The 144,019-nt window shown below is 45.6% G+C and overlaps 4 protein-coding genes across 7 annotated transcripts; 1 reads left to right on the forward strand and 3 right to left on the reverse strand.

Annotated features, from left to right (window-relative positions):
* Window positions 1-21,516: 21,516 nt before the first annotated feature.
* On the reverse strand, window positions 21,517-22,635 carry AGTR2 (angiotensin II receptor type 2). The gene has a single exon (XM_066559699.1). The coding sequence runs from the start codon at window positions 22,633-22,635 to the stop codon at window positions 21,517-21,519; it is 1,119 nt and encodes a 372-aa protein (XP_066415796.1).
* A 9,695-nt stretch (window positions 22,636-32,330) lies between these two features.
* Window positions 32,331-33,596, forward strand: LOC136562487 (nyctalopin-like). Its single transcript, XM_066559347.1, has one exon. It carries the CDS (start codon window positions 32,331-32,333, stop codon window positions 33,594-33,596), a length of 1,266 nt encoding a protein of 421 aa, XP_066415444.1.
* Window positions 33,597-36,870: 3,274 nt separating this feature from the next.
* Window positions 36,871-86,805, reverse strand: PLS3 (plastin 3). Of its 4 annotated transcripts, none has more exons than XM_066559319.1 (17): window positions 86,728-86,805; window positions 57,245-57,331; window positions 50,490-50,653; window positions 48,084-48,213; window positions 47,520-47,652; window positions 46,142-46,223; window positions 45,341-45,506; window positions 44,114-44,256; window positions 42,858-42,884; window positions 42,650-42,745; window positions 41,937-42,132; window positions 41,216-41,294; window positions 40,927-41,041; window positions 40,674-40,807; window positions 39,716-39,839; window positions 39,011-39,135; window positions 36,871-38,184 (listed from the first exon to the last, which is right to left on the reverse strand). In XM_066559319.1, exons 2-17 carry the CDS (start codon window positions 57,309-57,311, stop codon window positions 38,052-38,054), a joined length of 1,914 nt encoding a protein of 637 aa, XP_066415416.1. In that variant the 5' UTR covers window positions 57,312-57,331; window positions 86,728-86,805; the 3' UTR covers window positions 36,871-38,051. The 4 variants fall into 4 exon arrangements, with proteins under 4 accessions (XP_066415416.1, XP_066415415.1, XP_066415417.1 ...); XM_066559318.1 differs by lacking the exon at window positions 86,728-86,805 and adding an exon at window positions 68,032-68,128; XM_066559320.1 differs by lacking the exon at window positions 86,728-86,805 and adding an exon at window positions 65,002-65,080.
* On the reverse strand, window positions 86,375-87,124 carry LOC136562794 (glycine-rich protein 1-like). Its single transcript, XM_066559800.1, has one exon. The coding sequence runs from the start codon at window positions 87,122-87,124 to the stop codon at window positions 86,375-86,377; it is 750 nt and encodes a 249-aa protein (XP_066415897.1).
* Window positions 87,125-144,019: the final 56,895 nt, after the last annotated feature.

The following is a 144,019-nucleotide window of genomic DNA, read 5'->3' on the forward strand; positions in this document are numbered from 1 at the left end:
GTCACCAGAGAGAGGAGATCAGCATCCCCCATCCACTGCCCTCCCTGAAGAACGTGCAGACTGTGGTGAGGTCCCTCAGCCTTCTCTTCTCCAAGCTGAACAAACCAGGTGACCTCAGACACTCCTCCACATCTTGCCCTTTTCACCATCTTGGTTGCCCTCCTTTGAACATGCTCTGTAATTTGATGTTCTTCTTACAAAGAAGCATCAAACCTGCACATGGGACTCAGGATGGGGCTGCACCAGTACAGAGCAGAGCAGGACAATCCCCTCCCTCAAATGGCTGCTGATGCTGGGGTTGGTTCACCACAGGACATGGTTGACAAATTCAGTTTGCCATCAACCCAAGCCCCCAGTAGAGTTCTCATGAGTTAAAATACTCAGAAAGGCCTGAGGAGCAGGGATGCCTGGTCAGAATTGTCTATTTCAAGATGCCACAAGGTCTATTTTGTCGTGCTCACCATTCCATGTAACAAGAGGTATCCCCAACAGGCAGATGTGGTCCTAAATGCATCAACCCCTCTTTGCCCACAGAGTCCCAGAAACACACACATGAGGTGAAGCCCTGCTAGGTGTAAATGTAGGAAGCTTCAATAGCTGTCATGGAGCTGTGCAAAGAGGCAACTCCCAGATAATTGTCTGCTCTGTTTCTCTTTTCTGACTGGTTTGTTTTTAAGTTGTGAGGTTTATTTTTTCAAACTTTCCTTAAAATTACTTGGTCTGGCATTGAGGAAGGTAATTTATTTACATAGAAGGGGCTGGAGTTTAAACACAAAGATGACTCAAGATAACCTTCCCTTCTCTGTTTTACCCAAAAGGAATTTACTGAAAGCCTTTATCAAACCCTCTCCTCCCTCAGACTTGGGAGCAGGAAGAGGCATAAATGGATTAGTGCATGTTCCACCTGCAGCAGTCACTGAGTACAGGCCAAATAGTGAAAAGTTCAAGAAAGTAGGTAACATTGTCACTTCACAAAGGCCTGGGGACCAGGTCAGTTGTGAAACACACTAACAGCATGGGGCTGGCCCAGCCTTTGAAACAAAAAGCTGAAAACAAGACTTAGTCTGACACCACAAGGAGAGGAAGCACTGGAGCTCAATCAGGAGGAATGTGTTGTGTTGCAAACTGCAGGGATTTATTGCAATTCCCACTTCCAGTAAAATCACTACTGGAGATCAGGGGGCTGGCTCTCTCCCCATCCTTGGCACAAGAGGCAGCTCTTGGCTCTCCAGTTTTGTCTGCTTAAGCCTCTCCTGTAGCTCTGGGTGTGCTGTGGTTTAACTCCAACCAGCAGCCAAGCACCACAGGCCACTCAGGTCACTCCCTCACCAGCAGGACTGGGGAGAGAATTGGAAGGGGAAAAGGTAGGAAAATCAAGGGCTGAAAAAAGGACAGTTTAATAGGGAAAGCAAAAGCCACGCACACAATCAAAGCAAAACAAGAAATTAATTCACTTTTTCCCATGGGCAGGCAGGAGTTCAGCCACATCCATGAGAGCAGGGCCCCAACACACAGAACCATGACCTGGGAAGACAAATGCCATCACTCCAAATGTCCGTCCTTCCTTCCTTCCTTCCTTCCTTCCTTCCTTCCTTCCTTCCTTCCTTCCTTCCTTCCTTCCTTCCTTCCTTCCGCCACTTCCTTCCGCCACTTCCTTCCGCCACTTCCTTCCGCCACTTCCTTCCTTCCGCCACTTCCTTCCTTCCGCCACTTCCTTCCTTCCGCCACTTCCTTCCGCCACTTCCTTCCGCCACTTCCTTCCGCCACTTCCTTCCGCCACTTCCTTCCGCCACTTCCTTCCGCCACTTCCTTCCGCCACTTCCTTCCTTCCGCCACTTCCTTCCTTCCGCCACTTCCTTCCTTCCGCCACTTCCTTCCTTCCGCCACTTCCTTCCGCCACTTCCTTCCGCCACTTCCTTCTGCCACTTCCTTCCGCCACTTCTTTCCTTTTTATATACTGAGCATGACATCATGGGGAATCTTTCTGCAATAAGGAACAGAGTCATAACAGCAACTACAGCTACTGCAGGAGGTCATCATTTCATCTGTTCAGAGACATAACCTCACCAGGGCAAGGATAAGGTAGAAATAAATGTGGAAGTGTATATATCCCTCACAGCTCGTTTTGTGTGTATTTAGCACTCCAGTACAAATTTGCTGCTAGTTCTCTGTAGCTCAGTTGTATTCACTGCTTGCTGAACTTTTCTTCAAAAATGGGAAGAAAGCTCACGGCTAAATTTGGGTCAAAAGAGATTACAGCAGAGAGATTTAGATTCAACTTTATGTAACTGGAAGCTCATATCAGCATTCCAAGTCTGAAAGCAAGACTCAAAATTTTCATTTTGGATTCCACTCAGAAGAATCTAGGCAGACAATCTCACAAATAAATAAAATTTTGACAACATTATGAGCGTCATTAACAACTTGATTATTTTTCTACAGCTGTCTCTCTGCCAACAGCCTGAAGTTAAATGTCCAGAGTCAACAGGAACATGCTGAAAGAGCTGCAAGAAATAGCAACTTTGGTTTTTCAAACAGCATCTAATTGGTATTTCCTGAAGATTGAAGATAAGGAAATATCAAATTCCCTAACTTTCCATCAGCCTAGAAAATCCTGTGTATTTATGGAAACCATGCACATACAAGGTAGGATTCTGTTGACTTAGGCAATGTGGGACTTCATCTGTTGCTTGGGTATATCTTTCTTGCAATTTCCTCCTCTTCAGATAGGAGGAAGCTCCTGTATTGCTTAATACAAGGATTTATGTCCTACAGCTTGTGCTCCCTCCAGCAGCCTTCTCTTTCCACAGAGCACAGCCTTAAAGACATGCAATGTTCTTCCATAAGTGCCAGCAGCAGAGTTCAACAATTTTCCACTTTGTTTTGGTCTCTCCTTCATTTACTGCCCTTGCCATGACCTGATCTGTCTCTAGGATTTACCACAATTAAAACATATTTGTTTTTGTAAGTAACAACATTAGCTTAACTACTGATGCTAGAAAGAGGCTCTGTATTAAAAATAACATGCCTAAAATCATACTGAACACAAAGGATCTTGGAGGCCACATGGTTTGGAATAAACACACCACAGGGCTTTTTCATTTACAGGTGCCTGGATTTGGCTGCTTTGGCAGTGAGTGGTGAGGAGCTGGCACCTGTTAGAGGAAATTCAGCATTAAACACCCTGTTATCTTGCCCATGAAACAGTCACCCCTCTCCCTTTATTTGCATAGATAAAAACTTTCCATGCATGTGTTTCTGCATTGTCCTAAACACTGCCCTGTAAACCTGACCCATACCCGGGTGGCAAACAGAGCCTGTGAGCGTGTAACAAATGCTGCTCACACCAGACAGAGCTCCTGGCCATGGCAGGGATCCCTGGAAGGAAAGCAGCCACCAGGCCATGACTAACAGAGAAGCAAGAATTGAATGTGAATCATTATCTTCCAAAGTATCAAAACCAAAACAACATTAGGTGGCAGATACACACACATTTATACAGACAAGCTGCACTTCCCTTGCCAGAGCAACACAAAGTTCACTTATTATTCTTTCATAAGCCACCAACACTGGTAATTCCTGGTGGAAAGTACACACAGGGCCCTCTCCTACAGCAGCTCCCTCCCTGTGGCAACGCTGCCCCATCCTGCTCCTCACCTGTGCTGCTCCTGCCCACCACAACACCTGTGTGCTTGTACTGCTGGAAAGTGTGGGCAGCAGGAGCAGATTCCCACAGAAACACTGGGGCAGATTCCCCACAGGAACCCAGGGGCTGCAAGAATCTGCAGGAGCAGATTCCCTTCAGGAACACAGGGGCTGTGGGGATCTGCAGGAACACAGGGGCTGTAGGGATCTGCAGGAACACAGGGGCTGTAGGGATCTGCAGGAGCAGATTCCCTTCAGGAACACAGGGGCTGTAGGGATCTGCAGGAACACAGGGGCTGTAGGGATCTGCAGGAGCAGATTCCCTTCAGGAACACAGGGGCTGTAGGGATCTGCAGGAACACAGGGGCTGTAGGGATCTGCAGGAGCAGATTCCCCACAGGAGCTCAGGGGTTGTAGGGCTGCCTGGCAGAGTTCAGTCAGCTCCTCTCTGGGAGGGGCACCCATTCCTGTACCATCTTTCATCACCATTACCTTGGCATTCAGGTCAAGGTTAGCATGCACTTCAATCTTCTCTTAGTAAATGTGGCAGTATCAGCTGCAGGAATTTGTTTGGGTTTTTAAAGTTCCATTTCTGCTTGTGATATTGATTTTGTTGGTGCTGTACATGCCTAAAAGAGAGATAACATTACATGAACTCAAATGGCAATGGCAATACAAAGATAGTTTGTTTGAAGCACTGTAAAAACCTTATGAGATCACACAAACACACTGTTGAGAGAACGTGTAAACAAAAATAAATGTCTTGTATAAGCTGCTACAGCACTCTTAATCAGGAAGCTTTCATTGCTGTCAATCTTAGTTAGTCATTACCTTCATTGTTAATTATAACCCTCCCAAATTTTATTCCATATGATTCTTAAGATCTAGGCATTCTTACTGAGACAATCTTTGAGGCCAGCACCACAATATAGAAACCTCTGAGACAGAAGTGCCTGTCTATGACAAAAAGTACATGGAGGTCAGCCCAATCAGACAGGTAAAACTCCTTGTGCATCGTGACCAACTTCATGGCTAAAGGCTCCATCTGCTCCTAGTAACTTCAATTTTAGTATTTTGTCCTAATACAAAGTTACTGCTTCATGTTATTTGTAAAATTTATTAAGTGTAAGACAGATGAAAATTCTAAAGATTACTAAAATCTTCAGAATGATATTTCACTTTGGCTGAAGTCATAGGAATCTAAAGCAGGAAATGGGAGTAGACATTGACTCTAGACAATGAACATTTTGTTCAAGCAAGCATTTAGAATTTGTGAAAACTCTTACATATTGTGCAAAACACTAATGAAAAACCTTTCATCCTGTGGTGCAATATCCCCACTTCTCCTAGGTCTTACATGCATAGAAATCTTTCAGCTGCTGATTACAGTGGCCTCTGCCCACACTCCAGCTCTCAGACTGAAGAGCACTTTGCCACTGAGTACTTGCTCTTCACGTAGATGGTGTCATGATTTGCATGTTGTGAAGATATTTTGTACTCATTATTAATACAGCAGTATTTCTGTACTTTGAACATCATCTGAAAGACCATCTGTATAATTTTCAGAATTAAATAATGCACAAAAAATAAATCCACTGATGTTCCAAAGTTTACTGAGAACAGAATTTATGATTGCTTATGTACAATGCTCCCTTTTCAACTTGAGAGTACTCCAACAACTACCTAGATTCGTTAGGATGGCTGTCAGGACTTCAAAACTTTTCTGGGGACTGCACATAGAGGAAACATTATAACTTCCTCATTCTCTGAAGAGATGGAATGTTTTGGAAAGGCTGGTTTACCTGAAGAACAACAAGGAAATAAGGTCAAGCTCAGAAATTAAGGCACCAGACAAATTCAGAACCAGAGCTCTGAACTGCAACCCAGATCTTATGACTGAATTTCAATCTGCCATAGGTAAAATGCCATGCCCTTCCTCAGAACTGGTCAATTAGATTAGAAATCTGGTAGGGAATCATATATGATGATGAATTTTGTAGGAAGCCATTTACACAATTTTAAGCAGAAAGCAGGTTAAACAAAACTGAAGGTCACTGCTGACTATTTACAGTGCTGCAGTGATATTAACTGTAGGGAGAATTTGGTTTGGCTTTTGGCAAGGAAATACTTCTAAAGGTTATCACAGACTATCACAGAGAGATTGTGAAGTCTGGGGAGTGAGCAAGGGGAGGGATTCTGGGAAAGGAAGAAAGAAAAGACTGGAAATAACTGCCAGGTCAGAACCACTTATTCTCTTGTGAATTGTATTTACCCACTGTAGTAATAACCTGACCTGATTCAGTAGAAATTGTTTCAAGGCCGGGGAAAGGCAAACAAAAGCACACATCAGAAAGCTGCGAGCAGAACTGACACTGCAGGAGCAGGATTTCATCACCTCCAGGAAAAGACAGTCTGAGCATTTCCCACGGGGAATACCAAAACAATCTCCCTTGCCCTACAGGCACGTGACTGGATCCAAGGCACTTGCAGAGGAGAAACCAATCTTCTGCCCTTCCAGTAAGGGGCACAGACAGCCCTCAGTGATGCCATGCCCACAGCAGTTTTCAAGGATGAAATCATAAACTACTCATAAAATAATTGGCAGTTGCCAAACTAAATGCTCAGAATGCTCTATTTGTTTCATAACTTTATGTTTGTTTCTACCATATTGCTATGAAAAGCTGTGGCACCTCTCATTAGATGCCTCTAATTCTAAATTCCTATAAAAATTATTTGCCACAGAGTCTTAGGAATGATGGAAAAAGCCCACCAGTCTCATTTTTTCAATTGCTGTTAGATCTAGCTGGAAATTCACCCACAGAGCAATTCTCCAAAAGAGCAGTAACTTGGTAGTGTTGTGCAAGGGTTTTTGGCAACATTAAATTTGCATCTGTTCTCCACAGAAGTATTTTGTTTTGACTACAAAGAATTCAATGTTCATCTTTTTTTTAGTCCAATAGAATTAACAATTTTGGGGTTAACACTGCTGAAAAAGTCGTGAAATGCCTTGATCTAGTAAAATAAATTATCTTTATCTTGATCATTTAGAAGTAAAATGTATCAGAAAAAATTAATTGTAGTAAATAAAAAAGGTCAGCTTTTCATAACAATTCCAAAGAAAATAATTTTTAGAACTTCTAGTCAGAAAAATTTTCATTTTTTTAATTGCATTGTAAAAGCAGGTGAGATTGATGGAATTACTGGCATCATTTCACTTTCTCATGGCTCATAGTACATTCTAACAAATTTTAAATCAGAGACCATGTAGCTTGCCAGACACAACAGGGAACTGGAAACTGCAAACATCCATCCTGAGTCTGACACAGACTCACTGCTGCTCAACTCCCATCCTCTTGCTCGCCCACAGCTCTCAGGGAACCTGTGGGAGGCTGGGATATGCCTGGAATGCAGACACGTGGCTCAAGAGGGCAATTTCATCTTTTTTTCCTCCTATATGGGAACTGGGAGAACTACTAAGCTACAAATCTAACCTAAGATTATCCTTGCACAGCATTTTGTAGTGCAGAGCAACTCAAGACCTTGCACCTGTTTGATTTATCAATAGGAATAATAGAGGATTAAAGATTTTAAGGATTAAAATTTAAGGATTAAAGAGTGATTATTCAAAAAAGCTGTGTACAGAGGTGTGCTCCTCTGTCCTGACAGCTGATGTGCCTCAGCAGAGGCAGAGCCCAGAGCCCTTGCTGCCTCATCCCCTCCAGGAGCTGAGTGCAGTGAAGAAAGAGGCAGAGGTTCACCATATGACCAAAATCTGTAATTCCTTCCCCTTCTTTCTTCCCTCACCCACCAGCCAACCTGCCCTGGAATCTGGGGGCAGATCCCCAGTCAGCTGTGGGGTGCTGGCCTGTGTTTGCAGAGCATTGTCTGAAAGCAAAGCCTGACCAGCTGCTGTTCCCTGCTGGCTCCTGGAGGATCACAGCAGTGCTAAAAACACCAAGAATACATACTAGGGGAATGACAACAAAGCTGAGCTTCAGGCAGCCTCTCAGAAGCTGATAGCAGACACGGACAGACTAGGGAGGAGTCCCAATAACACAAGAGACTCCTTAATCTTTTGTTAAATTGTCATACCATGGGGTGCAATTAAGTCTTAGGACAGTGTAGGCTCTAAGGGCTGTACTTGTGTGTGGGTGAGGGGTGATTTTCTCCCTCCCAAAATTCACATGCACATTCCTCAGCTCCACTGACCTCACTGAAAGGGTGGAGAAGAGTGAGGAGGACTTCACCAAAAGATAAAGGTGTTCCTGCAGTAATAGAAAGTAAGGGCAAGACTGAGAATTCCTCCTTCTTCCAGGCCCCTATCCCACCATATTCACTCCCTGTTAGGTTTCCCCCATGGCCCTGCATTTCAGGGAAGTTAAAACCCCACAGCCTGCCTCCACCAGATCTTATGACCCACACAGGCTGCATTTGAAGTCCTGTGCCTGTGGTGCAGTTTGGCACAGAGTTCCCAGAGGGCCACGGCAGAGGCACCTCCTCACTGCAGAGCACAGACAACTTTTCTCCTCTGTAGGAAAGTCCTTCCCTCAAAGGCTTCTCCCCTCAAACTGACCAACTGGTTAACACCCCTGGGAGCTTCTTTGACTCCTACATGGATGTAGTTAGGAAGAAATGTTCCCACTCATCTGGGGCTGGTCTGGAACCTGACCAGAATGGTGCCTGATTTCCAAAACCAGCTCTCAAGTGGTGCTGGAGACCTGCCAGCTCAGCACCAAGCCCCAGCCTGGTGCAGAGGGTCACCCTCTCCAGCAGGAACAGCCCATGGCAGATGTTTGGTTTGTAATTCCTTGCCTTGTGGTTACTCTGTGCTCCAGCTGGACATTCCCAAGGCAGTCCTGCTCCAGAGAAGAAACAAAACTGTTGCTCAATAGGGAGAGTTTTGTGAGTGTTATGAGACAAAGCTTCCAAGAAATTGGAAGGAAATCAGGAATGCTTTGGTTGCCAGATTAAAAACAAACACTGAGCAGCCCCTCTCCCTCCCTCCATTCAAAGGTAAATACAACATCAGCCTTTCCCCCCACCCCTCACCCTCCATGTGCTCCCAGCAAGTTCCTGTCCCATCCAAAACATAGCAGTAAAACCTCTGACCTGCTGCCTAGTGGGAGAAAGAAGAGAAAGCAACATCACTGACTTTGTTGAGTGGTGTCCCAAGGCACATAACTGAGAATTAGAGAAATACCTGTTTGGAGGATTAAGACCCACAGCAAAAAGTTTAAAGGATTACACTGAAATAATACCTGACCAGTTCTTTAGGAAGCACTACACAGATTACTCATGTCATAATTTTTGAGGGTAGTTTTCTGTGCAGTCTGTGCAGAGACCCAGAGGAACATTCACAGTTACACCTACTCAAATAGTTGCTTTTTATGACTCACAGAAGAAGTTTAGAAGGCTATTTAAAAGAAAAACTAAAAAGAGCTGATCTGTAGAAAGCTATTAGCTCAAAAAGCTTAGACAAACACCACTCTGTTTCCTACATCAGGCAGTGATCAAGAAAAAAACCAAAACACAGAAAGACAATTAGGATGAACTAAAGAAAGATCCTCTGGGGAGTTGTCTTCTTCTCCAGTGCAGAGCCTGGGACAAATTTAGAAACAGGCATAACTACTGGATGGTTGATTTCGTGTTTTCCTTGGATTTTTCTCAGTGCAGTAAAGAAATGTATTTGCTAAAAAGTAAGAAAAATCTAACTGCAAATATTTTGTTTTATAAGGCCTTTCTCTAGATGTTGAAAGTTGGAGAAAGAGGGTTTGGTGCTGGAGGCCAGAGGTGCCTCGGCAGCCCACCACACCCTTTCTTCTCAAAGAAGATTTACGGGCTTTACTGGTATTACCAAGCATTCCAACTGCAAGAAAATGGATTTTCTGAAGCTGAAATGGAAGAAGAAGCTGAAGGAAAGGAAGAAGCTGAAGGAAAGGAAGAAGCTACAGCTCCCCACTTTGTAAATCAAGTGACAAAATCCAGCAACTGAAGGAGGTGATGTGGTTTTTTATTTAAAGGAGTACAAGGCAGGGCTCCTGCATTATACTCTGTAACAGGTACATGTGCCAGCCCAGTGCTGCTCTCATCATCTCTGTGGTGGGGTTTGAGGGAAGGAAGAGGACAAGGTTAACAAATTTGGAAGAAACTCACTGTAAAAACAAACTCTCAGGTCTGACCATATGCAACCTGTTGCATTGAAAGTTAAAATCACCCAGTGAAACATGGTTTTTATCAGAAGGAAAACAAAAGTAAAAGTTCTACAGAAACCAAGAAAAGCCAGGAAAAAGAAAGTAACCATGCCACAGGAGACAAAAGACAAGTAAAATCAGTAGAATATCTAACTTCAGGCCTGAGGAATGCAGTACTAAAGCTCTGTGATTGCTGTGAACCAGTAGGAAGATGCATGAGTAGAGATGGCCAGAGATTTGCCAAACAGAAAAGGTAAGCTTAAAAAAAGAGGAGTAGAACCAACAAGGACAAACAAGATCAGATCTGAAGCACTGACCTGACAGCTTTGGTGGGCTGCGCAAAAGCAAAAGGGAGAAAAGGGAATGCAAAGAAGATTTGGCAACTTCTGTCTTCCATCAGGAGTTATTGCAGTGGATGATACTGATGAGCAGCATTAGATTTCTCAATATTAGCTTTGTGTTGCATATGGCAAAAAAAAATCTGATAGTATGGTGTTAAACAGAATCTTACAGAAGAATGTTCCCACTTGGCTGAAACATGCCATTTTTGTCTGTGTGTGTTCCTTCTACGTGCAATTTTTATCTGTATTATTTCTTCAGTTTTGGAAAGTTAAGACATTAGTACCAGGGAATTTTGAAGCTTATCAGAAAAGCTCTAGAGCATTCCTTCAGTTCTTGTATCTTAGGGGTTTATGAACATTTCCTCAGTTGCACAAGACAGAAAACACTGGAGGATTCTGCAGGCAGAAATTAGAGCTGCTGATAAATCTGCCACATGGTATTTATTTACTCAAGTAATTACTTTGCTTCAGATAGGAAAGAGAAGAGGTTTTGTAAAGGTACCAGAGAGAGACATGGCAAATTTGCTTTTTGGGTCCCTACAGACAGGAAAGAGAACACCAGTGTTCAGTTGCAGCCCAGAGGGTCCCCAGAGGAGGCACTGCTCATTGCAGTGTCAAACACTCCACTTGTAGACTCTGATTGTAGTGCATTATTCCTGGACTGTGTTTTGGAAGGGGACACAAAGATAAAGTCTGCTCCCTTCCAAGCTGACAAACCTCCAACAAGATTTCCTGACAGATAAAGATCAGCAGCACAAATGATTTGTTTACCTGAAGTATATTGACCTCCATGTAGTGAATATTTTTCTTCTCCATGATCAACCCAACTGGTTTGCAAATGATACTGGTATCAGTGGCTCATGGGTGGAGGCAGTGCTGTGTAGACATGGAAGGATCAGCAGGGGTGCCTATGGCACCTTCTGACCTAAGAGAGTGTGAGTTTGCATGTGCAGATCTTGTCTCCTGCCCTTTTGTTTGCAGCGTGTTCAAATCACGTTCCACCATGAACGTCATGGTTTCCCAGCCTGATAGAAAACACAGCTCTGTGGTTTGGCACTTCTTGCCCATGATCCCTGCAGATCAGTGGACTACTTCTACAAAGAATAATTGTAAAAAAACAGCCATATAGTACTCTCTCAGTCTTGCACTTCCATAGAATTTCCTTTTTTTAGGATTCCTATATCCAAATAGTTAGAAAAACACAACCTGGCTGAAGTAGGACTGTGCAGGAGATAAGAGTAGTCAATTATAAACAATATAAATATCCCTCTTATCTTAAAATCTTGGAATTTCAGATATTAGACAGACATAGTGAAACCCTTAAGCTCCCACTAGCCTATGTGAACTGTTCTCTTCAAGAGCAGAACACATATCCAAGGGCACACCTGGGATAGACTTGATATTATGGGCCAGATAACTGCAAGGCATTAAAACCCAGATCCAAGGACTTCTGTCCCTATTAACTTTTTACTAACATTGTTTTTTATTTGCTGCAATCTAACTGTTTTGCTCTGGAATTTATTACCCACATAGATGCCAGACTGAGTTAGAGCTTCTACTGAAATATGTAAAACAGCTGGAATTGTCACATGAAACTGCCACACTTTCCAAACATAATAAATAATTCACTTAGGAATAAAGTCATATCCATGTTTGTAGATTTTGTCACAATGAGTCCTCTAAATATAGCTTTTTCACTGAAGTTATGCAATTATTAAAAAGTATTACTATTTTTGCTATTATACTGCTATCCCCATCTAATCTGGTACACAACAATTTATGCCTGCAGCAAAATGCCTCAAACACAGAACAAAGCTGATTTCATCAATATGCAATCTTACATGTAATCTTACCTTATCTTCTGACTTACCCTGTACTTCTGTGTAATTTTTTTTTTTTTTTGGGAGAAGCCTTGTACAACAGAACTCCATTCTTATTATGCTACACAACAAATTAAACTGACCTGCTGCAATTCCATGTCACCAGGGCATGCACTGATGCCATGTGCGGTCCCATCATGGGACCGTCCCCTCTGCTTGCAGAAATTACTAAAGCATTGATGTGCATAGTGAATATTTGTAGGGAAGAGGTATTTTCATGATACTGCTTGCATAAACTGATAAAGGCATGAGTGCATAGAAACACTGATTTTTGGGCACCTCCATTTCTGGATGTTTCAAAGAAGATACTTAGGTCCTAATTCGGAAAGTACTAAACTTACAGAAGGTTCCAGCCCATAGTGACTAATGAGTGAAACTAAGCACCAAAATATGACAAAGCTAAAATTTAAGAACTTTGTTTCAGCCATCTTTTTGGACAACTCCGTGGCTCACAAGAGGAACTGGAAAAGTGATTTTTCTCCTCTCAAGGAAATAGTTTCATGTTGTGTAATGCCTCACGTCAGATACAAATGGGGAATTACCTTCTTACCCTGAACTCTGTACAGTAGATTCACCTTTGAAAGCAAAGAGTGTCGCTGGAGCTCTGATTGAACACTAGAGCATGCAACACCAGTATTTAACAGAGATGCCTGATCCATGCCTTGGGGGATTATTCATGCCACCTAACTTAGTTATTCAAGTATGATAAGCACAGTCTCCTAGGAGAACATTTCCTCCTGCAGACAATGCATGAAAAGCCAGGTATCTCCAGAAGACAACCAAGAGACCTCAGGTCAAAACCCCATCAGTTTAGACCCTCCTCCAAACATATCCCCATGCTCTCATAAAAGTCAATGCAGAAAGAGGAGCAATGCCAGCAAATAATTCAGATTTATAACAAACTGTGGGGGTACCTTTTTCAGTACTGAATATAAAGCAAGCAGAGATCCTGCAGTGCCAGTGGGTTTTCTGTGGTGCCCCAGCAGCTGGTCTGGCACCAGCAGTTAAGGTTCAATAATATCTCTTTCACTGCCCTGCACCCTTTGCTCAGCTGGGACAGAGTTCTGTGGGGCAGTGGGGTGCCCCACTCACAAATGGGTCAGGTTAATTAGCAGTGGGACTGTTTTCTGAGGGCTACATGAACTTCCAGGACCTGAAAGAATCAGTTTTTATGGCAAGCAGTGGATCCATCTGTAAAACAGACACTATGAATTTTTAAAGTATGGCTAATTGAGATCTGATTCCTAATGTCTAACAATCTTGTTTAAAAAAAAAAAAACCTTCCACAAAAAGTATTATTATTACATTGAAGTTGTTTTTATACCTTCCAAGCAGATAGTCTTCTACAGCAGTCTGTAATTCAGCACTAGGTGGCCTCTTTCTTCTTTCAGAGAAGGTCTGATACATCATTATATCACCTAATGACTTAACCAAAAGTAAAAAACATTAGGCAAGTCTAAAGAACTTTGTTCAGAAGATTTTAAGACAAATATTCCAAAAGTGATAATTGTTTCCTAACTGGAATGCATTCAATATAGCTCAGAATACAGAACAGATTCTCTGTAACTTGGCTTGCAGCCTAAGCCTTGGGCAATGTTTTATCCACATAACTTCCTAGGAGGTACACATAGTATTTTATTCCTGAAAAAAAAGCCCAAAAACAAAATGTGCCTTCATCCAACTCATAGATGCAAGAGCATGCAGAGGGGAAGAGGACGTGAAGATAAAATAATTACACTTTTCTACTCAGCTTAGGTTTTGCCAGGTGAGATCCAAAATAGCAGTCACAGCTTCCCCTCCCCTGCTCTGAACAAAGCCCTTGCACTCCAGCAGTGTGTGCTCTTTCTGCCAAGTGGTCTGCAAAAGTAGAAAACTCTGATAAATCATGGAGCATTTAAGAGACTCATGGGATGGGATTGAGGTTTCTAATGCAGAGAACAGCATAATTGTTTAATTGGAGCATTTAGCTTTCTTGAAGAGGCTAACAAGGAAATGAGCATTGCCTACAGCAAGAGAGCACTCTGGCAAAATGGCCTCAGGAAAGGGGTTCTTAATTTGCCTTTCAGAATTTCCCAACCACCAAAAGCACAATCACTTCATTGCAAAATCAGTGTGCTTCTGCAGGATAAGCTTTGTGCTAAACAAATGCTTGTAGCAGTATGGGCGCTTAGGTGAGATCATATGAGGAAATAAAATCTGTTTTGCCATGGTGTGGCTGAGCAGTGACTTCCTCCATCAGTTGAAATGGGATAATTTGTTTACAGAGCAGGTAAACGCTTCTTGCTAGGCAAAGAATGAAGACTGGAGCCTGTAGAGCTAGTAAATGTGAGCCAGCAAAAGGGTGATTTATGCCAGGCTGCTTCTCTGGGGAGTTCTGTGGGCATCCCCATGAAAAGGAAAGTAGTGACTTCTTTGGGTCACCACATGAAGGGGAACACGAGGCTGTCTGTCCCTGCTGTGCTGCTCTGCCTCTGACTCAACTCCTCTGCTCCTTTGGAGTACTTTCCTGCTTAAACAAGTAACAGAAAGGGTTTAAGACCCCACTGAGGTTGAAGAGATTTCCTCTATGTATTAAATATTTGGTCTGAGACAGAAAGGAAGCAAGGCCAATGGAAATGCTCTGTGTGACAGCTTCAGGTGCCAGCTGCCAGCATTGCCCTAGTTTATTATGGGTTCAGCTGGCCTGAACACAACACGACAAAAATTATAGGACAGGCACAGGTGGCATCATGAGCATATCAAAGACTTGTGACAGGATCCACAGTAGGAGGGAGCTCTGGGATCAACCTCTCAATTCTTCGTGTGTCTCCAACCGCGTCTAACTCGGCTGGCTCACCATGTCACCAGTGTCACAACAAGTCCTCAGCACTGTCACCTGCCCTGCCACCCAAGAAGAACCTGTGAACATTCCTCAGTAATTATTCAGAGGCTTTCAACAGACCCTCCTGCTGAATCCACCCTGTTCATTCCACTTGAATCTCTGACATTTTTTAAAAGGTGGATTTTTTTTTGATGGCATGCCTTACAAGAGTCTTGCTTAATCCAAGTGCTGTCTTTGCAATCAACAAGTACATCATTTTCCACCCAGCTTGGGTATGGATAAAATCTGCTCCTGCCTTCAGCATGAAGACTGCTCTGGGTACTACTGCAGCTGAATTAGCTACAGGGTAGCCCAACATTAACAACTTTTTCTTTTCATTACCTGTTTGTGATCCTCATTCATCCTAAAGTTACCTGCAAAGTATCAAACATCAGAATAAAAACAGCTAGAAAAGCAGCTTGTTGTGTCATAGTTCAGATTCATGTGTGACTCAGAGCTGAAGGAATAAACATTCCTAACTTCTTTTTCGGGTGTTCCAGTGGGTGAAAGAAAAGTCTCTCTGCATTCCTGAAGGGGAGGAAGATCAACATAAAATCAGATGAAAGACTGTCAGATCCCAGGCTGAGTGCCAGTGAAGTCCACAGGGCTTTACCCAGTTAATACAGCATATTTAGTGTCATACTATAAAATCTTTTTACTTAGACTTGTCCTTGAAAACAACTCCCTTGGGTTGTAAAATTTCCATAGTAAAAGCCCATATATACTGGGCTACAGCAGTCTATTAGCACAGATTTAAAAGAAAAATTAATCTGTTCACTATTAAACATGTCAATTACATTACGAAGTCTGTCTTGGTCTAGAAGTACATTCTTAGGCAGACTTTTGTCAAACATTTTTACTGCACTTGGATGCACTTGGAGGAATTGTCTTGCAAAGAAGCACAATCACTTTGAAGAACAAATTCTGCACACTGTACTTCTCTAACAGCCTTTCAGAATTTCCCAACCACCCAAATGCTGTGCAGCATTACTAACATCAGAGAGTTAATACAGTAAACAAGGCCACTCAGCACTTTATGATAAAAAGGGATTCATAAGCACAACAGTAGAGATATGTACAGAGAGACAAATTGCAGAGTCCTTCCCTTGGAAGGAACCTGGCTGTGATTAGTGGAGGTGTTTGCAGGGTGAGATGGAGCACAGAAGATCTATTTCATTACGTGTAAAACTCCTCAAAGCACTCACCAGAGCAAGTCAAAAACCACAAAGTAGTGCTGCTCAGCATCTACTGAGAAAACCTACCCTGCTCTCCTGCAATTGAAGGCCTTAAATAGTTGTATGTCACATAAACATCACCTCTTGGAGTGCTCCATTTTCTCCAGAGACTGGGTGCTTGCTACATATTTTCCACCCTGCCATGACACATCTGCACGCCTAGCACAGGCTGTATTCATCGTGCTCACTTTCCTGCCATTGCGAAAGAGCTGATGTTTGGATGCTGTCCTGGCTGCTCCTGCAGATGTTTTTTTGCTGTGCTGGTTGAAGGAGGCTGTGCTCTGGCTATGGCACTGCACCCTGGCCAGTGGGGCATCCCAGAGTGCCTGGGGCTAGGTGGCTGAGGGCACAAAGGGACAAGTTTAAGGCACAGACAAGTTACTTCAGAGTTCAGTGCCATGCCTCCAGCACAGCAAACAGCTCTACATGCACGTGCTTCCTCCACAATGAATGAACTGCAATATGTGTGGGCAGAGAGATCCAGAGCAGAGGCATCACCAGGGAATGCAGAACACACAGTAAAACCCAAGTTTAAACAGTAATAATTAAATGCTGGTTCTGTCTCCTCATGGATATATTATATGAACGTGACATCTTTTTATTCCATTGCACACAAGCTCTCCCACACATTGTTCAAGAGTAATTGTATCTCATATATCCATTACATCTTTGTCTAAATGCATTTAATGATTTTACCATTTCCCTTCCTGTTAGAAAGGCTTCTTATAGCTGTTTCAAGGAAAGTGTGATTTCTAGAGACAGCTTTGTCTCTGTTCCATTTTAGCTGTCTGTCATGTAAAATTGACAGCTGTGTTGGATAAATCCCATTTGCACTATTGCAGTTGCTGATTTTCTTATTCAAATTTACAATAGCAGAAGCCAAAAATCACACTGGATCCTGGCTTCCCATAACTGCTTGTCTTACAGGGATGAAGCAGAGCTTTGTGATTTTGTGTGTGCTTACTCCAAAGAGCTACTGGTTTTCAGAAGGGGATAGGGAGCAAGTTCAGATGTCCCTCATGAGATTAATGTCATGACACTGATCCACTTCCATATCCCTCTGCTTTGCCCCTGTGAAGTGCTTTGAGGATTAACTGAGTTCTATCCAGAGCTTACAGTGTCAAATCCAGGCTCTGCCTCAGCTGAAGAAGAAGTGGAAAGTAAACATTTCAAAGAGGCAATGAGAGAGGTTGGCTTGCTCCCTATCCTGGGACACTCTACTCCAGGACCCCACTGTTTTCAATAAAAAAATCTCAATTTTTAACTATTCTTACTATTATTTTTTCTCTCCCATTTTGGTTCTAATGAAAGCTGGCAAACAGGAGGGAGCCTCCTCTCTCAGACTGGTGCCTCACTGGATGCTCTGCCACAGCCACAGCAATGGGATGACCACTGCACCCAAACCAGAGGAAACGTGATGTTAAAGACAGCAGCCTGGGCTCCTTCTGCAGACAGGTATCTCACAAAACAAAGCCATGGGAGACTCAAACCCTTCCTGGCAGAGCCCATGGGCCACAGGAACAGGGCCACAATGGGCCACAGGAACAAGCCCCTCTCTGTTGCAGCCACTGGATCCTGCAGCAGGCAGATGTGAGCAAAGCACATCCCAAGACCTGGTGGAAGGGAGCAGCCCTTCCCAACAACAGCAGTCATTTTCCTCCATGGGAAGGAGATTCTAGATGGGATCAGCAAGGCTGCCAGCTTGGAGCAAAGGCTTCCAGACCACCTCAATCCCCACTCTTCAGGTTTCCTGCATTCCTGCCAGGACCACTCAGAATATCCAAAAGGCCTCATTTTCATAGGGGAACATGAGCAGTTCCCTTGCTCCCTGGCACCTCCTCACCATTCAGCCAGGACACGGGGAGGTGTGAAGGGAAGCCAAGTGTGGCAGTCAGCTACAGAGTAGCAAGATGATATTCCTGCTCAGAATCTGGCAGGAACTGCCAGAACTCTTGTGCTGAGTGGGTGCCAGCACAAGATTCAGGCCATGTTGAGTCCTCAGGGAGAACATGCTGTACGAAACATTTCTTATTGTATATCTTACATAAACAAAACATTTAGCTCACCACCCAGCACTAGCTCCTAATAAAAAGCCAGTGGCTTTCTCTTCTGAGTACATTGAAGTTGTGTAGTCAAGTCAGCTCAGGGACACACATAGGATGCTCAAAGTAGTCTGAGCAATCAACTAGAGCTAAAAAAGGAAGCCACAAAGAGGTTTTGCTGAGCAAATACATCAGAGACAGACTGACCCACGTAGGAAACCATCCCTTCCATCTCTCTTTGGGGAAAGACCATCTAACAGGTCCAGAAGTGCCCCAGGACATTTCCCTCACCAAACCTGTCAGAATTTCCATATGGTCCATCACAAAACACCCCTTCCACAGCAGGCTCTCCTCTCCACTGACACTGCTGCACCACAGCAGAGCCAAAACCCAGTGGTTGCCCATAAATTCATCTTTCTGCATTTGCAGAGTGCACAACCCAGAGTGACCACACACTCTCCCAAAGTCCCTGCCAAAAGTGTGAGTGGCTCTGGTGTCCCAAAGTCCAGGTGGGTGCTGTGGGATGGCCAGGCTGGCCTGAGCAGGCCCCAGGCTTGCCCACCCCAGGAAAGGGCTGCAGGACTCCTGCCTTGGAGAGGGGTTTGCATTTTTTAGGAGACCCTAAGGCACCACCCAAAGGACCTTGCAAATGTTGGGGTCTGACTGACAGAGGTAGCAGCCCTGCACACCTATCAGAAAAATTTTCAAACAGGAGCAAAATTTTCTCTTGAAAGGAAAAAAGAAGCTTCTAAATTGCAAGGAAAAACCTGCTTAAATTTCTATCCTCATTCTTTTGCTGAAAATCACAAAAAAATAAACACAATATGCGGAAACCCTGAAACCCCTCCCACACACATTTTATTTTAAAAGTCCCTCAAAAATCTCATAAGAACTTGAGTAGAATGAAAGAAATTCTTAGAGCTCAACATCAATCAGTTTGTTCTAAAAATAAAGCAAAACCCTTGATACAGAACCTCCCCTGTTTCTCCTCTCTTGAGACAGAATTTTTGGGATGTTTGTTTAACCACACTGCTCAAATTCATGATCTATTAGAGGTACAAGGCAGATCTAGCAAACAAAAATGTCATACTGAGGGTCACTAAGTTTGTCGCTCTTGCAGAATATGACCTTCAGGGGAGACTTCTTTTGAAACTGCATTTTGAAAGAATGAATTTTCCTCCCCTCTCAGTTCACCTCACATTTAATACTCTTTTTTTCCTTCCCTGTTTGTAGGAAAGTGACACTGGGTGCAGCTGTCTCAGCCTCTGCAAGTGGTTATCAATCCCTGTCCTCCAGCAGCCAACCATGAATTTGTCCCACAACAGTGGGAGATTCTGCATTGCTGTTCTCCCCTCGGGAAAGATTTATTCTCATTTTCTCCAGCCTCTCAGAGCTGTAAATGCAACTGGATTTCAGATTCCTCTAGTATTTCCCTATCAGCATAAGTCTGCACACCAAGGAAAAGGCACAATCCTTGTTAAACACTGTTGGTTTTTAGCAGGTCCCACCTGACAGGGAGAGAACGTGCAGCCTGTCCTCCTCAGGACAGGCACAGCTGTAGCACAGGAGCTCAGGTGGTGCAGGTCAGCTTTTGATTTGAGACTCCAAAGACATCAATTAATGTCCCATTTGTGTTCTTTACTGACCTGTATTGCAGCAAAGGAAAAATCTTCCATAACCTCTCATTATCCCTCTGAGCTTGCTGCCTTGAGCACCTGGTGATTTTCTAAGTGTGCTGGTTTGTTTTGCTGTAACACAACTGCTTTGCTGTCCTCATTGCTAAGCAATTAACAGTTTGTCCTTCCAAAAATACCCAACACCCCAGACACTATTAGCTGCTCGGAACATTTTCAACAAAAACATTCCAGGGGAGCTGCATGGGTAGCTCTGCCACTTTCAGGGATAAGCATCTCTCCAGCCACATATCCCACTAGAGAACACCAGAGGACTCAGGGAGGGGGGGTTACTTATGGTCAGGCCCTGTTCTGCCAAGTTCTGCACAAACTTTTCATCTCACATCACTCTGAGATTCACACATTTCTTGTAAAATTCAGTGAAGAAACTTACCCCTACCTACCAGAGGAGTGAACCTGCACCAGGTTCCCATGGTTTCCAGCCAGTTGGGACTTCCAGGGAGGTTGGCTTGACCTGGGATCAAAACTGTGAATGCAAGCTTCAAGAGTAACTCTGATAGCAGAGACAATTCCCTGAAACTGATGATCTTTGGTCACTCACCCTGGGGAAAACCTGCAGGCAATGGTAAAAGGTGCTAACAGACCCCTCTTTTGGACTGAGCCTATCAAAGGGTCCAAGAGGACCAGTACCTCTCCAGCAAAATAAAATTTCAAATAAACATCAAAATAGAATCAGTATTTCCCAAATACTTTTTTATCATTCATTCTTTTAGTTAAAATGAGTAAACTCACACCATGGTTTTGCTTCTGGGCAACAAGACAGAGTCACTCAGGATTTCTGTATGCAGTACTCCAAATTCACATTAGTAATTGACATTTAAAATGCAAAAAGTGCACACAATCAGCAAGTCCTTGCCACGAAGGCTGCTGGACAGTGTGTGGGGCTCAGCATGCCCACATAACAGTGGGACACTGCTATGTTCACTTCTTGCAGCATTTTTGTCACAAGTGACCACACTGAATCAAAGAAAGGACCATCTGTCCTATGGACATGTTACCTGCTATAAGAAAGGTATAAAAATGTGCACTTCATGGTTTTACTTTCCCACAAGAATACCCTCCTACCTTCAGCAGTCTGCAGAGCCATGTCTCCACAGATTCTCAGGATCCCAGGCTGAAGCAAGCTGGAATTGTATTTGATGCATTTTACATACATCTCTAGCCATTTATTTTAAGAAATTAAAATATACAAAATAAATGTCAAAATATTTTCTTACAGGTAGGTACAGAAATATCTGCACTGCTTTATTTACACATTCTCTAGTGAGAATCTCTTTTAGAAAATCAGTTTAGGGTATAATACTCAGCACCTATGCAATTGTAGCTATGGTGCAATGGTCCTTCAGTATATTTAGGCTTCTGGTGTTACACATAACATTTGCCTGATCCCAGCCATACAAAAAGCTGATATTTATAGTGCCGTCAATATAGTTATTTGTCAGAACCTTCCCTCTATGTGAAACTTGAGTTCTCGTTGTGAAAAGGAAGGAGGAACAAATCCCTGTGTATGACAAAAACAGATTCTCCTTGAAACAGCTGGTGAATGAATGGCCACAAAACAAAAGGAAGAGGAGAAAGGAATGTCACAACTGCAGGGACATCCAGCTGCACTGACATCACCCCAGGGCCTACAGGAAGGACTCGGGTTCCCCTTCTTTGCCCACGGGGGTTTCAGGCTCTCTGAAGCAGCTGCCCCTCCTGGCAGAGGAGCTCTCGCGGTGGCTGCTGAGCTGGTGAACCCTCCTCTTGAACAGGCGGTGCAGCTTCTCCTGGAACTGGTTGCCAATGAAGCAGTAGAGCAGGGGGTTGATGCAGCTGTTGGCAAAGGCCATGCAGATGCCGAAGGGCAGCGCTGTGTCGATGAGCCCCATCACCGCACAGCTGGCAATGACCTCCATGTGAGCCAGAGCGTTCAGAAACGTCAGGACGTGGAATGGCAGCCAGGAGATCAGGAAGGCCACGACAACAGCAGCCACCAGCTTCAGGACCTTGTCCCTCTTCTGCCTGCTCTTCCCAAACTGCTGTGCTTTAAGCAAGTGCCTCCTGATCCAGATGTAGCAGGTGGTGATCACTGCCAAGGGGATGAAGAAGCCCAGGGTGTTTTTCAGGAAGGCTGTTGCCACAGACCATTGAGCATAGTTCTCATAAGGAAAGGCCATAATGCAAGCATTGACCTCCAAGCTTTCAACGTAGTAAGTGTCTCGGAAATAAAAAGTTGGGAGGGAGGACAAGCAGGCGAGGCCCCACACAACCAATGCCACAAAATAAGCTTGCTGTGGAGTTCTCCTCTGGGAGTGAATAGGATGGACAATGGCGTGGTACCGGTCCACACTCATGCACGTAATGAAAAAAATACTTGCAAACATATTCAGACACAGGACAGAGCTGGAGATCTTGCACATGAGAGACCCGAAGAGCCAGTTGTATCCCTGAGCATAGTAGGTGGCCCAGAAGGGGAGGGTGGCCAGGCACAGCAGGTCTGCCATGGCCAGGTTGAAAATGTAGATATTAGCAACTGTCTTGGGGCCAGTGTGACGACAGAGCACCACAACCACCACGCTGTTGCCAACCAAGCCAAGAACAAAAACCGCAGAGAAGAGGGCTGGAATCAGTGAAAACTGATAATCTGAAGAGGTAAGGGGGCAGGGAGGGGATGAGTGCGACACAGCTGATGAGTTTGTCAGTGCTGTAGACAGGACTTGGAGACTTTCCCTGGTGGTGACAACCAGGGAGTAATTGCTCTGCATGTTGGTGCTGGTGGAAAGGGAGTTTCTTCAGGAAATTCATGGGCTGGCAGCGCTTTCTTATCCCATTGCTCACCTGCAGATCAGAAACCATGTGTTAGACGTGCACTCTGCAGCTGTTTTAACTCTGAAATCACATGGCCTGATAAAATAAAAACCATTTGAAGTTATGTCAGTAAGCTGAGTGCTGAAACACCAGGCAGCCCTGCTGAACTCCCTACCTCCATCCCACTGACAGAACACAATTAGCCCTAGGGACGTCACAGCACTTTTTAATTAGCCTGGCAGAGAAGGGAGCAGCTGGGGTTTATCTGTGATTACAGATGGTGCTTTCTGTGGCCAGCAGAGCAGAAGGATTATGGACTCAGGAGCTGGAGACACTTTGGGAGCTTCTGTGACCCAAAGGCCACGCGGAAGCTCCTCATGATCCTTTTCTCAGTTTTCTCATGCTATTTCTACACTCTGAGCAGTTAAAGTAGTATAAAAAAGGCAGATGTGAAAGCAGCCATTAAAAAGGACTATTAGGAAAGCAAGCTGTGATTTTTATTTTTTTTCCCCAATTCACAGGGCTGGACTCAAAGACACTGAAGGGTCTTTGCAAAATGTCATTCACTGTCAGTGTCCTTCTGACACATATCTGCATCTCCTTCCCTCATGACAGCTTTAATCAGAGCAGTAAAAGAGATCATTTCAATGTAGACACAAGCAATAAACTCAGTCCTTGCAGGCACTGGACTTAGCAGTGCTATGTGCTATTCATTTAGAAATATTAGAACTGGATTTCAGCAGGAGAAAATGTAGCTATAAACCAGCTAAAATAAGAGTTAATTGACAGGTTTTTTCTTTGTTGCATTTCAACAGCTTGTGTCTGCACTCTGAGCAGGACATACTGCAAACTTTAAGACTTTCTAAGTCAAGGAAGAATATATCATACCCAAGTATTTTATTTTACATACTAGAAAGAGGAAATTAATTTTTAATTAAGCTTTTGTGGAACCAGTCAGGCATTTAAGAATTCTCAAGGAACCCTAAAAATAACAAAACTTTTCACCAAGACAACAGATTTGGGTAATGATCTCTCATTTAACAGAAGGCAACTGATCATTTCAAACATATTTTTCTGTATCAACAGTTTAACGTACAGTAGCTTATCATTTGCTCAATGCAAAATACTCAATATATGACTTGGGATATACTGACAAAAATTTAATTTTAACTATATTGTCTCAACAATGAAAATTCAGCAGGGGAATTTCTGCAGAGTGCTGGTATTTAAAGTCACAAATAGTTGATCATAAGCCCCTGTTCTGTATTCAAACAGGTCCTAAACCCAATGAAAGCTTTTTTGTTTGGGAACAGATATTCAGAGAGGGTTTGGAGTCCCATTTCACCCTTATGTCCCGAGCTCTTCACTTTAACATATAGAATCTGAAATCCTAGAATTAATCACAATTCATTACATACCTCCCTGACTCCTAGCAGAGGGACCACACCATAATTATTTGTACTGCATTACAGACAACAAGGTTTCATTGACAAACACACTCCCCCCCTCTGGCCACGCACAAGTGGTGTCTGAGGATCTGCTCTGAGCTGCTCCTTCCTCCTCTCACTGCAGGCACGAGACATTCCAGCACAAATGGAATCAAATCAATGGAAATTATGTTCCAACAGCAGATAGAAAACCTACCTCTCAAGCCTCCAGAATTCCGTGCTCCTTTTTTCCCCTTTCCTTCTGGTGAGTATTGCCACCAGCAATCTGCTCTCTCATATCTTCCCTTGTCCACTGGGAGACTTTAACCTACATAACTCCAGAACTGAAATATGAATGCCTGCCAGCTTCTTTTCCTTTTGGAAGCAAAACAGTTTGAGAACCCCCCTTTCCAAGGCCACGTGAGCACATGCAGTAAATCAGGAGAGAGCAACAAGACAGCCAGAAAAAAGGGAAAAAAAAAAAAAGGAAATGAAGCAAGCAAGAAAAAGGAAATTCACACAAATATCCCTGTGGTTTTCTACTGCAGCTCTTGGGCCAGGAGGATACACCCACACTTTCAGCCCCTTTCTGCCCTCCACATGCACACACAACATGTGGGAGCCTCCATGGAAGGATTTGTGCATCTCTGAGGGCAGAGGGATTCCCGTGCAGTCCATGGAGTCCTAGCACTGGCTAACACATTTGAGAATGAAATAGGCTGTTAGTCCTGGCAGAATTGCCTATAATGTGAACACAGAGAGACAGAAAGTGCAGGAACATCACTGCATTCACAACAGCACTGCCCAGGTAAAGGGGCTGACCCCATTCCCAGTTACTATGGGAAAGCCACTGCCCTATTCTGGCAAAGACATGCACACTGCTGGGGCTGAGGGCAGCAGGACAAATCAGGACAAATCAGGCAGCAGGACATGGCTGAGAGCAGGTTTGGTTCTGAGGCTGCACTAGGGTAGGACATGACCAAAATGAGCTCATGCCAACTCCACACAACACAGAGTTTGTACATCTGCTCCTCCCTTGCATCTCATGCTGTGCCTGGCCTCAGCCTTCTCTCCATGGAAGGAGCTCCAAGGGAGCTCCAGGGGGATGAGAACAGGGGCAAAGGAAGCACCCAGAGGCTTAAACATTTTGCCCTGATGCCTGAGTGTGATCTCTGCTACAGCTGCCCATCTACCTGGGGGCACGTATGCTGTGCTCCCCAGCAAGGCTCACGTCCCAGACAGAAACACTTGCAGTGACACTTCCCTTTGCCCCTGGCTCTCAATCACTGGCCAGCACTGGAACCAAGCTCATCCCATCCTCTGAACACCAGCACAGCCTTGGGTGAGGTGCATCCACCAGTGGGGGCTTGGGGGAACCCCAGTGCTGCCCTTGCTCCAGGACTGTGCAGCACACCAGGGACAGCAGCCATCACCAGCTCTGCTGATACCAGAGTGACCCAGAGGAGAGATGGAAAACAGCCTTTTAACAGCATCTTCAGGGGAACCAAGGGCTGAGCAGGCTGTGGAGAACAGTCTCACCAGTTTCACCACAGCCCAGCTGTGTATTTGACCAGAAAAACTTCAGAGAGTGTTGAAAAAACTTATCAGCAAATTCATATACACCCATCCCCTGGAGGTGAGTGCTACATTCAAGGCAGAGAGACGAGTCCTTGGCAGCTTTTGTCTTTATCTGCCTCATAATTCAAAGTCCAGTTCTTAGCATATTCTGTGCTAAAAGGAGACTGAGTTATTTAAAGAAAGGGAATCCCACACAGTATTTCTATTTACCACAGTGCAACGATTTACTGCTTCAAGGGCATGATGACAAAGCAGTCCATGGTCAGGACTGTCAGGCTGCAAGCACACAGAAGAGAGAGAAAGTCATGAGTCCTGCTGCAAAGGAGCAGAGATGCACCTTCTGCCACCAATTTTCCCTGCACAGACCCTGCCTGGGGTCTGCAGGACTGCTGGCCCACTGGTGAGTGACCTGAGATATCAGCACTCACTCTGAACCATATTTATTAATTTATTTTTGGTAACAAGATGTGCCAGGACACCCTCAGCCAGGAGTCTTTGCTGCTAGTTGCACACAAACCATTGGTAAAAGGTTTTGGTCCATTCCTCAGCAAACACCCAGTGAAGGGGAAATGCACAAGAATGTTTCTTTTTCAAAAATAACAAACACTAGTTGTTTAGACTTAAATATAAAGTTTTCCTTTCCCCACAACTTTTGATCCTTACAGATCCTGACTGTGTTTATTCTGTTTTGCCTACAGAATTGAGACTTTACAGACAAGAAATGGCCCTGATGCACACAGTGCAATGGGGGTCATAGCTCAGGCTGCCCTTTGACAAATCCTGCTCCTGTTCTTTCCCCTGCCAATGCTCAGTGCATCTGATTCCTTATTGATCCCAAGTCCTCACTGCAAAGATTCCTCTCACTAATGTACAAATCCCTCTCTCTTCTATTTCCCCCACCACTTCTTTCTTCCTCTCACTATTTCTGAGCACCTTGTACTGCTGTAAAACAGATGCCCAAGTTGTCCATGCACAAAAGAACCTTGTCCATGTAGTGCTGCAGCTGAGCTAATGCCCCTGAGCTTGTGGGATGTGTTTTCCATAGCCAGGCTGGTAAATCCAGTACATGGATCTGCTGCAGCAGAGCCCAGGACACAGCTCAGCACAGGGCAGAGCTTTTTCATTGCTCATCTGGCTGCAAAGTTACAAAAGCTGAGAGTTTTCAACACAAGACCTGTTTGATTTTAAATTAGTAGAAGCTTGAGGTTTCTGGGGGTTGAATTTGGGGAAGGATTTGAGTACATCTTTTACACCAACTAAAAAAATTCATAGTTCAAGAGGAGCAAGAAATTTGCTGCAGGCCCATATAGAGCCCTTAGGTTTGTTTTTCCATCCTCAAGCCTATGCACCTAAAGAGGTCAAAAGTCACCAGAAGTGTTTAAAAAAACCCAAAACCCAAACACAACTCAAATAGCACCTTCTGATCAACTGTCCAAATAAAAAGAAAAGGATCTATGCACTCCAAGTCCTAGGTCTTGGATTTTGCAGGGAAGTGCTGCCACTGTCAGGGATGGAATATTCCAATAAGCAGCCTGACAGTGCCAGCAGGCTGTCAGAGCCACATCTTGAGGCTAAACCTTGCCTGCCTGCCAAAGGCTCCAAGTAATGTGAGAGCCAGATGCAAACTGTATTCATGAGCTTGATTTCTTCCTTTTGGAGAAAGCAGGAGGGGAAAAAACCTTTTTAAAATGAGCTCCCCAGGATGCATAACCCAACACAGATCACTGTGGCTGTGTTTGGTGTTGATTTACAGCAACATCCCCTGACTCCCTGGTGCCAGGGCTGGCAGCAGGAGTTGGGGATCCAGCACCAGCTACCAGGACAATGATGATTTTCACCATGCCAGGCCCTGGGATTAGCTCAGTTGATTGGAGCATGGTGCTAATAATGCCAAGACTGCAGGTTTGATCCCTGCATGGGCTGGAAGAGCTGGACTTGATAATCCTTGTGGGTCACATCCAGCCCAGAATATTCTGTGACTCTGGGGTGTGCTGTGCCAAACATTCCAGCATTCCATAAACTTTTCTAAGCATTCCTCCTTCCTGCATTTGTTTATTTAAGGGTTTCTTTAGGGATTCATTGCTCAGTCCTGCAAGTAAGATTGGAGAATCTCCCTCACCCTTCTTCCCCAGCCCCAGAGCACTCCTTCAGAGCAGCTGATTGCTTGCATCCTTTCTGGGGACTCAGGGAAGGGAGCAGTTGTGAGCACTGACCTTGAAGTCTGAAGGTTGAGACAGTGAGTCCCAATCCCATCCATGGTTCTTGCTGGGTCAGTTCTGGGTCCTTGCAGTGCCTCAGGTACCTCTGAAGCATGATCAGGTCTGGCAGTGGCTGTCTGCAAACCCATTGTATTGGCCAAGAGGGAGAGCTGCCAGCATCCTCAAAGGCAAGACCTTAGTCGGTGTTCCACTCTCCCTGCTGGATCCATGATTTCATATGGAAGAACTAAGCTTTTTAAAGTGCTGCTTTTTCCCTTCCCAGCAGCACAGCAGTGGCCATAAGGGCCACCCAGACAGGGCCCATCAGGTACTCTGAGAGAACAGACCTTCTGTGCTGGAAGAGGTCAGTTTTGGAGCAGTTCAGTGAGAGTGACAGAGGCCTTTGGGAGGGAAGAGGGATGCCCTTCCCACCTTCAGCATGCAGAAAACTTATCCAAAGCATTTATTTTATGAGAGATGTTTGTGTCCAGCCAACAGCACTGCCAAGATTGAGATTATCCTCCATGACATTGTTTGTTCAAATTATTGGCTGTAAGCATTTTACAAGCTACTAAAAGAAGCAAAGAAAACAAGCAGATAAGTGATTTTGAAAACAAGCTGCACCCGTTGCTATTAAAGGCAGGAAGTGCACACACCCTGGCACCACTGCCTGTTCTTGGGGCAAGCCCTGCTCTTGCTGAAGGCAGCAGGACTTGGTCAAAACTCCATCCCTGAGAGCTGCACAGCTCCCAGCCATGCCCCGACACACACAGACCACCAGACTTGCTAAAAACAGGCACAGAGCAGCAGCAGTGGCAGAGCAGCATTTCAGCAACTGAGACAGGAACCCACAGTCAGCTTTCATAATTTGTCAGCACAGGTAATTTTCTCCTCATTTCTCTCAAACCATTCAAAGGATGTGGGAGAATGCTTCACATTTCTCTTTAGGGTCTCAAGGTGGTATTTAGGAAGATTTAGGACTCTGTGGAAATTTTTATAGAGTCATAGAACACCCAAAGGATCTCTTTCCAGAGATCTTTTAAAAATAAAAATCTTCCTCTCTTTGCTATTTTGAACTATAACCACTGCAAACAGCCTTCCCACTTTTTAAGTGCTTTTACTAGAAATTCCTCTTATGTTCCAAGAAAACTGAGATACACATGAAAGACAATTCACCAGCTAGATAAAACTTTGGGGGTGTCAGATTATTCCTGACATTTGCATATTCCACATTATTTAATCAATCTTTTAACCAACAAAGCTATTAAGTGATTCGACTAATTCCACCTTTTCCCAACAAAAAGTTTAAAGGATGGAAACCTTGCTCTTTTAACTTATTAGAACAGCAAGACCATCCCACAGCAGAAATTTTGACTGCTGCCTCGATTTTCTAAAGAGAATTCATCTCCTTAAAATCTACAGTTTTAGGCAAGGCTCTTGACATCAGCTACAAACAATTTCTGAAGGGGATGAGCTGGGCTATAAATCCCAGATGTCAGATAAATCAGTGACTGAAAAAAAGACAAAAACACAACCATGGCCATGTGGTGGGTGGAATACATTTTAACAGAAGACCTGCAGTGGTTCAGCTTTTCCATTAAAGCCGGGTGGATGAGGCACTTCAGCCAAAACTCATGATGCACTCCAGAAACCCTCCAGGCAGATGGAGAGAGACAATCAGAGTCCCTGCACGTGGAGCACAAAGAGCTGAGCCTGGAAAAGAGAACCCCAGAGCAGGATGCTAATATTTGAGCAGACCATAAAGGGAAAGTTTGCTTATAAAGGTAGGTGGAGGAAAAACTTATTTGACAGTTCTTCTCAAGGAGCACGTCTTTACCTTGTCTGTGCAGCACTTGGTGTGGCAGTGACTGCAGTAGAGATGCTCAGGAAGCTGGAGCAGTGCTGAGCACAGGAGCACTGGGCACTGCAGCACACACAGGACATTCCTGTGGCCACTCTCTTGGACCAGCACTCAGCCCCCAGCAAAGGTTTAACTCTCCACAGTGCTGGGTGTTGGCACACCACTGCACTGCTTCCACCCCAAGGGCAGCTGCAGCCTGGGCTGCCATCGGTAAGTTTGGGCAAAATCCTCTCAAGGCAGCTGCCACCCCACCTCTGTGCTTTGTGGAATCCCCACAGGGAGAAACTGGAATTGCCAAACCTGGGACAAAGTGTAAAAATTTGGTCACTTTGATACTTATGGGTTTCCTTGGCTCTATAGGCTCTAAAGCAAGGAAACATTCTGCATGCTCCTGTTCCACCACAGTGTTTGAGTCCAGTTAAGCAACATCTGGCAGCAATGAGCTCCAAGAGCTGCATGCTTTTGGTCTGAAAATTTCCAATATGAAATCAAGGAGAGCTACACTACAGAGAGCACTGTGCTTTACTAAGAGCTAGAACATGGTAACACAGCTGGAATTGCAAACAGAATTACAACCAGAAATAAACCCTGTGTAGAATAAAAGGGACACCAAAGCAAGAGATCCATCTTTTTCAGCCTGAGCTACAAACTTCAGCTGAAGGCAAGAGCATTCCCCAGCACACAGTGCAGCTCACCTGTCCTGCACAGAGATCAGCAGAAACCTCTCTCCTTCACAGGGTTGCACTGACAAAGTCGTGGAGGGATGGAGATTCCCAGCTGTGCTGCATCAGGAGGCAAGAGAAGCCATGGAGACCAAGCAGCAGGACACCAAACCAAGGTGATGTCCTTGGAGGAGCAGTCCCAGCTGAGCCAGGAATACAGAAAACAAAGATTCACCCACAAAACCTTTTGCCTGACCCCAGACACAATCAGCTGGATGGGGTGAGCAGTGCACATTTCCACATTTCCAGCTTCCTCTGGGGCTCCCAGGACCAGCCCCTGGGCACAGTGCCAGCACTGCTGCTCGTGGTGGAAACCAGATTTTGGCCCCCAGTAACACTGCACCAAAGCCTGTCTAACTAAATAAATGATGTTGTTTACAGCTGGAAGATGGTCTCCATTACACAACATGATCATCCTGGCCAAGCTTCCAGGGAGAAGCTGTTCTTCAGGGGATTGTTGCTTGAAAAAATGAAGAAGAAAACAGAACTAGCTGAAGCCAACATAGTGATTTAACAGCACAGGAAATATAATCTGCTTCTGCTGAGAAAATAACAGAGCTGCAAACTTGTCCAGGTCACACTTACTGTTGGGCATACTGTATATTTGGGGGTTTAGCCACTGTCTGGACAGAGCTGGCAGAACAGGGGAAAGAAAGAAAACATGAAAAAAAGAACCTGTAAAACATGAAAAAAAGAAAAAAGCTGAGCCAGACCAAGAAATTAAGAGCAAGGAAATGCACTGGAAGGCAGGGAGCTGACAAAAGGTGCTTCAAGCACATCAGAACACATGAGAACTCTGCAGAGAGAAGTGGAAAAGAAAAATTTAGAGTGACAAAAACAAGAGCAGCAATTGTGTCACTAATGACCCATCAGCTGCAAGCCCTGTGTCTGGTCCTCCTGCAGAATGATCAGCCTGGAGATTGCTGATCCCTGGCTGCTGAGTTCATCAATCAGGCCCCCAAATGCACTTTCCCTTTGCACTGTGGATATGGGATAAAAATCAGGGCAGGGCAAGGACACAGATTTTTAAGGACCCAAGTCCAGCTCCAGTTTCTCAGTGGCATCTTTGGACCTGCTGGAGACAAGCAGTGCCCCGGGAAGGACAGTGTGTCCTTGGGGTGCTCCACGTTTCAACCACAGGGTTCATTTTTCCCCCCTCATAGATGGCTCAGGGCTCATCCCAAGAAGAGGCACTGCCAGGACACAGCACTCCCCTGTGCTTTCCCAGAGAAAAATGTCAGAGAAATGTCTCTCATGTCAGAGAACATGAGGCTTGCACAGCTCCTGGCAGTCTCCCATTTTACTGCTGGAGAGTCACAGCCATCACCAAGGGAAATCCCTGAGCCTGGGACATCTGTCAGTGTGTGCAGCCTCTGTCAGGCTGAGAGCCCTCACCTCACACCTGGATGGCACAGCCACTTGCACTGCCTTTGCTGAAGCTCTAGCTGGAGAAAAATCACAAAAATTCCTCCCAGAACAGTTTTTTTGAGGCAACTTCCAAGCAGACTCTGAGAATGGTGATAACCCATGAGCAGGAGCCTCTCCCAGACAGCTGGCAGGGGAAGTCTGTTACCTGTTGCTGTTTGCAGAGGGCAAGAGGTGAGAAAAACCACTATCAGAGCATGACCCTGGGCTGAGAAGTCTCCCTGCCTCTCAGGGCAGCACTTAATCAGCTCTGACGTGCCTAAACACTTAATCCCCACGGGGCTGCAGCAGGAGGAACCAGCTGATTTATTTTCACTGTGCACAGTCCAACCAACCCTGCCCTGCCTGTGGTTCACCTGCCCAAAAGGTACATGCTCTTTTTCTTGCCTCCTCCTCTACTGTCCATCGGTATTAGATGCTGTGGCTGATGTGTGGCTGGTCATGTTCTTTCTCGTTATATTTATATCTACTTGTGCAGCAAAGGCTGGGCTGAGTCTGAATGTCTCCAATTCATGCCCAAGCATGTGCAAATGTACACCTGAAGAGACCATCCTCTGCAACAGAGCTGGACTGAAAACCCTACCTGGAGAAATAGCACCATCCACCATCTCCCTAAACCTCTCCAACAATTATTTGCGGATTCTCAACACCAACACCTTCAGAAACCTGACTTTCCTTCACAGCCTCTGGCTAGATGGGAACAATCTGACTTTCCTGACCCCAGGAACTTTCCATGCTCTCAGCAGGCTGCAAGAGCTGCACCTCAGCAGGAACTCACGCCTCACCTACCTGCACGCAAACACTTTCAGAGGACTATTAAACCTCATCAGCCTGGATTTGTCCCACTGCAACATCTTCGAAATCCACCCACTTCTATTTTCACACTTGCCTTCTTTAGAAAGGCTTGATTTAGCCTCCAATAACATGAGGTATGTCCCACAAGCCTTTAGGAACCTCTCCAGCCTCACGAGGCTGTCCCTGGAGGGCAATCACATAGAGGCCATCGGCAGAGATTCCCTGAAGGACCTGGAAACCCTGAACGATCTCAATCTCAGGAAGAATCGGATATGGATCATCCAAAATGGAGCTTTCTCAAAGCTTCTCAGACTGGACATGTTAAATTTAGGCCACAACTTCATCACTGATTTGCCTAATCAGCTTTTTGAAGGATTGATCCAGCTCAAGACCATGCACCTTGAAGCCAACAGAATCACTGCTGTGGACTGCACCTTCAGGCAGCTGCTCAACTTGAGAAACTTGTACTTGAACAACAACCAGATCTTCTCCATCTCAGACTCTGCTTTTTTGCACCTAAACAAGCTGCACTTCCTTCACCTGAGCAGAAACAACCTCAGCTCGCTGCCGGTGCACTTGTTCTCCTCCCTGCCCAGGCTGAGGTACGTGTTCCTGTCCCACAACCCCTGGAGCTGTGACTGCAGCGCGCTCTGGCTCTGGCGCTGGAAGGCCACGCTCATCCAGGGGCTGGACTGCGCCTTCCCGGGCCCTGCCAACACCACAGCAGCCCAGCAGCCCCTCCCTGGGCTCCTGGGAGACTGCCCCGTGCCCCTGGAGATGGCCACCGAGGACAGGTGCAGGGTGGCTGGCACCAGCGTGGCCCCCAGGCCCCCCGCCCTGCCCGGCCAGCTCATCCTGCTGGCACTTGCCGGCCACGCGTGGGGATGGGGCACCCTGCTGGCCACCTTTTAATGGTGTTTGAGTGTAGCAGGGTCCGGGCCTGCCAGGGCTCCATGGAGGGAAGAGGCTCAAAGATAGGAAATGCCATGTCCTGGTGAAAAAGCAAGAAGGCCCTCTCTTCCGCCTTTCGGACCCCAGCTCATCTCTCTGTAACCCCATAGGTCACTTTCCCTTAACCCCTGCTCTTGGAGAATTTTGGATCCCCCTCTACCCTATATAATGGGCTGTTTTAGCCCATTCTGGTTAGAAGAACCCTTCACAGACCCCAATAAAACCATCGCTGTGGAACTCCAGCTGCCTTCTCCTCTCTCGCGTCGGTCTGCCTTTCAGTCGGCCTGCAACGGTGCCTTAGCAAGCAAAGAGCTGAAATCATGAGAGAGCTGATAATCACTAAAAAGAGCTGATATCCTTAAGCTTGCTAAGGTTGCCTGCAGCTAAGAGCGGCTTGGGCACTCTGCCCCCAAAGGACTGAGCTATCTGAGCTATCCAGCCCGTGCTGTCTGCTCAGGGGCAAACCTGCCCAGCAGGAGGCCAGGACATTTCAGTAATAAAGTGGAGGCTGATTATTTGTTTTCTTGAAATTTGTTTATGAACAATGGTTTTGCTGGCATTTGGATTTTATATGCAAATAAAGAAATTTCAATATATAGGAATATATTATTTCCTTTATGGGCAATACTCTAATCTGAAATGCTAACATCAAAATTCAATGCAAATGCTCACATTGGCAAGTTCAGGTCTGGGGCTTGTGCTGGTGATGTGGGGCTGGAAGCATGTTCTCCTCTGCCCTCCCCATTTCCCAACTGACCACAGCCAGGTGTGATCTCCCTGGGAGGGGCTGCCTTCCTGTGCCCAGCCCATACTGGGCATATTGTCAGTGAGTACTGCTGAAATAGGAATAAATTGCACGTGCTCCAGGACATCTGGAGTCCTGAGAAAAGGCCCAGTCCATCAGCGTCACTGTGAGCACATGGTACCTTCCCAGAGCAGGAACATGGGGATCTCTGCTGCTGGAATGCAAGACAATGTAGGAGGTGTGGGCAAAACCACCACCATGTAAAACATTTTATCACTCAGGTGTTTCTCACAGCACCAAACCTCAGCTAATGTGGCTCTGCATTTACCCCTGCAAGGAGGTCATTTGTCTCAGGGATGGGCTGTACAAGTTGTGTTTCCCTGCATGCTGTTAAGGAGCACTGTCCCAGCACAATTCCAGTGCCACCTCCCCAGTCTGCCTCCCTTCAGCTGCTGGGAGACACAGATCAGCCTTCTCTGTCCTCCCAAATGGAATTTTCCATTTGTGCAGGTATATTAAAAGCCCTTATCCAACGTTTACTGGGTGCTTACAGAAGGAAGCAAAGGAATGTGTGCCGGACACACCACACTTGTCCCTGTCCTCAAAGGAATTACCCCAAGCTGATAAGAGAGAAATAAACCCTTGTTTAGGGCTGAAAACACACAAACCTGCACAATTTGACATGGGAAACCTGCCATGGAGTGCAGAGCAGGACCAACCTTTGCTGTTACACCAGGGAAGGGACAAAGTAGGGCTCCACAACAAAACCACACATGCTGCACCTCATTGTATTTGTGGTTATGTTTGTGCAAAGCATTTAACGGTCAATACAATAAATTTTTGCTTACATTGTCTGTGCTGTTTCATCATCTTCACTTCCCTCAGCTTCACATACTTTGAGAAGTGGTGGAAAAATACTCCAGCTGGTTTCTTGCTTTTGAATTACTCTGTTAAGCTGCAATCAAAAAAGGCAGAAGCAAAAAAGCAAGCAAAGTCCACCTCAGCAATTTCTTATGTCCCTAAAAGATTCCATTTTCCCATTGAATAATACAATTTGGTGAAAAATTTATATGGACAAGAACCTTGCCTTCTCTGAACATTTGGAGAAAACATTCCTTCCACTTTTACACCACCACCTCATTAAAGAGTAACAGGAACGCAACTAAATTGCTTCCTCTGTGCTACGATAAAAAGTCATAGAAATATTTAACAAGTTATACACAGTATGCTCAGGGAGAACATGTGGCCCCATTTTTAATCCACAAAAAAATGAAATGGCAAAGACATTTGAAGGAGGACCTTAAGATGCAGGATAAGAACAACATGCACCCAACAAGGGCAGCAGCAAGTCCAACTATTTAAAAAAAAATCAGTATGAACAAAGCTGACACTTTGTTAAAGCTGACACTTTGTTTTTGCAAGGTTAAAAAAAACCTTGCAAACACAAAAGCATGTAACTGAAGAAGCAAAACAAAGTATAAATACTAAAAAATAATTTAATATTAAAGAGCAAGAAGGGTTGCAGGAAGAAGGAAATGTGCTGAAGTTTACATCTCCTGTTGAAAATTTTAGGTGTGTTTGACAAAACAAACTATTTGAAAACCTGCTTGTTAAGAGAGCTCAGTGGAGAGAAAGCACAAGGTTTGTCCTGATTGCCCTGCACTGGACCTTCAGTGTGAGAGATCCACTTTGCTTGGACCCCAAACTTTTCTTTCTTAAATACATCCAGCACAAGGAGACACTTTCCCATCCTGTAATTGTCAAAGTACCCATTTCTCCCCCTTTAACCTGGTACCAGAGGCAAAAGAGGCAAGACAGGACAGATGCACATGGCCACTTCCAAAGTCCAAGAATTTTGACCTTAATCACACCACGCCCCCAGCCAGTGCCATAAATCAGCAGAACAGTTTCAGTGGGATGGCTGTGCCTCTACTTACGGTATATCACTCCATCTTGAGTGAAAACATGCAATTTCCTGTGGGAAGCTTTGTTAACATACTTCTCTTGTGAAAAAATTCTACCAGTGGAAAGTTTCCAGCCGGCTCTGCACGAGGCTTCATGCAGGGAATCACTGGGGTGGTTTTCTGACACCCCACACCCAGAGCACTGAGCACTCCCAGCCGGTGCCACCCATGCAGATGGCAGGGCTCCTGTTCATCTCCCCCTCTTCACCTGCCCTTTTTTCATCTCCTACACACAGGAAAATTAATTCCCTTTCACTAAATTAGTGATACAAATAGTCATACAAACGTTAACCTCTGAAACTCCCAAGGCACAACACCACAGAAGCTGCTGCTTCAAACAAACTTTGCTTTTCAGGGACCTTTCCCTGCTGTCCTGCCAGCAGCACCAACCCCTCACCATGCTCTGAAGGACCAGTACCTGGCATCAGATTTACATCAGGTCAATAAAGATGAGGATTGTGTGTAGCACCAGCTGGAACTGAAGACAGGCTGCCATGCTGGGTCAGTGCAAATAAGGAGAGAAGCGTGTATTTAAATGTTTTTATTTCAACTGATGCTTTGCCACCATATTACATCACTTTGAATAGCTTGGAATAGCAATATGATCTCAAAATATAGCAAACAGCTTGCCAAAGCAAGAGAATATGAAATCCTATGGATACAGCATCTTCCTTCTTTGGCGACAATGCTTTCTTCCATTTATCTCTAAAAATAATTTTATATTCCAGCACATTTGCTGTTCACTTTATTGAACCCTGCTGTTCATACCATTTGCCTCTTCCCTGCACAAAACCTCTGCACAATGTAGTATGGTTTTGTATCTAACAGCATTTTAAATAAAAAAGTTATAGTTTTCATGCAGATTTTTGTAAAAATTATTTTCTAGGTGCACAGAACTGAACCAAGATGCATACAAAAATGCATTCACTTCCATTCTCAGGTGTAACCGTGCCATCAGCAACATGATCATATGTTACTGCAAGAGGTCCAAGGATGGTGGTATTACCATATGCAGTATAACCTTAAAAAACAAACAAACAAAGAAAAAAAAAACCCTTTTTATAAGCAGCAAGAGAAAAAAACTGCCATGCTTTATTTTTAAAGTAATCAAAATAGTTAGATGTACAAAAAAGCACCATGTACAAAGAATACCAGAGGAAGTACATCTTCCTAATTACACATTTCTCATTTAGCATTGCGAGCTGGCCTGCAGGTCCCAACTTGTACTGTAGATTTATTTGCAAAATTAAGGATGTGGTCAAACCTAAAATATGCTTGGACTGTATGATAGAAATTAAAGTGGACTGCAGATAGAAATTAGATTTGTTTCCATTACAACTTATACCAACCACCTTATAGCCCTCAAGGGTATAAAACCACACATCAAGTATTTGAGAAATAATGGAGTGAAAACAGCTCCAGAGCAATATTGCAAGATGCAGGTCTGCTATGAATGCATTTCTGTGAGCTCTTGATAAGTTAAACTTTCCTTTGGGAAAAGAGCACGTCTGTTGGTTATAACTCCTCCCCCTGAGAATTTTAATAAATTTGTCTTGCAAAGCAAAACAAAGTCCTTTGAACTTCAACAGTTCCAAGGCCAACAGCATTTCAACGTGGTCACAGCCCATCTGCTACTCATGCACCCAGGGTGGCAGGTTGGGTTTTTGTTGCATTTTGGTTTTTTTTTCTTTACGTGGATCATCCCTTTTATACTCGCTTCATTCCTCTGCCCATCAAGCAGGCGAACACGGTCATGACCATCTTTGGCTTCACCTCCACAAGATCCTCTGGAAGAGCATAAACTCTGGCACCAATTCTTCTTGCCATGGACACAGCATACCTATTCACCATGGAAAGAAAAGGTGGTCAAGCACCGAGACTGCTATCAGTAAACGGCAAGTCAAATCCTGCCCCATGCAACACAATTTCACCTATTCTTTAATAAGATTCAACACGTGGGAGTTTATTCACACCACATCCTTCTGTTTTACAAGTTTTTCTCATTTTTTTGCTGTTTTCCTTTTCAGTAAACAAAAACACAGTAAAGTGTTTTTAATGTGCAAATTGACCTTTGAATGTCAAGTCCACTTTACTGACAGTTAAAGAATCTTAATTAATATTTGTTATGGCTAATAGCATATATAATGAAGTATTAATCATGTAACACTTCCTTTTCTGTTTGCTCCTTATGAATAACAAAGTGAGACTATTATCTGCCAGAAATTTTGCTGTCATTCTGCCACTGCAGAACAGTCACAGAACACACATTTCAAAGGCATGCTTTAATATGCATACTTTAAACTTGACAATCTGTGATGATTCAACAAGACATAAGACATACAAGGGTACAATTTCAAAACTCCAAGCCACCAGCTGAACACTTTAAATGCCTGAACAAACAGGTGAGAAATGGAGTGTCACTGGTAAGAACTGCTGGAGCTGCTCTGCATTTCTCTCAGCGAGCCAGAGCTCAGCCAACTGCTCCCTCCAGTGTCACGGGCAAGGACAGCAACTCGATTTCATAGGTGCTGCCTGTGTAAAAAGTACTGTGCTAAAAGAGACTGAAAACCACAGCAATAAACTGGTCAAAACACCTGCAGCTTGAGGTCAGCACACTGAATGTGCACCCTTTCAATGCCAAACAGTTTTTGAGAGAGCAAACTCACTTAGCGTTATTTTGCTTGTCATCTTCCGATAGGTGACCAGTCTTTACAAGGTCATAGTTGATACAACCAGGCTGGATGGCATCAATTAAATCCACAACTGCCAAGCTTGTGCTGATGGTCTTGTCCTAGAGAATACAGGGACAGGGAAGTAAAGATGAGTCTCCATAATTCTCACCTCAATTCAGCTGCTCTGCTACATGCAACCAGAGAAGTTTTAAATGAGCCTTTTCAAAGCAGCAGTGTTAGTGACTATTCCCAGGCGGACCAGAGGGAAAATCAAACTGCTGCCTCAGCTTTGGTGATAATACAATACTCTTACTCCAATTTACTGCAAGTGCTCTGGAAATCCAAAGAAGCAATCATTGTGCAGGCAGCAGCTCTGCCCTGCTGAGCACAGCCCTTCAAGGCACAATGCTCACCTCCAAATGCACATCAGCTCCAGCCCCTTTGCTTGCCAGCATCTCACCTCCCATCTCTGCCCCAGATCCTGCCCACCCTCCCTCCTCAGGCACTACTGGGAGGTCTACCCACTATGGGCAGTCCTAAACATTCTCCTGTCTTACAGCCTGAAGCCACTCAGTTCCCAGCACAGTCTGAATCCTATCCTGTTTAAACTCCTTTCTAAGATGCCCCTGCTGTTCCTCCAGCTGAGGAAAAAATTTTTGGGCACTTGTCTCCTTTTGTAGACAAGAAGGAAACCTGTACCTTGAAGTTCTGGATAGAGGTGGACTTGCCAGCTTCTTTCAGGGTCTGGTTTACCCAGCTGACTATGATGTCATCGTTGGCTTTCTGACCATCACCCAGGTCCTCGAGGACATTCAGTGTGTACCTGAGAACCAGCAGAGAGAACAAGATTAGGCACAGAGCCAGGACAAAGCCATGCAGCCAGGATGCAACATGAACCATGGCAGCTTAGAAACTCTTTACATAGTCTCAGCTCTGGGTTTGGGATTTTTTTAAAAATCCTTTAGCAAAAAGAAAGAACGAGGTATCTTATCTGAAGTGTGATTTCTGTTAAAGCATTAGTCTTTCTAGCATTTCATGTCCTTTAATAGGAGCTCACAAAATTGCCTGGGCTCAGGACACTTGTTAAACTGTTTTATCATTGAGCATTTGCTTTATTACCTAAAAGGTGTGGATTACCTCAGGAGCTGGCATTCAGACCTCTAATACCAAATTAGGAGCTACCATGCACCTTTTTTCCAGACATATATTTGCATAATCTTACAATTCTTCAGAACTAGGTAACAGGAAGAACAATTTTATCTGCTATTACGTTTCTTCTTTCCCCCATTCCAATGCAAGAGATCTATGAAGCAGCCCCAGAATGTTTCCCTCTCAATTTCCAATTAAAAATCAGAACATAAAAGTTGTGTAACGTTACTGCTCAGGGTTTCTGTTTGTGGCCAGACTTGAGTAGGTGAGAGAGGTGATCCTTGTCACAGGATGATCACAGGTCCACCCACAAGCTGTCCAGAGGTGTCTGCTCCAGACTCTCATATGCAGCTCTATCACAGTTTTGTCCAGGTGTGTCTCAGACACCCCACAAAGGACAGAGGTTTTACAATCATGGTGACCTATTCCTGTACTGCAATGCTCTCATGGAAGAAATTTTCCAAACTCTGTACATTTACAAGTTTCACATGTTTGAGAGGGGTCCTACCTTCTCATCAACTGCCAGACCAAGGCCAGTGTCAGCGTTGGGTTTCCATCATTCAGATCTTGCCCTCCAATGCCAACCAGGGAGAATTTAGCTGGATGCTTTCCCAAGTCTACAGCGTAGTTACAGTTTTCCAGCTACACAGGACAAGAGTTTAAACAGCAAAATCACTCACAAACACACACACTTGACTGGAAGTCTCAAACAGGAAGTTTTAGTGTCCATGACTTCCTTTAAAATCTTTTGACATGTTTACCTTTTTCATATTTGCTCCAAGTTTAGGGTATGGAGGCTTGTTAACCTTATTCCAGTCAACAGGAACTTTGATCTTCTCATATAATTGTAGTATTACCAGTGCATCTTGGAGATCTCTAAAGTGGAAAACATGGATTAAGTCTAATGCTTCGAGATTTGAGTGCACTCTGACTTTGTCATATCATGAATAATTACTATTCTTTACAGGTGTTTGCAATTTCAACAACAACAATAAAAAGAAGGAGAAAAAAAAAAAAAAAAGCTGTGTCTGCCAAGAGCCTGAAGCTTACCCATAGAGGTGATTTACGTGGGGGTTCACACCCAGGGAGTTCATCCAGTTGCGGAAGGTCCGTTCCTCACGCGTCTCTCCTACGTGATGGAAAACAGGTTCAGTGCAAATTCTGCAAGTTCAAAGCTGAGCAGGGATTTCCACCCTGCAAGGCAGGGAGCTTTGAGCAGCAGAGCTCACCAGGAGGTTTTAAGCAGAGAAAGAGCAATTTTTTTATAATTTTTTTCAAAGGAAGAGGGTGACCCTGCTATCTAGTCTTGGGTGTCATTTTGATTTCCTCAGGCCTCAGAAGAGCCTTTTGCACTTTCTGCAAGAAAAAGGAGCAGAAAGGTCTTTCACATGGGTGTTAGCTAACTGCTGTCACAGCCCAGTCCCAGTTGTGCCAACAATTAGCATTCCCATGGACATCTCACTGCATTTCTGAGGTTTTCTTGCCCATCACAGGAAACGGCAAAACCAAATTCCCCGCCACGGTGAGTGATGGGGTGCTTGCAGACTGCCTACAGGTTCAGGCTCCACAACAGGGTCAGAGCAGCTGAACAGGCTGCCAGGTGCCCTTCTCATCTGCCCCAAATGAGTAAACACCCACTGCAGCACTGAAGCCTCAAATCATAGGTGTTACTTCAACAGAGATACGTCTGCAGGGCACAGCCTCCAGTGACATAATTGTTTACTTTAGACAGTCCCCCCCTGCTAATTTTGTGACTGATAAGGGCCATCACCTTCCAAGAGGGTCCAGTCGATGTCCTGGTTTTCAGGCTTGGTAAGTGCTGGGTACTTGTTGAACAGGTTGGCCACGAAGGCCAGGTTCAGTTTGGGGTTGCCACTGACCACGTCAGCCGGCGTGACGAACTGGCGGCAGCCCAGCCGATCCGCCTGCTGCAGCATGAACTCTGCCCTGCGCAAGTCATCCTTCTCCTGCAGGGATGCAACGGACAGCAGCTGTCATGGAACACCCTGGGCCACACTGCACAGCAGATGGGAAGCTCCTGACCACTGTCTGGAGCCATGTCACAAGTCCATGTTTGGCATCAGTCACTAACTGGGTGAAGGGATGAGGCCCACACACCAACCCCTGCTGCTGTGCCATTGTCATGCCTTGCCTTGCCTTTTTTCTTAGCATTCTTTTCTTTCCAAGCTCACATGCTGTCAAATTTTAATGCTTTTGGAACCTAGTGGCTCAAAAGAAGTCAATATGCTCCCAAATGGAGCAGGGCCACAGAGGATTTCTCAATTGTCTCTGTTAATTGGAGGCTAGTGACCAGGCTGGCAGCAAGCACTCATTGAGCACACACCTGAGGTGTGCACATGGTCACTGACACTGTACACGCTCTAGAAATTAAGATACCAGGTTACCCAGATGTCATGGGGCAATGACAGGGTACAGGGAGCTCAGGATTCTACAGGATGAGGACATGACAGCCTGAATACTTACATTGAAACCTGACATGTTAATATCAATCTGAGGCTCTCCTTCTTTCTGCCCTTTGGGGGCAATTTGATTGAGGAGGTGGAAATAGGCTCTAGAATCCTGAAATGAATGAAAAAGAAAATTCAGCTCTCCTGCACAGCAGTGAATACACCATAACAATTCATTTCAAGCTCATTTTTTACAAGTCACCATGCATAATTGGCTTATGTACCTTTACTGAATTGCCAAAATCTGTAAGCTTAAAAGAGAGCACAATGGTAGAAATCCAGGCAGCAGGAAAGGAAACAAAGGGAAAAGGTTAGAAATATTTAAGAAGACAATTATGTGGTTTGACTGTTTGAAAGCTGCCTTTGCTACAAGCTCTGGTGTCACAGCCACCTCTGCAGTGGCTGGAGGAGGCAATGACCCCATGCTGCTCTCACTCATGGCCCCCAGATACCCCAAGGCAACCCTAACCTCTAAACAAGGCAGCCATTCCTACTGCCACAGCAATGATGAAAATGGCTCCATGAAGACGAATTCCAAGCAAAAATCTGATTATAAGATGTCTGAATGTTTTCTTCTGTGCCTGCCCATTAGCTAGAGCAGCTTAGAGGAGAGAGGCCAGGGATGGTCACAAAGCAGGAGGAGCCAATAGCTGTAGTGATTATTTATCAACTACATGTTCTTTTAGTCCTCAGCACTAGGAAGGACCTCAGCATATCATGGCAGCCTAGGGGATGCACCAGAGAAGCCAACAGCTATCAGCAAAACTGTAAGTAATTTTGAAATTGGAAATAACAGTGCCCATGCACACAACAGGTCAGATCTATGATCTTCATACACCTCAATTATCAATTTCTTTTTCTATCTCAACCTTCTTTCTCCTACTTGAAACTGCTGGCCATGTGAATAAGCTCCAGAAAACTGCTGAGACCAGTGTCCAGATGCCCCACACTGACCCAGAGTCACCTTCCTCCATTTCTCACCAGTGTCCCCACTCACATGTGAAAAGCAGCTTTAGGAGTCCCCACTCCCATTCCTACTAAGCCCAGGGTGAAGAATAAGAGCTTTTGTTTCCCTTCCTCTCTCCAGTCCCATGACATTTTAGATGAAATGTCATCACCTGCTAAGAGTATGTGGAAGTCTCACTCTCCAGTGAAGCATTTCCCCTGTTATCGCCATCAAAATATGGATTAAGGACATTTGAAAACATATAAGCAATATGAGTTTAATAGCTGATTAAAACACACAACAGCAGCACTGGAGGAAACAGAGTTCAACACTGGGCTCACCCTCATGGCAAGAGAGAACAGCACTGCAGGACCTCAAATACAACATCCAAACCCCCCTGGTAAAAGCACTCAGTGTGTTAGGGTCAAGAAAGGTCCTGCCTGAGGAGGAAAGGCCTCATTTTCACATGCAAACACATCCCTGTCCAGCTCCCAGTCTTTTCCCAGGCACTGCAAACCAGGAGAGCTCTGGTACCTTGATATCTGAGCTGAAGTTACTGATTTTGTGCCAGCCTGCGTTTTCCAGGTGGAAGTTGGCCCATCTTAGGAGCAGCTCTTCTGGGGATAGTTTCATAAGGTCCTCCAGATTTTCACCATCACGAAGTAAGGCAGCCAGTGCTACAAGAAAAAGGATTGTGAGGGAAGAGTCAAACCTGCATGCCAGAATTTGAGCTGCAGCAAGATTTCAGGGGGGTACAATACCAACTACTGATTATGTCAAAATATCCTGGGTATTAGCAGAGCTTTCTTGAGTTGGTTGTTACACAGAGAGGAGTATAAATGATCTAGAAATATATGTGTAAAAAAGTATTTTCCCTTTTCTTGTGTAACAAAATTCTCTGGACTTTATGTGCAGTCTTTTAAGCTGATGACAGGAAGCTAAATTCAAATGCACTTCTATGTCAATGAAAAATGCTTCCAAAGCAGTTTCATAAGCACCATTAAAAAAAACCCAAAGGAGCCAAGATAAGCACCCTTTCAGCTGGCCAGTGCTTCCTCTGCCATGAATTTTCAATCTAAACCAAACAATGTCAACACTTCATGATGGGGAAGCTTAAATAAAAGACACTGAAGCCCTTCCATCCATCTGGATGCTCTGATAGTACATGCAGGAATATCAGAGCTCTTCAGATGATTTGAAAATGTTTAAATTTTGGAGGCTGTCATGCAGGACCAAGTGAGCACAGGGAGAGATCTGCAGCATCAGTCTCTCACCACCAAGGACAAAGTGAGAGCCCAAGCTGCTCCACTGACAGTAGCAAGGAGGATTTTAGAACCAAATAACTACCACAGAGCTGAAGCCCCCTTTTTAATTTTTTTTTTTAATAAAGCTATGCAGTTGTCTATAATCCTAAAAGGATCCAAGCAGCTTTTGCCACATCCCAACACCATAGGAGCCTGCAGCTGGAGCAGCCTAGGGCATCACCAAGCAGAGTGTGCCCAGGTTGAAGCCAAGCTGCATCCTGACTTACAGGCTGGTGTTCAGCCAGCTCTGCAAGGCTGGTACACATCACCAGGCTGGCAGAGCCCACCTGCATGACCCTGCTGCACAGCTCCCAACAGGCTGGAGAACGTTCAGCTTGGCACACACCCTGACGATCCTCCTTCCAGCACAGAGGAGGGGGGAAGAGGCAGGGCTGGGGCTGACAGCACAAGCCAGGCTGTGCCCATGCTGTAGAGGAATCACTCAGGATTTCATTACCTTCATTTCTGCTGAGCTCTATGTCAGCAAACAAGCCGATCTTGATGACCTGCCAGAGCAGCCCCAGCACCAGGTGGGGCTTCCCTTCCCTCAAGTCCTCCGCGCCAATGTTGACAACATGGCAGCCGATGGCAGACGCAGAATTCAAGGCCAGGTTCAGGTTCTCCTGCAAACAGCAGAGCCCAGTCACACACAGCCCAGGGAGATGCTGCCTTCCCTGTCATCCAGCACCAGCAGAGTGCAGGTTCCCCTCTTGCCCTTGCTCCAGCTCAGAGGAAACCCTCCCAGCTGAAGTTTTAAGGGAGCTGTGGTGGCAGCAGGCTGAATCAATAAGAACTGAACTAGGCACCAGGGTTTAATTTCAGCCTCTGGTATTTAGTTTCAGCCTCTGAGTTAGTTGCACCTAGTGGCATCGACAAGAATAAGGCTAGAGAAGTGCTAATTTGCACACACAAAGAGGCATCCTCACAAAAACAACCTGCCCCAGTATGAAATGATTCATGGTTAACACCAATATCACACTGTTTAAAAAAGACAGTGCTGTACCTAATCACCACAGCAATATCACGTGTCCACAACATTTCAGCCACTTTACCCATTTTGTCATTAATTCAGCATTTTTTAACCATGGCCACAGAACTGTCAATTATGCATGGTACAAAACTGCATTAATAATTCAACAGAAGCTATAAAATTTGCTCCTTTCCAACATTCCACAAAACGTCTTGAGCTACCATGCAACATTCATTACTTCTATATTAATATGAATTTCAGAAAATAAAATACAGAAAAGCTTTATACCTGAATTATGAATGGTGTGAGTTTCTTCTTATTAATTGCTCTTTCATCAATTGTGTCAGGAACAGAAAGATTGATCATTTTGCTGTTAGGAAGAAAACCAGTGATATTTGAAAAACACTTAGTATTTAATCTGAACAAAACTCAGTGCACTGTGACAATACTCACCACAGCACATTTCCTTTAGCCTGCTTGTTTTTTTGTATTTTTTTAACATAAAAATCAAGACTGCATAAATCAGAAGTTAATATTTACATTATCAAGAATGTATTTGTAACTAATAGCTAAGCCTGAAACTTTAAACATGTTCCCAGCCACTACTGATCTCAGCTGCTGGAGCAAAAAGAGCACATGAATTATTCACAGTGTAGTTCCTGAACTAGTGAAGACTCATTGCTCTGCTGACATCCACTGCACATTCTAGTAAGAAAACAAACTTCCTCCTATTGTAAAGGTTTACTACTGCTGGCAGGAAAACCTGCCCCAAAAAAGAACAAACACTTGGAGAGCTCAGTGGGGAGCATGTGAGTACAATGAATTTTTAATCAACACCAAAAATGGCAAATTTAAACTTTAGAGTATGAACTACTTCCTACTCAGTTCAGTCTTTGCCTAAAGCCATTAATTACTTGAAACTTGGGAAATAAATAAACTAAAAATATCCATCAAAAGCTAAAGTTAAAAAATAAAAGCAGTTAAAGAGGTAACTCACTTAAACTTACTTTGTGTATTGATACAGAGATCCTGAAATTCTTGATTGATCCAGTTCTCCACTATATTAATTCACTTACAATAAAACAAATGAACCTAACCCATAAAACCAACAAAAATCTCATACACAGAAGGCTGCTGGTATTTAGCAGCCCTGGAAGCCTTCTGTTCTCAGCATGTAACAGAATAAGTCACCAAACCTACTTAGTGCAGTTATTAAAAAGAACAAGAAGACTCCCAGAAAATCCATTTTTGGGTTAATGCATAATAAGGTCACTAACATTCCCATGGAGAACACTGTCTGCTTAAACATCCAAGAGAATGGGTCATTTATCACATGTGCCTCTCCTCAAGCTACCCAGCACCCAGCTGAGTTTGCACCAGGACAACTCCTGTTCCCACAGAGCACCTTCTGCCCCCTCAGCAAACTCAGTCTCAAGCCCAAACAAAAGCACTGGATGAAAATATCAGCTGGCACCAAAGCTGAGGCATCACACAATGGCAATGAAAGCCTGAGAGACTGAGCCTCTTTTCATATGTGCAAAACGTTATGCATACACATCAGTCACAAAACCAGCCCAGAATAGGATGAAAAATCCCCAAACTGCATTTTCAGAAAGTTATTTTGCTGATTTTTAACGTCTTTAATTCAAGAGCCATCATTACTTACCATAGCACAATCCCATCTCCCACAGCGTTGAACAGGTCATCTGTATTTGGGTTCATTGGGATAACGTGCCGACAGTCGGGATCATTTTCCAGGGCTTTGTTTATCCAGTTTACAAAGGCATATTTCTCCTCCTCTAAGATAACCAATCATAAATTTAATACAGGTTTTTTCATAACTAAGATTTTCCCAAAAGAAGCAGAGTACAATAGCCCAGGGAAATAACAGCCCCTCTATCATTACCATACATTTGTTTGGCCACATGAAGTATAAAGAAAAAAGATGTTCACAACTATCAGAATATTTCTATTATTTACTTGTTACTTAACAACTTTATCATACTCAAGTGTGACACAAGGACTTCATCAGCAAGCAAATAAGAACACATTTAACTTATACACTGTTAAATTTGCAGCACATAAATTCTGTCCTGCTTTCACCCTGATGTGAGATCACTCCGCTCTCAGAGAACTAGAGCACAACACTTGGCATGGTGTGGTAGAAATGGGCTGGTTTTGGCATAGGACCTCCAAAAAGCCAAGAGAAGAGTGAGAATCAGAGTGGTACCTGAGTAGGAGTGCTGGGTGCCCTCGCTGGAGAGCTCTGAGGTGCCCCCAATGGCACAGATTCCTTCCTTCCTGTTAATGGCTCTCCGGAACGTTTTAGCGATATCACTGCTTTTCACCTCTTGGAAAATCTACAATTGAAAGTGCTCTGTTAGGCAGGAAAAATTCATCTTCATAAACTAAAAAGGACCACAGAAGGAGCTATTTCTTCTCAGCTTTAAAGCAAACTTCACAGTAAAATCAGCAAATGTGAAGGGCCCAGCAAGGGTTGTAGTGGTATTAAATCTGATATGGACAGTGGGCAGAGTCATCCCACTTTCTCAAACACACACTGCAAGTGCCTATTGAAACAGAAGCATCAGGCATGAAGCACTTTGCATACATTTACCTTTACAAGTAGATTTCAAGAGACCACAAGAAAAAACCATGAAACCTTTGCAGTCTGAGCACAGGTAACACATGCAGCAGGTCCTGCAGGGCCAAACTTGAGAAAGCTGTGGTGCAATTTTAACCTTTCTGTGTAAGCCAGATGCTCATGTGACTGTGACTTTAGTTCACACAAAAGACTTCATCCACAACCCAACAACAACTCTCTTTAAGCATGTAACAGTCAAATCTGCAATAAAGTGTAACAATGAGTGCTCCAAGTAAAGATTCCCCCTTCCTCAACAGCAGGCTTTGCCTAACTGGTGAAACACCCTCTTGTTGGAGAGCAGAAGAGATGCTCTAGCACAGATGACTGCACATGCCAAATGCACAGGTTGGATGCTACTGTTAGTGGCCCCAAGGCCCTACAGAACTGAGCAGCTATTAGTAAAAAACACATTCAGTGGCTGGAAAGCCTACTGTAACTCCCTCAAAACTAAACTAAATTAGTTTCAACCAAGCTGAAAACACAAATGAAATGTGTAGAGGTTTTCTAAACACTACCCAGAAAAGGACAATGAAACTACAGGGCCAGGCTGCTGGTTGTCACACCTCACCTTCCCTGTCCCTTAAACACAGGGAAGGTGGCAAGTCAAAATGATGATACAGCACAGTTAAATCATCTCCTGATGGCATGCAGAGGTTGATCAGGTAAAGCTGACTGAAGATCTGAGAGCCCAAAAGTTGGGGGATTTCTGGTTGGTTGGCTTTAACCACAAGGATTTTGTTTTAGATCTATTTATTTTAAAATTTCCTGGATTAACTACTATCTTCTTGAGAATATGTGCTCTAAATCACTTGGTCCCAATGTAAAGACAGTTCATGTCATTCTTTGTATCATAAACTCCAGCAAAAATGCTCAGAGCAAGAGTTCAGTTTGTAAAAATCATCCAGCTAAGCATTGCTAATGTACACCTCAGCTGCCCTAAGACATTTTGTCTTTACTCGATCTTTGGTACCTTTCAAATGAGACAGAAGAGATTTATTTCCTCCTTCCTAGTGCAAAGTTAAGAGTTATGGACCAGCTCAAACCAACAGCTGAAACATGCACCCAGCATGCAAGTGTTTACAAACTGCAAACTCCAACTTACTAGTTGGCTCCGAACTCAAAAAGTTCAGAGGGTCTGAAAACAATTAAGGAACAGAAAGTGAAGATAAATTAAGAAATATCAGGAAAACTAATTGACATGAAAACAGCTCCCTCAATGTACTGCTAATACTTTAATTACTCCTTCAGCATTCAGTCATCAGAGCATCAAAAGGATGAAAAACATACATTGAAGAAGCCTTGCACTTTTGTAAAAATTAATAAATGTTTAAATTCTGGCCTTTTATTAAAAATTAATAAATGTTTAAATTCTACTAAAAAAGACTGATCTTCCAGCTTGTACCCATCACCTTATTCCTGTTTTTCCTTTTCCAGGCAAGAGATTTGAATTTTCCTAAATTAGCACCTAACACAAATCCAAGTGTGTCTTGAGATGCCCTTTCAACTCTTTAGCAAATACTTGCAGTCCCATTAAACCGAGAAAGGAAATTATACTGATACACAGGGAAAACAAGCATTCATCTGTGTGCCTGGAAAAACTGAATAGCTTCCAGTAAATACTGTAAGCTTGGATCATTGCAAGCCTTTCTTTCCAGTTGTCACATCATGTGGAAACAGTATTTTGGCCTCCAATGAAGCTATCACACAGTAAAACCACATGGATTCCTTTTGGTTGGTTGGTTGGCTTTTGTTCAAAAACCAACCAATATTTCTCCTCTGTCCAAATCTAAAGGCTGTCAATAACAGTACAAAAGACTGATCATATACAGATACCCGTACAAAGAACTGATTTTTACATGGCAAGAATGATGAGTTTGTCAAAAGAAAATTTGGATTAGGGTAAGTGGCTGAGAAGTCAGGTTTGATCTCCTCTCCTTAGCTTTGTCTAAAAGGGGCCCCCCAGGCTGCAGGCAATTCAGAAATATCACTTACATAGACGAACTCTTCAAAACTAATCTTCCCATCTTTGTTCTTGTCACCATCAATCATGAGCTTCTGGATGATCTCTCTCACTTTGTAGCCAGGGAGAGGCAGGCTGGCCTCCTTGAACAGCTCGTGCAACTCGTAGTCACAGATGAACCCATTGCTGTTGAGGTCTGAGGAAGAGAAGAGGCAGCAGAAGGTTTTAGAAATGTCCCTGTACCTGACAGAACTGACCCCCAACAGAGGGGCAAAAATGTGACCCCCCCACTGTGTCCAAGAGCTTCATGGAGAGCAACCTGCACACTGGGCACCTGCTGAATCCATGGGCACACAGCAGAATGGCCACATCAAAAATAAAATATCAAGGAGTACATTGTTCAAAGGACACCCATAGGGACCAAAGGCACACAGTCAATACACACAGCACATCCTCAGAGAGTGCCCCAGCACAAGTCCTGGGAACCCTCCAGCTCTGGCAACAGCAGCTTTGAAGCAGGACTGCCCACGATGACTCTGGGCACATGTGACCAGTCTGGTGTTAAAGTTTCACAACAGAACATCTGTATTTTCATAAACAATCTCCAGAATGTCTCTTTTTATGCCTAAATACCACAGAGCCCTTGCATGTTAAAAATAGATGGTCATGAAACACAGCACCTCTTATATTCTGAACTAAAAACACCAAGTCAGCTCTGCAGTTGCATTTTTATCATGTTGTCAATGATATTCTCCATTTAACACTGACAGCAAATTGCAGATATTTTATTGCTGCCCAAGAATGCTCTGCCAGGACATAGGCTTTCACAGTCTATCACCGTGTGTTTAGTGGGATAGTGTCACCTCTCTGAGGAAGAAAACAAGAATCTAGTGTGACACTGGAGCTTTGCACATCACAGATCCCACCCTCTTTGGGGACATCACCACATCTACTGACCACACATGGCAAATCCAGCATCCCCAGACCTTCTTCAGGCAAGTGAGGTTTTCCAGCCACTATGGACAGGCAGGGGCTGGGTGCCTCCTTCCCCAGGATGAGCAGAGTGCTGCTCACAGCAGAGCTGGCACCCAGATTTCAGCAGAGTTGGGTCCCCAAGCAGACAGAGCATTTGAAGTAGTTGCACAGCCCAGATTCACACCTCAAGACATAAGTATGACCCTCCAGCCCCATCTTTGGGGAGGCAGGGATTCGGGGCATGTTGTGCTGTTACTGGCTCAGTAACAGGATGCTAAAATCCCTTTGCTGTAGGCAAGTGCTACACTCAGCCCAGGGGAGTTAATTTAGTGCCTGAAGAGCTGCAGAAGCCCCAGAATTTGGTTTTCTTTAAGAGGGAATCTCACCACAGCCACTGGGGATAGTATTTATGCTTGAAGTGAGATATACTTTCAAGAATAAAGAAAACAATGGGGATAGCACTAAGGTCCAGGGTTTTTTGGTTTTTTGTTGTTTTTTTTTAACCAAATTGTGGGGGTCAATTTACTTTTAATGAGCATTCTGTGGTTTTTAGATTTTGTTTCACAGCAATGTTCCAGCAAGCAGCACGTTTGCACCACCAGTCCTCATTTTCCAGATCCACAGGGGAATATGGGATTTTAAAATTGTTTTTATCAGTTAGCAAGAAAGTGAAACTGCACAGTGGCAAATACCTGAGGTAACCAGAGCAAACTTGTACTCCTTCCTACACCCCAGTCTCTGTGTCTCAGACTAAGGAAGAGCATCAATTCCAGTGGAATAATAAATACACTAAACTACTTCATGAAAAGTCAGTGTTTACAATAGTGCTGAGGAAATAAAGTGGTTTGGGGCAATGATTAATGATAACAATAGGCTGCTCTCTGGCCCTCAATTTTAGAATTTTATTCTGAAATAATACAAGCTTACAAAGGCAAGATTTATTAACAGTCCAGCCTGAGATGTCATGAGCAAACTATTTCCCCTCTAGATAAATCACAGCTTCTTCTATTACAATATTTTTATTACTGAGCTAACTTTACAATATGCATCTTTTCCCCTCCTTACAGCCAGTGAGGAAAATAAATCAAGAAGGGATTTCCTAATCTCCAGGGCCTATGAACCTAAAACAAAACTTTACTTTCACCCTCAGCCTGCAGCCAACTCCCTGGCTTTTGCCTGTGCTTGACTGAACCAACCAAAATTCCTCAGCATGCTGCCAAATTAAGCAGGTAAATCCAAAATCATCTGTTTATCACTTCCTCCAGTCAATCCACCACCTCAGTTTTACAGCTACCCAAATGTTAAGAGTAGATGCAAACAGCAGGCAAATGACAGAGCAAAATAAGACTTCAAAATATAAATTGTATCCTTGATGGGATCCAATTTTGGTTCAGATTTGTAAAGGTTTTCCTCTTTAAGTGTCTAGGTCAAGCATTCAGAAGTGTTTCTGATTCAGGCTTGCATGTGCTATGTCTGAGCCTATTCAGATGCAGATGGGATAAAACCTTGCATGGTATTTAATGAGGCAGAAGCCTCTTAGGTGAGACAGCAGGAAACTGAGCTTCAAAGTCTGCAACTCCAATAAGGGACACATGGATAAAAGGATGCTGAAACCTATTAAGATCTTGGGTTCTACATATGAAGCCCTGCAGGTCAGGTATGAGGAATCTACTCCAAGCTGGGTCAACATCTGCCCAGTTTGGTTTCATTCACTCCTGCAATCAGCATCTTCCCAGTCCTCTAGGTGTGCTTAGCTCAGAGATCTACCTTTGCTCACTAAAAAAAAAAAAAAATTAAAATCAATAAATAGGAGCTTTGCCACACAAAGAGCCACTAAAACGCACACTCACAAGAGAGATCACATAGGTCAGCAGCATGGCACAAAGAAAGATTTTGCCCATCAGGAAAGGCTGCACTGGGCTCAAACAAACAGCATAAAATCAAGTGTGAAGGACAACCTTAACTCACTCATAACCTTTGATCCTCAGGACTCAGGACCTAAGCTCTTGCAACCCTTAACAACATCCCAAACACCCACTTGTATGAGCTACTCAGCCATAGTATTCTGGGAAAAAAATTCATCACTGGTTTATTTCACAGAGTAAAAGGGCATTCATGTGCCAGACACTTGGGAGTGGGAATTACAAGTAAATCAGGTCTGTTAGTTTAACTTTAAGACCACACACCAAGTTACTGGTTTTGCACTGAAGATGCTCTCATTTCAAGTTTTAGCTTCTTGGCCACAGAAGGGCAGATTTGAGTGTTAAAACTGCTGGTTTTACCATAAAGTGCTGCTGGCCTGTGGTTCTGGCTTGGTAGCAGAATCAAGTAGTGATTGACTATGAGATGGAAAATGGACCAGTTCTTAACACGTCAATCAGCCTGACATGACAAATAGACCTGCAACCCCTATTCCACAGGGCAGCTGCTTCCCTTCCTACTGTCTCTGTTCCCCTTCTGGCATCAAATGTACAAAGAAGCAGCATTCAATAAAAAAGTTAAACACCAAAAAACTCTACCTCTGCAATACCAGCCAGTTCCAAAACTATTTCCAGCATCACTGCAGATCCACCATATGGTGCTTTGCTAGATGTCCTGCAACAGGCCCTGACTTCAGACAGAACTCTCTAACAAAATCTGAGCTGGTGTTCAGCAGCTCAAGAGGCAGTCAGAATAGAAACCATCCCAAATGAAACGGTTCGGCGGCCTGCCCAGGATTACTAATGGAAGAAAGCAAAATTGTTTTAACAGACAAGCTACAGCCTGGATTCATTATAGTCTGCCTGATGGAAAGGAAACTACAGCACATCTGAAGTTTCCTATTTCTACTGAAAGATGCATGCATGCCAGCGTGCTAAACCTGGGAAAGGTCATGGCAGCAGGCACGGCACCTCTGCCATGTGCAGGTGGCGCAGCAAAGCCGCGACGAATCCCAAAAGCTGCTTCAAGCTCCAGCTCAGCTTCCTCCTGAGGACAAGCACTTAAAATAGCTTAAATAACAGGATGCTAGAGGGGGAAAGTAACCCACACGTTTCCTTTTAAGGACATATGCTCAGCAGGAGCATAGGATCACAGATCCCTACTTGCCCTAAGCAAACGTTTCGGAGCATTGTTTTACCACCTTGGAGTGCTGAACAAAGTGTTCAGCCCAGTTATGATTTTTGAGTACTTCATGTTTCCAGAAAAGATGCTTATCTCTGCTTATCTTAGAAGGAGAGAGAATGAAGACAAATAAACAGAGCAAGTCTGTGGATTTTTTTCTGCCACACCTCCCCTCTGAAGTGCCCCTGTTTGGTCAACACACAGGCACCTGTTCCACAGAACAAATGCAGAGATCCAATGAGATCTGGAGCAACCTGTTCTTCTCCCACTAACCTGTGGGTCACTCCAAGCCTAGACAGTTCCAATGCCCCACTAATTACTGTTTTCAAACATTACAAAGCTTTTTTTCCCCCACTGCTCTTTACCCCTTGGACCAGTCCCAAGACAATTAACTGCCTGTAGGATGGTGGGAGCTGCTTGTCTGTGCTATAGCTGGCTTTATTGATAACCTTCAGCGGTGGTTTCTCACCTGTGGACTGTTCTAATAAGTAGTAGGATGTCTATGGGGCTCATGCCTTTTGCTGGCTGTCAGAGAACAGCACATCAGTTACACGGGAGAGAGGAAATACCTTTAAGTGGCATGGAAGGCCAAGTGGTGACAGAGCACACAGTAAATCACCTCACTGCCTCCCAGCATCCCCAGATGTCTCAATCCAGTCCAGCTGCAGACAGAAAAGCTGGTCAAACACACACCTTTAAAGCCCCATCAACCTACCCATGCAGAGCAGCAGCTTGCCCCATGCTGGAGTTAAAGCAGGTCTCCAGGAAGCCCAACCAGCTGTGCATTGGAGCAGGGCACACCTTGGTGAGCACCCTGTGAAATGTTTCCTCCTCCCCACATCTCCTTCATGACATCCTAGAAGCCAACAAGCTGAGTTTTGCTATAACCATGGTTCTCAGCTGTGTTCCAAATCTTCCAGATAGCTGGGAGATGAAAAACAGGGTTCATTTTACATAGCAGTCTTAGTCCAGCTTCTGTTCACATTCACTGGAGATGCTATTAGAAGTTCACTGAAAGGCAGTCACCCAGCCAGGGACCAGCCCTATATCCCAGGGCAAACATGGCTCCTTCGGGCAAGAATAAAGGAAATGAGAGCATTAGAAACACTCCTGACAGGTGTGTCCCACACACTTGCGGGCTCTACCATGCCTAAAGCACACAAAACAAGGCAGTTGAAAAGAACTAGCAGATCTTATCTCATTTGTGGGTATGTCCAGGATAATTAGCACATTCCTCATTAATATTAAAGTTCTGACATTGCCTTTATAATTTAAAGCCAAACAGGGACCCACATCCTGAGCAGGGTGAGCTGGTTTCCTACAAGAAATCAGGATTGGACTTGTGTTTCTCCTGTTTCCAACCTAATCTTGATCATTTCCCCCACACTAATCACAAAAAGCCACCACATTCCAGAGAGGTTAATAATTTTAAATGTATCCAAGGACAGAACAGGCTGCTGACATGTAAGCCTTAATGAGACTGCACTAAGAGGCACATTAGACAGAGAGAAACACTATGCTTCCTCCCAAGGAACATCTCCCTCTGTGGCAGGTCACTTCTACCTGCTGCAAAAGTCCTGAGAGCAAGAGAGGAGAGGGAACTCCTTAAAATGCAACTTCTTTCAAGTTCCAACAGGGGTTACTGCTCCATGAGAATCAGTTGCCTCTGAAATTCACATTTTTCTCTGCAGATGGGAAATTCTGAGCAAGTGAGAGTTTTCACAGCCACCCTGTCCTAGACGGCGGTACCACCCAATAAAGATAAGAGGCAACTATGATTCTATATCTATAACCAGTGCTCAAGTGATGCCCATGTCCAGTTAGAAAAACAAAATGCTGGCTCTCACTGCTTGTGCAACTTGATCCTGGCCAGTGCCAGTCCCGGGTGTGGTTCCCCAGCTGAACACACTGACCTCAGTCTCCCAGGGCTGTGCTCCAGCGCCCATCCCACCCCTCCCTGCTGGTTCTCTGACCCTTCAGTAAGCCATAGCAAGAAGCTAAACCAACAGAAAAACATGTTTTCCATTATGTCAGTTCTTTTGCCCATTTCAGCTTCCTGAAGCAGCCTGCCAGAGGCTTCTGTGATGCCAGGGCAGGGGGAAAGCTGAGAGGCAGAAGGAGCAGCCCCTGGAGCACAGCAGGCTGAGGGAGATCAGCAGAGATGGAGCCAGCAGAGGGCAATGGAGGTGTGCTCAGCACAAGGCATTGATCATCACCACAAGCTGCTCCATCGAGGCCAGGTGAACAAATTCAGTTTTGCTTACAAGCCCCAAAATGCACCTGCACAAGGCAGAAATGCAGCACCCACACTGACCATGCACACAGCTCAGCCAATCTGCCAAACCACCACCACCAGAACCAAGAACTCTGCAAGCCCTGAAGTGCTGCCAAGGCCAAAGCAATGCAAAACCTGTTTGGGTATTTCTTCTGCCATCAGGAAGCAACAAAGCCCACCCTGGAGCAAGAGCACAGGGCTGTCTGCCAGTGCTCCCTGATAGCCAGACTGCCTTGTTCCTGCCTTTGTGCTCCTTGGCCAAAGGGACAAGCCAGAAGCAACAAAGCTGCCAAGGGACTCCTTGGCACAGAGACAATCATGAGACCAGCAGAATGCCCACATCCTGCTGGCACTGCTGCTCATCACAGGGGTGGGATAAATCCAATTCAAATGTGCAGCAGACAGGAGCGAGGTGCCCTCCTCAGTGTGACTTACCAACTTTAGCAAAAGCCTCCTTGAGTTCCTCCAGCTCATCTTTGGAGATTTGCATGGTGTTGGCCATCTCATGAATTTAGGGAGTACCTAAAGAGAGAAAAAGAACACTGTATGAAACCAGGCTGCATTCAACAACACAGTTTCCAACAGCAGCATAGCAACAATCAGTATCAGTGTCACCACACTTCCTGGGACTATGTTTATCTTTCCACTAAGAAAACAGATGTGTCAAACTCAGAGATGGGAAATACACTCTTTAACAAGTCAAAAAGCCCATTAGCCTTGTCAATATTTAGCTCTGTATGTTATTTTATGATTATGGTGTTCTGAACATATTAAGGTACCTGCTGTCAGTGTATTCTGTAGGTCATAACTCACATCTCCAGAGATTTTCCACAACTTTGAACAAAATCAGAATCCAGTGTCAAAATATTAATGGAAAGCACACAGCTGCCAAACCCAAATAAAAGATTCTGAACAGTATATGGAGAGGGTATTTTGGCACAAAGTAGTAAACCCAGTACTGTTTGCAAAAAGGAAATACTTTGCTCTTCTGCAAGAAAACTGTTTGAATCAACACCTACTTGTTTCCCCAGAGTCAGACTCCCAAAAAAATGCAAGGAACAGGCTGTTTGCATGGCCCCTGTTTCCATGAATGGCAGAAGCACCATGAGCAAGCACAGAAGAGCTTGAGAAACAGCAAGACCCCGAGTTCACAGAAACTCCCTTGGATCAGATCTGCTTGGTGTTTAAGAAACAGAGAGGATGGAGCACAGAGTTCCTCCACCCATCTGCCATCATGCTGCTTTCCAAGCACTGATGAGGTGCCACCCAGCCAGCCTGGACAGGAGGTATCACCACAGGGATGGGAGCAAGTCAGACACCTACGCACATCTGTGAAAGGGCATCGGGTGCCCTGGTGGCCCTCTGACCATGAGAGAGTAGTGACTGATGCAACAAGGAACACAAACACAGGCACTGATAAGCACATTCTATCACCTCTGCTAGCTCTAGCTCAGGGTCTGTAATGGGGATTTAGGCAGGCTTGGTGCGACTTCAAATGAGATTTGCATCCCGAGATTTTCCAGCTCCCACATTGTTCACTACAATCCTGAAGCTGAGAAATAAAAGGTTCCTCCTCTGCCTGTGGGAACAGACACAGCTGCCTCCTCCTTTGTAAGCAAAAGGATGAGGGGTGGATTGAGGTTTACAGACTGTCAGAAGGCAGGATCCTGAACAGGCTGGCTCTGGCTCAAGGCTCAAGCAACAGGAGGCTCAGTTTAACAAATGCCTGTGCTCTGATTAGCAACCTTCTTTTGTCTGAGACTCCCAGCTGCCTTCACAAGCACTCACACAAGTTTGCCTGTAGCTGTAAATATTCATTTTCTGTAACACTTCACTCAGTCTGGAAAGAATGAAGTTGTTAGAGATGAGAGCAATGGGCAGGTGTGGCAGCCTGGGAAAGCAGCTCAGACAGGTGCTCGCAGCAGAGAAACTCAACAAGAGTTGCATCACTGCAGAGACATGAAGGAAAGCACTTCAGACCCCACCTCCCAGCATTAGCAGGCACAACAAGATGTTGAACAGTCAGTAAAAGCCACCAACAGCAAGACAACAAATTTCATTGGGCTCAAGTTGAAAAATGGGGCAGAGGGAGGAATCACAGCAAAGGTGCATCAGACTGACAGATATAAAAAAGAAATCTTTATAAAAGTAATTTTTTTTACTGTTTCACAGTAAAAAGGCTAATTGACCAAGGCAATGCTACCATGCAGGCCCCTGCAAGATGCAGGAATGCTGTGTGCAGCACTGACTGTCTTGCTTGATCTCCAGTGCAGGATCTGTCTCCATTCCTGGAGCAGCCCCTTCCCTGTAGCACTCCCATGGGTGTCTCAGCCAAGCCTCAGCGCCACCAAAACCTGGATATTTCCAGGGGATAAAGGAGTTGCTTAGCAAGAAAATCAGCTCTGAGCAAGCTTGTTGCATGATACAAGAGATGGATTTCACAACTGGCAGAAACACTTGGAGAATGCTACCAAGAACAGAGCCAGATTTGGCTATGCAGGCAGGTGGCATGAGCTGCCAGGCAGGAGAGGCTGAGCTAGAGATGAAAATTCAGCCAAAGCTCCTCCACGAGTTCTGCCTTCTTCCTAATTCTCATTTGCACCAATTCATTTTCAAACCATGAGGATTTCCCTTAAAAAGGGATTTCCCAAAGCATCATTACCTAACCACTTAATTGGAATTTAATTTGCTGCTGACTATCTCTAACATCTTTAACACCAAAAGAAGCAGCAAACACCACCATAAACCAAGAGCTTTTAAAAATGCTGCTCTGTTTGACTTTATCAGGTAAATATTATGCTCTGGATATGCCCTACGGTTGTTTGAATGGGTCTTGACTTAAAAAAAAAATCTTCCATTTCCTAGACTGTTCAGCTCAGTCCATAGAACAGGTTTCACTCTCAGTTTTTATAATATCACGTCTTCCTCCTTCTGTTTCTCTGCTTGAGAGGAAGGAGGGAGAATTCAAACCAGCAGAGAAAAAGCAGACACCTGACCTTGTCAGGGCTGTCTGTGAAGGGAAAGGGTGTTATAACAAAACAGTCCATGGAGAGGTTAGTGAGCCCCAGAGTTAACAGCTCCCAATTGCACAGAGCTTTTCTGCAATGAAGAGGTATTACACCATCATTGGGACACTGGGCTGGGGGGCAGGGGAGCTTTTCTTTTTCTTGTTGTGTGGGGGTTTTTATGTTTGTTTGTTTTTAATAGCTGAGTCTAGGGCATTCAGAATCGTGTTTTTCATTCAGTTGCATTTTTAAACAAGAGGCTTTGTCTTGTGGGACATAAAAGGCCCTTTTATCACACTGGCACAGGGATCACACATCAGCTGCCTCCCTGGAAGCCCTGTGGGGACTCTCCATGCTGCTCACGCCTGGCCAGGTCACACTCACACTGCAAGAAAGCCTCCACCAGGGTAGGACAGGCAGAGACATTTAAACACCCAACTTAGAACAAGAGAAAAGTTTTAGTCTGGTGGCTGACAGCCCATGGGTCAATGCATAAATAAACAAAGTGTACAAGGAAGCAATTCCTGCTCCAGATCCCTCATCCTGCCTCCATCCCTCACCCCACAGAAGAAAAGCAAGGGCAGCTCTGTCACACATGGATGCACAAAGGAACCTACCCAGAAGAGCGTGGCTGGCAGACACTGCAGCCTGTTTCTGTCCTCTGAACACCACCTGGGACACAGAGCAGAGCTGCTGAAGTACAAGGTTGTGGAATATCAACTCCTTCATGAGATTGGCTGTATAAAGTTCCTGTGCAAACAAATTTTACAGGTCCTAAACACACTGCAGTCACCGAACTGGGGTTAGTTTATTTGCAGAACTGCAACAGGGGCAGGTCAGGGAAAGCTGTCCCAGCGTGTGTTTTGACAGCTGTGAGCCACCTGGGGACAGGCCACTGCAGGGCTGTCACTGGAGGCATGCCTCTGCTGAGGCACTCAGCACTTCCAGCACTAGTGCCAGAAGCTAACCAGGATATTTGGGTGGATTAACTGCTCAGACAGCAACTTAAAAACACTCAAGCACAGAGAAAAATGTTCTCAAGACTCTTCCCCAAGAGGGGAAGCCCTGGAAGCTGCATCCTGGAAGCTCCATTACACAGAGGACTAGTAGAAAACTGATGAAGGGGGGATATTCAGACATTTGTACGTCTTGAAAGTTGGCAGATTAATTCAAATTTGAAAGCACATGACAACCAAATATTTCCTGAGAGCCACTTGAACACTTCCAACAGAAACAGAGCTGGAATTTGCTGCTGATCCAAGTGGAAGAAATGGAAGAATTTACTTTCTTAGCAGCTCAGTGTTACTCCAAAAACTGAGTGCTTCATCCCTTCCAGGCCTGCCTTACTTTAATATCTCTACAATGACTGATTAACAATATCAACTTGTTTACTCAAACAGACCAGTGCAGAGACACATTAAAAGAGTCAACAAAAAGGTATTAGTATGTCCTATTTCCACCCAACCTAAAAAAAAAAAAAAAAAAAAAAAAAAGAAAATCCAACACAACAAGTGGGCTAGACCTAGTCTGGAGCAGTGACTCAGTTTCTGAGGAGGAATCTGTGGTTTTGCTCCCTTTTCATGACAAAAGCTCCTGACATCAGAAGACAAGTCAGTTAGCAGTAGCTAATTAAAAATACTCAAACCCCACACACCTGTGACCAGTAAGCCAGCACACATCTTTTGGAATAAGCAATGGGACAGCCAGGCACTCGGTCCCCTCACAACCACAGCAAGTGCCAGAGCCCTGGGGCTGCCTGGCCAGTGTGGAGGAAACTCAGTGATTCAGCTGCCACAGGATCCAGCCCCCAGGCCTCCTGTGGCTCACCTAACCCTCCTCTTCCTCCCTGTTCTGCAGGTAGGGCTGCTCCCTGCCAAGAAGGAGCGGCATAGCAGAGTGGGGTGGCTGTGTGCTCTCCCGTCTTCACCCTCCCCAGCGCCCTCTGAAAGCAGCCAGCAGCACCTGCCCATCCCAAAAGGGCTCTGCAAGCTCCAGAGCTGCCAGGACAGCCCAGAGCAGCCACCCTCAGGACAGCGAGGGAAGAGTCACTGGCAAGGGATACAAGGTTGAGTTTTCTTTGCATCCCTTCCCAGGTGAGTGGAAGCTGCAGAGGATGCTGAGATTGTCAGAGCAGTCTCCTGACACTGCAGGAACCATCCTCCACAGGCACAGGCACAGGCCTGGGCCCATGCTGCTTTTGGAAATGTTTGCAGGCAGGAGAGGGCACAGACACATCCACTCCCATCTCCATCCTCAGCTCTGATGGCTGCTTTTACTGGTCCAGTCCAAGCAAAGCCTTTGGGGTTTTACAGACAACAGTCCCAAAACTGACATTGACAGGAGGACATGATGGTGCACAGACTTGGTCTGATGAGTCCTCTGAGGTAAATAGTTTCCAATGCTTGGGAGGGAGACAGGAAGGCTGAGGGATTGATGGCCTGTAAATGAAAACCTATCATAAAATCCATCCTCTCCTGCTCATAATCAGTTTGTGTGCTCGTCAAATGCTCACCACAGTGTTTTGCTCATCAAATTCCTACAAGACAGCACCCACACCCTGGATGTGGTTGTTAGAAAACACCAAGCTGATGGAAGCACATCAACTTTTAATTGGCAATTACCTTCCATTCAGCCACTGGTCAGAGGTACTGGCTGAAACCAGACCTTCACCGTCACACTTTGTTGAGAGATGTCATCCTGCTGCCCCATCCAAAGAGGCTCCACCATGGTGGTGCCTAACCCCTTACCATCAGCACGATGATGCAGATTCTGAAATCAGTTTGGTGTTGCTTTGCACAATTGTGGCTCTTGTGCTCACAAACACTGTGATGCTCCTGTCCACTCAGGGAGCTGATTTCCCTGCCTCAGGAAGAAAGGGGCACACAATGCTTTGAGCAGGCATTGCTTTGTGGTGCCACATTTGGCTGAGTGGCTGCATCTCTCATCTGTGGATCTCCCTTTCAGTAAAGTTTTCCCAGCCCCAAACACATCAGGCTCAACAGCAGTGAATCTACACCTTTGCTGTCAGGTCTGCAGTGCTTTAACTGTGGAACACCACTGTACTCAACACCTGCAAAGCCATTACCCAAATCTAGCTTTATTTCTCTTAGTTCAGCTTTTCTTGGCCATGTAAAGCACCAAAAAACTCACCTCAACAGCCAAGACCAACTACATAAATTCAACTTTAATTCTGAATTACTTTAAGCTTGCCTGGCCATTTGAATTGACCACCTTACACCACCCAGCTCTCCAGCTCCCTGCCTTTACACACAGAACACCTCCTGACTGATCCATGCTGGCTGTGTAGTCCACCAGCTGCATCACAGGAAGGACACAGGGCTGCAGATAGAGATTCCCACTGCACAGGCACCCTCCAGGTCACTTCGTCCCAATTCCATACTGAGATTACCTCCAGCTGCTGTTTCTGAAGCGCCTCTAACGCAGCAGAAGTCCCACCAGCAGGCTTTGCTCTATATTCTTTCAGACTCCTGAAACTCATGCTGGGAGAGGCAAGCTCCCTGCTATGCTTATGATCACCTGGGAGTGGACTGTGAAACTTTGCTCCAGTTGTTGCACAACCCACCACTGCTGCAGGGGAAAAATCTGCCAAATCCATCAGGAGCAGACACACATGTTGGAATTAGTCACTGCTCTTGGCTTGCCAGAGGCTCTCTCCAGATCTGGAGGCATGTCTCAATGGGGTAGCCACCTCTGGACAAGTATGTTCCTCCAGCAAGTCCAGGTTAGAAGCTCAGTTTCTCCCAGCTAGACCTGCATAGAGTGATGCCAGGTATTTTTCTGAGCAGCACTTGGGTAGATGCCCAGCAGAGATCTGAGCTGTAAAGAGACAGGGCCACTCCAACAGTATGGGAGCAAATGCATCAAATCACTTTTCCCATGCCTTCTGCACAGATTTTAACAAGCACCCCAACATCCACTGGCAGCCTGGACAACCTGATCCTTCCCCTTTTGCATGCTGGTCCAAATGTTTTCTCTCCCTTCATGACAGAACCAGATTCACAAGCTTCAATCATCTTAAATCCTTAGTAAAAGCAACTGCTGAGCCATCAGCCAATTTACATGCCTTTGACAGCCCTGCACAGCCAAGGAACTCTCTGGGGTGTGGTCAGGCCTGGATAATGATCAGCATGATCAGAACTGAACTGCAGCCAGCACCTAGAGAAAACCCAAAATCAGCATCAAACTTGCTCACAGCATCAAATAGGAATCAGCCCCTTGATAAAAGCCCAGGAGAGCCATGTCCTCCACAGCAGCATCCAAATTACTGAAAGCTGGGGATATGAACAGAAATTCACAGGGATTCAAGTACACTAATCCCTCTGTCTCACAGATATGAGAAAACAGACAGAGAGCAAGCAGCTGAGGATGCCTGGTCACATGATACCAAATTGCCCAGAGGCTGTAAGGAAGCACAAGTCAGAAGAACACAAATGCTTCCACTCCAATTGCCCATGGAAAGGAAAAAATAAAGCTTCCCCAGCCCTCAAAGAAACTTCCCCCAACACATCCCTGTCCTCTGAGCCAGAGCTGCCTCTGATGCACACTAATAAGGGTAAGATGCAATCCTGGAGCAGAGGATGGATGCTTGGTTACTCTCATCTACCAGAAGAAGGCTGAACAGGAACACAAAACTGCTTTGGGACTCAAATGGAAGGGAGCAGCACGAAAAGCTTTCTGCAGACCTTACAATCTTTGAAGGCTCCTGTCATGCAAGACCAGGGCCAAGTGCGATGGATGGATGGATGGATGGATGGATGGATGGATGGATGGATGGATGGATGGATGGATGGATGGATGGATGGATGGATGGATGGTCACAGAGGAGACCAAGTGCACTCACACACCCCCATCATGCTGCAGGCTCACAGCTACAGCCCACAGACCTTGCACAAAATGTATTGCACATCTCTACAGAGCACTTATAATCTACAGGGCACAGTAGAAAACAGATAAAATACTGCTCAAGGCACTGCTGAATCAATCCTTAAAAGCCTCTTCAACAAATACTCCTACTAAGTGTTGCATTTTGACACACCTTCAGTTTTAGTACAGCAGCTGCTCCAGGGTTAGAGAACATTTGAAATCATAACCCACTAGATTGGTTTAACTAACTTTTGAAATAGTTTGTTCATGTCAGTGGAAACAGAAGAGCAATATTGTCATTACCTAGCTAGCACAACATGGAACAGGTGATCCTTTCAAGACGTCTCGGGAAAGGAAGAGCTGAACACTCATCTACCTGGAACTTGCAAAAGCAAACAACATTCAGAGATTATTTAAACTTAAGTGCAAGAAGGTAAAAGAGAGAGGGGCTGAGGTCAGGTGTCGCTAATGGACTGAAACTCAGAAGGCTTCATTTAAATTCCTGGCTCAAACACAGAAAAGTCATGCAAGCCTCTCAGGAAATTCTTATGTTGATAGTAATTCTTATTCTTGCGTAGTTCCCAAAAAAAAAAAAAGAGCAGCATTAACACTTCCTTCTGCTTATTCTGTACCTTTACCATAAATGTCTTAAATAAAGGACCAATCTCTTACCCTCCACTGCAAAAACTCAGAATGCCTTTATTTATGAGGGGACTCTCAGAGCAATAGTGTAAAAGACAGTGGGTTCCCTGCCAGCATAAGCAAGGAGGAATGAGGTTCACAAGACTGAATCTGTGCAAATTTTCTTCCCCAGAAGCAAATGGGAGCTGCTTGTTGAGACCTGCAGGTTACCCTCAACATGCTTTAAGCATGTGTCCCTCCATTTCCCAATATTCAGCCCCAAAGGAGCCCAGTTCCTTACAAGGTGGGCTGCAGAGCTGAGCCTGCAGCCTGGCTCAGGAGCAGCTGGATAAAGCCCTGCAAAGGCCAGAACACTCTCCCTCCCCCCAGCAGCTCCAGCTCTGCTCTCAGGCAGCACCTTTGGCAGGTAAAGGAACTGATAGCCAGTGTGCCACGATAAAGCAGCAAGAAGCATTACTCAGTCTGTTAAACTTCCCCTCCACCCAGGTGGGGGAATCAACCAGATCCCTAAATTAAATCACAGTACAGTCATTGCTTATTCAACAGCAATGAACAACAGCAGCAAACAGGCTCCTGCAAGCCAAACACCCAGCATGACGGTGCTGATCCCTGGCAAGCTGGACAACAGAGAGTTTCAGCTGTTCATTTTGGGAGGGTGGGTTCTGTGCAGCCTTTCAGAAGGCAGAGCTGTGGTCAAGCAGTTTGCAAACCGCTCTATCAGCTGAAGGTAAACAGAGCTGTCCAGAAAGAGACAGCCAAGGCTGAAATTCTGGCTGCCCAGATGATAAACATTCAGAGAAATGTGTCAATTAATGTTTTCTTAAATAAGAAACAAAACACTAGAAACTACAAACCGTACCCTAAGTGTTGTAATTATGTTTCAAAAGTGTCTTAAACCCCAGGAATTTCAGTAACAGATCTCTCACTAGAAAAAGCTACTGAAAAAAGAAAAACCATTTTCCATCCTTCCCCTGTTGTCTGTGATCTTGTTTAGAAAGCACTTGGGAAAAAGGGAAAGAAGTCAAATTAATTTGTTTCAGAGCAAGGAAGCAACATCAGACTGCAATAAATCAGTGTCACTACATAGCTGTCCTAGTGGCTTATGAAGTAGGAAAAATCTCTGTAAATTCACCACTCATTTACTGTAGAATAGATGGTGTAGATCCTATCTACTCTTCACAAAATCAGAAACATTAATCTCAAAAATTAATGCAAAATGGCCAGAAGTGAAGGAAAGCTGCTGGCTTTGCCTCCCAGGAGGTTGCAATGACAGTGAAATCACATTTAGTCTAACTGCAGGGTGTTCCCCACACTTCTCTATAATTTAACTTAATATGGGGAGGAGTGATAGGGAGCCAAAGACAGCAGCCACCAGGTCAGGATCAGGCAAGCTCTGGTTTGTGACTCTTGGACTTTGGAGAAGCATTAAAAACCTCCACAAAATGCACTCTCATTAGCAAGTTTCAAGGTTAGGTAAATGCATCCAGCATCAAGGCTGGGAAAATGCATCAGGCACTCCTGGAGATGAGCACCAACTTCTGCTTAGGTCCCTTCAAGCTGCTTTGCTTCCTCCTCCTCCTTTCTCCCTCCGTTTCCCAGCTCAGCCAGTGCCCAATACCCCTAGGACAGATGTTGTGGTTAAAGAGATGTATGCCCTGTAAACAGCATGCAACCTCACCACTACTTTGAATTTCACGAGGGTGTGCGAGTCCTCCAGCTGTGGAAATCATTCTTTAGAGACAGATGCTTTGCAGAATAAATGCAGAGTGAAATATCTCTTCTTAGCCTTTTGGCTAAGAGATAATATAGCATCAGTTTAATAAAACATAACTTAGTAAAACCTCAGGGCAATACATTCAGTACAAACAAAATTAGGATGTGAAAAAGCTATACTAGAAGTGTTTTACAGGTTTGCAGACAAATGAAGTTTTTAGAACAAAAATTCAGCATTTCAGTTCAATACTTAAAAGTACTGGTATGCAAGTGCTTTAAGCTAGTAGTGAGTACTAAAGTGTTTAGAGAGGGTCAACATTGGCTTCCAGCATCAGGTATAGCCAGAAACCACAGCAAGCAAGATAAACTCCTCTGTTAGGAGATGAAATCCTGCCAGCCTGTAATGCCTCATGCCATTCCAGCTGCAATGGCAGGGCAGCATTCAGAGCCCAACTTCTCCAGGTGAAAGACCCCAAAAAGTTCAGCAGCCACACAGCCAGCAGCCTACAGCCCCTTCCCAAAAGCACTCAGAGCTCCTCGCACTTTCTGCAAGGCAGAGGTTTAAATATTTAGCACTTTAACATGCAAGTTTAGGCAGTTCTGCTTTGTAAAAGCCTGCAGCAGACTGAGATGGAACAAACCCAGAGCTGGGAAGACACACCCTGAGCCCTAAACACGAATCCCTCGCTGATGCCCAGCCGGGGCAGCCCCCGCTGCTGCTGCTTGCACGCGTTTATCAGGTGCGCTGATAAATTCCCAACTCAGACACACCAAGACCTGAAACTCTCTCTGCCCTCAGCTGTTTTCCTCCATCCACTCCAGCAGGAGGAATCACAAGACTTTGAGCAGAGAAAAGCACAGCAGGGCAAGTCGTTGCAGGACGATCTCCGGCGCGGGCCCGCACCCGCAGCAGCGCGCACGGCCAGCCCAGCCCAGCCCAGCCCCGGGACACCGGGACACCTTCCCGGCTCTCCTTACCCTCCTCTCTGCTCCCAGGGACGCCGAATCGCTCCCTCGGCCGGCCCGAAGCGTCTCCCACGCCCCCGGCCCGGAGCTGGGCAGCCAGCATTCCTTCCTTCCTCCTCCCTCCCCGCCCAGCGAGGGGAGGTCGCTTCCCAGGGCTGCGGTCACGCCGCGAGAGATGCGCGACAGCGGCCCGAGCATCCCCTGAGCGCGGGGATTCTCCCCAAAAAACAGCTCGTGGACCTTTATTGCTTGGCACTTGGGATCAGGAAGCGGTAAGATACAGAGCTTTTAGGTAAGCAAACTATTTTTTGTTTAATTAATAAAAAACAAACCACAAGCTCCCCCCCCAAAAAACTGAACAAAAAATCCCTCTTCCACTCTTTACTCTTTAAAACAAATGGATTTTGATTTGCTCGTTCTCAGCGTGTCCAGTCAAACAGCAACGCAGAGCTTGTATTTGGCTTTATGTACTTATTTTATGGATGTCTTTGAAACAACCAGAAGCTCACAGAATACTCAGGATCCAGACCTATCTGGCCTTAGTCGGCACTGAAGGAGGATGCTGCCTGTTATCTCACCTCATAGTTCCTCAAAAACAAAAACTAACAAAAAAAATTTTTAATGGTCTGAATAGATTAGATTAAATGAAATACAGAGTTCAGAGCTGGCCCATACTGTAATATATTGCATTACCTCAGCAATTAATCCTTGTCTGCTCTAGATGAAACAGGAACAGACATCTGCTGCTAGCCAGGAAGACACAAGCAACAGAAACATCATGTACTGTGTGCTGCTGATGCAATGAACAGGAGCAGAATCAATCACCAGAAAGGTTAAGTTGGCTTTCCAAACTATAATCATATATTTCAGAGATTTCTGTTCCTGTTAATTCCATAATGTTTGAGCATTTCCATAGCTAAAAGGAAAATATGTCATTTACTAATAAACACAATATTTGAATTAGTAAAAAATCTGAAGAACTCATGACTGTTCTAAAAATTATGGTCACTGGGTGGTTTTTTTGTTGTTTCTCTTTAAAAATTACATCAGCCAGAGAAGTGAGTCACTGCCTGGTACCATTTCTTGGGTATCACCTGAAAATTTAGCTTCCAGCTGTAAAGTTTCAAAAGAGGTATAAAACACACCCCAGAAAACAAAACAAAACAAAAAACCTAAACCCAAACTCACAGCCTGCCAGCTTCCTCAGGATGGTAAACATCATGGAAACCAAAATAGAGGGTTTTATGCCCAGAACTGCAGCTGCAACTTAAAAAGAAAGAAGCTGGATTGGAAAAACACTTCTGCAGTCCACGGAGACCAGGCTGCGTGCACATCAGACAGGGTTTAGGGAAGAGCAACTTGAGCTCTGCTCTGACTTGCACCAGCAGCCAGCTTCAGCATCACATCACATCTGGGTGCAGGGAGCCCAAATGGCTGCTCTGACCAAAACCAGGGACTGCATCCAGCCTCTGAAGTCTAGGGGCAATCATGCAACAAAAAATGAGAAAACTCATCAAGTTTAGTGTCTCCACTTTCCATCCTACATGTGAGTACATTGCACAGCATAAATCCATCCTGTAAGGGTTAGTGAGGCTTTGGGGCTTGACAGCTCTGGGGGAGAGCATGCCAGAGACCAGCTCCCAAACTAGGTTGTGAATTTCTGTCAGTGGCAGAGCCATTGCACAAGCAATGTCTGCTCAATGTCTGTCATCTGTGTTGCTGGAACAGCAAGGGAGCACCTGCAGGTGTGCAGGTGGCAGACTGGCACTGCAGAGGGAGATGCCTAAAATCCACCAGCCCATGGGTCTTCAGACCTCTGCTTGCTCACTTTTATTTTTCAGGTTAAGTGGAAAGCATCCTACAGGGCTATCAGGTATAATCATTCCCTCTGTCTGAGAGGGAGAGGACATCCCTGCCCCATCACCAGCCAGCACAGGTGCCCAGTGGCTCCACCACAAGGAGTTCAATTCACACACAGCGCACGTGAAATACCCATCTCCTACATTTGCAAAGGATCAGAGATAGCCAGTTTTTCCAGAGCTTTAAGAGCCCTCTGCTCTGTGAATACTCAAAATCCAGTCCTGGCTGTCCAACCTGCAATTACAGTCAAACCTAAAATAGCAGCTCGGTGGTGCCAGCACCACTCATCCCCACGTCATGTCCCGAGACTCAGCACACCAGGGTGTGGCGTGGCAGGCAGCAAACGCTCAGTTCCCCGGGCACTCCACTCCCAGCAGACTTCCTCACACGCCTGGTCTCACACCACTCCCCACACTCTTCCAAAATAGGAATTTTTTTGGTAGAGCCAGTATAGCAGTGTATTTTCCTCTTCTTCCTGCTTTAAAAAGAGCCTTTTAGGGAAGAAGAAGGTGCCTGAGGTGCTCAGGTGACACATCCACTCCCCTGCATGGAACATTGTGATGTAGGTTTATGCACAAAGAGAACTTCCAGCACTGGCAGGATTCCCCCAGCACATCATTGCACAAGGGGACACATCTCCTCCACAGCTCCAGCTGCCAAGTTTCACTGGGAGGCCACTAATACATATTTGCCCTCCAGAAGGTACTCAGTGATGGCTGTGGGAGTGGCAGCTGCTGCCTTCCAGGTTGCAGGGGAGCAGAAGGGTTAAATTCAGGAGTCATCTTTCACCACAAACCCTCAAGAACAGACCCTTTGGTGAAGTTCTGGGGGAGGAAGGGAGCTCAGACCCTTTAGTGAAGTTCTGGGGGAGGAAGGGAGCTCCTCCAGTGTGCTGGCCTTTGCCTACAGAGGGCTGTGCAGCCCCACTGCTCTCCCCTGTGAGTCCAGAAGAGGACAACCATCTGCTTTTGGACACCAAGTTTTCCTGCCCACTCCAGAAGTGGTGCTCTCCTCACTAACACCAAGACACACCACGCTGATGTTGGAAGCTGTTCAAGATAACTGCTGATAAAATCACAGTGACAAACAAGTCCCTGGGCATGCCACATCTGTCCCAGTGATTTTTGGGATGGGTTTTAACTGCTGGCACTTCTAGCTCCTGCCTAAAATATCTATTTGCTGGGATGCAGCCAGCTCCACTGTCAACCAGCCTTAGGAGTATAGGACATGCTGGTCCACTCCAGCATCCCCATGGTAGAGAAACCTCCATGGGCAGCAGGCTGGGGCACAGCAGCCTCAGGAGATCCCAGAGACAACAGAGCATCAGCAGACCTTGGCAAGCCTTCAGGAGCTGCAAAGGTGGCTAAGTCTCCTGCCTGTGCTGGTGCTGCAAATCAAGGGTTTTCAGGAACATACCCTCTCCTTAGAAAAAAAAATTTTAAATGAGAGAGAGAGAGAAGGGGGAGAAGTTCAAAAGAGTAAATGAAAGAGAAAACCAGTTAACTTAAATAGGCTGCTTCACCAGAGAAAACACACCATGCTCTATGAGCCAGGGCTTTAGACAGCAAAGCTGAGTGGCCAGCCACCAGCCTGTTTTGGACTGACATCAGTGACCATTTACCATGGGCAAGATGTTCCCCTTCTCTAGTTCTGTCCACAATCTCTTTTAAATGTAAGGATTTTAATGAAATTATGAAGAGACAGAAAGACTCTCACCTGTGCTTTTTGATATGAATTGAGGGTTTATGCACTTTTTGCTTTCTCCCTCAGTGCCAACCAATGGCAGTGTATATCCCATCAATGTAAACAGCTGTGGAACGATGTGACAACTGAGGAGCAAGCATTTGACCCTAATTCCTCAGTTTATCAGTCTTTCTAAAGAAAAAACAGATCCATCTTTGCTAGATTTCCCCCCTTAAAAGCTTCCTGAGCTGCTCTGTCTGCAAGCCTGTCATCTGGAAGAAAGCAAGACATTAGTCAGGCTCATGCTTATTTAATAAAAACCTTGCATATGCAGGAGGGACTGAAAGTTGGTCTTTACTTAAAAATCGCCTGCAAACTTGAGTATGATTTTGCAGTGCAAAACAGATCTGAGGACTTGCCTGATTTACCCTGTGCTCCACCAGTGCTCAGCTTAGCAATTAACCAGCTAATTATTCACAGCTTAGATCAGGGAGCCAAGCAGCCACCACAGAAGTCCACAAGTATGCCCAGATCACCGCGCAAAGGACATTTCATGTCTTGCTATTTCATAAGGAAATTGGGAGGCTTCAACTGATGTCAGCTCCAGGAAATGAGCCCCAGGCAGATGATGCCGGAAGCAGGAGGCTTTATATTTAGTACTGAGTCACCCAGTATTATTAAATTCAAAATACAAAAAAGGTGGGTGTGGAGAGGGGATAAGTGGAAAAAAGTGAACAAGTTATTCTCTGGAGATCACGGGCCATGGGGAGTCTAGCATTGGATGGAGGTTTTTTTGTAAAGGGAGAAAGAAATTAAGAGATTACCTGGAAACCCCTTCTGCACATCCACTGGGAAAGCAGTTGCCAGATGAGCTGCATTCCCAGGGCAGAAGCCAGCACTGAAACCACTGCAGGAGTCTGCAGTGCCTTTGGGATTGCTCCAGCCAGTCCTGCAGGCCCGAGCAGAGCATCACCAGTTCTGAGGGATTTTCCCATCCTGTCTGCCACATCTTTGAGCCAAAGGACAAGCCACTGGAAGGAACTTGGAGTTAAGAATATTTTTAGGCCAGTTTTGCAGCTCCACCTAACCAATCACGAAGGGCACCTTGCAACAATCACAAAGAAAGCACTTGGGGTGATTACAGCAGCATCAGATGAAGCCTAATGGCTGTTACTGAGGCCTGGGAAGAGGAACTGCCCTGGCACACTAAAACTGCACCCAGGCAGGGCTGACATCATCCAAAGGCCATCCTGTCCCTTTCCTTCTCCTCAGCATTTCAGTTCTCCCACCCTGGCTGGCTGTGGGGTTAAATGGACACCAGCACAAGGAAGATGAGGCAGTGGGCAGAGGGCCCACTGTTAGCACAGCATCCAGTTAGAGCCAGCTCAGGCACCCACAGACCAGGCCACTGGAGAAAGAGTGGCACTGGGCCTGGTAGGAGGGTCTTGGAGGCACAAACATACTTCTTCATCTTTCATCTCAGCTGCCAGCTCTGTCCATCACCCAAGTCTGTCCTTGACATGACTTAGGCAGTCCTCTGCTCTCTTGGAGAACATGCTCTAGGTAACTATCCACCCTCAGTCACTACTCAAGGAAATAGAATTTTACACTAGAGCTGCACTACTGCAGAACACAAGTGGCTGTTCACACAATATTTCTGAAGAGGGAAAACGTTCTGATCCATTTTTAGCAACATTCAATTTAGACACATCTACAATTGAGATGTATACAGCATTCATGTGGACTGCATCCTCATGGAATGTATTAATATGGGAAAGCTGCCATTTAATAGGAATGTAGTTCTTTGAATTAAGGTCTTTTAACACACACTAAAGAAAGCTTTAAGAAGCACCAAAAAACCAATCGTAATGCAAATGGTTGCACAATGCAAATTACAGGAGCACAGATTTGTTTAGAAGAGGTTCATATTTTCATACAAGTCTGTCATAAGCCTTTTAACTTTCTATCAGTGATAAATACTCTGCAGCCTGAGCAGCAGCAACACCTTTGCAAAGTTTTCAGCTACTTGAGCCAGATTTTGCCCCTGAGAAGATTAACTTTCTAAATAAAACATAAATACTGCTACCAAAGCCAAGCACTACACCTCATTTCATCTTAAAAAAGTAAACTGGAAACAAGAGCTTTCTAAAGCCGAACACCAACAGGGACTTGCCTATAGGAGCACCCTATTAGATTACTAATAAAATACATGTAATCTTCAAAATAAAACCATAACAGTTAAAAAGATGTGGTTTGAAAAATAGATTCATGGACTGTAGCAAGGCTGGCAATTATGCAGAACCAGAGGTCAGGAAGTGCTTAATACCTTCCACCTTTATGCAAGAAGAGATTACACCTCTGCAGTGACAGCCTGCTCCAGCCACCAAGTGACACTTGGCCAACTGCTGACCACTGTGCAGACCAGTTTGCTGCACCCACTCCTGGCCAGTGGGAGATTGCCACTGGGTGGCTCCTCAGTCCCACACAACCCATCAACATCTGCAGGTGAGCTCCCACTGTCAGAAAGGTTCCAGGTACTGCCCAGCCTGGGCAGCAGCACACACACCCAGCCCAGGCAGGGAGGATCTGCAGGGAGGGATTGTATCTCATCTGGACATCATCCTGCCAGGGGCACTGGCTCATCATATTGTACAAATTCATCTGTGTTGAACTAGTCCACAATCTCATCTCAAGGGACATTGAGGCTTTTTCTGGTATTTAGCTCATGCAATTGTTGGCTCCTCTCCAACTGCTTTTTTATCTCAGACCCCAACAGAAAGTCTCCTGCAGGATGGACCCGCTGGACAGGGTAACTCCAGGGGCTCCCACAACTACTGCACTCTTCTCAAATATGTAGAGAGGTGGGGTAGAGCTGGATTACCACTCACACACACGCTGTAAATTGTCACCCATAGCTTTCAGGTCCCTGGAGCACAATCTTCACCACACAGCTCACTGTTAATTAGGAAGCCATCTCCCATTTTCCAGATCATTAAAAACAGCTACTAGTAGCAGACTGATCTCTGTGCTGTGAAGCCAGTCTTTGCTTTGACAGCAGATTTCTCCTATTCTCTAGTCTGTTGTTGCTGTTCACTTTAATGCTTAGTATTAAACGCTTAATGCTTGGTAGTAAAATATTTTAGAATTAGTATTAAAGAAACTCTCATCCTAGAAGTTAGCAAAACAAAACCAAAAACCAAACATCTACAGATCCTAAATAAAGCCAAACAAGGCATGGTATTTGGTAGAAGGCATGAAGCAACTCCAGAGCTCAGGCAGAAGAGGCAGATCTATAGCTGGGAGCAATGACACCACAAGGTTCAACCTGGATCACACCAAAGAGGTCCAAATACTGAGCAAGAATATCAGCTGTGAGTGTTACACGTGGAAGGGCAATGCACCAAAGAAAGTGCAATGCCTTGCTTTGTGCCAAGGTGATATCAAACCCATGCACAGAGCTTTAATTGCTGAAGTGAATCATTGACTGGTACTGGTTGTAAAGGCTCTTGCATAACAGGGTTTCAAGGACTGTGCAGGGCAGAATCCTACTCCATTTCATGCCTTTCAAAACTCTTTTTACACAGACCTTCAGAACACAGGGAGCAAAGAGACCAACTAAAACAACCCTATATAACCCTGAAAAAGTTATGCTACTTAGAGAAAGGGAAGGAAGGGAGAGAGGAATAAAAGTTGTTGCCATTAGTGATGGATCTAACTAATGTAGGCTGGGCACTGCCATTACCATCCATCCAGCACAGCTACAGGAACTTCTGTGAGCTTCTCAGCTGGGCAGAAGAAATGTCAATTTTTCAAGTTTTCAGCAAGAAGTCTGACTATGCTGCCTTTGCTTGAGCATTTGGTTTATATAATACAGTGGCAAGAGCCCAGCTGGAAATCAGATCAACAAGAACATTGCAAAGGGGTGGGCAAAAGAAGGGCAGGAGCAGGATTGCACAGGAACCTCCCATCCATGTCCCCAAGGAAAGCTTAGTCCCAGCCTCAGCCAAACAGTGCAGAAAGGAACAGGCTAAAGTTTAGGTCAGACATTAAGGCTGCTTATTCAAAGTATTTTCAGTCTTCAGAAGGCCTGGTTTCCCCTCTCTCCGTATGGAAAGGTGAATTCTGCCTAAGTGAGGATTCAGAAACTTGCTTGTTATTACCAGGAGCACTGAGAAACATGAATGTTTTTGTAAATGTATTTCCATTTGTTCTCTACTGACCTTCAGAATGTTGCTATCTCAGAAACAGTTCTTAAAAGCAAGGGCAAACTTTCTCCCTGAATGCCTGCCCAACACCAATCACAACAGGGCAACTTTATATACACCCACAACACCCTATGTATTCCCTAAAATAAAACTCCTCACAATCCATTCTTGGAGGCAAAACATTTTGTGCAAAATTCAGGAAAAAACAGCTTAATTGCAATATTGTTTTACAACTCACTTCCTTTATTTCTCTAACCAGCTGGAGACAAGCACCTTGTTCTGTGTTGGGTCAAGGAAATGTTTAACTCCAGGATTTATAGCACAATATATATGTGTACATATCACCACAGCACTGCAGCTGCTCAACAGTTATAGCAGAAGGCAAACACTGGTTCAGCCCAAGGAAAACAGGGATGGGCTGGAATATCAGCCTGCTCACTAACATCTCGCTGCAGAGGCTCCAAGGCAGGAGAGCATCCAAGCCAGTCACTGGGACAAGACTCAGCATCCTGGAATCTCAAAACCACAGCCCTGATCCAAACCCAAACAACACTCCACAAACCCCTCCTGGCTGATTAGCAGGAAGTAGCACAAGGTTGCGATGGCAGCACAAACAAGGAGCCAGAATTGATGATCTCTCAGACCTAGTTGAAGCACTGCTTCACAAAATATGAATGCCAATTACAGGGATGGGTAGCTGGAATTCAAGTTTCCACTTGGTTAGTGCTGCACTGGACAGACTGAGAACTTTGGTGCTTGCCCAGCAGTTTCATCTGCACCAAGATCTTCCATGAAAACAGGGACAGAAACTGTGAAAACCCACGGGACCTCCTCCAGTTCCTGACCTTCCCAGCAGGGCAGAGTCAAAGGCAGAGTCAAGTTCAGTCCTACTGTTTGTGAAAGTAGAGCAAGACACTTTTCTACCTTGTAGTACAGAAGAGAGGGGAAGAGGCAGATCAGCACCGCCCCTTCCCTGTTATTTTGAGCAGAATCCATGGAGCAGAGGTCCGGGTACCTGGGCTGGGACAGTACCACATGCACCAGCAACATCACTGAGGCACAGATCCATACAAACATCAAAAAACCCCAAATCTGATCAAAAAAGGGACTTTGAGGGAATAAACACATAGAAAAAATGATTACAGCTATAGTTTTCAAATAACACAACAGGCAAGGAAGAATATTAAAATGGCACCCAGGTGACTGTGCAAACGTGTTTCAGGAACAACCCACTGCACATCTTCCATCTAACCCAGACAGGATACAAGCTTCTTTTATCCAAGGTCTTCAATCTGAATTTCAAATATCTTGTGTGTTCAGCTCTGGAGAGACCCTAATTTAATCACTAATATATTGGCAAAAAATAATCCACACACATATAATGCAGAATCACATGCCTTCCTATTTGCTTTAAAGTATAGAAATACTTTTCATATGTCAACTTTCAGGGGAAAAAAGCAAGATAAAACAAAGGGGATTTTTTTCTATAGCTTCCTTTCCCACCACCTGAAAGAGACAACAATTTCAGGAGCAATCCAAGAGGATGTCCCCAGAACTCTGCAATCAATTCTTTCTGTTTTCCCCCTAGCAAGACAGTCTCCCCATCATTTGGGCACAAGAGAAGCAGTTCTAGCACACAAAACTCCAGCAGAAGCACAAAACCAATAGGACATAGGCCAGGGGCAGGATTACCCACAGCATCTGAGCCACAGCCCCACTCTGCAGCTGGTATGGCAAACACTGATAGAAGCCAGTAGCATTTCTGATGTTACTCAGCCTGTCTCACCTACCAGATTATCAGATCTTCTTTATGCTTTTCCCCACGTTGGTGTTTTGCAGGTTTTTCCTTGCCTTGACCTGACCCTGCAGTGGGCAGCAACACACTTTGCCTTGTGTAAGTTCCTGTATTTATACAATTTTTTTTAAAAACAGCCTGGCTAGCATATTTTCAGGAAAAAAAAAAATTGGTTTCCTCTAGCAAAAATAATAAAAAAAGAAAAAAAATCTGCAGTAAAGACCTAACTGTAGGAGTCAGTTTTTCCACTTTAAAAATTTGAGATACAAATAAATAGCCCCTTGACTCTCAAAGTAAAAAGCATGCAACTGAGCTAGACAAAGGCTGAAAGCTCATCCCTAGGCTTTGGGAGAAATAAAATCCTTCTAGTGTCCTTCCACAGACAGTTTCATGACTGTTTACAAAGATTTTATGAGACAATACAATATTTCACATTTTTACATTTTTTTCAGTCTACTCTAGAATGGAATTACCAGAAACAGAACAGGCCAAGGCAGAGTCTACAAAAACTGAAGAGAAGGCAGCATTTTCTCTGATTACAGAGAGACCTTTGATCACCAAGGTCACGTAAACCCGGCACACAGAGCACGCCAGTCATTAACAGCCATGGAACAGGCACTGGGCAGAGTCTCCCTGCCCTCCTCCCATCACTCCCCTGCTCATTTATTCCCAGCCCTGCCCTAAACAGCCATAAAGGCTGTGTCTGAGCTGGAGGAATTGCCAGGCAGCACTGCCTGCTTCCAGATCCTGGTTCAGCTGCATCCTGCCTTTCCCCACGGAGCAGCCCTGGGCCTGCCAGCAGCATTTCCTAGCACCCTGCAAAAGCACTCACTGCCCCACCAAGCATGGCCAAGGACAGTGGAAAACACATGAAACAACACGAGAAGTCAACATTTGAGGTTCATGAGGCAGAGGAGAGATGCCCAGGGCAAGGAGACACTCAGATCTTCCCTCTGCTGTGCCATGGCCAACCACTCAGACTTGCCTAAGCTTGGGTTTGAGGCCTGGCTTTGCCAAGAGGCAGTGGGGAATGAGATCACCACACCAGATACTGGTCAGCCTCTTGCCCTCAATGTTTTTTCTGTTTTATACAAAGAGGGAGGTGTGTGTAGCCCAGGTCTAGACAGACATGACTGAGCTGGAGGCTGTGGGGCAGTGTCCTGGTCACTGGACATCCCTGCAGCACCTGAGCTGAGACATTCCTAAAGGGGCAGCCTAATGCAGAGGCTGTGAATAGAGTTTTCAATTGTTTCAGGTCCTTCAAGAAACACAGCTAAACTTTGATCAACATCTATGATAAGTACATGGCTGGCAGTCAGACATCTGGCTCTTCACCTTTCCAAGAGTGGTCACCTTAGCACTTCTGCATTAATTAGCAGCAAACAGGTTTTCTGAGGTATTTTATAGCTGAAGGGCTTCCTGTGGCTGCCAATACCCCAGAAACCAAGACATAAATGTGTTGTGTACAGTTTTCAGCCTGATGAAAAGAGAGACTATTTTTAATCCAAGCCTACGTAGGGTGGGGCTCAGTCTCCAACCAGGCCAAAAAGCCACTATAGTCCACAAGACCAATGCCTGGCAATCTTTGCTTGCAGGCTGATGTCTGTTCTATTTTGGGGATGGGAGGAATTTAGAATAAAAAGATATATAAATTAAAAACAAAGGAGGCTATGAAAAGTGAATAGAGGGAAGGGCCAGACTTATCCTGTGTATTTTGGTCTAAAGAACAGGGCTCTAAAAGAACACAAATCAGAATTACTCTATTTTCCATTTCCCACAGCAGTTTATAATTTATAACATGGGCTGAGGAGAGTACAGCCCCAGTATATTTTTCACAGGACGAAAAGCCAATCCATGGCCCCTTCCACAGCAGTGAGACCCTTGGGAAGACAAGGCAGGAAAACAATCACCAGCCATAGACATCCCACCAGGATCCCATACAGGGTTTCCTATCTCAGACACCAGTACAACAGCTGTTGTGACACCTCACTGTTTTGTGCAGTTGGGACTGCAAAAAAGGCAAAGCAGAGGATTGGAATCTGGCAAGTTTTGCTTATTTAGGGCTTATGGCCACCAGGCAACCAACCCACTAAAAGCAGAGATTTTTTTGTACTCTCAGCACCTAAACTTCAGACATAACACCCCACTAGGTTTTATTTGCTACAGACCCTGTCTTAACTTGGCATTCAAGCCAGCTCAACACAGCCCCACATTCCTTGCAGTGCCCAGGTCATTTATCTAAAAGCAGATACAGACAGCCTCTCTCACTGTCTTCAGGTGCCCCTGTAGCACCCAGCCATAAACTGTGAAACACTTGCATAGGCATCAGCATCTCTTCACTTGGCCAGGGCTGCATCATTAACCCAAGCACAGGAGTCTGCAATTAATTCTCTCAGCAGAATGCATGAAGGGCAGGACGAAAAGATGCACACAGGGATAACTGGAGGACCAGCAATGATGAACCTCAAGCACTGCTGTCACTTTGGTCACAGACTTCTTGAGGAAAAAAGCCAACTTCTAAGCAACATTGTGAAGTTTAACCCCAACATTATAAGCATAGCAGCAAAACTGGATGTTGAACACCTCAACACATGATTATGGACAACTTCACTTCATCCTTCCTTGTTCTACACATAAGTAACCTCATCAACTCCCTCCTCTCTCATGGACAACACTAAGGGCAGTATGTGATGAGGAAACAGTGAATGAGACAGTTAAGTCTATTGTCAACTTTAAAAAGAAAAAACAAAAAAGCTTACTTAAAACATCAGTAATTAGGCCTCCTGCAGAGACACTACACTTTATCTTCTCTTGAAGATCACAGTAATATTCTCTCTTCCCAGCTATTCAGTGGGGACTCCCAGCAGCATCTGTGAGCTGTCACTCTTTTTACAGGAACAAAAAACCTACTGAAGCGGCAGGAAAAACAGCTGTAAGCATTTCAGAGAAGGAAATGAGACAAGGAGACTGGTTAGAAGCATATGGCCCATATGGATTGACATGAGCAATCTGCAGCAGCCCTAACCAGAGCTTCCCATTTCAGAGTTATCCTGCTCCCCACATCCTCAGACACATGTCAAATCAATCATTATTTTATTTCCTCCATACCAAGTCCCAAATGTTACTGGTGCACAGGCCACCACAGCCCATGGGGACAGCCTGGATGTTGCAGGAGGAGTGAGTTTCCCCCCAGGGATGTGCACATCACCCAGCCAGCACAGGGGACACAAGGAAGGGGACCTAAGGCAAGCAGCCCACTGGGCAAGGATGCTGCATTTCATGGGCAGTGGTCACCCTCATGGCCCAGCTGCTGAAAGGTAGAGACAAACTAACAGTAATCAGCTGGCAAAACAAACAAAAGGGAAAGAATGAATGTGGGTAGCTCCATCTCTGCTGATAGCAGCTCTCCTGAGGGCATGGAAGCCCCCTTTTCATCATAATTCCACTCACAAACCCAATGCAAAACTAGCTTTAAGCAGCCCAGGCATGAACCCACAAACCCAGACAGGAAACCCTAGCTGTTAGAGGAGCACACATGATATAATTCTTCCAAGCAGGCCAGACAGGACTTGATTATCATCCTTGGCAATTTTAATCTATTACCAAAAAAAGCCAACAGATTTTAGATTCCCAGGAGACCAGTGGATGCCACAGTAGCTGAGTGGACTGGCTGGCCAGCACACCTCAGCACCCTGCCCAAGGAAGTCCACACCCTGATGGGAACAGAACTGCACAGCAGCCAAGCAAACAGTCCTGTGACAAGGCAGCTGCTGGTCAGCACTGATGTCAGTTGTGGTCAGCACTGATGTCAGATGTGCCCACCTCAAGGAAAAGCTCTGTCACCTCCAAATTAAACAGTGTGGCACTAGCAGAGTACAGATGTGCACAACTTCTCCTCCCACCTCACTCTCCAGGCCTATCAGGTGGGCACTTCTGTCTTCAGCTCCATCAATTAACCACATTTTCTTGTTTAGCTGGTACAGTTCCTCTTTACATGGCTGGCAAGATCTCACAGGAACACACCAAACACCTGCAATCCCAAACCCAGTGCCTGCTGCCCCCATTGGGTTCTGCAGCCACAAACACATAAGTCCCATCTTTTGGCTATAAACAAATCATCCCTTCAATCAACAGTTACAAGAGTGGGCCTCCATCACTCTCCCTAGGCAGGGTGTCCCCAGTGTCACAGCACAGCCACCCCAGGGGTGCCACTGGCCAGTGGAGATGGGCTGGACTGGGGCTGCAGCACAGGGAGATGAGGAAGGAGGATTTCTGACAGCCAGGATGCCCTGTCCCCATGCTGATGGCACAGCCTGGCAATGCCACCCAGGTAAAGCAGAGGAAATCTACACCTTCAGCCCTTCACTTGGGAAGTACTTGCACAAACCAGAAGACTTTTCACAGAGCATTCTGTAGTGCTCCAAGTGGATCTCACAACACATGGAAAGGTGCTATCCAAGCCTCCCCTACAGAGACACTTCACCTAGAAGCAGGAAGGATATCCAGGGCAGGAAACACTGGCAAGGACAGGACAGGCTTGACCCATCACCTACAACTTCAGCATTGAAGAGCACAAAGTAGGCAGCTGCTAAGACTGAAGCTGAACTAATGCTGCTGTGTCCAAACACCACCCACCTCACCCTTACTCCCTGAACACTGGAGAAACCCATTTTTAATTCAATAAATCCAAGAGAGACAGCAGACCCACAGGCACACCCAAACCCCTGTGTACAGAGCAGGGGACACAACAGTAGCTCATTCCTGACCAGCAGTCACACAGCTGGAAGTGATTACAGCAGCCCAGTCCCTGTCAGCTGAGCTGCTGCTGCTCAGGGGACCTCCAGGATGCCCCCTGAGCATCATCTCTCCCAGCCACAGCACCCAGGGCCCATATGCTGGACCATCACAACTGCCTTCAGCTTTCACACTTCCCACCTACTCACCCACCAGCAGCAAGAGCAGCAGGTACTTCTGGGTTAGAAAAGAGTGCAAACGGTGCAAGCAGGAACAGCTGATTCTGCACAGGAGTCTGAGCAACTCTCTGGGATGGTCACAGGGTCAACAGTCCTTTCATGCCCTCCCCTAGCAGCAGTGGAGGGCAGAGCTCTGCCAAGACATCACCCACCACAAACACAACCACTGCTGCTTGTGCAATAATCCAATTCCCCAAGTGCCAACAGGAATGTGTGTGCAAAGATGTCAACAGATGCCTATCAAGAAGCTTGGGGGCCAGGGATAGGTGGTGTTGTGACATTTGTTACAGTAACCCAACAAATTAATTTAAGGTTTGATTCAACCTTGCATCACCCTCATTACAAGAGCTGGTCTCAGTTTTGCAACATGCTTGAAAAAAATAAGATATTCAGGAATGTTTTGCTTTGCGTATGCATTAAGGCTATTTGGTAAACTTTTAAAAGTCAATATCCACCTTTCACACATCTGCAGCTAGGGGTTTCTGGATTCATGTTTGGCTTTTTTGATTTAATTAGCAACTGTAATTACATCATGAGCTCAATGTCCAAAAAGATACACAGATCATTAAATGCACGGTAGTATTTAGTCCAAAAAGTGCTGAGCATCCAAATACCAGCAATTGGTTGATAAATATTAACATAAAATGTTGTGGCTATTCCCAATTTGACAAGAAACTTAAAAGAAAGTTAAAAATTAATATCTGTTATTGCACCAGGCAGGTTGATAGCTTGTCAGCCACATGTTTAAACAGCTGGCCTGAAGAGATAAGAATCTGCTTTTTTTCATGCTGAACTACTGCTCTAATATAGGTGGAAGCAGAGCAATATTCAAAGCCTGAACAAAACATCAACTTAAACCGTGTTTCTTTCGCTGCTTAGTGGTACTTGGCAGTACACAGATAAAAACCAAGTAGCAGCAGGATAAATTTCACCTGCCCAAGCCTCTGCAAACTGCACAGCAACACTGTAGCAGCTGGCATCTCCCTCCTTCCTTTCCCACTCTCTGTGATCAGAAGCACCTCCATATCCCTGCACAGGGTTAAACTGCCTCCCAACGGGGCAGGTCAAGAGCTGCCCTTGTGAGCACCATTAGGAGAGCCAGGACTGTGCTTTGCAGGGCGCTGATGGATCTGTACAAATCCTGTGCTGGAATAATACAGGCAGGCTTGGTGCTGCTTTTCCATCACCTCCTCTGCCACAGGCAATTCAAGAAAATCAAGCTAACAGGCCTGTATCTAAAAAGGGACTAATGTCCTCAGAGAATTCCAATCCACATCTCTCAGTTTTATGAAGTAAAGAGATGCAAAACATTGTAGCTTAAAAAAAAACAAACAAACCCCAACCACAAACAAGAAATACCCCGTACTGATATAAAGCTGAACTTACTTGGTCTTTGACTTTGCTGAAAACATGGCCCCTTTGTGTTTCACCACCTATTATTTAATGCTGTGTAAAATAAGATTACCAAGAACATTATCTGTGTGTTGGGACGCGTCACCAAATAAATTAGCACTACTTAAAATATCACCACCAAGACAACCTCAGGTGTGAAATGAGCTACTGATCACATCATCTAATTAGATAAGGAAGCACATTACAGTATCTATGATGGGCACACCCTCCCTAAACACACTGCCAATCATGTAAAAGAAAAGTATTTATCTTCTCCCAAAGCACTATATGTTATCAATAATGCAACTGCCATACTGAAGCTCCAAGTGGAGCACTTGCAGTTTTACCACACAAAAAGTGCAGATAAAGTGGTTCACAAGGCACACAGATCACTCAGATCACCAGCAGCTGCTTAAGCACAGCTACTGATTTAACTGTCCCTGGCATCCCTTCCAGTCAATCACTGAGCAGTGCTCTCCTTTGCTTCCCTAGAGTCAGAAAAGTTGTGTTTCCATTTCTCCAAAGCCACTGAAGTCACTGCACTAGAAAGCCAAGTAAACACAGGAAAGAGTTACTAGAGTTACTAGAAGATCCCGCATGAGTGGATTCAGCACAAACTCATTTAACCAGACTGCAATTCCTTCACTCACCATCTTAATCTCACAACAATTGAAACCCGGAGCAGAGAAGTCAGCAAGAGAGCCCCAGGGGAAGGGCTTCCTCTGCATTTATCCAAATACCTAATGAAGTCATCAATCCCCAGAGCCCTGTCCACTGTAAAGCTCATCTAGCCAAAAGTGGTAAATAGGTTTCTGGAGTTTGGGGCATTCTTAACCTGGGGAGACGTTTGCTATTTTACAGGAGGGGAAACTTCATCAGATTAACTTTGATAAGAGAACAAAGACCCTGATGAAACACAATTCTTTACATCTAGCACTGAATAACTGAGTTTAATAATCACATAATGATCTCTTAGCTCAGACAAAGAATGAGTAATTCATCTTTCACAAGCAGAAAATTCCTTCAAAGGAGCTTGGTTACAACCAAGCAACATCCTCAAATTGTTAAACTGTTGGCAAGATTAACAGGCTATGATAACAACAACGTTTGGGAAAGGTTTCATTTAACAAATTATTTTATTAGTTTCTTCTTTAAGAGTTATTTAGATGCAAACAAACAGATCTGGAATTTTAAGTCTCTGTGTGTGCACACACTCCACATAAGGCCATCAAACACCCCCAGGGCAGAATCAGCTGCAGAATATCGCACCCAGGGGACTTGCCTTGTGTCCACTAATCCCCCTGAATCACTGCTCTCCACTCACAAACTACCAGGAGCTCCTCTTTGCACAAGATTTCTTTTCAAAACAGATTGAATTTCTATACGTCATTATGCACAGCACTAGCACATGCTGATCTCGGTAACTATTCCCTCTTTATATCCAGGTTCCAGCTGTTGTCTTTAAAGTTACTCTGAGCGAGTCTCCCAGCATTAAGGAGTTTTGCTTCTCAGGTTACCATGCTCACTGGAGAAGTCACAAGTGCTACTGGCTGAACAATGGCTTCAAGCTGTCATGCAAAAGCAATTTACTTGAGATATCTATTATCTTTTATAGTCGCTTCTACAGATTGACCAAAAACAGGAAGCCCAGCTCTCACATTCCACTGGAATTGTGTAACAGCAATAACAACCTCAAAGGCTGATTCAATGGCATTTGCTCAGATCTATACCCGCGGCTCTCCTAGGAAATCAGCGAGTCCAAGGGATGCCCTGCTTGAAAGCACGGATGCTCTTACAGAGCAGGCACATGCGGCCTGTCCCAAGGCCAAGGATTAACTGGAGCTCGGTTCCCATGCACATGTGTCACCACTGTTTCTACTCAGAAACTTACAACTGGAGCACAGTCATGCCTGCAGAGCTGTTACCCCTGTGAGCACTGGGACTTGATGTTATCCATTACAATATTTCCAGACAGCATCAGGGTGCCCCAGCAAAGGAAACTTTGAAGATTTAAGTCCTGAAAAATTCCCTGCTCTTCCTTTTCCCTTCCCAGGCTCCCAACAAGAAGCCATTGTTAGGGGGAGTAGGGTGACACTTCCTCTCCCAGTACAAATTAGAGATGTATAAAAATAAACCCACACAGCTGTCCCACGACTTCTCATCTAATTGAAGCGGGGTGAAATAAAGTGAATTCGTTCCCATTTCCTCACACTCCCTGCTTTGGGAATACTACCCTGCACAAAAGATAAAAGTGAAATACAAACCGAACCCCTTTTCAGTGCCGCTCTGCGGGAACGCACAGCGGGAAGCGGCACCTCCCCGCCCCTCGGCCGGGTTCTGCTTCTACCAACTCGCACAAAGCCCCGCGTCTGCCGCAGCCGGGGCTCCATCCCAGCGCATCCCACGGGCCGGGCCCGCCCGGGGCTGAACTTTTCCAGGGGGATGAATCAGACAAGTGCCTTTTCATCGCCGCGGGGAGCTGGGAGCGGCGGCAGCAGCGCGCCCGAAGGACACGTCCCCCGCGTCCCGCCGGCACCGAGCGCTCCGGGCTCCGCGCCCGCCCGGCTCCGCGCCCGCCCTGCCGCCCCACGGCCCCGGGAGCCCCGGGGACACGCCTGCTCGGCAGCGGAGAGCAGGGCCGGGCCGGGCCCGGTGGAGCCGCCGGGGCCGGTCGGTGTGCCCCCCTCGCCGCCGCGGGTGGGATGCTGCTCCGGGCGGGCTGGCGCCCGTCCAGCGGCGGGGCGAGCGCCGCGAGTTTGCCCGAGTTGGAGGCGCGCTGGAGGAGCCCGGGAGCACTCACCGTCCGTGCCGTGCCGTGCCGTGCCGTGCCGTGCCGAGCCGAGCCGTGCCGTGCCGAGCCGTGCCGTGCCGCCCCGAGCCGTCCCGCCGCTGCAGCCCCGCCCGCTGCCCGCGCTCGGCGCGCCCCGGCCCCGCCGCCCCGGCCCCATTGGGCCGCCCGCCCGCACATCACGGGCCCCGCGCTGCGAGTGGGCGGCCGCGGAGTCACTCAGGGCCGGGCCGAGCTGAGCTCCGGCGAGGGCACGCCCCGTCCTCGTCCTGCCGCCGTCGGGCGGTTCTGCTGTGTCTGCCCCTCGCCGTTCCCTGCCTTCATCCCCCTTGCATCCATCCATCCTCACCCCCTGCGAGTATCCCCAGTCCCGCGCACGCCTCACTCCTGCCCGGCGAGCATCCCGCATTCTTCTCCTGTGTGCAACTCTCCTCCAAGCAGTCCTTTCTTCTCTACAGGCATCCCCTCCCTCTGTGCTGTCCCTCCTCCCTGTGTCCTGTCTCCCGTGCACAGGCAGCCCCGGCTGCCTCAGCCCTGCCACGCAGACAGAGCAGCTCTGGGCTTCTCTTGCAAATTCCCTTGTCCCCCCCAGGGATAACCCTGCGGGCTGATGCTGAGGATGTCCAGGGAAGGCTGGCGCTGGTGGGCACATCGGGCAAGGAGCTTCGCACAGAGCAGAGCCAGGGGCAGAGCCAGGGCTCAGTGGAGTGCAGGTGCCTGTCCCTTGCACCCCGTTATTCTGTGCTCCTGGGCAGACAGCCTTGCCATGGCCTTTCCCCACGCAGCTTCCAGCTGTCCAATTTGGGATAGGTGACCTCATAACTGTCCTAATTTCTACATTTGCTACACAGATATTCACACTGAACATTGCTAGAAGGGTTCAGGAAATCAAGGGCCTTGGGGACGCTTTTGCGTAAAAGTGGTGGAGAAGAGAAGTCAATCCAAATAGGCCTTGAACAGAGAAAGAAAAAGCAAACACCTGCTGTGGGAAGAGGGAGGTGAGCAGGGAGAAGGAGATGGGGACAGACCTGCACTTCAGACCTGGGCCAGAAAAGGGGAAAGTTGTGTCCCCACACTCTTGGCCGACACTGGCACGTCCACCAGGACCAGGAGAAAACATGGATTTGGATATTAATGTCTTCTTCTGGTTTTAGGAGAAAAGCAAGTATGCATTCAGGCACAAAAAACCATTTCCTGGCCAGAAAGATGAGACATTCCCATGCCTGGATGTGAGAACAGCACAAAAAGTAATAAATTCTATAACAACCAGGAACACTAATGGAAGATGTCAGTTCTTGTATAATGTAAAAGCACATCTCATATTTTGCTGTTTAACTATTTCCACCAGTGTCAGAAAAATTAAGCTTGCTAAAATGTGACAGTTACCTAACAGACTATTAATAGATAAGGCACACACCAGCATTAGATCATTTTTTTCTCTTCTCTTTCAAACTTAAATAAATGTAGGACATATTTAACTAGAACTGCCCAGTGAAATTGATTGCAATGAGTTCTTAGCTCTCTGTGTTGGCAATGTTACAGGTGCACATTTCTGGATCTGTATTGCCTAGTCCTATGTTATGAATTTTTATATTAATTATTTACAGAAAGGCTGTCAGTCTGATCATTATAGCATAAGGCAAAACACATTTTATTGTCAAAACTGCCAGGAAAATTCATTTTGCAGTGTTTTTTCCAAAGCTACAAAGTGACACGGTCTCATAAAGTTGTCCCACATGATGGAAGCTACATGGCTCACAGTGGGAGTTTCCTCATCACATTAGCAGGAGCAGCTTCCTGAGAAAAATCAGACTCTCTTCCCATCATTCTTTTTTTCTTTTTACACAGTTGGATTTCTCATTGGATATCAGAAACTCTTACATATTCATCAGTTTGTTAGGCTGGGCCTTGGAGATAGGAGTGGTAATTTTAGACTGATTTAAAAGATTAGTTCAATTTTACGCTCTGTGGTGGTAGTCCTGTGTTTAGATTAGACCAGCGCTTCACAGTGCATTTCAAACACAACAGAGCTGGGAATATTTCTGATTCTGACTCTGGATTTTAGCAAAAAAATTATACACTGGTTTTCTTCTTGTCCCCTTCTGCTAGCATGCCAACATAAAACAACAGGAGACATGAAATCATCTTTGTGACTCTTGACTATTCAGAAAATACAGATTACACGTTTCCATGCCCTGCTTTTGTCCAAACCAGTAGTGTGAAACAGGCAACTCTTTGTTCTCTAAATGAGGAAGTATTAAACATATTGAACATTTACAAGTTGCCTCTTTATTAGGATTTCCCCATGTCTTCTTGCACCAAGAAAGTTGAGCTATTGTAGACACATCCATTCATTCAGCTACCACTGATAAGTACCCTGATAAAGTCATCAAGCTTGGTTTAATATTTTTATTATGTACTCAATGTAAATACCATATTCTGAGTGAGATGTCAAAATGTGGATTTTCATTTACACAAAATTAGTGAACACTTTGTTTGCAAAAGCACACAACTATTCTTGGGTGATTATTTCTGGTTAAAAACGCTCTAACACAGATATTGGTTTCCCTTTCTCAGGGCTTTGTGAAAGAGTGGACAGACTTTTTCAAGATCACCTGACAGCAGGCAATTGGATTCATATTTCACTGCATCCACAGGTGATGTAACTGGTGAAAGGTGAAATTTTTCCAAAGGTCACAGGGGAAAACCAGCCCCCTTAAGAAATGTCCCATGGAGATTTTAAACAGAGACTGAAGCAACAGGGTGAATCTGGAATATTGGTGTTGGCCAATTCCTAAAATTGTATTTGGGACATTTTTAAAAATTGAAGAGTTAGAAATTTTAAATAAAAATTAAATATTTAGACAATGACAAAGAGCACAGTTTGCACAGGGGGACTTTCCAAACAGTGCCATGGGAACAGAGGACTTGGGGCCAGAAAGGAGACAGGTATTTCCAACCTGACTTACAACAGGACTAGTGTTATTTATTATGACTTTTAAATGAAGTTATAGTGACTTATTCTTGTAGAAAATATGCAGACAGAGGATTCTGACTTCACCAACTACTAACACATAGGAACTTAGGAGGAAGGAAATAGGCCATACTTTTGGAAGTCTTGTTTAAACTGTTTCAACAGTTCAACAGTTTAACATTAATTCTCTTCTTCAGCAGAGTACAGCGAATTTAACAGGTGTTAGAAAATGTCCTGGCTACAGAGCCACAATGGAAGGAGACTGCCTGTTGGATTTTTTTAATTTATAAGGACATAGATTTCTATAAATGCAATTTATTGCCATAATCATCAGCAAGGCAGATGGAGGGTTAGCCCTGTGTCCAGTATGACCTTGTTACTGATTCCAGTGGAAGCTGGATGGGCCCTTAAGAGACTTTGCCACTGCCAGGTTAATGTTAGTGTGACTCTGTGCTTGGAGAACTGAAATGAATTTTTACTATCTCTGTTGAAATGTAAACTTCTTATCTGGCAGCTTAGCAATGCTTCTCCTGTACTGCTTTTCCATTGTATAAAAGTTAATTCATTGCTCTTGGCTGGTTATTGAACAATGCAGATATGCCATGGCTAAGATAGCTGCCCTAAGGATAAAGATCATCACAGGCTGTAAATGAGGAGTGGTGGCAATCAGGAGGGGGGAAACGAAGCCTGGCAGGGCAACTAAAAACTTGTGTTGTGATGTACAGTATGCCAGGGAGAGAGAGAAATTGCAAAACACATTGTAGGAGTTCATGTGGGTTCAGAGGAGGCCTTTAAGGAGTTGGTGTGAAATTCTTCCATTAGAATTAGGGCATCTGTTCTCAACTAGACTTTTGTTTTGTTTTCTACAAATACTTACCCACAACATTAACAGAATATAAGAACTAGGATATTAATGTCAAAAACACTTGTCATCAAGCAAAGAGAACAACTGAGTGGTACTGTGAATAGATTAATAATCTGGAACTATTTTTTTCCATTGCAAGAAAGCAGATGGGAATCTGCATAATATTTTGAACTACAGAAAATTGAATTTACCTCCCACTAGAAACATTTATTCAAATAATTCTGGGCACTTCTTTACTTAAAAACAACTTTTGTGAGATAAGTATCAGTAAGTTTATCCATTAAGTTTGTCCAGCACAGGGGACCCATATTCAAAATCTGCAGAAGTCTCTGAGACTCCTCACATGAGTGCAGATTACCCAGCAAAGTTAACAGCCTGCCAGGCTGTGGGCAGGCTGCCTTCCCTCTCACTGTCCTGGCTGCCAGGTAACATATCACCTCATGGATTCTAGACTGTGTTGTGAAACCACCAGTGCCTCATATTTAATCTGCTCTTGCTTTGGCAAAGGAGCTTTCCAGACTCTCGTGTTGTCTCTATCCAGCAGTGCATGTTTTATTTGTTTAAAATTGTATTCTTTCTTGTCAAGGGGAGTTTTTCAGGGATTGCCCATGAAGCATTACAAGAGCTCTTCAGTTCCAACTCATCAGTGGCAAGCCAGTTACACATGTGATGCCTTTGTACAGCCCTCAATTACAGTTCTTTTTGTGGGCTGACCTTATAGAGGACTCTGTGACCTTCGAAGCACATGGGAGAATGTGTGACTTAAGATTTTATTTGCAGTTCACATCAACAGGGTGAACACCCCTCCTTCACCATTGTGGACCAAAAACCAAAAAAAGCATGACAATGAAAAAATGGTTTTGTCTTTTCTCTTTACTTGATTTAGATCAGATTTTAGATCATCAAGATCAGATCCCAAGGAGTTACTGAATCCATGTTTCCTTTCTTGTAGCTAAGGTAGAAGCAGCTGCTTACAAAGAAAATCATGTTTCCAGAGAACATGAGATGCAGAAGGTCAGATGCAGGTAGTTTAGGGCAGAAGAACCAAGCAGAGTTACCTGCAAATTTTGGAAAATACAGTCTCTGCCATGTAGCTCACTGCTGGTCATTTTTATCTCAGGTGACACTCTAGTGTGCAGTAACCTGGTTATTACCTGGGCCTGATGTTTTGCATGCAGCTTCTTATTATTAAATCCTGGCAATGTGCTCAGAGCTGGACAACTTTACCCTGGAATGAAGTTTTTAGGAGGGGCTTGAAGGGGGAAAAGCCTGGTGGTTTGGCAAGATAGGCCAATACTGGGGGTCACACCTTCATGCAGTTGGTTTTGCACTGGGACAAGACTGGAGGCAGGAAGCACAACACTGCTTATGCAGGCAATTCTGCATGGTACAGAGAGCTTGGGATGGGATGAACAGGGACATGGACAGGGCCTCCAAGGAGGAGTCCTGAGTGCAGTGCTGACCTTCGTGCTGGTCAGGCTTGCAGCAATGGCCTTGCTTTCATTTTTCTCTCCACTCTGCCTCCCTTTGGCCTAAGTCAAAAGAGGTACACAGAGACTGCATGGCAGCTGATGGATTATATTCACCTGCAGGCTGAGAGCTGGAGGCTGTTCTTGATAACTGAGGAAGTGTTCTTGCTGCTCAAGGACACTTTTTCTTATGTTCCTAATACTTACTAATTTGTTCATATCTTCACCAAGAGAGGTGTCAAGCACTCAGGCTGGCCAGGGAAATGGTTGAGTCACTATCCCTGGAGAGATTTAAGTCTTGTAGATGTAGCACTGAGGGACATGCTTTAGTTGTGGGCTTGGCAGCTCTGGGTTAACACTGATGATCTTAAAAGTCTTTTACAACCTAAATTATTCTGTGATTCTAACTAATTTGGGCTTTTAATCCTTCTAGTCTGTAACATATCTGTGAATATTTGTTCTCATTTCCCCTGGACTTTCTCCTTGATTTTTCTTACTGTTTTGCTGCTCTAACTTTTGCCTCCTCCTTCCTTTTACTCATGCTAACACTGAGTTCCTTCAGCTCCTACAAAAATCAGTCATCCCACAGCTTCCAAAATCTATGGTGAGCAGAAGTGAAGCAGGGCTGTCAACATTCCTGCAAGCCCAGGGCCTGGGAGATGGTGTGGATGTGTGCCAGTGCTAATAAATAGGGAACTATTAGTGACTGTGTAAGGCAGGAAAATTGCAGAACAAGATAAGACTCACAGAATTCTCTTATGCTGATTTTGGATAAGGATATTTACCCAGGGAAAAAAGGAAAGTTTTCCTTTAAAGCAATGCTCTCTCTCCATCCGTGTGTGTGTTTGTGCAGGAGCTGTGCCTGTGTGACAGGAGCAGGACCCTGTGTGGAGGTGTGGCTGTGACACACTCGCTCCCTCTCGCCCTGCCTAGCACAGAAGCTCCTCTGCAGTCCCACAGCCCAGGCTGTGGCTGTTCCCAGCTCTGGGGCCAGGCTGCACCACACCTGCCAAACCAAACACCCCATGTCCTCCACTTGGGCCCAGGACACACGAAACCCAATGCAGTGGCTGGGACAAACTCAGTGGAGCAGCCTCTTTAACAGGTCCAGCAGCTGCAAGGCTTTGTTTGTTTCTCCTGTGCTCTGCAGAGCAGAGATCAGGCCAGGTGCCCTGATCTGAGCAGATCCAAGGAAGCTGCTTTGCCCTGAGTTGCATCTCCAGGTAGCTGAGTGCTGCTGGGGCAGGGCTGATCCTGCTGATCAAAACCAGAAGGCTCTGGAGGGTACCAATGTGCTCACATTTTTATATCTGTGCTTTGCATTCCCTAAACTTTATTGCCAAAGACACAGCAGGAAAGAGAGAACTGCTTGAAAGTAACGTGATTCTGTGGTAATTGTGTGTGGGATGGGGCAGAAAGGAAAGGAACTCCTTGTGATAGAAAAGAAGAACATAAGGAATTACAGAGACAGGGCAAGCAAAAGTCAGCCTAGGGTGGGTCAGGTTCATGTCTACTGCTCTAGGATATGGCTAGTTACCCTCTCCAAGGCACTTCCAGCCTTATCTCTTGCTATTGCCACTCCTGTTTGTTGCAGGAAAACAAATTTTAGTGCTAGTCACACTGGGATTTCTTTCCTTTCCCATCCATCTGTGCAGGATCCCAGGCAGCAGAGGGGGTGCAGCCACAGTGCATGGAGCAGCTGCAGGCTGGGTGTACAATGGAGTTAACCTCATTTCCAGCCCCATAAGTGGTGCTCAGCTCCATCCCCCTGGCACAGGAGCATGGATCATTCCTCCAGGCAGCAGCATGGGGAGTGTTACATCCAGCTGGCAGCAATGCTTTCGCCTTCCTGACCCCACCACTGTACTCCCTGTGCTTAGCTCTTGCTGTTCTAGTTTTTGCTTATCTAGACGTGTTAAAATTAATTTTTCTCTTGATGCCTGACTCTAGGCAAGGTTATTAGATAGCTGGGTCACTGCAGTCTGTGACTGTCAGCTGCTGAAATCATTTCCATTGGGCTGTGGGCTGGTAACCCACTAAATGCCCACCTTTGAAGACTAACCAGCATCAAAACTACTGCTAGCTTCATTTTAAAAACAAGGAGTGTTTTATTCAAAGAGAACAAGAAAATGCAATTCCATGTTGTAAAATGATTGGCCTCCATGTGTCAAGAGCCCAGCTCAATTTCCCTCTGCTCTGCATTCTGGAATCATTGCCACATTTATTTCCAGTAGTGCAGAAAGCCTTTTCCATATGCCTCTACTTCAGCCAGTAGTCTGTAGCTTGTGTTTAATGTCTCCTAGGCAGGAGGAGATGAGGACAAACCAACAGCTCCACTGTGATGACTACAACTGTAGAAAACATAAAACCTTTCTCCAAAAGCAGTCCCCACCTCTGAAAGCAAGCCCAGCCCTGCAGGGAGTGCTTCAGCCCCTCTGAGGAGTGTGAAGCTTTGGGACTGTCTGTAAAAGGAGCTCACAGAAGCCTTCTGTGTCCCAAAAATCCTCTTTGGCCAGAGCGGCATTGTACCTCATCCTGGCTGAGGGAAGAGAGCTCAGCAGTGAAGAAGATGCATAAAGTTAAAAATTCACTTGGACATAATTTTTTCTGAAGTTGAAAAAAAATGTGTTTTGCATGGATATTTGCTTTCACAGCATTGAAGGACATTTGTGCCAAATGAGATGTGTGAGAACAAACTTCTTCTGCATTCGCATAATTTGCATCCCAGGACTTTTAAGTGGACACTGTCCTGGCATTTCACATTCCAGCCCAACAACAGTCCACAGGTTTTGACCAACATGTTCTATAAAAAAAAAGTAATTTACTGAGAAAGGACAGTAAACAGCTTATAAAAAGAGTTTCTCAGCACCAGCTGCAGACAGGAATTCCTCCCAGGAGCCTCTCCTGCTCACTTTGTTAGAGCTGATAGGGACGTGCTGGATCAAAGGGAATTCAGAGCTGCGACATGGCTTAAAAACAGAAGAAAATAATACTCTGGTGGGGAAAAAAGGCTCTCTAGTGGGCTGGGAACAGGCAGAATTAGAAAACAGGCTGTGTTGTCCTCAGGCAAGGGCATTCCACGTCCTCCTGCTTCTGCAGCAGGTACTGACAGTCTTTGTAAGAGTGGCAGATGAGAGCACTCCTCGACTCCCATTGTGGAGGATACCTGAAATGACCAGGCCCTGGCCTGTAGAGAAGGGACAAACTGGTTCTTAGAAGGGCACTGTGCCCCTGCTCTCAGCCACACCAAGCCAAGGATATTCCCCAAACCCTCTGCCCCAGGCATTTTATCACCTCAGTGTTTAAGGGGACCACATTTGGCTTCCTGCCTCAGCAGCCAGTCCAGCAGAAGAGCCCAAAGCTCTGTTTCTTTAGAAATGCAGCTTTTGACAAGGGCTGTGTGGTCCAAGCCTTCTCCAAGGGCCACATTGCAGGAGAGGTGGCCATGTGCAGCCCAGCTCCAACCTCATCACCTCCTGTGCTGCACATGGGGACAATCAGGGTTAAGAGCTGCCAGCACCAAGTGCCCAGAGAGAGCAGGGCACTCCTCTGATGGACAAAGTAACATGTATCTGTCCCACAGAGATCTCATTTCATTTCTGGCTTGGCAGTGGGAAGAGTTTTGATTTCTTCCTGCTTTTTGTTGTTGTTGTTTTAGCATTATCTGTCCTCACTTTTCATATTTTGGATGTTCCATCCAGACCAACATCAACTGCTGTGACAACTATGAATAAAAAGCTTTCTTCTAGAAGTAGGGCAAGCAACATTTGGCTTTAGTTTTGATTTTATCCCAAACACTTTTACAATTGACTTAGTTTTTGTGTTCACACATGTATCTCATAAGAAATTTGAGAATGAAGCACTGCCAAAGGCATTAACACACAAAAACATTTTTCAGCCACTAAATATCCCCTCCTGATCTGTGAAAAGAGTTTTTTCCAATCATTATATGCTAATGGTCCATCAAATTGGTACTGGAAGAAAACCTGAGGTAGATTTCTCTGTCACATAGCTGCTAAGTGGCTGATATTTGCTTTATCTTTTGAAACACAGCATTTTTGGCGGTGATGATATCAACACTGTCTGATGGCTTTGTCAGGCCAGCCTTAGCCACAAAGGCAGCTCGAAAAACCTGACCTTGTTTACAAGTGATTGTAAAGGTCTGTGCTCCCTGTGGATTTAATTCTGTATTAATGCAACTACTTAAGGATTGTCTTGAAAGAAAAAAGAGGTGGAAATCACACGTTATGAGAGGTCCTGATGGATTGCAGCTCATCAAAACCTGCTCCATCATGGGCCCCTTCCATGGGGTCAGTCCTTCAGGAAGAGGCTGCTCCAGGTGAATGACAGAAAGTGTGGAGTCAGGTCAAACTCAGCAAATCACCCCAAATCCTGGGGAATACAAATTCTAACCACAGATTCAAGTGCAATATTTCAAAACACAATCACTTCTTTTGGAATGTGAGGTTCAACACTTAAAAGAGGCCACAGGTGTTGAAAACCTTCAAGTTGATGCAAAATGAGTATTTATTTTCACTCCAGCTACAACTTATCCTTCTCCTGTTTTGGTTTGGGGTTTTTTGTGGGTTTTGTTGTTGCGTTTTTTTGGTTTTTGGTGTTTTTTTTTTTTTTGGTGGTTTTTTTTTTTTGTTTTGTTTTGGTTTGGGTTTTTGTTTTTGGGGTTTTTTTCATTTTGTTTTGTTTTGTTTGGTTGTTTTTTGTTTTTTGGTTGGGTTTTTTTGTTTGTTTTTTTTTTGCCAGCCAAACTGTGATTTTCCCATTTTGTAACTGGGAAAAAGAATCTAACTTCCCCACTGGGGACCAGCCTCACAGACCTGGGAGCTGGAAGATGTGCTGTGTAGCACACACTAAATAAAACCTTTGCCCTGCAGTTCAGACAAGTCTGTAATGGTTTTACATCCCCAGCTGGGAGGAAGGTTTTTCCACATCCATGCAGCTTTCTGGTTCATTCCCAGCTCCTCAGGTTTAATGCCAGCTTGAGACCCTGGCATTTTCTTCTCATCATGATAGTAATCTCCAAGTGAGCAAAACAGAATTATTAATTCTGCCCTTATCAAGTCCCACCCTAGCTAAAGCCACCCAGCTTCTTAGTCCTTACAGCCTCTGGGTTGGATATCCTTCTTGGCACAGCCCAACATTTTTTGTTAAGACTTGCAATATTTTGCATGATTTTTAAAAATTTGGACTCTTCTTGAACAGTGCCATCTCCTTGAATGCACCACTGTGTGTCTGCCTGCCACCTTTCACTCCTTATTTGGGGCAATGATGATCCTGTCCCCTGGCCATGTGCCATCTAGCAGGGTGGGTGCTGAGCCACACAGGAGGATGCTCAGAACCATGAATATGGAGGCAGTGGTGGCATCACAGGAGGGTGATGGGCTGTGAAAGGGTCATGGCAACACAAATCCATGTTTTCTGCAGACAAGCCCTGGGTGACTGGTGTGCTGTGATCTGGGTGGCCTTTAATGACAGCTTTTCCTTCTGGCCACAGATTTGCCAGGGGCTGACAGTGCCCCTGTCCCAAACTGCCCTTTGAGATTTGCCCTTGTCATCACCTGCAGCTCTGTTCTATCAGTGTGGCCACTGCCCCAGCCCAGGACAGACCACTCAGTTCCCCAGTGAGCCCTCCTCCACAGTGGGAACTGCTGTGAAACGCTGGAGAGAAAAAACTTTGATCTTTATCAGCATGAAAATAAAGACTTCTTGGAGGCCACCCCTCCCCAGCTGCTCTGGCCAAGCAGAGCTGCAGCCATGGCTGGCAGTTCTGGGCATGCCAAGGGAATGCTGACACGTGGTACTGGATTAGGATGTCACAACTGTTGGGACAACAGCTGGGTGGGATGACCCTGGGTACAGGCAGCTGCCTGTGGTGTGGCCAGCCAGGGTGGCTTACAGAATCACCTGTTGCATGGGGTGCTGCTCCTCTCAGCCCTCTTGCACACCCACATGTATGCAAAACTGATTTTTCATTTATTATTAAAAGCATAATTTATTCATGCAGGAGTGTAGTACTTCCTCACTTGCTGTGTGAAAATCATTATTCATCTGGGGACAGTCCATAATACTGCTTTTCTTCTCTCCCCTTTTCCTCACACGGTGTGGAAGAAAACAGGCAGTGGGAGAAGTCCCACGTGGTCAGACCACAGCCTGTTTTAGCAGGATGGTTGGGACCAGAGGCTGCAGCTGTCTGTAAAGGACCACAAACACAAACACAGATCTACCCAGCTGTCAGCAGATCCTCCCCTGGATCTCCTTTACTGCTTCTCTGGCTTTGACCATGAAGTAGTTGATCTGAGCTGCTCCCTGCTTCCTCCAGCAGCCTCCTGTGAGTCCACAGGCTGCTGGGCAAGCACTCTCTGTTTACTTTTTATTGCCTGTGCTATCTCTGTCCTAGCAGCACAATTATCTGCTGAATGTAATGATAACCAGCTCTCCTGTAAAACTGCCCATGTTTATGCCCAAGGTTTTTTGTCAACCAGGACTCTTCCATGACATTGCAGGAGGATCAGGGATGGCAGGAGGATCAGGGATGGCAATACTCCATGAAGAGGGATTGAGAGGAAGAATTAGACAAGCCACCAATGTAGATGTTGAAACTCCCACACATCAGTCTGCTGGCCTGTATCTTTATGCTGCCACTTTTGGCTGTCCCTGATGATCTGGAGAGAGGCTTCAAGTGTGGAATATCCACCCATTCTGGAGTGTCAGGAATCCATCAAAGGGCAGAAAGTGAAGGAACCACGCAGCAAGGAACCTTATTGTGTCACAATGTATCTCCAAAATGCTTTGCTGAACTCAGAATCCTCTGAATCTTGATGTCTTTCCAAGTGAGGATGCTTTCAGGAGTGAGAGCTGATCTGCAATGTGGCAAGGGACACCCATGCAGCCGAGTCCCACTGGTGCAGCAAGGCAGCACCCACTCGCTGGGGATGAGAGCTGGAGCTGCTCCCAAGCTGCTGCCATGGGGATGGGGTCTCTCCCTCTGCTGCCCACCCAGGCAGGCTGACAGGAGAGGTTCTCTGACCTAGCAAATTAGTAGGTGATATATATAGAACTCATGATAAGGGAGGACTGTGACCCCATCTGCCATAGGAGTACTTACAAGAAAGGTGTAAAGGGTAATGCAGGTCCGTGGCCTTGGCTCTGCCCAAGGTGCAAGAAGATCTGCTGAGGTCAAATTGGCTCTTTTACAAGGAAAAAAAAATCCATGAAGGGAAAGTATGAGTGTGCTCCTTTTCTCCTAAAAGAAACATCAGTGCTGGCACTCAGGGAGACCATGGGTTTCCACAGCTCCATCAGCCTGCTCTGCCACAGCCCAGCTTGCCCCCAGGGCTCAGCGTGGCTGTCTCCACCATCACAGTGCTGAGCATGCCTTTTCTCAGCTGGCAGGGGAGGAAATGTGCTGGAAAGCAGAGATAAAGGTTTTAAATTCAAAGAGCTCAAGGCAAATGAGAATGCCTGGGGAAAAACAAGAATCTTACTAAAGGTGCACCTACTGTACCCTGGAGCAGGCACGGGGGAGGGAGCATTTGTCAGCTCAGAGGTCAAAACAAACCAGAAGGAGAACATGTCTGGGTTAACAGGACAGAGAGGAGAAAAATATTTAATCTTGAGCAATCAGAACCATTTCATTCAACCTGAACATTCCTGTGTTTCCTAACTCTGTATTTAACTCCTCTTACATTTAAGGTTACTTGTAATGGAAAAAATGCATTTTAAGATCTTTCATTGGAAATTCAAATAGTTACAGAGGTCCTCAGGTGAAACAAAGGGGAAAACAGATGTTGAATCAAACATGTTTTTCAGCTCTAGTTGTTGTCAAAATCTTGGGTACTTTTTGTTCTCCCCAAATGCCTTTGTGCACTCATTTTGTGAAGGGGACATGTGAGAACTACCCGTGGGCAGCAGCTCTGAGACTATCCAGGAGAAGAAAAAAATCATTAAAGATTTTAAAAGGAAGGAGGCAGCTCAAGCCTGTACCTGTGCCTGAGTGTGCACACAATGAAACAGGTGCCTGACTGCCCTGAACTAATGGCATATTTATTATGAACATATAATCACCCTACCTGCAAATAGCAGTGGGTGCCAGAGTTCATTAACCCATGCATCTGGCAAGGGCTCATACCCAATAACCCCCTCTGGCTCAGCTTTTGGACTATCCAGTGCTGGAGGCAGTGATGAGAAAGCAGAGCCTCTGCCATGGAGCAAGATAGACTCAGCAGCTCAGAGGCTCCTGGTACCAGGAGGAGCCAAGGATGTGCCAAGCAAGGGAGCCTGGGGTTTTTAGTTTCTGTGTTTTTTAGGGTAGAATGGTGCCAGACACACCTGGGTCCTAATCTCCCTTTGAGTGTTTAGGTGGGACTTGCCCTTTAGCACTTGCAAAGTGAGGGGCAGCTCAGCCTGAGGGAGCTGGTGAGGGACAAAGGGTGCGACATGTGGCACCTTTCCTTCCCTTCTCCCTGCAGGACACCCCCCAGCCTGCAGACTTTGTAGAAATGTGTCTCAGATCCCTTGTTGGGAGCACTTGGAACTCTTTGTATAGTACTTTGCCCCCTGTTCTGAAAAAATATATAATTTTTTCATCAACTAAAGCCTGAAGCAAACTGAATTAAGAGGGATCTTTGGTTATTAAGAGTTTTGGAGAGCAGTTTTAAGTTCATGAGTTGATTAACTGGAGTATGGATGAGAAGGGCAAGCATGAGTGTGTACAGGGCTCCAGCACAGCAGATCCTGGTACAAACAGGCTTTTTCTCTTTCCCTTCCCAGGGGCAGCACCCCTGATAGCCATTCATCCTAAGGATCATGGTGCCTAGTGGGGAGCACTCAGGAAAGGTGTCCCACCCTGCACTGGCAGCTTTCAGAGACAGCATCTACCCCCACAGCAAAGCTTCAGGTGTGTCAGAAAAGCAGTGTCAGGAAAAATGTGTCCCTCAACTAGTCTCTATTTGGACTTTACCTTGGACTATATCCACTGCAGGGCAAAGGAAGTCAAACCTTAAAAACAACTTTGTAATGGCTTTTTATGTCAGAGGAGTTTTGATCCTGATAAGATTTTAAGTTACCATGTGCTAAATGCCTGAAGTTCCTTGAACCATTATCCTTCAGTTTCAACAACACCATCCCATGAGAGGGCAAACTCCTGCACACCAGAGTGAGGTGACAGAGAGGAGAAATCACCTCTGTCTCTCCTCCCTGTCTGACACAGCAATCCTGGAGCACAACCCATGGGTCAGCTCCCACGCAGGGGGGAGCTCCCACACCCCTGTACTGCTGCAGGACAGCTGGCCCCAACACCCAGGACATGCACAAACCTGTGACACAGCCCAGGCACGGCCACCCAGCTTCCCCCAGTGCAGCCTGAGAGGCTTTTCCTGCCGTGTCCCTCCCTCACTCTGTAGAAGGCACCCTGCGATCACCATGGCTTCTCTTGTAACCCAACCATCTGATGCCCAAACAATATGCATCTGCAGCTAAATAAGGGGGCACTCTGTGCTGTTTAAGGTGGATCTTCCTGGTAATGCAGGTTGGGTTTTGGACTAGAAATACAGGGGAGTATCACCCTTCATAGAACCAAAACAGATGAGCTCTTTGTTGTGTTACAGCCCTGATGCTGCCAGACAGTAGGTGTAGATATCAAGTTCAAGAGAATTGTAGCCTGATGCTATTGTGTTCTTTGGACATGGGCCACAGTACCAAGAACCTGCACAGCGCCTACTCAGAGCATCACCACCAGCCAGCATCAGTCTTACAGCCCAACAGGGGCCACCCTGGGCTGGAGGTGAGAGCTGGTGAGTGCTGCCTTCTCCTCTCTAACCCTGCAAAGGTCTTCCACAGCACCACAGAGAAAGCTGGAGGTCCAGCAGCACTGCTTAGCCTAATACTCTGCAGAAAGGCCACACAACTTTCATGCAGCCACTGCTGAAGGTCTCACAGCAATCATGATGCTCTCTCCCCTTTTCTTTCTTTTCTTTACTTTGTACTTACTGTTTCCATTTAAATAATAACCTTCCCATTACTCAGCATAGCCAGAAAAATCAAACTCCTGTACCTGAGAAGCAAAGGCCTGATTCATCTGTAGGATTTTGGATGTCAATCCAAACAGTAAATCAGCGACATTCTTTAAAAATGAGCTGCAGAACAAGGACTGAGCAGCAGCCTGTTTCAGCTGTGTCTGTGATTCCTTTGTTATGATTCACCTTATACAAATATCCAAACAAACAAGTTTGCTGCCAGGAATATTCTGGTGAGAGGCAAAATGTTGAAAGAAGTCAGTGAACTCTGGCTCTGAATGGAGAAATCTCTTCCCGACAGTTTGATCATCGAAGGTGCCCCGGCTTGCCAGGACTCTCTGTGCCCGAGGCAGGTACCCACACCACGAGCTTGGCACAGTCACACCAGCAGTATGCACAGTGTTTTCTTGGCACATCTCAAGGAAATGCATATTTTTCCACTGTGCTGTCTTTTTGAATCCTTAAATAGAAAAGTATCATTAAATGCTGTTCCAATATTCTCTTCAGTTTTGCTGATCCTGGTATCTGGATGCAGATGAATCTTCTAACCGGGACTTTGCCACTATAACAAGGGTTTCTTCCTTATCAGAGTCTCTTCTATTTCTTGATGGATTCTGTCTTTCTAAAAACAAATAGCTGATTTCCCACTACAGTGTCCAGTGTATCAGCAGCTCTGTTGACTTCAGTAGATCAGTGAATATCTAATGTTGCTCTTGCTTATGTGGACAAAACCCTTCAGTGTGTGCCTCAGTGCCAGTGTGGTTCCAGTGTGGCAGCATAATGTGGCCTCTTGACCCAGAGTGAAGCCACCACAGTGGTGTCTGCAAGAATTTCGTGCTGCCTGGGCTAGCAGCTTGCAAAATATTTGAGATGCTGAAATATATCCCAAAGACAAAGATGACAACTGCTTCAGACAGGCTGACAAATGAGCCTGTTACCCTCTGTCCCTCAGCAGATCTTGTGCCATTTATTAACTCCTGTCAGAAATGGCTCAGGGCTGATCCCCTGGGTTTAATGTTCTAATTTCTAGGGGTTATGCATATGGGGCACACAGAAGTCCAGGGCCTGGAGCACACAGAGTCTGGCTCTGCAATCTCTGCAGCCATCTACAGCCACTGCCCAGGAAAGGGGGTCCATGGAGGGGGAAAAAAAGAGCAGAGAGCGAACCCTCCCCCAGATTCACAGCCATAGATTGTCTCCTTTTTCTCCCACTTAAAGAATTCACTGAGTCTTTCTGAGCTTGGGCTGTTTGTATGTTTGCATTAACACAGGGCTAAGTTGTTACTAAGCAGGTATTCCAGAAAAAGAAAAGAAAATACCTACAAGGTATTTTTAAGTGCATTTAACTGTCTAAATCCTTTTGCTAGATGTAACCTCAAAACCAAAACTATTCTTTCTCATTTTCTTCAGACAGTGCACACTCCCAGGATACAGAAATAGCCCAGCATCCCTTTTCAATAGTTTATGAGCTGTCAATCCATGCTTATTGTGTCCTGTGTTTAGAAATCATCTAGAGCAGCAGGATGTATGTACCAGGTCCAAGAAGTCTGTTTTATTTCGTACACGTCACAATTTAGAGCAGCTGTGCTGGTGAGATTTCCTCACATTACTGCTATTGTGAGAAGAGCAAAAGACACTGAAATGCTCTATTTCAGAAGGCTGCTAAATGACAATGTTTGAAGTCTTGATTGCAGAGCAAAGCGTTCTCTAATTCAGAATTATGGAACTTTCCCTGGAGCCACGTGGATGTTTCAGGAAGTCATTCAAAGGAGCAGTTTTTGAGAAGGGAGGACGTTCACAGGAGGATCTCAAACACATCTTGAGTTTTTATGAAAAGAGACCAGTGTGTTACAAGAGTTGTCTGCTGACTATTTCTGTACTACTTCATGAGATATGAGCCACAAGGACACCAGGGAAGGGGTTGCAGGAGCCCACACATGGTCCCACCCAGCAGGGAAACCTTTCCTGCTGACAAATGGTACAAGCAGATAACTCACAGAAATAACGACCAGGGAAAAGCTGGGGAAGGGGCAGGGGCAGATAAACATGCAGAAACACTGGACACCACCATCCTTTCTCCAACAGAAGAAAAGTTTTCATTTATATGTCAGCATTGCTGACTGCAAAAGAGAAAAATGTACAATGAAAATATTATAATGGCCATCATATACTAATGCAGAAATAATTATTCATTGGTTATGGATCTGCTGTTGAACCAAGAAGCTCCATGCACCCCTGGCTGTGGAGTTCAGCTTCTGCTACAGCTGAACTCAGCCATGAGTCACACTCACTTGCTGCTGTGAAGGGCAAAGGAATTTGTCTCTTTCATAGCTCTTGGAACTAAAAAGTCATCTTCCACAGTGACTTGAAAAATTCCAGGAAAGTTATTTTTTCATACTTTTTTTTTTTATTTTTAAAAATTTGATTTAAATGGTCATTATTTTTCAAAATCAGAAGTGAAATTGCACTATTTTCTTGAAATCCTCCAATTTGCTCAAACACAACCATTCTCATTTTGCCAGACATCAAAATATTTCCCTAATCCTGCATTTCTCATGAATTTTGTCTGTTTAAATTGCCAAAAAAAAAGAGAAAAATTCTTGTTCTCTGCTGGACAAATGAGGGATAAGCTGCGAGTCAGACTGTGCTCCTGTATCCTCCAGGCAGCAGGCTGTAGACGACCTGCTAAATTGGGAGCAGAGGGATGAAGGCATAAATGGAAGGGAATCAGAACAGCCCTGGGAATGCTGTCACTGTATGAGCTGTGTGTCTCTATGTGAGCCCAAAAGCAGCTCTGACTGCTGCATTCAGGCACCTAACTGCAGAGGGAACAGGGCATTTCCATGCAGGTATCTCCAGACACCTCCTAGGCTGCTCCCTGGTGTGTGGCTGTGGTGAGGTTGTGTGTGTAGCCCCGAGCAGAAAGCAGCTGCCTGAAGGAAGGATGATCCCTGGGGCATTGCCTTTCACATCCAGTGCTGCTGCAAATAATAACCCCCAGGCAGGCAGGAACTTTCCAAGTCAGGCAGAGTTTGCCTGGAAATGCCCTGATAGGAAGCATTTGACAACTCCCAGACTCAGGATGCAGGCTCAGGGTCCAACTGTGGAGCCTTGCTTAGGGATGGAGTCATCACAGCCCTCCTGGAACTTGCTTTGGAAAACCTCTCATACCCCAAAAGCAAATAGGATTCTCATTTTCAGGCCTCTGTGAGGCAGGAGGTGAGCTTTCCTTCTTTACCAAGTACATATATTTAGGAGACCAAAGCCTGTCCAGTCTGGGGTGGGACACAAGCCAAGCTGCCCACGAGGCAATGCCCTGTGTCATTTATGATGTGTTATGATTACAGGTTACTAAACTGAGCTCAACTGACTAAGCTAGACTAGACCAACAGTTCCCCAGATGCCTTTCCTTCCCCCATCCCTGCACAGCCTTTCCCTCCACACTGCCAGAGGTGTTCAAGGAGGAGAGCAGGAGGCAGGCGGCCCCAGAGGTGCAGGAAGCCCTCACAGCTGACCCACCCTGCTGGGTGCCATCTCATGTCTCTCCTCCCCACTTCTTTCTCCTCTTGTGTTCTTGCAAAACCTGCAAATCAGTGTTCCCCAGCAGAGCTGGTTTCCTCTCTGGTCCCTTTTTGGGCAGGGGTAGATGGGTGCGTGTGAGACACAGCAATACAGGCTGAAGTTATGGAAAGGCAGAGCTCAAACCCAGGAGGGGCAAAGGAAAATTTCTTTTGTTGTTTTTGGATTAGCTCACCCAGAGTTTCTCTTTGTTTTTCTGCCAGGGCTGCTCTTAAATGTCTGACTGTACACTTTTCAATGCTTATTGAAAGATCATTGCTTCCCACAGCTCGACATTTTTTCCATGCAGCTCATGAGCCCTCCGGTGCCAGGCAGCTCCCCCAAAGTGCTCCGTCCCTCTGCAGCCTGGGGCAGGGCAGCTCCCGGGGATGGGGGAATGAGGGCATCTCTGCAAAATGCATCCCGTTCAGATTTGATCAGCTACAAAGCTGGGAAAGCTGAGGGAAAAAAATCAGGTGCTAATGGCCCTGAACTCGGTGATAACTTTATCAGGACTGGGTGTGAGGGAGCTGCTTCCAGCTGGGAAATTGCCCTGGGGTCAATTGAAGGAAATAGCAGAGCAGAGGTGGTGTCTTGGATCACGGTGTCCTTGCAGGCAGAGCTGGCACAGCGTGGCTGTGTCGGGCTTACCCTGTCCCAGCTTGCCCCTACCCTGGGACATCAGCTCCACAGCCCTCTCTGCTCACTGGAGCACTGCCCGGGATCTGGGGGTGCTGCACTGGGTCTCTGGTTCCTGGGCCAAAGCAAGGAACACAACAGCCTCACCCTCAGGCTTAGCTTGGGGAAGTGGCTCAGGCCAGCAGCTTCTGAAATGTGAGTTTGGGGCAAGTTTTCACACTCTGGGAAGTGTTTCCTTCCTTGGGCTCTCCCAAAAGCAAGGAGAGATAACTTGCAGGCATGGAGGCAATATGTGGCTGTCCTGGCACAGCTTTCTTTCATAGCCCTAAATGCTGCATGGTCTCTTCTTTGCTGTCACCCTAAGAGGTCCTTTAATTTTAATGGCAACAGAGAAAGCAGAAGCCAAGCAGGGAGCATGCTGGGCACATAAATCCTGACTGAGAACAAGTGCACACCATAATAAGGTCTGAAATCTTACTCTGGCAGATCACTTTGACCCCCATCTGTCTGCAAGGAGCAGCAGCAGTGCAGAAAGGCAGCTGGGGAAATGGCATGCCAGGGGTGGAGGGAGCTGAGCAGCCCAGTCCTGTGGGCTGGGTACCATGTCCTGTACAGCAAGGTCAGGGGTCACCCCAAATGGGGCTGATGAGAAGCATCAGGAGCCAGGAGCTGCTCCCCCTGTCCTGGAGGCAGTTGAACTGACAGTCTTGTGTAGCACACAGGATCAATATCCCTTTCCCTTGCCTCTGACTGCAATTCCGTTTCAAAAGTGGTTTTTTATTTCTGATTCTCACAGGAACAACCTGTATTCAGTCATCAAGTGAACTGGCCTCCTTTTGTTGCTCTTAAGTGCTTTCAATCTGTGTGCCTTGCTAGGAAAACCACTGTCTCCTGTAAGAAAGAAACACATCCGGTAAATTCAGAAGCATTTTAGGTGTCCCAGCAGTGCACTAAGATGTTTAAGATGCATTTGAGGAAAGCTGCCCTTTGCTGAACTGTTTCATCACGCTCTGTTTAATGCAATTGCTGTCTCCTTGCCTTGAATAATGTATGTAATAGCCAGGGTTAGTTGTGGTCTCTGGTGCGTGAATAACAAACAGCAGCCATGGTCAGGCTGGCTCTGGTGAGGAGGCTTCCACTCTCATCTCCTCCAAAGAGGAAGTCAGCAAACACTGGCAGCTCTCAGAAAATAAAGAATTAATGCACCCTGATGTGCACACAGTGAATATTGGGCAGACATATTGCATCCTTTGTCAGTAGTCAATATTAGCACCCAGCTGAGGTCACACCAGGAGCTGCAGCCCTGGGGAGTGGGGCACAGAGAATTCAGCAAAGGATTGCTGCCCTGGGGAAGGCTCCTACCATTGCCAGGTATCAGGGTGAAAACTGCAGGAGATGAGGTCTTTTCCCAAGCAATATTTTGTTCTGGTGGCCCCAGGAGCAAGGATCATCTAGGAAAAATGATCCCTATGGTTAGGTGAACCATGGATTGTGTAGGTAACAGTGAACTGTGGTGGTGGGCTACAGAAGGAGGCTGGAGCATGAGGGACAGAGTATTAAAGCAAGGACACAGGGCTGCAGTAGGGCAGCCAAGAGCAGAAAAAGGTGTTAATAAACATTATTAATAAACGGTTTTTTTTTTTCCACTACATTGGCAAAGCAAGCACTGAAAACAGTCTGTGAAAACTGGAGGAATTTAAAATGTTTTAATAACAATCTCTCATTTTATCAGGGGGATTTCCCCTGTGTGTCTCAAACACTTCACCAATGAGTTTAGTACCCTTATGCTCAAAAAACAGATAAGAAGACTGAGGCTCAGCTGGGCAAAAACATCCAGCTATCAGCCACAGAGAGCTCCTGTCTCACACCACGTTCTGCCCACACACTGCCCAGTGCAGAGCTGTGTGTAGCAAAATTCTCCTTCTCAACACTCATGACCCAAAGTGTGATGGAAATGGCAACATTCCTCAGGTACATATTCCTAATGCTCCCACAGCCTGGCTGCCACCACCCCTGACACCATGAGCTGTGACACCAGGAAGGTGACAGTGCAGCACATTGAGTACACAGAGATTATTCTTCCCAGCTTTTGAGATTGAGATGTACCATGCACACAGAAATGTCTCTTATGACTTATCTGAAACATGCCCTGAGTTATGTGATCATCCTAAATTCTACAGCTCAAGTGAAAGGTGAAAAGAGGGGAAAGCCTGGGATCTTTTCTGTAAAACTGTTGGTTCTTCACTCTGTCTTCTTCACAGGCCAGGCATGGTGTCCTGCAGATGCTCAGCCAGTTTTGCTAATATTTCATTTCCAAATGGAAGCAATACCTTGACCAGCAGTGGGTCAAAAACCTGCAGCATCCCTGATGGCCAGTTCAGCTGGTGGGCATCATGCTGCATCCAGCTGATCATGTCACACAGAGCAGTAAGAAACCTGTTGTGATAATCCCATCCTCTTAATCACCAGCTGCCCCTGAATTTCTCTGTGGCAGGTTTGAAAATTAGCTACTGTTTGCACAGTCCTGCTGCTTGACAGCTGCAGAGAGGACAGGTCTCACCAGTTGCTGCTGGGCACAGCTGTCATGGTCACTGGTCACCCTCAGCCCCCCTGGCCTCGAGGGGAAATGCTGCTGAGCCCCTCACGTGGCAGGAGCCAGCCTCTCTGGAGCCTTTGGGCAGCATCTCAGTGGAAATGTGCAAACAGAAATGATGTGTTTGTGCACCCTCCAGAAGCCCAAGGAAGAAACCCTGTGACACAGTGCCCTCTCTTTTATTTCTGCAGTTTCCTGCTGGAGTGCAAAGCTCTTAGGCTTTCCAAGGGTCTAAACTTCCTTGAGTACTAATGCAGGGCAGAGAGGGAAGGCAGCAAAGTGCCCTACTTCTTGCTTTCATTTTCATCCTGCCTTGACAACACATTGCTGCCCCTAGCACATCTCCTCTCCCCTTCTCTTTTATTAGCAAATGCACTTTGACTGGTTGAATGATTCAGGCAAATAATTTACCAGGCCACATAAAGGAAGCTTTTCTCTTCCTGTGTTATCCTCAAATGAACAGGTACATTTTATGGATGTATTTGCTGTCTGTAGCTGCTCAGTGAAAAGGGGCTGTGAGTGCTTGAGATGGAGAGTTGTTTGTGAGCTGCTGTGTGGCTGGGCTGAGCTGTGTCTGGGTAAGAGAAGGGAGCAGACAAGCATGGAGCAGTCTGACCCCATTTACACTGGAAGCTGTGGAGTAACCATGGTCCCTTCTGTCTCACAAGTGCCCTGATTTGTCAGAGCAGCAGCCACTGTGAATATTATCACAGGCAAAGCCCTGCACCCACCCATGTTTGCACAAATGGGACAAGAAAAGGTGACACGTAGTTGAACATATCATCTCAAGTGAACATTTTGCAGCACTAGGTCAGGTCAATTGCTCATCCACCATCAATTTATGCTGTATGAGAGATTTCAGTCAAATGAAAATCCCAGATTCATTGTACAGTATTTACAGTCATTCTGTGAAGGCAGAACTAAGACCTTCCATGAGTTTGAACAGTCCTTACCAAATCATCTAGATTTTCTCCAAGTGTCACATTTTTCTAGCAGTTTGCCCATCTAGCATGGCATTTTTTATTTTTAACATGAGTTTCAGTGCTGGTTGGGCAAAATTTAACCACATCATTGGCTCTGGAGGCTCTTAGTATTATACAAGTACAAGCAATTCTGTATTTGTCCATTGTAAAAGAAAAGAACTTGCTTGAAGCAGTGAAGCAGCACCAGTTTACGCCAGGGAAACATTTCCAGTATATACCACAACATCATCCAGCTTCTTTTATGTTTCTTTTATGGACCCATCATAAGTCTTGGTTGCTGGAATATGGTTTACTGTAAAGAGCATTTCCCATCAAAGATGTTATTGTGCTCCAGGAGATAAAGAAAATACACCCTGTACTGGCTGCCAGATCCACCTGTATCACTGGAAACAGAAACCATCAAGGGTGCTTCTGTGACCTGTACCATGCTGTTGAATTAAAAAAAAAAAAAAAAAAGGTGCATTATAAGTGTTATTTGTAATACAAACTTTCTGTCTTGGTTTAGCTTACTGTCATGAATGTGTTCCAGTTCTTCCTATACTTACCAGATTTTTGAAATCACACAGTTTTTAACCTTGCAGAAGTCTTTGTACACTTTTCTCTTCACTTAGAAAAAAAATTTAAGGATTGAAGGCAGAGAGAGAAGGAGGTACAAGCTTCCATTGCCTACACTTCAGACTTTGCAACCTTCCTCATTCTGCTCTGGGGCTGTAAATTCTGCCAGATATTAATTTTTTTTTTCCACAAATCCAGCTTGTATTCAAAAATTAATTCAATTTCTGCAAGTGGGGGAAAAAAAAATCATTGATTGTTGTGCAGCAAGATGAATGTGAGCTTTGAATGTATATTCACTCATAACTGTGCCCATCACTGCATGCTCACAGTTTCCTGCCCACACAAAGACTTTCTCTGAAGAAAAATCTCCTCATTTACTCCATGGACAGATCTGACAAGGGTTGGAATTAGACTGCTGAATTCCTGAAGTTTCATCTCTGTTACCTTAACAGTGCAAAGGAAGAAATGCTGTCATACTGGAATTCATCCTGAAATCAAAACAAAGTATCCTCAAAAATGGAGATTAGTGTGAAAAGACTATAGGAAAGTAATACCATTGCAAGTCATTTTCATGGTTTTTTGATTCAAAGTAAAATGAAATTAAATTTAAAAGTAATGGAAGATCAGTATTAACTAATCCTGCAGATGCCAGTGCAGTCATCTTCTCACTAATAAGATGTAACACTTTAAAATATGTTGTCAAGTTGCTACGTTTTGGGGGTTTTTTAATTGTCTAAGTGGAGCCCCTTTTCTGAAAACTTATCAACATCTTGTCTAGTTTCACTCTCCCTCAAAAATATGGGCTGTTGGAAACACCCAGAACTGTGTAGTTTACCCTCTACATCTGCCTGTCCTAGGCAGCAATGCAAAAAAGCAGTACAAGGAGAGTAACAAACTACTCCATCAGCATTTCTAATTCCTGAAATTCAGGAATGTAATAACAGAGGGCATGGAGTCATCAGCCCCATGCAGCTTGGGGCAATTTCCCCCTGTTCCTGGCCACCAGGTGGGCTGAGAGTGGAGCAGCTGAGCTGCCCCCATCCCTGACCATCCAGCACATGCATGGCTGAGAACAGATTATTAGTAAAACAGGAAAATGACAGAGGAGCTGACAAATTATGCTCAAGGCAGGTGATTTGTTCGACCTCGGTAATTTTCATTGTTGCAAAATTTTTTTCTTGGATAATGGGACCAAAAAAAAAAAAAAAAAAAAAAAAAAAAAAAAAAAAAAAGAGGAAGAAGAAGGAAAAAAAACCAACCAAAACCCAGTCACATTGTTGAGTGCTGGTGAGTTGGTCTGGTTTGAGGGCACTGGTACTTCCCAGCCACCCTTGCAAGATGTGGCGGCCACTGTCTAGACTAATGCAAACTCAGACCTTGTGCTGGCACAGCTTGAAACCTCACTGTCAGCCTCAGGTCCTGCTTTAAAACACTCTTCCCCTTTTTCAGTGGAAACTCCTTAGAAAACAAAATGGTTCCCTGCTAGGCAGCTTTTCTCACAGAAATAATTAATGGTAACTTGAACCTGAGATCCATGCAGGACTGGTACTTCTGCACATGAAGCAGAAGTTGGCTCTACTGGCCAAGGGAGTGGAAGAGGGAAAAACAGGCAAACAAAACTCAGCACCTTCCATTCTGATGTAAATATATTCCAGGAACCTCAATGCTTAGAAGAAGCTCAAGAGAAAGCCACAAAAATTGCTTGCAATCTAGAAACATGCCTTCAGCATGAGAGCATGGAGCTGAGCAGTCTGTTCATCCAGGAGGAGAAAGGAGGGTGGCTCCATCACATGAGGATGCATTTTTAACAGCAAGCACTTTTAAAATTGACCTAAAATGGTAACATTGAAATTAAGGTGCAAATAGCTAGTAATGAAGCTAAGTAAACCAAGGTAAATTTTCCATCACAGTAATAGCAGCAGAAAGAGTGGCTGTTCACCTTGTACAAAATATGCTGCAGTACAATCAGCAGCGACAGGCTGAATGCAGGAGATGCTCAAAGAGAATGTAAAGCCCACATGTCTGTCTTCCAACAGATGCCATCCCATACCTTTTATTTTTGCTTGGAATATAGCCACATGTAGAATTCCCAGATGTGAGTGATGCCATCTATTTGGCTTTAAATAGCAGCAAATCTTGAATAATTTATTGTTATTAACGGTAATGAGACTTTTGTTCATATGCCTCAAAGAGCAAGGAAGATCTCCTGTGCTTGTCTGGATTCTGCAGCACTGATGACAGATTTTTCTCTAAAGGACTTCTTAGGAGCCAGGTAATCATGGGGAGGTTGGTAGTGATAGTCTACTAGAGAGTGAGTATTTATTCCAGCAATCTTTCCAAGGTGATTGTCAGATGAATTTTTCTTCATATTCAGAATTCCTAGGGCCTGGAACCTGTGTGATAGTGACACAGCAATTCTGTCATGAAGTTATACAATCAGGAGAAAAAAGTTCATGTCCCCTTGCAAAATGATGCAGCACCTCTGTCAGTGTTGCCCTGTGCTCTTGCCATGAGCTGTTTCTCCACTCCATTATCTGAAAAGTCTCTCTATTAAACCATATTAGTTTGTGGTGACATTCTTTGCAGGATCTGCTCTGTCTTGGCAAAGACAGAGCACATGTCAGGAATTGATGACTATCTCAGATTTTCCTAATGTGATTCTTCTTTATTGGATCCAGCTTCTTTAAACTGGGTTTTCTGAAGCAGCACATGGGATGGATGATGGTGCCCCAAAGAATACAAGACAGCACTCTGCTGTCTGGTTGGCCTTGGAGCCAGCTCAGGCCTCTCAGTGGCATTTGTGGGAGCAGGGGAAGGCAGCCAGGGTGCAGATCCCCCTTTAGCCCAGCACCCAGAGGAGCCTGTGGAGCACCAGGGCTGGGCTGTGGCACAGGGAGCTCTTGGTGGGATTCCTTGTGAGGATTCCTCATCCCCACTCTGGATATCCACAGAATGCTGCCAGGTCAGTGCCAGGCAGGCTCAGCCCTGATCCCCCAGGCTCCTCTAGCTGAAGGTGCTCTGGATATGGCTCCAGGTGTATTCAGCTGTGTCTCACAGCCATGGCCATCCCTGAGAGCCACCACCCTGAGCCTGAGGCTCAGCAGCCCCCTCCTGGCACTGCTCTTCCTCCACAGCACAGCTTTTCCTCTCAGAGTTGCCATTGCTGATGTGGCAATTCAGGCTCCAAACTCCAAGTGCCAGTCCAAAGGCACTGGTCTCTCTGCCAGCCAGCTTGTTTCCACTGATCCCTGAGATACCTTCCCAGAGCACTGAGGGATCACTCCTGAAAAAATGCAGAAGTATTTTAACATTTTCAGTCTTGGTATGTGCAATGGCCAGGGCACAAAGAGCATATTAGTGTTATGCATTACAGAGACTTAAATTAACCAAATTATAGCAGTTAACACAGAACCAGCAGGACACAGTGTCTCCACCATGAAAAAGACGGTTCAGATATAAAAATTTTGGGTTAGTTTTAAAATAGGAAAAAAAGTTCTTAGCTTGCAGTTTGTTGCCACATGAAAAGGCTTTTTATTGCTCTTTTTAAAAATAAAAAAAAAGGAAGAGTCTAAGATGCAAATAACATTTCCTGATATGGAAAGCAGAAAACACTCCTAACACATTTTCCAAGGTCAGCTCAGAAAAGAAAGCTGCTTCCAGACTGTAGTTACAAAAATTAGCAAGCCAAAAGTTAGAATTCTCTTCTAAAGTTAGTCTGTTCATAAAAAAAGTCTGAGCACCTTGGTCCTCTCCTCACTCCAGAAACATCCTGCCTTACATCATTGGGACATTCTGCGTATTGGGTACTCCCAGAACTTGAGTAAATATCCAAATACAGACTCAGGAGCCTACATTTGAATCTGCTTGAAATGCAGGTCAATTTTAAAAGTGCTTGTTGTTAAAAATGCATCCTCACTCATGTAAAAACACCCCAAAGTCTCTCATTTCAAGCAGAGAGACAGCAGAATAGTAATCTATATTTTCCATGTCTTCACTAAGTCTAAAGCTATTCTTTCTCTTTGTTTACTGTGCAAACTACTTCCCCACAAAACAAAATGAACTCCCCAATCCAAATCTCACTTTATTTAGAGCAGTGGGCAAGGACTGTGCCCTGGGAGGTGGAGAGCTCACAGTAGGGCTCACTGCCCTCCCCACAGGCTCCTGAACCAACAGAACCCAAAGTGCTGATGGTGGCAGTGCAGCCAAGGAAGGGCTCAGCACCAAGCTGTGTATGCTCAAATCAGCAGCCAAGCAAAGCACCACCATGAGCTTACATTTGCATTTGCTGAGGGCTACCCACAGCTACTTGCTGTAACTCCACAGATCTGCAGAATCTTAAGAAGTCACAGATGTGTCCAAGTATTTTCATCTGGATGAATAAAGGACATATGCACACAAACATTTCAGCTCCCCTAACAGGAGTTCACCTCAGTCAGGATGGGTCTGATTATTTTCACTTGTTGCTTAGAGCAGCTCTAGGGACAGGCTCCAAACAAGATCAGCTGCTCTTCCATCATCCTTGTCAGCAGAAATGCACCCAGGAGCTGCTCTGGAGAACAAGGGACAGGTATCTGTGGCTGGGCCAGGCAAAAGCAACAATCTTTTCCCAGGCAAAAGCAACAATCTTTTTCCAGGCAAAAGTTCTGGAAATCTCTGTGGATTTTCCACTCAGAGCAAGGAAGAGACACGAAGAGGCAGCACAACATATCAGGCAAGGATGCATTAAAAATAGCAAAAAAAAAAAAAAAAACCCAAAAGTGTGACTTCTTTGTGTCGTTTTGTTCTGTGATCTTCCTGAAATAGCATGTGTGATTCAGAAGCAAGCCTAAAGCCACAGCCACTGCCACCTCCCTCCAACCTGCTGACAGCAGCCACAAGACCCCACTGCCCAGGGGCTGCTGTTCATCTGCCCTGGCTCCAAGTTTAAACAATCCTGGGCTGTACTTGCTGTAATGAGTATGATCAAGATGAAGCACATGGGACATAAATAATCCAAATGCAAGTTGTACTCACAGCCAAATCCAGTTACAGCTCTAATTTGCACATTTCCTCTTTGAAAGCAGTTCTTTCATCTTCTATATAGAGCTGAACCTCTCCCAGATGCCATTTGCAAGCCAGGAGAGGTGCTTTGCATCAGAGCCAAGGCAACACAGAGACCTGCAGGACATTTCTGACCCACCCACCATGTGAGGTGCAGGACAGAGCTTCAGCCAGCTCTTCTCATCAGCCTCCCCAGCTTTGCAAGGAGCTCTGGGTCCAGATGGGAGAGCTCCAGAGCTCAAGAGCAGCCCTTGGCTGAGCTCTCCACTCTGTCCCTCACTGCAGGCAATGGCACAAAGCAGGAGGAGCCACAAAGAGCTGCCTCTCACTGCAGCTGTACCTGTGGCTCTCAGTTCCAGAACCTGCTCCTCGTTTGCACCCCCAGACACTTCATTATAAAGCAGAACAGGCCAGTGTTGACTTTCTTTTTCTTGTTCCTCCCTCAATTCTCTGCTCCTTTCCAGGCTGTTGATGTTATGTGTTATTCTCCTGTATTTATTCATCCCAGCAGGCACAGGCACCCAGCCCTGCTGCTGGGGCTGGGACAGCCCAGGCATTTGCTCCTCAGATTTTGCCTTTGCTTGCAGATCTTTGGCTGCACCTGTCAGACAACAAAGTGTCACAGAGGCTGTTAAGAGACCTTGTAGGTGAGGGGTGTAGTCAATGACAGAGGGAGAGCACAACACACAGCCAGTTTTTATGAAAATAGTTATTGTTTACCATTCCAGCATTTCCTGCAGTTTTGGGATGTTATGGCTCAGAGGTTTCATTAACAACTCTTTGATGAGACTATTCTCTAAGAAATCTCATATGTATAAGAACAAAAAATCATGAGGAATATCTTGGCCTTGGAAACATCTAAACTTAGTTCCAGAGCAGAGCTGTGTTTGTACAATCTTAACCAGATAAACTCTCTGGGAGCCCAGGTGCAGCTGAGCTCTGTCCTTGCAGCTGCTGCCCAGGCAGCACAGGAGCTGTGGCTGCCCCATCCCTGGAAGTGTCCCAGGCCAGGCTGGACAGAACTTGGAACAACATGGGACAGTGGAAATTGTCCCCACCCATGGAAGGGGCACTGCAACCAGAGGAGCTTTAAGGTCTCTTCCAACATGAACCATTTTATGATTCTATCTTTCCTGATGGCAGAATTGGAAAATACTGTTACACACAGAAAAGACATTTTTTTACCAGCTAAGGAAAAGTTTGTATTTTCCTGTGCAGATAAGTTTTTCATATTCACAAGTGGAAAAAAAGCAAAACGAAGATCTAGAAGTGACAATTTGTTCGAGAATAATAAGCCTGGCTTGGCCAGAAAGTTCAGCAACAAAATTTGAATCTCAAACTCCTATACTAAGATTATGTTTAGCAAGTCTATTGTTTGGAATAATTACTTTAGCTTCTTTTTGAAAACAAATGCCAGTCAAGTCTGGGGAAAAAGATTTTGTAAGAAAAGTAACAGGATAATTCAGTCATGGTGTCCCAACAAAACACCAGTTTTTTTGTTTGTTCAATAGAAGTAAATCATGTTTTGGATCAATATTTGGACTTTGTCCAATTATTCACTGTTTAGCCAAGAAAGTGACAAATCCACTAAGAATTATTATTTATTTGGAAATTGGTAGTGTATATTATAAACCAGCTTCAACTGTCCCTGATCTAGCATAACATACAGCCTCTGTGTGATTTTTTTATTTATTACCCTGAATTCCTTAAACTAATTCAGTTTCAGCAATTTGCTTCCAAGGCCTGACCCAGTGTACCTTTCTCCACCAGGTGAGTGCTGCTGGATGGCAGATGCAGGTCTTGGAGGAGCAGGGGGTCAGTAAGCTTGGGGCACTAATGGTGGTAGGTCTGTTGCTATGAGACACTTTGATTTCCCTGAGGAAAATATTCTGAGCAACTCAGTTCTGATCATTAAAGTTCCTCAAAATATTATTTCAGATAATTCTCGAGGATGCTGGCATAAATCTCTGATTAGAAGTAATTGCCACAGGAAATTTACCCTTTCCTGTTTGGCTTCTGGAGCACATGGCAGCTAAAATTTATTCTGTAGTGTGCTGCAGCAGAAAAATGGTAAGTGGATCTAAACACATACATTTAAAAGAGACACACATGGCACAAAATCTTCAAGATGCTGACATAGATGGAGCTGCTGATCCAGAGTTTAAGCAGTTGTCTTTGTCTGGTCTTGCCCAGAAGCCCCTGTCTGATCCCAAGTGATTGGATGCCTGGGTTTAATGGGAACCCATCCTTAATAAGCTTGACCCATGGCCTCCAGCAAGAACACAGTGTCTGGAGCTCTACTCTGAGCCTGCTTTATTCTGTGTTGATCACAAGGCAGAGCAGAAAGCCCAAATTGCTCTGCCCCCTGCAACCTCAAACACGAAGATCCACGTGCTGGGAAAACAAAGCTTTGCGTGGTGCAGCTGGCACAGAGATAACAGCACAGTCAGAAAGGTTACAGCTTCTCTCCCACAGGAATTGGCTTCTCAGCCTTCCCAGTCTTCCAGTTTAGAGGAAGATCTGCTGGCTTTAAACAGAGTTTCCACACTAATGATGCAGTTAATACTGTGCATCTCCACTCAGGCAGGGTTTCCTTGCTGTTCATGCCACCTGAGGCTCTTCCAAGGCTCTCTCTGCCCTCTTCCCGTGGGCTCTGAGGTGACTCTGCAGCTCCACCTGAACAACGTCACCTTCCTGTGGCCAGGGACCCAGCCCTGTCTGGCACTTCCCATGCCATAAGCTGTAGCTCCATGGATCCCAAATGCCTTTGGCAAGCCAGAGAAATGCTTTGTACACAGGACCTGCAGCTTGGGCATTATTTTCTGTCCCCAGTGCTACAGGGGCAGTGAAACACCTCAGGGCAGACCTGGCTGCTGCCCAAGTGCCTCCCATGGATCAGATGAAACAAATAAACCCAAGCAACTGCTGCAACGAGGTATCTGAAGGCAAACAGGGCTGCCAAGCAATTAGTGTCCAAACAATGCCCAATTAGTCCCTTGGGTGCCTGATATTACAGAGCAGAGCAGAAGATGTCTGGCTGGGTGTTAGAGTGTGGGATGCTGATCTGACTGGGGCTGGTGCAGGGCAGCAGGAGCAGGGCTGCTGGGGGGTCATTCCCAGGACACACCTGGGGAGAGACCTGTTCTTGCTCTCACAGCACCAGACACAGCTCTGTCAGGGAGGTTTGTGCTGCAGGGCAGTGTGACCATCTTCACAGGGATCTGAGGGAAGAGACGAGGATCTGACTCCATGTTTCAGAAGGCTTGATTTATTATTTTATGATATATATTATATTAAAACTATACTAAAAGAATAGAAGAAAGGATTTCATCAGAAGGCTGGCTAAGGATAGCAAAAAAGGAAGAAAGAATAACAAAGGCTTCTGTCTCGAACAGAGTCCAAGCCAGCTGGGCTGTGATTGGCCATTAATTAGAAACAACCACATGAGCCTAATCACAGATCCACCTGTTGCATTCCACAGCAGGAGATAATCCTTGTTTACATTTTGTTCCTGAGGCCTCTCAGCTTCTCAGGAGAAAAAATCCTAAGGAAAGGATTTTTCAGAAAAGATGTCTGCAACAGGGGAGGGCAGAAGAGCTCTCAGGCTGCAAGCAGTGCAATACTGAGAGCTGCAGGTTTTATTCTGTATTAGCTGTAGTAGCTCAGATGTTGATATAAAGTAGATCAGATCAGATGTAGATATAAAGGCAGTTTTGTGTAGCCTGTTAGAGATACATTGTAGAACTTAAGACTTTGATACACGGTAAATTATACAATGTGAGTAAAGTAGGTGTTGGTTTGGGGGGTAGCCACGAGAAATGAAGCTTCTAATTGACAACATAAGGAATTTCTTAGCTAAAATCAAGCATTCAAAGCTGACCAAATGTTACTGTGACATTCTAGAGCCAGAAATAGACAGAATTTGAATGGGGACCGAAATTCTGCTCAGTAACTGTTTATAAATCCCAGCAAACCACACTTCTGTGTCAAAAAGAAAACACAGACATGCATTGGTTGGCTTTGGCAGAGAAAAAACAAATTTGCTTTCCCAAATCTGCTGACATGTTTATCAGGATATCATGAATGAATGCATTGCATTTGCCAATATAGCACACAGTGGCAGCTGAAGGTAGAAAATTATTTGAAAAGGAATTACAAATTATTTGGCTGCACAAAAGGGGCTTTGTTTGCCCTGCCTGGACAGTGAATTGCACTCCTGAGCAAGATGAGACTGAGCAGCAAAGCTGACTGCTGACTGTGGCTCTGGGGAAAGAGTGGTAGGGGCAGTCTGGGGACAAACAGGTCACTCAAGCACCCAGTGAACCCCTCATGCTGTCTCCAATGCCCTGGACCTCTGCAGAAGCTAAGAGCTCTCTGCCCTTAATGGGCATTTCTGTTTTAAAAGCCTGAACAAATATTTTCAACCCATTTGCTTTAATTCTTCTGTGGAGTTTTCACTCTGCACTGCCTGGTTGGAACAGAGAACATGCAACAAAAAGGACAGGAGCTAATGATGAAAAATACCCTTTGCTTCCAGCTTTTTGTGTTTGCTGGAAAATCATAGATTTTCTTGGCAAATATCAAGGGGATATTTGTGACTGAGCTTGCTCTAATGAACACGAGCTGTGCTGTGCCTCTAAGGCCTGTTGCACTTTCAGATGATTTCACCACTTTACAATCCAGCTCTTATGATAACATTTAGCACACACTTGTTGAACCATTCAGTGCTAAGGCAGCATAAAGCCCAGCAAAGGGCAGCACTGGGCACAATCAGTTTCGAGGTGGAGCCCATATTGCAGACAAAACTCAAGTGAACAACACAAAGGCTGAGGTGTTGTAACTTTTTAGGGCAGGGAGTAGAATTCATTGACAGTGCTAATGTGATTTAAGCAAATTGAGCAAAATAACACATGGAACTGTCTTTTAGTGCTCTTGTATTGTGTGGGTTTTACTTCGTCAGTTGTTTTTAAAAGCAACCAGCAATTTCTGGGAATGCTGAGTTTTAAAAAAATGGAGGGGGAGGGGAAATGGGACAGAAAAAACTTATCAGGCATTTCTATAGCTTAGTAAAGATGATTAATCTGACTCAGCAAGACTGAACCAAAGAGCTTTCATTGACCAGTTGATATTCAGAAACATCTTTGTTTAAATATGGTTTAAAATGACACGAAAATTAGATCTATTCCTGAAACCCTGACACATGCAAAGTTCTTGTTGTCTGTACATCTGGGCTTATGGTCACATCTATTTTAATGTCTTTAAAAAAAATACAAGTGCTAGTAGGCAACCAGAGAGTCATCACAGCTTTTGCAGGGCTTAAAGGAATGCAGAGCAAAAACCAGTCTGAAATTAAAGTCTCTAAAGGCCCAAAATATGTTCTGCAGGTGCCCTTTTGCCTGCTCATCTGTGTAATGGCAGAGTCCTTGGCAGATCTGCTGCTGGCAGGATGAAGGATGGATCCCCCTCAGGTGTCACTTCACCTGCCACGAGAGACAGGAGCTGAATGTGCTCCTCATCCATCAGCATCGGCTGCAAGTGACCCTGAGGAGCAGCAGGCACAGGGACAGGAGGCTGTGCTGCTGTAAATGTGATGTGTCACTCACTTTCTACCTTAAGTGGTGCCCCCCAATCCTTCCCCTGCTCCAGGGGAGCCCCTCACTGCAGTGTGGCTGTGCAGCAGCTCAGCCCAAGGGCAGTCACCACTCAGCAGTGCAGGTTTGGGGCTGGATTGTGGAAAAGGCAAAGCTCACATGGCTGTGGGCAGAAACAGCAGTCATGCTTGGGCTTCTCAAGATATTCACCCAAGTTTGGGCAGGATGGAATTTGTTGCTGCTGCAAAATGATGCAGCACCTCTGAGCAGGGCCTCTCTCAGCCCATCTGACCCTGACAAACAGGTCACATTAACTCCTATAATTTGTTGACTATTCTTTGAAAACCTTTTAAGGATTTTCTTTCACTGTGTCTGGAGTTACAGCTTACAGTTCCCAGTAGCTGTTGGGAAGGAGAGGACAGATGGATGCAGACAATAGCAGCTCTTGGAAGAGAGATCTGTTATAATGGCACCTGCAGAGACTGATAGGATGTGGAAAGGAACCCATAAATGGGAATGATTCTGGGACTTGATTTAATGTATACAAAAAAAACTGAAAAAATACTAAATATTCTCTATCTTGCCAGAACACTTCTTTGCAATAAATAACCCCTATAGAAATGTTTATTTCCTTTATTCCCAGCAGTGTCCCTTTTCCCTTCAGAAGTGCTGTAGTGTTCATCTGCATTATAGGTCCATGACCAGGCACACAAACAGGATGGATCAAAGTGCTTCTAAATGCAGTGTTAGATCCATTGTAAAATTCAGAGCATCTCCAGAAGCAACCCAGGTGTAGCTGTAGCTGGGCCTGTTGGTTTCTGGATTGCTGTAGAAACACAACCCAAAATGCTCCTTTTTTTCCCCACTGGGGTTGCCTAGCAGGGCTTGCAGGCACAAGCTGCAGCAAGGAGGGTCATCCAAGCACCTGGGCAGGGCTGGGGATCCCCTGCCTGAGGAGACCCTGGAAACAAGGATGTCTTTGGTGCTTGCTAACACTCAGATGCACCCTCCAGCATTTCATGGCCATGGACGGGCGCCAAGTGCCTCTGTCTCACCAGCTTCCTTTCTGCTGCCAGGGTTTCCTGGCCTGGGAGGAGGTGATCAGGGAGCACAGATACAAAACACAGGCAAGCTTTGTGCCTTGAGCAAAAAAAACCCTCTGCAGCTCCAACGAGGTTTTGTCTCTTTTTCCCTTCCTCTTGCAGTCTCTCCACCTTCCCCAGCCCTTGTCAGCTGTTTGATGCCAATATCCAAGCAGGGCACATTCCCAGTGATCCTTCCCCTTTTCATCACTATCAGCAAAATCAACAAATGTATGTTTTTTCCTGTGGTGTAGAGCTGGTGAACTCTTAAAAGCCTATTTTCTTCTCTAAGAACTGAGATCCCTGAGGAATCTGCCTCCCTTGCTCTTTCTTGTGTTGAGGTGGAATTAGTCACATTTTTTGCAAATGACAGCAGTTTCTCATAAAAAAAAAAAAAGAGCAAGTTCTGGACAATTTATAGGCTTATGCAAAAAAAATAGTAAATCAGTCTCTAGCTGTTTGGACTGTGCTCTCTTTTCATTGCACACAAGCAACTTCCATCACCACTAATATGCAAATAAAGATATTTGGCCTCAGTCTTTCCTACAGGGAGAAAACCCTCAGCAATGCCACGTATCCTACAGCCAAGGCTGGTCTCATGTCAGACCATATTTTCTTCCCTAGCCTCAGTCCATGCAGGCTAAGAAACCCACAGGATCCCATATATCCATAGACCAGACCTCTAAAGATGTTTCAGCTCAGCCCGGCCTCAGGTGAGGTTTTACACAAGTTATTTTTCATATCACAGAAGTGTTGTAACTACACAACTGTAGTGATGGAAACTGAGCCTCAGCTGGTGAGAGCTGTTTAGTCAGTTCTTAATACACAGCAGGCAGCCCACAGACACTGAAAATGCAGCTTAGATCCCTGTCCTTACCCAGGCATTTTCTGCATACCAAAATTAGCAGTGGTCAACAAAGAAACCTCGGATTGGTCGACACTGAAATCCTTTAAGCAAATGTACAAATGAATCATTGTGCCAGGTCTAAGGAAGGGGGGAAATCTGTATTTAGGATGCATGCTCTCTGCAGGCCCAGAGGACTTGTGAAATCCATGAGCTCCTGCAGATTCCCCCTTGGCAAGGCTGACTTAGGGAGGTGCAGAAGGGGCTGGTATTAATATTGCTGCCTTGACTGGTGGCACTATGTGCTTGTGCTCCCAGCAGAGCACTCTCCTTGTGGCTCAGCCTATCCCTGCTCCAGAGAGAAGGAACTGCAGTGCCTGAGATGCTGTTTGGGTCTCAGGTTTCTGTTTAGTACATGCCTGTGGTTTGTGGCTGTCGGAATGCCTCCAAGGACCCCTAAAAACCAACAACTCCTGGTGCTGCCAGCAGACTCCACTGACACTTTGCACCTTCGAGCTGGGCCATGGGTTCCTGCCCTGCCTGACTCTGCTTTGCAGCCAACCTGACAGACAGCAGCACCAGGAGCCCCCTCCAATGTGGGACAGAATGCCAGCCCCTGGGAGGGATTCCCTGGCTCCTGCTTTGGTTCCAGGCTGGAGCTCACTGATGGGTCTGCTCCAAACCATACCTGCTATTCTTGAGGCCCCTCCTGCCACCCTGCTTCTCCAAGGGCACCATTTTGGGACCCTGCCCTGTGCCATGCCGGCAATGCAAGTGCCCCAGAATTCTGGGGAGTAACCTGATGCACTTCTTCTACTGGTTATATGACACTAAAATCATCCAGAATCGACAAACAGAGAAATTTGGAGGGAGCACTGGCATTTTCTCCCATCTGTGAAGCTCATAAAAGGTGGCTTTTAGCATCAAACCAGACATCTATGAAAAGCCAAGAAAATACCAAATGTCATCTTAGCTGGGGAAGCAGACCCTTGGGCACATCCTCTTGCAGCCAGCCCTCCTAGGAGTCCTCTCTCCCACCAATACGTGGGCTCCTGCAGAGAATGTTCCCTGGAAACTTGTTGCATGAAACCAATAGAACTGTGCCTTTCCATTTCCTACTCCAGGCAGCTATTCTGGGTTAAAAAGCAGCTGGAATTGGAATGCTAGGAATTGTTAGGAGAGGAACAGAAAACAAAGCAGAGCCTCCCTATAAATCTGTCTCAATTATCATGTCTGCTCCAGCCCTGCTGTCTCAGGCAGAGCTGCAGAGGTGACGAGAGGGCTGGATCAGCTTCCAGGCAGTGGACAAAGAGATAACAGAGGCTCTTCCAGAACAGAGGTGAGCAAAGGACAACACAGCCCGTGTCTATAAATTGCCAGGGGCTCTTAAAGGAAAGAACATTCACTGGGAACAGTGCATTTTGGAGGCATAGAGAGTCAGAAGCAGCCTTGGTCCCAGCTGGTGGGTGACAGAAGTTCCCCTGGGAGGCTGATGGCTCTGTCATCAGCAATTTCTGTTGGCTGAGCCCTGCCTGAAGGCTGAACAGAGCCTCCCTAACAGGGACAGACTGACACGGGCACCATTTCTAGTCAGGGCTGCCTTTTGCATCAGTCCCTCCCACTGCCCTGGTGCAAGAGCCAGAAGAGGGAGCTGAGCTCAGGCTCCTGCTGCAGAGGAGCTGCCCTCCCCAGGGTGCAGGAGAGCTGGGCTGCAAAGCCTGATCACCGACCAGAGACTGCTCTGGCAAGCAAACAAGAGACAGGGGCAGGTGCAGGGTGCTGGCTGAAGGGAGCAAGACAGGGCAAAAGCAACTTAAGGGGATAGAAGCAGGAATAAAAAACAAAGGGCCATTAAACACAGTGAGACCATAAAAAGAAACAGTTTGCCAAATTCAGTGTTTGTCAAGAAAGGGACATTTGCACAACTGCACTTCTGCAGTGAAGGGACATGGTTTGCAAAGAAAATACCTGCTGGCCCCACAGAGCCTGTGAGCTGCATTGCATTTCTGTGCATTGTCCCAGGCAGCATTTCCAGCTGAAAGGAGAGAAGCACCCCAAGGTGCTGCTTGGGACCTGCTTCCTGCAGGCATGCCCTGGTGTCCTCTTCAGTATAGGCAGTGAGTAAGGATATGTCAAACTAAAAACGAATGAGTGAATAAATAAATAAATATTATGGTCCAGTCCTTGCTTGCCAAGTGCTAGAATGTGGGCACTTAGAGTTGTTCCAGGTTGCTGTGGGGTTGGCTTACAGATGTTTGAGTCATTTGCTTGTCTGTATCAAAAGGCTTCTCCCATTTCACAGTTAATTCACAACAATGTGAGCTCAGATTGACAGGTTTCCTGATGTGAGTGTTCCTGCCTTTGTAAAGAATAACATTAGTGGAAGGTTTTTCTCTTCTACATTATTTCAAAGCAAATAATGTGTTTGTCAATCTTACACAGAATAAGAATGTTAGCAAGACATTGGGAAGATAAATCATTTAGTATTATGAAAAAATAATTTCCTTTTCTGGACATATTAGATGCCAATATTAAAATCTGAGCATCCATTGGCCCAACCATAGCATCCCAAAAAACACATTTCCTGTCAAACCACCACACACATTAAAAAGAAAAGTTTGAAATATTTTCCTTTGAAAATAACTTTTTGAGTTATGTTTAAGACTCGAGAGATGGGAAAGGATGTATGTGTTCACCATTAAAGTAATTCTTAGGGCTTTGCTCCAAGTGTTGCTAGTATTAGACTGGCTTGGTATAGAAGTGGAAAGCCAGCAGGTAGATGGGCCTCTGTGAGAGGTGGTTATTATTTTCTGCACTGATGAAAATCTATTCAATTAGCAGGTCATGTGTGCTCTGTAAGCTTTAAAAAACCCCATCAAAGTGGTGAGCATGATGGCACATTCAGTGGCCCTGTCCTGGAGGCATAAATAAGAGAGCCCTAAACTGATCACGCATGTGCATGGAGTGTGGTTATTCCTGAAAATAAAGACTGGCATGACTCAGCTGTTGAGTGTGGCTGAGTATTAAGAGAGTAATAAGCAGTTGCTGGGAGGCATAATTCTACAGTAGCTTCCACTTAATAAACCAAGGGGTTGAACATGGGAGCACAGCTCAGTTAGTGGGTAGAAAGTGATGGTGGCTGTCCCACAGAAACAAACAGGCTGGAGCCTGCAGCACCTTGTGCAAGGAACTGCAGGAGGACAGACACTGCTGAGGGCTGCTCTGATGTGCTTCATGCTTCAGGGCTTGGACCAGCAAAAAGAAACCTGAGCAAAGCTATAATATCAGTTTTTTTCCTTCCTGGAACTGGCACCTTCATGTCCAGGGATCAAGGCACACACACTGATTGCTAACAGCAGGGTAAGCTAAGCCAAATTCTGAGATTACAGCAGGATTGCTTGATGGAAACACCCCAGCTGTAGATAAAAAAGTCCATGGAAGGGCCCAGGTTTTAATAGATTTAGTGAGGGATCAGTTTCCCAACAAGAAAATAGAGGAGAGGGAGAGGGAGAGGGAGAGGGAGAGGGAGAGGGAGAGGGAGAGGGAGAGGGAGAGGGAGAGGGAGAGGGAGAGGGAGAGGGAGAGGGAGAGGGAGAGGGACCCAAGTGGCCCCTGCAGAGTTCTGCTGCAGAACTGCAGAAGTTGCAAAAGCAAAAGAGTTGGGAATGAGAATATAGGGAATGAAGAGCCCACAGCCCTGCTCATGTTGCTGTATAAGTTGCAAGGTTAATTTTTATCACCTGCCCAGATTTTAATTTACTTACTTGCCATTAAAACTGGCCTGTCCTGCAAATTCTTTCCTAGCACTATATACACTGTTCAAGTCATTCATTTCTCCCAGCTACCTTTGGAAGCAAAGATAGAAGTGGGGAAAGGCTGGTAAAACTGAAGGTTTGTCACCACCAGCAGGTTGCAGAAAAAATGTCTCAGTACTGACCCCTCTCAGAGCTCCTTTGGAGAACCACTGCAGCACCTGCTTTCCAGTGCTCAACTCAACCAGCTGGAAACCACGTCCTGACTGATGGGAAGCAACAGCAACAATAAATAATCCATTATTTTTAAATAGATTTCCTCATTTCTTACCTCAAATAAATGAAGACTAGTAACTTGCCATCTGGCAGCATATGGAGATTATTTCTTCTTATGCTTAATTCTCTAAATGACTGCAATTTTTCTATTTGCTGGGGAAGAACATGAAGTTCACTGCAACTAATATCATAACAAATACATTAAAAGTAACCAAACAAATTAAACAAAGGAAAACTGTTATCAAAACTACTATAAAGCAAAAAATTAAAGAAAGAAGAAATTCCATCTTTCTGGGGTCTTTCACAAAAAAAGTTGTACCATGACAAATCTTATTGTTTCTTCAGTACTTAGTGTATCAAGTTTCAAAAACTCAGTTCAAGAAGTTAAATCATGATGAAAGACTGGTTCAGAGATTAAAACTGTAGCCTGGGAATCAGGAGTTCCTGGTTGAGATCCCACATCAGTTAAAAATTTCTTGTGCTACTGCTGGCAAATGACTTGCCAGCAATCAGCTTCTTTTCTCAAAATTATTCTTCCTTAAAAAACACTGAACCAGTCCACACAGCTAAAAATTTATTGGGACTAAGAGCAGCCTCACCAACTTCTTGGATACGAGCACTAGAGGGTGACAAAGCTGCACCAAACCAACACAGACTACAGCAATTTCTGGCATTAACATAACATTTATCTATGTAGTCCAGACTGATTCGACAATCATATTGATAACTACCATTCCTAACCTTTTTTTATTCTAATTTGATAAGATTGACTTCAAAGGTTAATGTATCTATTTGCAGGTTCTTCTCTGTCCATGTGACCAAAGTTAAGCTGGGATTCCCTTCCTGAAAGCATCTTTCTAGCACATGGCTTCGATGTCAACTTTCTTTTTTCATGTGTGTATATATAGATATAGATATTATAGATAGATAGATAGATAGATAGATAGATAGATAGATAGATAGAGATATAGATATATATAGCTTATGTTCTAAACAGGCATATCACACTGGAACAAAACCCTCTCTAGAATGTCCTTAATCTGTGTCATCAGGCATGATGCATTCTAGGTTTGACAGCTCTGTAAAAGAAGCCAAAATTACTACAAAGGCAATCATCAGAAACATTCACTTCCTGTAAACAGTAGCAGTGATCCCACCTGGAAATGCCATGACACTGAAGTGAGCATAGAGAATTTCTCACTAAATAGTAAAGACATTAGAAAAGACTCATAGACATTCAGAATATCTCACAGTACTTGTAAATTATAAGAGAATTCTGATTTATAGCTCAGAAATTAGGTAATGTGGAAAGAATTTCCAGGGCATACACAACTACTGTGGAAATAGGATAATGATGCCTTGCACTGACCACAGAAATCATGAATGCTGTAAAAAAAAATTAAAATCCATGGTCCAAGTGCCAGGTCAGTGAATAACTGTACATAGTTATTTGTGTCTACCCCCCATTTTTGAAACTCTACAATACATTACACCTGTAACTTCAGCTGAAACACAAAGAAGAAAAAGCACTGTTGCAATCCCCCTGCCGTGAGCAGCGACACCTTCCACTGGACCGGACTGCTCAAAGGCACATCCACCGTGCCCTTGAACCATTCCAGGGATGGAGCTTGCCCCGCTTCTCCGGGGATCCTGTGCCTGTCCCATCGCCCTGAGCCCGTGCCCGGAGCGGAGCTGGCCCCGCTTCTCCGGGGATCCTGTGCCTGCCCCATCGCCCTGAGCCCGTGCCCGGAGCGGAGCTGCTGCCCCCGGGCCGCGCGGGGGCGAACGAGCAAGCGGACAGATAGAAAAAGGCATGTCAGCAAAATTAATCCACAAACGCCAAAGGTTTATGTCCGAAAAGGAGATAGAGGAGTCCTGCAACTTTATTAGAATAAAAGGAGAGCGTCCACTGAAGCCACACGGCCCCAAGATCTTCCCTCCCCAGGTTTCGGGGGGCGTTTATCCTGAACTCCCGTTCCTTTCCCCATTGGCCGAGGCACCAGGAAGGCACAGCCTTCCCGAACCGCCTACCGCGTATTCCCCCTCGAACCTGCTCAGAAACCCGAGCTCGCACAGACCCGTGGCTGTGTCAGGAGCCAGACTGTCTGGGCTCTGAGATAAACCTGCTGCCCAAAGCCAGTAGAGACATTAAGAGCCATTTCAAAGCTGTTAACATCCATACCTTCACCCATCGAATTGTTTGTAAAGACATTAGCACACAGCTTCCCTTCCTCTCGAGGACAAAAGGACAGAGACAAACGACTGCAGCAGCAGCGACTCTGCCGACCCGTTACCTCTTCTGCTCGTCCTCCTCCTCTCCGTTCCCGTCTCTCTCGCCCTCCTGTGTCCCGCCCTGTCCCCGCTCCTCCCGGAGCCGCTTCCCCCCGGCTCAGCGCGGCCGCCGCGGTCTCGCCCCCGCCCGGCTCTCGCCGTTCTGGCTGTGGAGCCGCCTGGCCCGGCCCCGGCCGCTGCCGCCGCCTCCTCTGCGGCTTCCCCGGCCGAGCTCCGCCGCTCGGTGCCCGCTCCACATGGGGAAGCCCGGCCCGGGCGGTCGGGGCCGGCCCGGACCCCGGGAAGGAGAAGGTACCGGGTGGGGCCGCTGCTGGGGTCTTGACCAAGTCAGCCGAAAGTGGCCGGAATGTCCAAAGTTACTCTGCAGCCGAGGGGAAGCGCTCGGCCCTCTGCACCTCCATCAAACCAGCTTTGCACAAGGGGAAATGTCACATTGGAGTGCAAAGGTGACAAATGACCTGAGTGCGACCGTCATCAACCCTGACACAGCACGGCCAGCGTGGGGGGACAGAGCTGGTGTCATCTGCGGGGACCTTGGTCGTGTCCTGCACACCTTCGCTTCTGTGGCCGTGCGTTTGTTCAGGTTTTGAGGGGTTTTGGAAGAAGAGTGTGTTCTTGGGGACTTGTTTGATTTTCTGGCGGTTTTCTAAGGGGTGGGAGTGTCGATCTGGGCTTTGCTTTTGTTCAGCTGATGTTTCTAAAGCCGCAGAGCCCCCGCTAGCCTCGGGCGGGGGAGCCCCGGAGAGCGGCGCTGGCTGGAGCCGACACTGGGTGGCAGGAGGCTCCCGCAAAAGGCTTCTGTGAGGGCCGTTCGTCCCTTCCCAGCCCATCACCTCCAGCACAGGCTGCTCTGTGCACCCCCTGGGCTAATCCAGGACCCCCTCGTGCCCTCCTGGCCACCCCTGCACAGTGTGCCCTGGCCCCCCAAGTGCACACTCAGCCCCCACCCCATTGACGGCCGGGTACCTGCGGCCCCACCGCACAGACAGGACGGGGTGTGCCGGTGTGCTCACGGGTGTGCAAGACTGCTGGGGGGCTGCAGGTGCGCTCCGAGGCGTGCATGCACATTCCAGGGTCACTCGGACCAATACTCGAGCCCGGCTTAGCGAGTGAGCAGAGGGAGCACATCCCTCCCGCTGTTTGAATAAACTGGGGGATGTCTGCCATTAACAGCTCCAAGAACTCTCGGAGCACAGGGACCTTCCACGTGAGAATGTCCCTGAAGTGCAGCCTCCCACCAACCTCCTGCTGTTGTGTGAGTCCTGCTGCTCTTCCTACTTCTCCGCTGTGGATGCACAATCCTTGACCCAAACACGGAGGAGCACCTGGAAGGACCAATAGGGGCTTTGGTCGAGGTGTAAAATGTAGCCCAAGGGTGGGAAGGGAGTGGTTTGGGCTCTAGTGATGTGAACCTACCAGGAGCTGCCTACACACCCACATTCTGAAATTTAATTTTTTTTTAAAGCAAATTCAGTGGGTGAGAGCTGCCCATGGCGGCATTGCCCAATAGTTACCCAGTGTCAGCAGCAAATCTCATGTTCCCTTTTGCAGAGAGGGCACTTGCAGTCACCTTTGACCCCTACTCTCTGGGAACAGCCACTCTCTGATACTTCCACAAAATCTGATTTTTTTGCTTTAACTGACTCTGTGTTTTCTAGGAAGGAGGAGCAAGCAGCCTGTGACCTATGACCAGCCACTCTGGGATGCTTGACAATACACTACACTCTGCTTTAGGGCTCCCAGTAGCAGAAGATGGGTGCTGTGGTCAGCAGGTTACCTCTGCACCACTGCCTTCCCGTGGCATTGTGGACATCCAGTGCTGGTGCCTGGAGGACCATTTGTCAACACAATGCAAACATGCTTTATGCTCTTGCCAGATCAAGAGGAACAAATAAATGTTCAACGGGACAAATAAATAGGAAAGGACTCAGGGCTGTTCTGTCAGGATAGCCTGAAGTATCAAAGCACATGAGAAGAGTCCCTCGGGGCAGAGGGCAGAGTGGAGTGCCCAGGACCTGCTTGAAAGCCTCTGATGACCGAGGAATGGTGACATTCTATTAGTAAACCACTAATGACCACTTCTTTGGCATTTCCTGAAAACTACCATAGGTTGGCTGGTTCCTGGAGGAGCACTGTGATGTCAGCAGCCAGAAATCCCGTGGAACCGGCCAGACTGGCAAATGCATGAAAGTCAGCTAATCTGCTGCTTTATCACTCCTCCTCCACCCCCAAAGCCCCATCCACTTCAGGCATCAGAGGGAAGCTAATTGACTCGAGCTTCCTTTTTGTGCTCAAACACCTTGGCTGCCTTGGTTATTTTCTCTCATTTTTGTTTCATACAAACAGATCAGCTTCCAAGGCGGTGCTGGCCCAGGTGTTATGTGATATATATCTACCAAATAACTGGGGAGAGGCCTTGCTTCACCAGGTGCTCTCTGCCTCTGGCTGATCTGGTCACAGTTTTGCTGCCTCTCCCCACTCACTGTGGTGAGAGTCACTGCTGGCAAAGGACATCAGTTGTTGCTCACCTTCTCTCTTTTCCTTTATCCCCTAAAGCAGAGGAAAGTGGGGACTTTAGGACAGTAAGCCCAGTGTGGAGTGGCCTTCCAGGGAATGGGATCTCAGCAGGGACATGGCACCATTCCTCAGAGTGGCTTTGGTAGTCAGAAGGGCAGGTGTCCATGGAGATGGCTTTCTGGATGGGGGCTGACCCAGAGGCTGAGGCTCCCATCTTCACCTTACCTGACCCAGTAAGTTTGACTCTGATCCTCACCCTCCTCCACCCTGCAGATTGCTGGATGGGCACGCTGCCAGGCTGTACTTTCCCTCACCACCTTGGAGACACAGTATAAACTTGGAGGCAGGTGGGAGGTGCTGAGCTCTTCCCTTGGCAGCAACTGGGACAATCCACCTCCTCATCCCTGCCATCTTACTGGTGTGAGAAAATAGGAGCAGGTTGAATAGAGTTCCTCACAAGGGCCCCCACTCTTAAACACCCAGGGAGTTTCAGGGATCTGTGCAGAGAAGAAGCTGTAGCCCTCCCCACTGGTGTGTGCCAGGGGCATGCACTGAGCCAAGGACCAGCTGGGTGTCACCTCTGTCCCTGGTAGGAGAATATGTGTCCAGGTCTGCACCAAACAGCCATGGAGGCTGCTCTCAAAAACCAGTCCAGGACAAAGGATCACCTATGTTGGACCCCAGAGAAACCATATGGGGTCTTTCTGTGCTGTGTCCTGCTCTTCAGGTCCTTTCTGCGGAAAAATTCCAGGCTGGAGAAGTAACTAGGACAAAACCAAAAGGCTGAGGAAGCTGTGCTGTAGGACACAAGAGGGTGTTCATCACAGTAATGTAAAGAAGGGTCTGTAGGCCATGCAAATGAATATTTGTATATGTGTGTGAGAGCATCATTGTTTCATTTTGATGTAGAACCATAGCAATGATATCCAGCTGGAATAAATTGCTCCAAAATTCAGGTACTTGCATGCCACAGGAGTACCAGCATGGGCAGGTGGAGACAGGAAAAGCATATGGGTTAAATGAGATCTATTTATACAGGCACCTCTGGAGAACAGCAAAGCACCTGCAGAAACCCCTGGGGAAATCCAGGGGAAGCATTGCAGCTGCAGGTGAGGTTCTGCACCAACCCTGCTGCAGCATGCCAGCACAGCATGGCCAGGGCTGTGCAGAGCCATGGTGGGAACAGGGAGGTGGGTGGGAAGCAGGATGTGGGTGGGAAGCAGGAGGTGGGTGGGAAGCACTGCCAGGGCCTTGCCTGCTCACCCAAACATGCTGTGCTAGATGGGGAGGCACCAGGAGAGGCCTCAATCTACCCCAGCTATAATTAGCCAAGAGGTGAATGCAGCCATACAAACAAGGCTGGAGGAGCTCTGTGTAACCTGGATGTGACAAGGTCCTGGTGACACTGCTTGTGCCAGGAACAGAAGGGGTGGGAGGGATATGGGCACAGGGGCCACTGGGACTTGGCATGAGGGAGCCCAGTGATCTGGCAAGTGCAAACCCTGCAGTTCCTGCAGGACAATGTCATGGTGGGCATCTCTGCCAAGGGCCATCCACTGCTGCTGGCTGTGTCCCTGCTCCCTCCACAGCCATACATCAGAGTAAAGCAGGTTCCCACTGCCTATGCCCATCACATCAGGGAGAAGTGGAAGGAAAGCACTGCAGCTCAAAACACAGCCATGGTGGTTTTCCATCCCTGTGGCAGTAGGACTTGCCAACAGCAGGAAGTTCAAAATCTGCTCATTGGGTTGAGACAAGGCAGCCAGCAGCCAGCAATACATCCCTCTGAGTAGCCATAATCACCAAACTGTATCACTGGAAGACATGCCAGAGAAGGCATGTAGGGTAATAAACTGGTCAGGTGGGACCTACCTAATCCATTGGGGCATGAGGCCAAGTATCTGGTGGCTGGGCCTGTTTCTCAGGGCTTGGTGCTGCCTCTGAGCAGCTCATGGGCTCTGGGAATCAGCTGAAGCACAAACCTCTGCAGACTGGCACCACCTTGGGCCAGTCTGGGTGTGTTACTTGCCCTTCTGACCTTACATTTGCAGATTTGTGACCCATCTTGCCTCAGGAGCTGGCAGAGGAGGAAGAGCACTTTGCAGGGTTTGAGAGAAAACCTTGGTGGCTGGATGCGGGGCAGAGGGGACATTTGAGGATGCTGGCTCACCGTGCCAGGCAGCACCCCCTTGTCAGATGCACGGGGCAGGGCATGGGCACACAGCAGTGACAGAGCTGAGACACCACTTGCACCTTGCTCCACTCACAGGACCCTCTGGCCCAGGCTAGTACCTCCTGGCACTGCAGCATTTCTCCTCTTATTTAGCCTGTTTGTGCAAAATCACTTCACTTGTTCGTTTGCTCTTGCTACACGTGCCTACGTGGCCCAGCCAAACAGTTCAGTTCATCCTTTTGGCTTGTGCAAGCCCTTTCAGGCAGCTGGCTTATTCCTCTTATCTGTGAGTTGATGTTTAACCAAGTCAAGCATTATTTTGTTACAATCTTTCTGCATTGGCGCTGTTGCCCTTGAGCCTTCCATCTCCTCCTGATGTTTTCGAAAAGTCTGTCAGCATCCTCCTGAACTTTCCCTGCCACGAGCACAGGCACTTTATGGTGATGCTATGCTTTGTGTCCATCCTGTTTGACTTGCACAAACTTCCAGATCAGCTCTGGTCTTCTGTCCGTGTTGCAGTATGGGTTGAAAGTGGAAAGTTCTATTAGAGAACACTCCTGTGCATTCTCTACTTTTTACATATGATCCATAAGTTGTCACTGAAGCTGTAGAAACACAAAGTATTGCTTTTCTTTGAGTGCAAAGAGAAGAGGACAGGTACAGGAGAGAGGAAATGGAAAGAGATGTCCTGTTGTGCTGCACAGGAGCAATCAGACCAGCATAATGCACAAAACTACAGCATGTCAAATTTACTCTCTCTGAATTGCAAAAAGAACGGCTCTTTTTGCAAGAATACACATCTTTGCTGCGGTTTTTTTTCCTCCCTAGGGTTACAAAATCTGCTCCCAGGCCTGCAGGCAACAGTGTCTGCTGCAAAGGCAAAGCCTTGCTCCGGTGGGATGCTGTCATGGCAGGAGAGCTTTCAGAGTGCTGTAACCTTCCAAAGGAAGGGTGAGCCCACCCTTTCACAGCTGGGTTATGCATTTTATCCTGTCTCCTACAAATATAACTTTAGTCCATAAAATCGGTGTGTGAAATAAGGTTAGTCACAGGACTTCCTGGCAGTAGCTCATAAACAAGCTTTCCTCACTTCCCTCTTATGAAAGGTCATCTCTCCCCTGCTGCACTGACTTCTTTGTTTCCCTCTTCTCCCATTTATCCCGACTCCCATTCATATCTCAGTCACTCTGGTAAATGTTTTGCCTCGTGGCAGCCTCATCAAACCCAGCAGGAGGATCAGGCTCTGGAGTACACTCTTGACACATCTCCTGGGGATGGCTCCTTTTGCACTTTCTGGTAGGTTATTTCGCTATCGTTCCTCATTCACACATTGAACAAGGGGGAACCCATGGCCCAAGTATTCAGCAGCTTGTTAGCAGTGAAAGGTAATAGGGTCTGCGAAGCTTCCTCTTCCCTTCATCCCCTTCTCACTCATATCCTCCCCCTACTTTTACCTTTGTAGTGGCAGTTTCCTGGGCTGAGTCTCCGGATCAACGTCTGGTAGCAGAGGGTGGTATTTAACTAGGTCTCAAGATTATTTATGTTTCTATGAAAAACACACCCACTTTCCTGGGTGCAAAGGTGGCCAGGCACTAGCACACATGAAGGAGTCACCACCTATTGAGTATTTTATAGATGCAGCCTTCTAGCCCACAGGTCACACTGTCACCATCATGGCATTTACAGTCTCACCAGTAGCCTTGCTGGCCTTGATCCACATGTTTACATCCGACTTCCTCATCAGCACAAGGGATAAGTGTACATAGCAGTTGGACCAGATAGAGGAGAGCTCCAAAAGCAGCCAGGGGAGATGTGTACTCATGAGTCATCAGCTCTTTGGTTGCTCTTAGCTGGCAGAAAAGTGACTCTGTTGTGGAAATTTCCCTTCCTTGCTGCAGCCTCTGTCATTGAACACACTGCACTTAGATCCACACACTCACCATGCTGGTGCCCTGATCTCACCCATTCACGCAGAGAAACCCCAGCCCTTGCCTGGAGTTTTATTTTACCTACCAGGCTCTGCCTGTACCGGTCTGACTGCAGGTCTGGGACTAGGAGCTGTCACCCTATCGTCACCCCATTTGCCCCCTGGCTAGTCGAAGCTGTGATGGCAGGTGAGTTGGTTTGCAGCATTGCTTGAGGGTTCATTTCCTGGAAACAAGAATTGTGAAGCCAGGAAAATTTTCAGAGCACCCTATTTACATATTCAAACAGAGATTAAAACCTAGCAGGATTTTCTTCTAGGCCTATGCTTCCTTTTCCTCTCTGTCATCCTTTTACCCTGTCTTGCTGTAAAACTGACAAAGCTCTCAAGCCCCCATCTCAGCCTCAGGCTGCTCCCCTTCTCCTTACTGTCCTTGCTGAAATCTTGAGCATCTCCTGATTTTTTTCACCCAAAAGCCACCATCTGTGACATCTAGCAGTTCACACAAAGCTTGCTGTTCATGAGTGACAGCCCAACTGGGACACAGATGTTGAGTCTCATTTCCCACAATCCGGTGGCTTTTGGACATTTTTCCAAGATATTTGTTCCATTCTCTCCTCGTGTTCAAGCTCCCTTTTAATAACCAACTCAACTGAGTATGTTTTTTATGCAAACAGCAATTTCCTTTTGAAGCTCTCAGTGAAGGCCATGTTTGTCACTTAGTGCTCTGAGGGGAATTTGGGTAAATTGGACTTGAGACAAAAATACCTCTGTTCCCCTCTCCCAGGAACAGATTTCTGCAGAATCTGATCTCCAGAATCAGATTCCTGCATTTCATGTGCATTTCTGCTCTAAGAAGCTCAGTAAAGTGGTATTATCAGACTCTTCACATTGTGATATTATCATGTCTCTTCACATTGATTCCTAGCTCAACCACACACAATTCACTCATTAAAAAGACCTCTTGCCATCATTACTAAGTTTCAACTGGAGGTTCAGGTGAGTCACCATGACCCTAGCTGTGGTCTTTCCCCTGCTAAGACACCATCCCTAAAAGCAAAGGAAATACATGACAAATGCAGTACTTGGGTGCATTGGCTGTGACTATCACTGCCTCCTTTGGACTCAGCTCAATGTTTTGTCACAGTCCTGTCTCTGCAGGGATATGGGAACGGAAAGCAAAAAGGAGAGGATTGCATTTAATGTCCCAGTTTGTTTGGGCAGAACTTGTAGGTAGAGGCAAAGGCAATGGGTCTCTGCCTATTCTGACCATTCCTCAGGGAACTGAATGTGAACTGAGAACCATCAAACACACTACTCCCTGAATGGTTTCCAGGGAAAATTGCTTTTCCACCACCACATCCCACTGCTTTCCTCTGCCTACACTGGGGCAACTGGGAAGAAACCGTGGGCTGGGGTGATGAGCACACATCTCAGCCACATGGAAGGGACCGTGGTGCCATCGTTTCTTCCTACTGCCAGCATCACTGCAGGGGCAGTGGATTTCTGAGCTGTATTCCTCCAAGGGAACCATGAAGTTATTTCTAGTTTTGACCAAAGTTTTCTCTTCTGAGTGTCCCGTCTGTGCTCCCCACTGTGCTGTGACCGCTCCATCAGCCTGTTTTCAGCAGGTACTGATAGCTGTGACGTGCCAGGAGCCCTTGGAGGGCTGCCCGTGCATTTTGTGAGCCTTGTTGCCACGATACTGAACGCAGAGCAGATGTTTATTTCAATAGAGATGGCTTTGATTCCTTTTCAACTTTTCGCTCGAGCTGCCATCGTGTGTGAATGCTTCTTCCCAGGAGCCAAGCGTGCTGTCAGGGCCCAACAGGCAGGCCTTGTGGCTGCAGCCAGTGAGGAGGGAACAAGGCTGAGAGGCAAGTGCCAGAGCAGCACAAAGCAAGCTGATGGCCCTGGCCTCTCAGGAAGGATGGCTGAAGCTCTGGGGACAGGGACTGAGGATGTGTGTGTGTCTGCATTCATGTGTGTGTGTGTGTGTGTGTGTGTGTGTGTGTGTGTGTGTTTATGCACACCTCTGTGTGTGTGTTTGTGTGGCTCTGTTTTGGTGCCACAAAGTCTCCTTCTCACAGCCAGTGCTCCCTATCACTTCATCTCCTTTTTCCCCCTCCCAGTCGCCTCCATCAGATCATCGCTGCCTTGCTGCACACATGGACCAGCTTAGCTGGAGGCTGAAGTGAAGAGAACATCTTCTTGAGAACAACAGAAACCAGGCACCAAAAAATATTGAAGATGTGGTAGGAAAGGTAAGGAGATCCCTTCCTTTAGTACAGTAATTCCATGTGAGAATTATCAAGATGAGATAATTACTTCTTTCTGATTTTTTTTCCTTCTCCTTTACCCTTTCCTTTCCTTCCTTTTTTTTTCAGTTGGTATATTTTAAAAAATACCTCTTTTTTTTTCTCTTTCCTCTCTCTTTCCACTTTGTTTGTCTTTCTCTCCACCCTTTTCTTGGTGCTGGCAGAGCAACATGCCCTCACAAATACCCTGCCCAGAGTTCTGCCCAGGGCTATCAGCCTCTTTGGAAGGGGTGCTTTGCTTGAGTAGGAATTCCACCAGAACCAGCTTCTTGCTGTTCCCTTATATAGAAATGTTTTTAATTCTATAAATACTGTATGCATTTTACTAAAAAAAAAAAAATAGGGAAAAAAAAGGTTGGACTGGCTATGTAAAGACACTGTGCTGTTGGGGCTGGAGTTTTGTTTGCCCACTGGCAGGGCCTCTCACTTCCTTCACCCTTTCCACTGTTGTGAGCAAACTATTTTTGGTTTTCCAAGAGCGCAAGCTTTGCTGAAATTCTGGTTTCCTGCTTTAGAGCAGGGAAGAGTTATTTAAAATTACAAAATATATTTGCAAACAGGAGGAAGAATACATGAGAACAATAATTTGAGAACAATGTTCTGTGATATTAAGCTACTGAATTGGATACAATTACCTATATATACATCTATGTGTGTCTCCATGTGTGTATTTAGAGATGCGTGGATTATTTTAGAGATGGAAGTGTAAATAGAGTATATTTGTAATAAAGAGGTCAGAAACAAAACAGTAGTTCCATCTCACTTATCTTGCAATCTTGGAAGAACAGAACTATCCTACAGAAGATCATCTTCTTTAAGCCAAATATTGTATTGAAATAAAAAGTTAACTGGCTCAAGGATATTTTGTATTGAAGGTGGAAATGTTGCCCTTGAACTTGTGAACAGTCCATTCAATTTATCATAATCCTTAGGAACATAGTGACTCACCATTCACCAGACTGGTACAATACACGTGCACTATCAGCTTAGTACCCTCATAAAGACAACTCACTGATTTTTTTTTTCCCTGTTATGGAAAATTAAAGATTATGTCAGCACAAAATTCCTGTGCTACAGACTCATCTAGTGCCATGGGCACCATGTGTGTCTTCTGGTCCTGTTAACAAGTAGCTCTGCCTACCATTGCAGGGCAGTTCCTCCCATCTCAGCTGAGTACTTTGGCAAAAATTTAACCCTCCAGGCTGAAACTTCTGCATGGAACAGGCCAATCATGCAAGGACAAAGCCCATCCACCACAGCAGCTCATGTCTGACTGGAGCCAGTGGAAGGGGCTGGGGAAGTGAGTGAGAATGGAGTGAGCAGGGGCAGTGCCTGCACTCGCCTGACAGGATTTGCAGCTCACCTGATTCCTCAGTCAGAGGTGCCAGTTTTATAAACAGTATTTCCCAGTGTTAGGGCATTTTTTTTTCCTTACATGAAACTGTCCAGTCACTTTTGGCCTGTAGCAATTAGTTCACCAGCTTAACTATACCCTGTGTGAAGAAGTGCCTTCTTTTGTTTGTTTTGAACTTGGCATCTGCTTGTTTGATTTAATGATCTTTAGCCTTTACATTGAAGGACATGGTGAACCAGCATCCTTCACCCACCTCTTCCATCCTAGGCATTTACCTCAGACTGATTATTTTCCTTAAAAGTACAGGAAGTGTCAATTAAAAAATAGTTGAAGCATTTCTAAGGGGAAGACTGCAAGAAGATGTATCATTTTGCCCTGCTAAGAAATATCATTTTGCTCCCTTTGCTTCTGAGGGAGGATGTGGAGCATCATCCTTATGTCAAGCATGTGCCATTGCTGTCTCCTGGAGAAAATGCATGGTTTTGCTATATTACATGAAAGTCTCAATTTTTTAACACTCAGTTGGCAGTGGCAGACTTTGGCAGCTGAATTATCTAAATAATCCATTTGTGCTGGAGGAGCTCCATGCACCTGGTGTCCTACAGAACAATTGAGCTGCCTCCTCTGGGGGAAACAAGAGCTGCAGAGGCTACAAGGAAGGTGGGATACTGAGAATACTAGAGAATGAAACAAGATGTATCCTGAGCATGGGAATGAAGGTGGTGAGCAGAAGTGAAGGTACTATGGTCCAGGTTCTAGTCCAGCTGCAAGGCTCTATAATTTTAAATTATTTATTGGATACAGAGATGTCAAAGTTGTACTATGGGATTGACAAGGACTACATTTGTCTCCCATGAGTTAGTATCAGCAGCTTCTAGTGCTGGAAATTCTGAAGGTCCTAAATAAGTTGCCTTGAAGACAAAGCGATTTCCCTAATGCCTGTGAATCAGAGACTGATTTATGTCAAAGGATAGAAAAATTATGTTCTTACAAAAACATTTTAATTTTTCCTTTGATATCCTTGATGTTCTCATTAATAAAATAAATACGTGGTTCTTTTTTCCCCCAATTCCAATCAACTTTTAACTTCCACAACATCTTTGGCAAGGTGTTTCAGACTTAAAATCATGAAAGGCATTCGAAGCTACTGCTTTGGGATGCTGAATTCCACTTTTATTGGACAACCCTTTAGCTGTGCTGCTTGTTTTAATAGAAGGGTGCCAGGCAGGAGAATTGTGGGTGCCTCTAAATGCATCCCATGGGATTTTCACCACAAGCCCAGGTCAGTGCAACACCAGCCAGCTGAACTTTGCAAAAGCACTGAAGGGTTTGCAACACCCAGATCCATCCTGCTACATAGAAACTGGGCATCATATTTTTAGAGAGATGTGTGAGTTTGCATCAGCTCTGCTAGAACCAGATCAGACACCTGTTCCCTCTCTCCCCCCACTGTAAGGAGTCTTTGGAGTCTGTAAAATACAGTATTTTTCTGCTTAGCACTCTAATTAATATAATTTTATTCATTTACGTTTGAAAGTTTAAGAGACATTTCTACCACTTTTTGTGATAGGTCTAAAGCAACTAAGATGGTGCAGGCCCTCTCCAAAAGCTCTGTGGTTTTGATAGCTCCCTGCAGTCTTCTGATGTAAAAATAATTATATTTTCACACCAGCAACACAAAAATAGTAGTTAAAAAACATGAAACAGTTGAAGGTCTGACTTGGGTCACATTGCTACTGTGAGGCCCTGGGAGCTGTCCTAAGTGAATTATAGACACATTTTAAGTCTTGGAAAACAGCAGCACCAGGTATTTAAAGGGCAGGCTGGGAGGGAGTAGGGAAGGTCTTTCATAGAGCAATATCAGCAACTGATCACCTGTCTTTCTTAATGCACAAACTAGAATTTGCTAATTACAGAGGGGAATACAATATTACAGCCCTTTTCATAGATGTTATGGTGCCAGTCTACCTCACTTCACAGCCTGGCTCAATGATTCAGTCAATTGCATGAGCAGCCGATTACTTAAGATTCCCTGGCAGGTTTTCCTCCCTGGCTTTGCTCACCATGGCATTCCTGGGCTTTCTGACCTGCCTTTTCACAGGATGCTTTAATTTGTGTTTTTGTCACTTTGCTGTTCCTTTGGTCAACCTGCCCTGCACGGGACATAACTACAGATATAACTGCTGGGGAGAATACCTTATCACATGCTTCACAGCTGCCCTGCAAGAGCAGAAGTAGAACTCTCTTAAATATATCTGCTACAGTCCCTTTTATGTTATATTAAGCTGCATGCAAGTCAGAAATGCATAAAAGGCCAAAAGTCTCACTATATGGCCTCAAAATAGGAAGAATGGATTGGCAATTAGTATTCTCTGGTATAAAGTAAACAGAGAGAAAATATGTATAACATCAAGACAAGGCTGAGATAACCAGTTAGCAGAAATCTGGAGAGAAAAGGTAATATATGGATAGAAAGGGAAAAGCAAAACCTCAGAACCAGAAGAGGAGCAGCAGGTCTGCAATGCAGCAGCAGCATGAAATACAAAATCATCCTATTTCATTTGTCAGGAATTTTTTCAGGGTTTATGTTCTAAAGATTATTAAAAGGTAGCAGGAGAAATGATTTAAGTATATTTGAGTAGAATGAATCAGGCAGGATTCAGAAGTACCATGAGTGAATAGTCATTCATTTATTTGCTGAACTACTGTACATAATTAAGAAAGATTTTTGTCAGTAGAAATCCCCATTTCTTTCCAGAGGTTTATTAATGGAAAACATTTTTGAATTTAAGTATATGGTATCAACTTTCAGCAAATACTTACCTTAAACATTCCACGCATTAAAATGAACTCTGGGTAGGCTCATAAGTATCTTAGATGTATAACTATCACACAGAACCCTTTTTAAGTCATGCTATTTTTTTAAAAAAGGTGCAGAAGGAAGTAAATATTTTAGTAACAGTAAAGGCTTAACAAACTGGCAAGTTGGAAAAAAAAAATTCCACCATGATCCATAAGCCCTTGTTTAACAAACATTACTGTTTGTTTTTTGGTTCAAACCACAGTGAATTAAGGATGGAAAGACTGCCTAACTTTGAAATTCTTGTCTTCAGCCTGTTTTAACACAACCTTACCTTAAACAGAGGTGTTTTGTGTTCCTTGCCCAGTGCAACATTCCTCTGAGTCCTAAGGGAGGGAGACCGCCTGCTGTCACATCCTTTCTGAAGGGACCCACCCTCTCAGCAGGATAGCTCTGGTACAGCCAGCAATCCAACACCTCCAGCTTACCTTACTTTTTCTTGGCTTTTAGACCTATAAACCTAAGAATTTGAGGGAAGCCCTCACATAGCCATGAGGATATTTGTGATGGATCCATGTGATTTCTATACTCTTGCTCAGAGGGCTGCTGGGGAAGACCAGTGCCATAAAAGGTGTCAGTTTGAGCTTTGCTTCAGTAACTGGCAAAACTTACATGTGTAGGAACGTGAATCACACACACTGATGTGTGACTCATGCATGAATGGGAAAAAAGTCACTTCAAAAACACTGTTATTTTCCCCTGTCCAGGCCCTGGTAGAATGTTGGGGCACCCCACCTCACCAGGAAAGCAGGGGGTGGTGAAGGACAGAGGTATGTGCTGGGTCAGCCCTGCAGCAGCCGGTGCAGGGTGGGGAGAGCTGGCCAAAGAAGGGGGAACCCCCCTGGTGAGCCAAGAAAGAGCCAACCACCCTGAACTGGGAGCTGAACTTCCGAAGACCAACTGGACCTGCCCTCACCACCTCCACCACAGCTGCCAGGAGCATCCCTGAGACAAGACATCACTTTTGTCACAAAAGCAAGTAAACCCCATCAAATATTCCCTCAGTTATTTGTACCCTGTTACTATCCCTTGGGTGCAGGAGCCAGGGGTACAGAGGTGATGGGATTTTGGGGACAGTGGGGCCAAGGAGCAGCGCTTTTACTGTGCAGGAGGGACCCCATGGCAGCACCCGAGGGGTCGGCACTGCCACTGGTGAGGCTGCACCTTCAGTTATGTGTCCAGTTCTGGGCCCCTCAGCTCAGGAAGGACATTGAGGTGCTGGACCGGGACCAGAGAAGGGCAACAGAAGTGGGTGAAGCCCCTGGAGCAGCACAAGTCTGCTGAGGGAGCTCCTGAGGGATCTGGGGGTGTTTGGCCCGGAGAAGAGGACGCTTGGGGAGGACCTCACTGCTCTGCACAACGCCCCGATGGGGCTGTAGCCAGGCCAGGGTCGGGCTCTGCTCCCGGGAAACCACGACAGGACAAGGGGACACAGGCTTAAGAACATGTTTGGGCTGGACATTAGGAGGAATTTCTTCACAGAAAGGGTCATTAGACATTGGAACAGGCAGCCCGGGGAGGTGGTGGAGTCACCGTTCCTGGAGGTGTTTAAGGAAAGACTGAACGTGGCATTCGGTGCCCTGGCCTGGCTGACAAAGTGCTGTTGGGCCATCG

The sequence above is a fragment of the Molothrus aeneus genome, chromosome 14, assembly GCF_037042795.1.
Source record: "Molothrus aeneus isolate 106 chromosome 14, BPBGC_Maene_1.0, whole genome shotgun sequence".
Lineage (NCBI taxonomy): Eukaryota > Metazoa > Chordata > Aves > Passeriformes > Icteridae > Molothrus > Molothrus aeneus.

Bases quoted from the DNA above. Each gene is read 5' to 3' on its own strand.
- PLS3 (XM_066559319.1), bottom strand. From the start codon at position 57,311: ATGGCCAACACCATGCAAATCTCCAAAGATGAGCTGGAGGAACTCAAG. The intron at 42,885-44,113 runs GTACCAGAGCTC...CTCTCTTTTAAG, and splicing joins ACTTCAGCTCAGATATCAAG to CTTACAGATTTTGGCAATTC. The intron at 42,133-42,649 runs GTAAGTATTCAG...GCATCCCTGCAG, and splicing joins TTAACATGTCAGGTTTCAAT to GAGAAGGATGACTTGCGCAG.
- LOC136562794 (XM_066559800.1), bottom strand. From the start codon at position 87,124: ATGCGGGATGCTCGCCGGGCAGGAGTGAGGCGTGCGCGGGACTGGGGA.
- LOC136562487 (XM_066559347.1), top strand. From the start codon at position 32,331: ATGTTCTTTCTCGTTATATTTATATCTACTTGTGCAGCAAAGGCTGGG.
- AGTR2 (XM_066559699.1), bottom strand. From the start codon at position 22,635: ATGCAGAGCAATTACTCCCTGGTTGTCACCACCAGGGAAAGTCTCCAA.